At 44.6% G+C, this 144,179-nt stretch overlaps 1 protein-coding gene across 1 annotated transcript; it reads right to left on the bottom strand.

Moving 5' to 3' along the window:
- Positions 1–11,364: 11,364 nt before the first annotated feature.
- Positions 11,365–118,824, bottom strand: ANKRD33B (ankyrin repeat domain 33B). The gene is made up of 4 exons (XM_084621995.1): positions 118,341–118,824; positions 52,786–52,915; positions 26,594–26,734; positions 11,365–13,408 (listed from the first exon to the last, which is right to left on the bottom strand). The coding sequence occupies exons 1-4, from the start codon at positions 118,761–118,763 to the stop codon at positions 12,558–12,560; spliced, it is 1,545 nt and encodes a 514-aa protein (XP_084478121.1). The 5' UTR covers positions 118,764–118,824; the 3' UTR covers positions 11,365–12,557.
- Positions 118,825–144,179: the final 25,355 nt, after the last annotated feature.

Below are 144,179 nucleotides of genomic sequence, written 5' to 3' on the forward strand. Positions count from 1 at the left end.
CATCCCTGCAGCACAGCCAGGGCCTGGGCACATGTGAGGAACAGACTGAACTGCCCTTACATTCCAGAGCCGCTGGTTGTGACGTCCCCGTGCCACAGAGCGGGGTGATGTGTTTTCCTTTAACCTTTCCTGTTTTTTCCTTATTTTTAAATTGATTGCTGTTTAATAAATCTTATTTGCTTGAATTATATGTAATGATTAGTGGGTCAGGGAAGCGTCCAGAGTGGAGAGAGTACCCTCGAGTGGAGACGCCTAGCTCCTGGCCTAAGTGACCCCTGGCAAGGTTGGGGGTTGAGCCCCCCAGGAGCCCTGGGCCCAGCCTTGTTGGGTTACGAGGACTCTGGCAGACAGGAGAGTGGAAGGGGAGCCCTTGAGGTCAGGCAGGCCTCTGGGTAAAGGGAATGGGAGCGAGGACTCAGATCCTTTTGCTAGCCAATTCCACCGGGGAGGTGTATAAGTCAGGAAAGTTCCCCACAATAATGGGATCATTCCCCCACTTTCATCTATTTAGATGGTAGGCTCTTCAGAGGAAAGACTCTCTCCAAAAACAGTGGGGTCCCTTACCTTAGTTGAGGTGCCGCTGTAGTACAAGTCTGTAATAGGAGAGGCAAAGGCACAGAATTTGAAGTTTACTTATCCAGTTCTTGATTTATCAGGTTTGTTTACCACCACATGTTGTGCAGCCACAACCTCCATTGAAGTCACTGTGAGCTGTGGGTGCTCAGCCTCTCTGAAAATTAAGCGCTAAAGGCCGCTTTTCAAGTTATCGGCACAAGAGCTGATCGAAATTGTTGATTAACTCTTTTTTTCTTGTTGGAAAACATTTTGAAAGCAAATGAATTTTCATTCACAATTTTTCATTTATGAAAAAATATTTTGATTTTTAAAAGGGGTTTTTAATGTAAGGATTGTTCCCCTTTGCTCAGTTTTCCCCCATTTTTTTCCACTGAAAAAATTTGAGCGTGAGTGAGGGAAAAACCCACTGGGAGACAATGGAGTGGGGAAGACTCATCACAGATATAGCAGAAGAGGAGGGCAAAGGTGTTTGGTGGAAGGAGAGGGAATGAGAAGGGCAAGAGAAAGGATAAGCAAAATTAATCCAAAGCATAAGGTCAAAATGTTACCAAAAATACACTATTGTTTGAATGTTTATGAACTGAATCCAAAGCACATTGAAATTAACAGACTCCCACTGACTTTAATGGACTTTGGACCATCCTCAATAAGAGGAGATATCAGGGTTCAGTAGTTCTATAGGAGGATGAAGAGGTGGTGGTTTTAGGAGACATGGTGGTGCACAGGAGTTGGGGATAGATGTGCAGTGTTGTTCTGTTTAGGGATAGGAATAGCTTATCAGAGGAAGGGGACTTTTTTGGTTTCCTGTGCAGGGAAGGGCAGTAAGAGGCATCCATCAATTAAGATATTTTTGTAGCCATTTTTAGCAGCTATCATCATGGCCATACATTGCATGTGACAACAAAAAAGGGTATAGGTACATACAGAACTAATATAGGTCTTTCTGACCAGGCTACAAGCTTAGTGGCTGGCAAACTTGCTCATTGTCTCCAGTACATGTTAAAATCCTGCCAGCTGAATTCTGTACACGTTGCATTTTGTAAAGAGAGGCCTGTGAGAGACCTGCAAAGAGGGAATTACTATAATCCAGCTTGGATGTCACAAAGCATAGATTAATATTTCATCATCTGGCTCTGACAATACTGTTGTCAGCCTCCCTTTGTTCCTGAGCTGGGGCTATGATCTTCAAAAGACAGCCCTAAAGTAAAGATTATGGCAGTGTCTTCACAAGCCAGAAAGACAGCAGTCTCTAGAAAATATCTTGTGTTCTTCTGAATTAACTCATCATTGCAAGCAGAAGTTTGAACTTCCAAAAACCCAAATGCCAATACAAAATTGTAACATATCAGCAGATTGTTAAAGGAGTTGGAGCCCTCAGCACTGCCAAGGCAGGACAGTGAGAATTAGACTGTGTGGGCATACTCAGAGTACTCAAGGTGAGTAAGGGGGCCAAAACTGGGCCCTAAGGTACCAGCTGACTTGGGGTGCGGGAGGGAAGAGCAGGAGACACTCACTATATAGATCTGAAAATAATGTGATTTACAATAAAAAAAAATCCAAACACATTATTATACTGTTGGGAAATGAAACCAGAAAACAATATAGGAAAAATGTGATCATCACAGAACTAAAACTAGAACCTTAATAAATGTAGAGTCTTGAAGACTCAGTTTTAAAACTGATTTAATAAAAACCAGTGCAGACCCGTGGATAGAGGCTCTTATTTCAATTTGAATATCTTACTTTGGTTTAGCTTAAACTGATTCCTAACTGATGTAAATTAAATCAAAATAAGCCTTGTTTAAACCAAAATAAGAGTGTCCACATAGGTTTTTGTGCCTGTTTATCTACATTGGTTTAAAATAACATCTTTAGTTAAACCAATAAACTTTTTTGTGTAGACAAGGCTTTGAGATATTTGAACACACCTTGGCATGCTGTTTAGGCTCCTCACCTAATAGAATCATAGAAGTGTAGGACTGGAAGAGACCTCGAGAGGTCATCTAGTTCAGTCCCCTGCACTCATGGTAGGACAGGGTATGTCTACACTACGAAATTAGGTCGATTTTATAGAAGTCGATTTTTAGAAATCGATTTTATACAGTTGATTGCGTATGTCCCCACTAAGCACATTAAGTCAGCGGAGTGGGTCCTCAATGGCTAGCATACCATGGCTAGCATCGGCTTATGGAGCGGTGCACTGTGGGTAGCTATCCCACAGTTCCCCAGTCTCCATTGCCCATTGGAATTCTGGGTTAAGCTCCCAATGCCTCGACAAAAACATTGTCGAGGGTGGTTTTGGGTACATGTCCTAAGTCACCCCTCCCTCCGTCCATGGAAGCAACAGCAGTTAATCGTTTCGCACCTTTTTTCCTGTGTTACTCATGTAAGCATGGAGCCCGCTCAGCTCACCGCTGCTGTTGTGAGCATTGTAAACACCTCGTGCATTATCCTGAAATATGTGCAGAACCAGGCTAAGAGACGCCAGCACGAGGACAATTGTGATGAGGACACGGACACAGACGTTCCTGAAAGCACAGGCTGTGGCAATTGGGACATTGTGGCTGCAGTGGGGCTGGTTGATACAGTGGAACGCCGATTCTAGGCCCGGCAAACAAGCACAGACTGGTGGGACCACACAATGTTGCAGGTATGGGATGATTCACAGTGGCTGCAAAACTTTCGCATGCGTAAGGCCACTTTCCTTGAACTTTGTGAGTTGCTTTCCCCCGCCCTGAAGCACAGGAATACCAAGATGAGAGCTGCCCTGACAGTTGAGAAGCAAGTGGCGATAGCCCTGTGGAAGCTTGCAACGCCTGACTGCTACCAATCAGTCAGGAATCAATTTGGAGTGGGCAAGTCTACTGTGGGGACTGCTGTGATCCAAGTAGCCAATGCAATCACTGACGTTCTGCTATCAAGTGTAGTGACTCTGGGAAATGTGCAGGTCATAGCGGATGGCTTTGCTGCAATGGGGTTCCCTAATTGTGATGGGGGCGATAGATGGAATGCATATCCCTATCTTGGAACCGGACCAGCTTGCCAACCAGTATATAAACCACAAGGGGTACTTTTCAATGGTGCTGAAAGTACTGGTGCATCACAAGGGACGTTTCACCAACATCAACTTGGGATGGCTGGGAAAGGTGCATGATGCTCACATCTTTAGGAACTCTGGTCTGTTTGAGCAGTTGCAAGAAGGGACTTACTTCCCAGACCAGAAAATTACTGTTGGGGATGTTGAAATGCCAATAGTTATCCCTGGGGACCCAGCCTACCCCTTGCTCCCATGGCTTATGAAGCCGTACACAGGCAGCCTGGACAGTAGTAAGGAGCAGTTCAACTATAGGCTGAGCAAGTGCAAAATGGTGGTAGAATGTGCATTTGGATGTTTAAAAACTCGCTGGTGCTGTTTGCTGACTAGGTTAGACCTCAGCGCAACCAACATTTCCATTGTTATTGCTGCTTGCTGTGTGCTCTATAATATCTGTGAGAGTAAGGGGGAGACGTTTATGGTGGGGTGGGAGGTTGAGGCAAATCGCCTGGTGGCCGATTTTCAGCAGCCAGCCACCAGGGCAATTAGAAGAGCACAGCGAGGTGCGCTGCGCATCAGAGAGGCTTTGAAAACCAGTTTCATGACTGGTCAGGCTATGGTGTGACAGTTGTGTGTGTTTCTCCTTGCTGCAAACCAGCCCCCTTTGTTGATTTTAATTCCCTGTAAGCCAACCACCCTTCCCCCTTCGATCACAGCTGGCAAAGGGAAAAAAGTAACTATTGTTTTGAAACCATGCATTCTTTCTTTATTAATTAAAAAAAAAAAGTGAGATAACTGACAAGGTAGCCTGGGTGGGGTGGAGTGCAGGAGGAGGGAAGGACAAGGGCACACTGCTTATTGTAGCCACACTACAAATCAAAACTGCTTGAATGACAGCCTTCTGTTGCTTGGGCCATCCTCTGGAGTGGAGTGGCTGGGTGCCCAGAGCCTCCCCCACTGCGTTTTTGGGTGTCTGAGAGAGGAGGATATGGAACTTGGGGAGGAGGACAGGCAGTTATACAATGGATTCAGCGGGGGTCTGTGCTCTTGTTGGCTTTTCTAGAGCTCCAACAGACGCTTCATCATGTCTGTTTGCTCCTCCATTAGCCTCAGCATCACCTCCTGCCTCTGCTCTTCGTGCTCACTTAATGCTTTCCTGGATTCTGCCACTGAATGCCTCCATGCCAGGAAGGAGGAAAATCTGCTGCTGCTGCTGGGAAGAGGAGATGTGAATGGGGGAGGCAGTGGGGGGAAGTGTGCAGTGTCTAGTAGTGAAGAAATGGCACAGAATTGGACTATTCTAAATTTAGACTCTGAAGAATTTTCAAACTCTACTCTAGTATTTTGTCACTGAAGATTCTGACTCTTAAGCTATTGAGGATGTCCCAGCTCCTATCACTTCTTCTTCCTGCCCTAATGAGTCAGAGTAACAAGACACCCTTCCTAGCTACGGCTCTCAACTGCAACTCGGGAGCAATCAGTCCTACATAAATTATGCATGGAAAGCATACATTGTTTGGCTTTGGATCCACCCTGAAAGCCGTGCTCTGGAAGCTAATGCACAGGGGAAGCACATGAGGGAAAGCCAGGATGGAGACTGTTAGCATGCAATGCCTCCCCCTCCCCCCCCACCACGTAATAGTTACCTCAAAATACATAATTTATTCAGAGACTCATGAAGATCCTGTTTCAGGACTTGTAGGTGTAAATGTCCAGAGTGATAGCAGCCTCTGTGCTTGTCTGTCTAATCCATTGCCTACAATACTTTGCTGCATCCCAGTGATGACTCCCTTTTCCTCCTTTCCCCCATTATTCACCTTCTCTGTTGCCTTCATTTCCTGTGTACCTACACAGAACTAGAAGAAAATCAAAAATCAAATTATCATCTCGTTTCTGATTCCATTTCCCAATTCTGAGGCTAATTCAGCATTTAGAGAGAAATGCCGGTCCTGATAATGGAAAGTGTGAGGGGAAGAGAGGGAGGGTGGCACAGACAGAACTCTCAATTGTTCTCCAGAGTCTCAGCTTTTCATTTAAAAAAGTATATCTCTAGCTGCTATAGTTGTGAAGAAAATCAGAGACCCGAACATAACTGATGCAGAGACATCTGCTGTTTGAGGAAAGCCAGAATCAATAGCTCTAAGTTGTGATCTGCCCCATTCAATTCAGTGGGTGCTACTAAGATGCCAAGGATGCTACTTTAAATGTCATATTGTTAACTCTTTCATTACTCATCAAAGTTTGTAAGAAAAGAGAGGAATTAAAAAATGGTTTGTAAGAAAAGAGAGGAGCTCTCCAGTCAACTCCGGTACTCCACTGGAATGAGAAGAGTAAGGTAAGTCAATAGGAGAGCGTCTCCCATTGATGCAGCATGGTATAGACACTGCAGTAAGTCAACCTAACTTAGGTTGACTTACCCCGGTAGTGTAGACAAGGCCTGAGATTGGTTTTATTTTCCTGATGAGGGCTCAGAATTCAAATGTTTGGGAATCACTGAGCTGGTCTCTTCTGTTTATAGGAGATGATTTTAGTGTCAGGACAACAATTGTGGTCTTTTTTTAAAAAATTCCTGCCTAGTAAATAGTTGGAGAAGTATGTGTTAAGATGCCCATCCGGATTAGATAACATTTTTTTCCTGAGGAATACAGTAATTTTAATTCAGCTGAAGTATTTTCAATCATTTGGGATTTAAAGATTCCATTGCAAAATTTACTTTAAGAAGTGCCTGCAATACTGTCAGTCTACTAAAGAGCAATATCAGTTAAGAGGCCCACCCATTTAACTGAAAAGAAATATGGGATTAATATTTTTTTAAGAAAAGCAGTGTACTTTAAGAAACCAGTCATTTTTCAGTAGGTAATTTCTTCATGTTTTGTGCTCTGTTGGACAGCTAGAATAGTTCATTTTATCCTGGTTTTCTGTTTGTTTTGTTTTTACTTTATAGAGATCTATTTTCAGAATCCTTTGGCCAAATTCTACAGTGTTAACTCTTAAGCAAAACTCTTCATATACTTCAGTGGGAGTTTTGCCTGCATAGAGTATATGAAGTCTTAGAATCTATAATTCAAAAATGATCTATAGTACTGATGTAAAACCTAACAATGTTTGGCTAATTTTGACCATCTAATCTGTGTACATTTTGTTTCACAAAGGTACAACATAATGATCAGATTCTGATACTCTTACTCACACTGAGTTGCACATTACCCCATGAGAGATCTCACTGATTTTAATGGATACACTTGTGGAATAAAGTAATATTCATAATGAGCAGGGGCATTAGAATCTGACCATAATAGCTAAGATGTAGTTCTTACAGAAATAATCATTGGGATTCAATAGGGATCAAAGAATGGTAGAAATTTGAAAAAATATTCTTAAAATCTAAGAAAAGTGCCTTCTGAGGACCACCTCAGCACTCAAATGGGTCAGAAATAATGCTGAGAATTCTCTTTTAGGCAGTGAAACAAATTACCATGCAACTTGAAAATGAACTATTTTGATGTAAAACCAGAAATACTTATTACGTCTGTCTCCAATGGGAGCTACAGCAAAAGAAACAAGAATGACTCGACTTTTATTTAATTCCATTTTTAGACAACCATTAAGTCTAGAGAAACAACTATGTCTATATAAATATAACCAGAGGTAGAAAGAAGTGCTTATGTAGTGACTTATGCAAAGATCAGTATAGCACAAATTGTTTTTACAAAGCTCTATGGCAAATAGCAGTCTAAGGTCAAATTCTCTTGATAGTACCCAAATGCAGGAGCAAATTTATCCTCTGTTCAAAACAAGTAGTAAATTTTTATTTGCCTTCATATAGTTAATATTAGATTTTTCATAAAGAGAGCCCAAGTATTGATTTTATGTGGCATACTGCCTCCACTATATCAGGTAAGATTTGTATTTTGTGAGAGAAATATTGGTAAGTCCAAGGTTTTTTCTCTGAACAATCTTCTGTGAGCACCTCTACTGAATACTGACTCGAAGTTGCACTCATGCTCCTCGGCAGTTTCCTGTTAAAATATAAAACCCCCAAAAACTTTATCACAGCTAGGCCAAGTACCAGCACTTTTCTATGCAAAGTATCTTCTCTTAGCAAGTGTTGGAGCTTGGGGCTCCTTTCAGGGGACAGAACTACCACTTCAGGGCTGTTAAGGACATCCATAGCCAAGGGCATTGAACCACAGTGCCAGCAACAATTTCCCAGACTCTCAAGGGCCAAACTTTATTTGCATGACATGAAACTGACTAGTGCATTGTGGCCCAAAGAGACTGAAGCATGCAATCAATGCTCCATATCTATCTGAGCAGCCTCCAGTTGATGTTTATGATGGGTGCAGGCCACACCTCTACATCCAAGACAAGTGGTCACAGGCTTTATTTCAGAGCTTAGCGGAGAACATTTTGGTTATGCCTGGCAAAGTTATTTCTCTTTCTGTTATAGTTATTTGTATTCCTATTGCTCACTGCTGCAATAAATCCCCACATCAGGAACAATACTTCCCTGTGAATGACCACTAGGATGGAAAGGGCTCCTTCCAGTGATTTTCAAAGATGATAATTAATTGATGCATGGAAAGGCTATGGAAATGGAAGTCCATAATTTGTTATTAGCCATTGGGTTCAGAAGTGTGCATAACTTCCATTAACGCACCAAAGTCTCCCAGACTGACATAGGGAGGTATAAATTTTGCTGCACCCTAGGAAGGATTCACTTCAGGCAGTTGCCTTCCTTTCCTTGTGATTCCCTTTGGCAAAGGCACCTTTAGTTTCTATCAGGGCACCATAGAAGTCTTGCCAGTGAAAGCTGCCAGAAGGATCGACTGAATTATTAAGAACAAAGGGTAAAAGACCACTCAGAGTGAGATAAAATGAAGCCCTTAGTCATTAGACAATGAAAATGTAGCTATTTCTGCTGAAATGCAGCTGGGGATGCAGATTTACAGGGCAATCAAAAACACTGCTGTGATTTCAAATCAGGTAGCTAATCATGGGCCTTTCTCCGCTCGCCCTGGCGTAAACTGGGAGTAACTCCACTGCAGTCACTGGAGTAAACAACAGTATTACACTGACCAAAGTAAGAGACAGGCATCTAAATTCTGTCTTTTTATCTCGCAAAGATAGAGGCTAACTGCAGGATCCATTTGGAAATCTCCAGGATCAGGGTACAGTTGCCAGGACAGAACTAAGAGCATATCTTTGTGAGGCTGATTAATTTTTGGCCACTGTATTCCTGAGGTGACTGATGTTTTGTGGAAACCATTTGGAGTTTATACATATAAAAAACAGTCACATGATATGCAGCAAAAATGCCAACATTGCCAGCTTTTCCAACTGACTCAGCCCATCGGCCTCAAACATGATTTAGTGGGACCATCTCTGAGCACGAGTGAATTTTAAATGCCCATTCAACCACTCACCTCTGAAGAGACAGCCAGCAAGAGCGCAAATTAGCAACAAATACAATTAACTTTTTTCTCATTGGAACACTTGTCCACTAGGACTTGGATTGAGACCACCCAGGTTAATACCATTCATCTAGGCAAAATGGTAATGACTAACCACCCCCACTGACCTGGTTTAAACTCATATTGGTGATCTAGAAGCAAAAGGCAAAACCCCTTCCTCTCTGAAAAACAAGTGCATATTTTTTAACAGATTTGAATTCTTTTAATTCAGCATACATATACAGACATGCACAGCAAAGTACAAAGGGTTAGAACATGGGCTTCATTTTCAGCCCTTAATTGTAACCTATTGTACATTAATCCCTGAGAGAAAGTATGTCAGCTGTAACTCTATCATGAGTTAGAGTGCAAATTCATGTGTTCGTTTTGCAGTATTGATTGCTTTTGGGATACTGAATCTGTCTTTTGATACTTAAACTCACTATATACACCACCATGAGGGGTGACCTTACAAAAAGCCTAGCTAGAGAGAAAAACATTGCTTGACAGGTCCACCCAGGCTCTGCTGAGAGGAGATTAATTAGCAGCAGTTGTGACGCTTTCATGATGTGAGCCCTAGCTTTCCAGGAGCTGGGTTTTGGTCCATGGCCATTAGTGTTTCACTAAGAGTCTGGTCAGATTGTGGCCATTCTATGTGCTATGGAGGAGGAGGACACAGTTAAACTTTCCCTTCTTTGCATGTTGTGAAGGAGTCAGCCACAACTGCATTTAGGGACTGCTCCCTTCGAGCACCCCCAAGCATGCTCTCCACTACAGCAGAGGCAATGGGTCCCACTGTGCTGTGGCCATGACTCAACCTCTCTGCACCAGCCAGTGAGACCAGCTGCTGTGAAGCATCATGCATGCTGCACCTTCCTAAGGAGCAACACAGCAGCTTGGTTCCCCAGGAGCTGCAGAAGGGATTGCACTGGACCTCCCTGAGACAGAGCTCCTACTGAGATGCAGTACCCCTACCGCCTGCTTGGGGCTATGTTAATAAGAAATGTCTGTCTGACCCCAAGCGTAAAAAGCTTCTCTAGAAACCGTTCTCTCAAATGGATGCAAAAGAAATGGCAGAGAGTGTGATGCAGGAGAATAGGGGAGTGAGTCCCACCAGCAGAGCTGCAATGCCCTGATTGACTCTGAGGCCTATTAAATACTGCTAGCTCTTAAAGCTGCTTAAATGTGAAAACCTGAGAGCAGCAACAGCTTGTTTCCTGTCTTAGTTCAATATATTACTGTTGACAAGATGTGAAGCAATATCTAGAGAGAGTCACATTCTTAGTGCCTTTGGGAACTGAGCCTTATTTGGGAAGGCTGTAATTGAGAGTACAGTAGAGTATAGTGAAGGGGGGTTACCAATACATTAACATTTTCAGTAATATTCTCATTTAAGTTCTATCTAGTCTTGAATGCAGAGTAACACAGAGCAATACAGTGTGTTTGAAATGGAAGGAAATTTAAAAACATAGATGCATTATTTACTGTATGCCTTGCTGTTTTCTTTTGAATATTACTATTAACATTATCTTTCTATTGCAAGTAGCAAGCATAGAGCCCTTATCAAAGTTTGTCAGCTAACTTGCTATAAAAAAAAAATCTATAGAAAATTCCTAAACTTACAAGTGGTTTCTATGCCCTTTACACAACCTTCTTGCTACAAACAAAATAACTTTAATATGGACTGAAAGAAACTTTGCCCAATTAAGCAAATTCTGAGTTTCAAAAGGGCTATGTGTATACAGGAACGGTGCATTTCTGTGGCCATATATGCCACTCACGTTCTAACATTACATCTAGGATTATGTGTGGGACTTAGGGAATTGCTCTGAAAGTCATAGGGCTTTGATGCTGGTAAAGCCACCATGTGCAGCATACTTTATTAGTTTTATGGGATCCAGGAAGGGTATGGAACAATATACCTGACACGTTGCTCCTCATCTGCCAGTTTAAGAACAGCTTGGGTGATTCCTGTTGTGAATTTGATATTAAGAAATGGTTTTCCAAGGGCTGGGATGGAGATGGTAGACGAAACACTCCCCATTTGGCACCCAAGTTGCACTATTTCAGACCCTCACGAGGATGAAGAAAAGGAGTACTTGTGGCACCTTAGAGACTAACCAATTTATTTGAGCATAAGCTTTCGTGAGCTACAGCTCACTTCATCGGATGCATGCCGTGGAAACTGCAGCAGACTTTATTTATACACAGAGAATATGAAAAAATACCTCCTCCCACGAGGATCCACGGCATGCATCCGATGAAGTGAGCTGTAGCTCACGAAAGCTCATGCTCAAATAAATTGGTTAGTCTCTAAGGTGCCACAAGTACTCCTTTTCTTTTTGCGAATACAGACTAACACGGCTGTTACTCTGAAACCTGTCACTAGGATGAGTATCCTGGATTTCCAAATGCTGGTGAATGAGCTGCTTCATATGACCTTTTTGATTTTTTTCATAGAGTACTGCTGCGCTCACTATCCTTGAGCTACTTCTTGAAGGTAGGAGAAGACAATTTCATTATTTGAGTGTTCATCTGGTCCTTTCTGGCTGTATGCTGGACCATTCCCAAGGGGCAAACTTAGATTTAGTAAAAGGACCTTCAATCATCCGATGATTTTGTAGGTAAATGCAATGATACAAGAGTGGAGTAACACATTCCCTGAGACAAAAGAGAAGAAGGCCGATAGCAAGTAAAGGAAAAACCGTAAGGGTGGAGGGAAATCTTAAAGTTGACCATGACATTAAAAAATTGGGCCAAATCCACAGCTGGTGTAAATGGGTGTAGCACCTTTGACGTTTATGGAGCCAGGTTGATTTACATCAAGTAGGGATCTGATTATCTCAGTTGTTGACACAGTGTATATATTAGATATGCAGCTATTTTTTATCTTCAAAGAGTAAAACCAATAGCATTAAGAATCATAGTCATTCAGACAGTACATGTGTAGCGTTTGATACCTTCGAGGTCTTAAACTCTGGTTTTCAGAATTAAAATGTTAATCATAAAGTGCTTTACCATATTCAAAAAGATCTGCATTACATATAGCCCTGGATTCATTACCCTCCACCTACTGTACCAAGATTGTGGCATACCTTAAACTCTTTATGGTTTTCATTATTATTACAAAGCATTGCAATTCATATGGTCCTACCGAAGGGGAAGGGAGAGCGACTGGTATCAAAAGCTGAAGCCCTTAATTTTATCCAGTAGAAAATGAACACAAAACATGGCCCTTTCATGCATATATGCAGTGAAGGCTGTTTCTCAGCTGTTAATCTTGGGAAAAAATCACCACCTCAATTTTCTGCCAGTGGGCAAACAAACAATTTTTTACACTTCAACCCCAAGATTTCCTCACTCCACCAGATACAGACAGTGATAGCCCATGTGCTATTTCAGTGCCATAGGGCCATCATTCAATTTAGTTGCCCCTACTTTGATGTGCACAGTCTGTTAACAATGGCATGTCTGACATCATCCCCACCATTGAGTCATGTCCTGTTTTTCTGTGGAGACCCCTGCCTCAGTTTCTGAGCTTCTGCTGCTTTCCTCTTCTCTTGTTCCTCTGCCTTCTTCCGCTCCTCCTTTAGCTCTTTGTATCTCCATTTGGGAATCTGTAGATAAGTGCCATCTTTGGCACTGCTCTTCCTCCTCACTTTCTCTGGTTGGTAGGTGGGTGGAGGAGCCTTGTTGACACGGACTTTGGGGATGACAAATCCTGGTCTCACACTGCTCCTTCTCAGTAGGTGCAGTGGCAGGAGGCTTGCTTTCCTTGTGACCACAGTGTTCATGTGAGCTACTGTGAGGCTGAGGGGCTGCAGACTAGCCCGCCGGTCCTTCTTTTTGGGGACCAGCATGACTCTGGAGTTCTGAAATAATTTCTCATAGCTGCTAATGTGGTCTCTGTCCTGAGATCGGATTTCCTGGGCTCTCTGCTTCCTAAGGATTTCCTGCACAGCCAGTGTGCGTTTCCCCACACAGGGTGGGCTCCCTGGGCACACAGTCCTGCAAGATACTGCAATAAAGGGGCTGCTTAGACTTGTAGTCATCCTAACCATGTGGTCAAGGACGCCATCTTCTTCAGGGCCACAGGAAGCCCTGAATGACATTGCTGACCTCACACCCTCTGAGATCCTCTGCAAACAGCTTTTTGGTTCTGTGGCCTTGGCAAGAAGTTCCTTCATCTTTGGCCATTCTGACTTATACTGATCACAGAACTGCTCAGGGCATGGCCTGTCCATCAGCCTCTGCATGAGGAAGGCTGCTTCTGATCTTCCTGTGTAACAAGCCCATTCCCGTGAAGTCATTCCACGGCTTGGGTCAGTCGCGTGAACATCTGCCCCTTAAAGGAGAGAAAGGAAAAACATTTGCGTTGATCGGTTATACCGTGCACACTTCAACTCCCACTGCCATAATCAAAACTGAATGAAGCAAGGATGCTGTCAAGAAAAATTGCATGTGATTATGTAATTGAAGACTGTAACATAATGCGCGCACACAATTCTGGAATTTCCTGACTTTTGAGTGCTTGACTTTGCAACCTTATTGCTTTGAATGTGGTTTTCTTGTATATAATTTCCTACTTTTAAATAGCACACCAAAAATAAAACAAAAAACGCCACACAACCCGAATTCCATCATGTGGAACCATACTGACCTCCCTCCCCCCTCCCCCATGGGTCACAAATAGGATTGAAAACTTTAGATCCACAGCACAGACCTCTGCCCACTTGAGCTAATGGAGTAACTGGCAGCAATAGCAGACTGTTCTCCTATATGTGGACCAGTCACTACTGAGTAATGAGACATACAGCAACGGAAGAACCCCTTCTGTCTCTGTAGTAAATGCCTACACTACAGCAGTGCAGGTGCAGCTGTGCCAGTGGAGCATTTCTGGTGTAGACATACTCTGAGTGACAGGGAGGATGATGGCGCTGTCCACTGTGATAGATAAAGAAGGGAGAATGTGGGTGATAGATCAGAAGCGCAGTTTTAGCCATGTTAAGTTTCAGCTGATGGCCAGACCCCACAAGGAGACATCAGAAAGATATGTCAAGATGTGGTTAGGGTAGAGAGAGACAGGTTGCAAACAGAAGTAGATCAGTGAGGATTCTGTACAAAGGGAATAGTTAAAGCCACCTTTGCAGAGAATATCATCAGAGACAGGGTACAGAGCAAGAAGGGGAGGGGGCCAAAACGGAACTCTGTGGGACCCCACCGAAAGAAGAGGAGGACCCACCAAATGAGACACTGCAGAAGCAGTCAGAGAAGCAGGAGCAGAAGAAGGATAGGGACAATATTTTGAAAGATAACAGCAGACAGGATTTCAAGAAGAATCTGGTTAACAGTATCAAAAGCTGTAAAGAGGTCAACAAGAATATGACAGAGTAGAGGCCATGATGTTTGGCCCTGGTCTACTCTTCACCTCCCCATCAGCCTGTCTGTTTCTGAACTCCTATTCTCTTCCCCTACACCAGCCTCCTGTTCCTTCACCTTTCCCCCTCTCAGCCTGTCCCCTTAACCTGACAGTCCCTGGACCCCCAACCTTTCCTCAACCCCACCTGTGCCTGCACTCCTTCCCCTCTCCAACTTACGTAGGTCTCTCTGGGAATATAGGAAATTGCATGGGAGTTGTTTGTTTGTTGTGTTCATACAACATACATTTTAATAGTAAGCCGAGGGTGGGAATGATTTATTACATAGGACAGGGCCCCCAACCACGTGCTGTGGATTCTGAATGTGTTTAAATTGGCCCTGGGTTTTCAGATCAAGTTTGCTGATGGTCAACCTCCCACGCATGCTTCCCCCACACCCCTAAAACCACACACACACAAAACCAAAACATTAACAATTCCAGGGCATATCATCCAGCCAGCCCCGATGTTAGGGGAGGTGGCTATTCTGATATATGATTAAACAGATTAACCAATTTGTGAGGCCATCTCCACTTGGATTTGTTTGCAAACAGGCAACACAAAGCCAAGAGTGTTTGCCTCCAGATATATTCCGGATATAGAATCATGGAAGAACTGCACTCTGACTCTAAACCACAGTCAAATACACTGTGTTTCCTCTTACTCAGATACATTTCTCCAAATTGATTAGAGAACATTTACAAGGGTCCATTGGGCTCACTATTTGTGCTGCCTCTTCTATGATTTCAGGTTCTAGCAATACAAATTGACACATTCCCAGCTCTTTTTGGAGCTATATCTCACAAAAGAAATCTACCAAATACAGAGATCCAAATCTTTTAGCAGCATACTCAATGCTGATTTTATTTCTCATCTAATGAAATCTTGTGTGTCACAAGATTTTCTTAGGACGCTACTGACTTACTTTGCAAATCCAGAAACAGTCCTAAACAAATTCCTCATTCAACAGAATTTCTAGGGACTTTATCAATTGGGTCAGACATCAATATTCAAGCCCTTTTTCAAAGGTTATGGCAGTCTCATTGAACTATTTGTCATTCAGATTTAAGGCTGGTCTAGCGAGTCTTCTTTTAGAAAATGTGTGCATTGCCTTTAGTCCTCATTTTCCTCAGATTAAATCATGTCCCGAATCCTGTTTTTCAAGCAACTAATTTGAGTAGATGTGTCACTTTGGGATATTAATATTATATTCAGTTAATGAGGTTTCATGTCTCAAGAGATTGTTATCTGCAAAACCTGACATCACTGCTGCTGTGTTTGTGCTGGGCTGCCAAAGCACCAAAGTTCCAATTAATCAGAATTTCAGACCTCTGAATAAAAATGCCCAGGGTACTATGAATTTTTTTTTATTAAAATCGAGTTGTAAGTCGCACATTTCCTGCATTGCTCCTTTAGCCTATCTGATTAGTGGCAGAATATACAAACAACTGGGTTTCTTCTCAATGTATGCAGGTCTGTTAATAAGTAGGATCTAAAATTCTGGTTAAATATTCATCTCTTTTAAAAAATACCTGCCCCACTAAACAAAGCCGCATCAGGACTTTAATTAAATGGATTCCTCAAGGAAAACTGCACCCATTTTGCTCAGTTTAGTAATATGAGAGTGCTAGAGTAAGTAGAACTCTAGTCAGGTCAACTCTGAAGCTCTCAGCCAGGCAACACTTTCCCTTTCAGGGTTTGGCCCTGTGGACCTACACCATGAAATGTATTATTTAAGGTCCAGATTCTGCTTCTTATACTGGTTTAAATCCCCAACCGCTCCAATGGTTTCACTGGAGTAGCTTTGGTGTAAATGAGAGCACTAGCTGGCCCTCCATTTTTAAATCACAGTTGGCATTTCTGCATGTCTTCTGCTGGAGGTGGTTATCTTGCTAAGAAGTGATAAGATTTGTGACCCTGGCAGTGCGGCAGCCCAATGGAAGTAACAGCAGAACAGTAATGAACCTGCTTTAATATGTACTTTTTGGAATGTAAAATGAATTCACATTTTTTAAAGATTAAACATTATGGCCAAGATTTTCCAAAGTGGCTAGTGACTGTGGCTGCCTCAGTATTTTGGTTCCCAACCTGAACACCCTGACTTTCAGAAAGAACCGGCACTCTGAAAATTGGGTTCTAATCATTCATCACATTTTTCCCTACAGGTTCCCCCATGCGACTGCTATACCCAGTACTAAAGCAGGCTGGAAACTTGGTTAGTCTCCAGTACTGAGCTCTTGCATTGCCAGTGTCACAGGAATAATACACTAATAATATCGTAATACGTGTACACAGTAAACACCTTCCGGTCATGATTTACAGCAGAAAGCACTCCATAGTGCTTTGATCATCCTCATTATAAGGTTTGCTGTCACAGGGTGACTGATCCCTTTAAGAGGAAGCAGGATCCAGGGCACATGGAATGATTAACTGCTGCCCAGTTGCGCTTAAGGAAAGGCACCTGGGCCTTCTAAAGAGGAAGATGGCTGCAGGTACAAGTTGGCAGATGCCTGTAGGCACAGCATGGCTTAAGGCTCCTGCAGGGCCCTGAGTCCTGCAGGAAGACACCAGCCGGAAAGCCTGTGGAGAAGGCCATACTCCGAGCAACAGGTTCTGGGATGGGAGGAAAACAGACCCTCAGAGAGGAGAGCTGTGCCCATCTTGGAACTGGTGCAGAAGAGTGTTTGAACTCTGAAGGGAAGCCAGACCCTCAGGGAGGAGGAGCTGTGACCATCGGAACCTGGGATGAAGACTTTGTAGGTTTCAGTTCTATTTTGAAAAACTTTGTGCAGGACTTTATAAATTGGCTCCGGGGAGGGGAATGAATATCTGGACTATGAGGACTTTTTAAGGGATCTGAGTGAAGAGGAAACTGAGGCAGGCCTCAGCAAAGCCACACTTGGTCAGCAGTGGGCACTACAGGGCAGGCACCCATTTAAACTGGCATACTGGGCTATAATCTACAGCAGTGGTTTTCAACCAGGGTTACACAAAGTTTTCCAGGCGGTACATTAACTCATCTAAATATTTGCCTAGTTTTACAATAGGCTACATAAAAAGCACTAGCGAAGTCAGTACAAACTAAAATTTCATACAGACAATGTCTTGTTTATACTGCTCTATATACTATATACTGAAATATAAGTTCAATATTTATATTCCAATTACATTATTTTATAATGATATGATAAAAATGAGAAAGTAAGCCATTTTTCAGCAATAGGGTGCCTATGCACTTGTATTTTTATGTCTGCTTTTGTAAGCAAGTAGTTTTTAAGTGAGGTGAAACTTGGGGGTACACGAGACAAATCAGACTCCTGCAAGGGGTACAGTAGTCAGGAAAGGTTGAGAGCCATTGATCTACAGTATTCTGTACAGGGAATTCCACTAGCATCAGAAACTTCCCCGTCCTGTCCTGCAGTGGCAAACTTGCTTTCTCACTCACTATACTCGTGCACATAGGGGACATGTCACCATACCAACAACATCCTTTGAAGCAACGATACCACTTCACTCCTATGGGGCATAGGGGAAAGGGAAAGTCATGATAATAAAGCAAACAATGGAAAATCATGGAATCCATGGCTTTGAAGAATGCCATCACAAAATTTCTTACAACTGTTTTCTGACTACTTACTTGCTTAGTATTCAGTATGACTAGCAAGCTTCAGGATTTACAATGCACTACCTCTAAGCACAGCTGAAATTGCCAGTCTAAAAACCTCACAATACTAGAATTAATAATGTAAATACATCTCAGTAATATAAGTGTGTGGGGATTGGGGTGGAAGGGTGGGGGGGTCAGAGGAAGATCTTAAAGCTTCCTGAACTTCAGATGTTTGAAAACTTCAATGGTCCTTTAACATAAGCTACTGTAAAACTATTCTTAAAAATACCTACTGTTGGAAAGTATGGAAATGCAGAGATAAGGTACCCAAACGAGGAAGTTACTCACCTTGTGCAGTAATGATGGTTCTTCTAGATGTATGTCCCTATGGGTGCTCCACTTTAGGTGTCTGTGTGCCCCTGCACCTCTAATCGGAGATTTTTGGTAGCAGTGTCCCGTTGAGCCCATGCATGTGCTCTCCCTCCCTCGTGGTTTGCCTCAAGGCTATTTAGCACTGCACGGGTGGTGCTCCACAACCCCCTCACTTCCTTCTCTACCACAGAGCCCTATAGAGAACTCCAAAGTAGAGGAGAGGAGGGCGGGTTGTGGAGCACCCATAGGGACACACATCTCGAAGAACCATCGTTACTGCACAAGGTGAGTAACTTCCTCTTCTTCTTCGAGTAGTGTCCCTGTGGGTGCTCCACTTTAGGTGACTCCGGAGCATTACCCACCACTGGAGGCTGCGACTTTGGAGCAGAGTCTTTTACTACAGAGAGTACTGTGGAGTCGAAGATGGTGCCAGCGGCCAAATCTTCAGTGATCGCATAAAGTTCTATAAAAGTATGAACAGAGGCCCCAATCATTGCTCTATAGATTGGGGAGATAGGGGTATCCCTATGGAATGTGATTGAGGTAGGAACTGATCTCATGGACTGAGTATGGACGGAAGCAAGTTGTGCCCTTGCTAAGTGATTAATGCAACTGGAAACCCATTTGGATAGTCTTTGAGCAGATATCACAGAGCTTTTGGATCTTTCTGTGGACGAAAGGAAGAGTTTAGGGGATTTCCTGAAGTTCTTAGTCCTGTCCAAGTAGAATGCTAATGTCCTTCTAATATCTAGCATATGCACAATTGTCTCCCAGTTGTCACAATGTGGTTTTGGGAAAAAACAGGGAGTTGGATCTTTGATTCATATGGAAAGTGCAGAAAAAGTAGGGAGAAACTTGGGATATGGCCTTAGAGTTGTTTTTATTTATTTATTTAAAGACAAAGGCCGTGAATGATGGGTGTGCCATCAGTGCCGCTATTTCTCCTATGTGCCTAGTTGAGGTGATGGCAATTAGAAATGCTGTCGTCATGGACAGGTGTAAGAGAGAACAAGTTGCCCTGGACTCGGAGGGAGGTCTAGTCCAAGCCCTGAGAACTAGATTAAAGTCCCAGGCTGGAGCGGGTGGTGTCACATGGGGGAAGAGAGTCCCAATGCCCTTAAAGAGTGTACACATTAGTGGTTGAGTAAACTCCAAGTGAGAAGCCATTTTCGCCATGAGATGTACCTTGAGGGAGCTGAGTGAGAGTTTAAAATGTAGTGCAAAATCAGAGGGAGTAAAGATGAGGTTGGGTCTGTCCATTTGGAATGGGACAAACTTGGAGTTGTTTCCATTTTGTAGCTAGGTATGTCGAGTGGTCAACTTGTGGTTGTGTTGCAACATGTGTTTCAGCTTGTCAGAGCATTCTGCTGCTAAGCCTTGGAACAAAGAAAGATCCAAGCCTGGAGGCAGAGGACCCATGGCTTGGGGTGAAGGGTCAGCCCATTGTTTTGAGAGAGCGGGTAAGGAATGGGCTGACGTCAGAGGAACAGGAGGGCATATTGCCATCTGTGTCAGGTAAGGGAGCCAGACTTGTCATAGTCAAGAAGGGCAATCACAATAACTCTCGCTTTGTTTCATTGAATTTTCAACAGAATCTTGGATAGGGTGAAAAACTGGGAAAACGTATACAAGAGGACCCTGTCCGCTGGGAAGATGAGGGCAACTGCAAGTGAATGTTTCCCCAAAGGGTGGCTGTATCTTGAAACACCTGTGAATTCAGTATACACTCATTGTCGAGAGAAAATTCCAACTGAGACTGTTGGTTATCCCATTCTGTATCCCTTGCAGACAGACAGCTGAGATGAGCACATTGTGATGGGTGCATCAATTCCAAAGTTTGAATGCTGTCTTGCAGAGAGAGGGAGATCTGGCAGCTCCTTGGCAGTTTATACAAAACATACAGGTCACATTAAGTCCATCATAACTTTTGTGTGTTGTTTTTGATGAGAGGCAGAGTTTATGCACAGGCACTCCTGACAGCCCCTAACCCCAAAAGAGTGATGTGGAAGGTCATTTCTCTGGAAGGCTATTTGTCCTGAACCTTGTTGTTGTGTAGGTGAGCTCCCCAGCATATTAGGGAGACGTGTCCCAGGGTGGTGAATGTGGGTAGTGAGAGGAGCGCTCTCGCTTGTACTGCATCAGGTTGGTGCTGATAAAGTCCAGTCACTGTACTGGGGTTAGTATGCCATTACAATGAACTGAACCTTGGAGACTACCCTGTGTGGAGCAGTCTGTACCTATAATGATCCTGCCCCAAAGGTAAGCAGTAGGAAATCTCCTGTATGATGGTTGTATTGAGATATGGAAGTAGGCACCCTGTAAGTTCAGGGCTAGAAATCAATCTCTTTGCTCTAGAACTGGTCCTAACTGCTGTGAAGTAAGGTAAGGTGACTTCTGAGTGGGGTGACAGGTGTATAGATGGCAGCTGATACTGTAAGGTATCGTTGTTCAGGCCCCCAACCAGCTCATCAAAGTGCTTATAAGAGGCAGTTTGAGAGGTCATGGACTGGGGTGCAGACTGTTCTCACTTTTGAGCCCTGGGCCTCTTACACTGTGGCTCATAACAGCACAGAGATGGTGATTATTGAGAAGATTGTGATCAGTGGTGTGGCTGAGAGGTATATCTTCTCTTCTGTTCCACAGTGTAGATTCCTAAGGAGTGTAGTGCGGTCCGAGAATCCTTCAAGATGTGGAGAGAAAATCTGTCTTCTCCGCAAAGAGTTTGGCCCTTCAAATTGGAAGTCTGTAGCTCTTTGGGAAATCTAGAGAGGTGTAGCGAACAAAAAAAAAAAAACCCCACAACCCACCTCAGTACCACTGTCATGGAGACTGGGCGGGCAGCTGTAACAGCTACATCCAGTGGTGTCTCTAGGACCGGTCTGGCTATTAACTGACCTTCTCTAAGAATGGTCTGAATCTGTTCTTTTTGTGTTTCCAGTAATGTTTCAGAAACATCCTGGGTTTCCCAAGATTAACAAAATTGTTTTGGCCATGACAGTTTGGTAATTTATGACTCTAAACAGTAATGTTGTTGATGAATACGCCATCTTGCGAAGCCAGATCATATGGAGTTGACTTGGCATTATGTTGCTTGCTTCATGCATTAACCACATCCACTATGATGGAGTTGGGTTGCGAATGTTGAAAACAAAGCCTGCCTCTTTGGGTAGAGATGTGGGGTTGTTTTTGTTTACACTCTGTTGCTGGTTGGTGCGATGGAGGCTGGCTCTGCCAGATGATTTTGGTAGGATCTAGAATCAGCTCATTAATTGGGAGGACAGTTCTAGATGAGAAGGTAGTGTGCAGAATTTCCACCAACTTGTGATGTGTATCTGCCACCTCCTGTAAGGGAATCTGCAGCTCGTCTGCCACCCTCTTGGTAAGATCCAGAAAGTTCTTAAATCTTCACCTAGTGATGAGGAGTGGGCAGCACAGTCTCATCTGGGAGAGATGAGGAGAAGTGGGCTGAAGAGGTAGCTTCCTCTTCAGGTGTGGTTTTGTTTTGTTTTGTTTGTTTTTCCCCTTCCCCCTTCTTTCCTGTTCTGAAAAAGCTGTCTCCTGTTCTGGCTCAGGTGCTCTCCTGCCCTGGCTCAGGTGCCAGGCTGTAGCAAACCATCTGGTGGATTCTCCCTGAGAGACACCAGAGACGGTCGCGCCATGTGTGTGTATATACCCGAAAAGTTACAATATAGCCTTGGGAGGGAGAGGCAGGAAGGCAGGCACGGGCGGTTGGCATGATGGAATTGGGGATGACCCTTATAGTGTGGTGGTGGGCCACCTTGAGGGGCCAGGGAATGATCTTCTCCTGGCCAGTGTCAGATTCGTCAGTGGGTAAGGGTGCTGCTGACTGGGGTATTGGCAGTATACAGCCCAGTGCTAAGAGCAATTCTGGGTGCGGGGATGTGCTTGATACCGGGGTCCTGGTACCAAGTAATGGGGATTGTGGTTCTTCCCCAATCATCAGGTCTCCAGGGTACCAGAGCTCATGCAGTACCATGGGTTCATTTGGTACCACAGAGGAGGGTCTGTGGTACATTGTCAGTACCGATAGTTGGGCAGAGCACTCCCTAAATGAGAGTTTTGCCCAGTACAAAAAGTTTGTTGGTGCCACTTTTTTAGAGACGGTATGGTAATTGTCTCTCCCTGGGTACTGAGGCCACAGGTCTCCAGAGTATCCGAGCACCTGTGTTACCATGGGCTCATCCGGAACCCCAGAGGAGTGTCTGTAGTCGGTATCAATGGTTGGGAAGGTGCAGAACACTTCCTAGATGGGAGTTTTGTTGCATCTGGTACTGAAGGGTTTCTCTATGCCGCTCTTTTAGAGATGGTACGAAGAAAGAAAAGGAGTACTTGTGGCATCCGATGAAGTGAGCTGTAGCTCACGAAAGCTCATGCTCAAATAAATTGGTTAGTCTCTAAGGTGCCACAAGTCCTCTTTTTCTTTTTGCGAAGACAGACTAACACGGCTGTTACTCTGAACCCTGTCAGAGATGGTACAGTAACTGTCCCCTCTCCTTTGGGGATGGCACTGTTGCCTCAGAGCGTGAGGGTGGAAGCCTCTGGTGTCTTGGTGCCCAAGCAGAGCTCACAGCAGGGCTTCTCCGTGTCGAGATGGTAGGATAACTGTGCCTGCTCGGTACAGAGTAGAGCTCAGAGCAGCACAGAGCTCACAGAAGCCCCTTGTCGGTGGGGAGAGCAGAGCTCAGAGCAGGGCAGAGCTCACAGCAGGAAGCCCCATGCTGAACCAGAGCTGCCGCTTAGCTCGCAGCAGGAGGTTCCTCTGCTGGTATTGTCCTACCAAGATGGCTGCACTGGGGAACACCCCTCTGGCTGGCCAGTTGCTCGGAGGAGCCTTTCCAGGGGGAGTCTGCTTGTGGCTTCTTCTTTCTCTCTCTCTCTCTCCTCCTCTTCACCACTCGACCCCTTTGAAAGTGAAGGCTCCGGGGATGATCCGGGGTCACCACCCGCCGGAGTCCCCTGCAGACTGAAGTGTTTTCTCTTTCGTGAAGAATTTTAACTTCAGCTCCCGGCTCCTGTGAGGCTGCAGTTTTAGGTGTGGCAGGTAAAGCACTTCTGTGAGGGTCTCCCAGGCACAGTGAGAGTGTCTGGCCATTATAGGAACTGACTCCTGGCAGGAGAGGCACCGCTTGGAGCAGAGAGATCCAGGCAAGCCTCTGGGCAGAGGGTATCATCCTCTAGCAGGGAGGAATATGCAGAAAAACATCGTCTTTTCTTTTTAACTGAAAAAAAAATAATTATGAGTCTACTAGATGTCTGGGGCGGGGGGGGGGAGAATGCCCCCGGACAGGGAAGGAAAGTGAAATTCTTTTCCTTTTTCTCTTTTCTTTTTAAACCAAAGGAATAAAATAAATAAAACAAAACACTAGCCTGAGTACTTTTAGGGAGAACAAAGGTAACAAAACAAACACTACTTATGCTAATGACACAGATAAGGAAGGGACAACTGCTCGTTCTGTAGAGAAGGAAGTGAGCGGGGGTTCTCCCTTGCAGTGCTAAATAGCCTGGAGGCAGACCACAAGGGAAGGAGAGCACATGCGGGGGCTCAACAGGAGACTGCTACCAAAAATCTCCGCTTAGAGGTGCAGGGGCACACAGACACCTAAAGTGGAGCACCCATAGGGACACTACTCAAAGAAGAACATTAGCTTTCCCTTGTACCCTTGTATCACTACTAAATTCACAAGATAAACTTATTCCTGCATACTGCACATTTTCAGCATTAACAATATGATACATATCCTTGCTAGGCTTTACCTGACTTAAGAAGTCTCAGGAAAATTTTCCATCTCTTTCCTGTTTGAACTCTGACAGGGCTAGAGACACCAAACTGAAGCCAGAGATCCCCAGGGGTTACCTCCTGTGTATGCCCCAAAAGACACTTTGACTCTCAGGATATAGGTAATAACTCATTTGCATGTATATGTTTTTGCTTGCTTTAATCTGTAAATAACTCTCACTTCTTTTTCCTATTTAATAAATCTTTAGATAGTTCATTACAGGATTGGCTACAAGCCTGTCTTTGGTGAAAGATCTAGGGTAACAATTGATCTGGGGTAAGTGACTGGTCTCTTGGAACTGGAAACAACCTGAATATGGTGTGATTTTTGGTGTAAGTGACCATTTATCACGAAGTCCAACTTGCCTGGGTGACAAGATAGACTGGAGAGGTCAAGGTCATTGTCTGTGACTCCATGGTAAGACTGTTATAGTGATCAAGGAGTTCACACTTGTTACTGGGTTGGTGAAATCTGATTATAGAACACACCACCAGTTTTTTGGGGGGGGGCGTGGGGGGGGGTCTGCCCTGTTTTTGACAGTCTGCCCTGAAGCTGGTACTCTCAGTGTTGAGCTACTCCAGACAGTGTGACATATGGTATATCTACATTTGAGGTGGGACTGTGATTTCTAGTTCGCATAGATGTACCCATGGTACCTCTGCTCAAACTAGCATGCTAAACATATCGGTGTAGCCCGGGCAGCACAGGGGGTGACTTGGGCTATCTGCCTAGCATGTGCCCAGGGGGACCATGTGGATAGCCGAAGCCACTACCCATGCAACCCCAGCTACATTGATGTTTTTAGCACATTAGCTTTAAGTCTACATGAGCTGGGAATCACAGAGCTGAAATGTAGATGTACCCTCAGGGTAAAAGACTATCAAAGGTGTGAAGTGGTTCTTAAAGTGTATATGTGTTATGTTTTTCCTGGGGAGTTGGCTAAGTGTGTGACTGAATCTTACAGTACCAAGAGCCAGTGTGAGCATGTGCATATTGAGGCATTGCTCAAAGAGGGTAGAGGGAAGGTGGCTTGTGCTACCTTTATGTCCTTTGATAGTGTTAGGTGGAATCCTGGTGGGTGACAGTGACTGGGTTGTAAAAGGAGGTGAAGAATTTGGACATTTCCACAACTGTGAGGCTGGCAGAGTAAAGGTATTTATGTTAATGGGGTGTATTGGGGCACTGTTGAAAGAGCATGGGCATGACGATATACTGCCAAGCAACCTTAACTCTTTGTTAACATAGTTCTTTGCCATTGAATTTCATAGTTTTTTTAACAGGTAAACATATGGTGTTGGTAGGTGTTAGTGGTCATTTAGACAGCTGTACATATCATGTCCTGGGACTTGCATACTGAGCGCCCCCCACCGCCCCATGTAAACACACATACACACACCAGCCCTGCTTCACCACACATCCCTATTCATGGCCCTGACCCATTCACTGCATTCCCCCCTCCAACTTGGCCCCTCCCCAATGCTGTATACAGGCCCCCCATCACAAGCAGGGAACTCATCTCCCTGAAATCTTCACTCCCTGACATACAAACATTTCTATTATTGTTAATTCCCCCCCACCCCACCCCACAGCCTGGCTCACATGCAGTCCCTGGAGTGAAGGACAACTATATGACAGTGGAATGGTGTTTCTGGTCACATTTCTGAACGGTTGGAGGGTGGAGTTTGTGGCAGGGCTGGGGAGAGAAATCACAGACAGGGTTTCTGCTCCACAATACTGACTGTTTTATGTTTACGAGAAAGTATTTCTATGCCATACAGCACACATTTTTCAGTCAGCGAAGAACCTTCCAATTTCTCAATGAATGTTCTTCCACCACTTACTCATAGCAGTGCTGGGGTGCACTGGCAGCGCTGGAGGGGATTATGCTACAGGAAGGTTTGGCTGCAAGGGATTGGGGCTCAGAGGGTTGGGGTGAATCGGCAGAGCTGGGGGTGCATTGAGATTGGGGTGGAGGGGCTGGGATGCACTAGCAGGGCTGTAGGGTGCCATGCCTTCCTCACTTAAGTCCCCAACTTACTTATCTACTTCTCATGGATGATGCAAGTCTAAACCAATGAATGCTTGTAATTTCTGCTGAGCTGCTCAGATGGAAATTCAAGAGCAGTGTCAAGTACTATTGTAACAATAATAATAATTAATAAATAAAACTGCTTCACTTCTGTATTTACAAGACTTTCAGAAATTGTTTTCATTTGTATCAATAGCTCCACCATGCCGCTCAATAAAGTAAATACTGGAAAGGCCCAGCTTTCCAGAGATTTACTGCTATCCCATTCAGAGCAAGAAGTACTGATGAAGCAAAGAATTTCAAATACCTGCCAACATTAAGGCTCTGACACATTCAGTTCGGCCTTGCATTGCAGATTTCATCAGTGCTGTGAATCCAAATACATTCCTCTTCTCAACATCAAGACCAGGAAAATAGTTCAACAAGTGGTTTGTAATGGTTATATGCCCTGTAGAAGGATAAAACAAGGGAGAGAAGAGTTATCGCTACTGAAAAATATTAGAGTTAAGAATCACTCTGAGGTTTAGAAAAGGAGGACTGGTGGCACCTGAGAGACTAACCCATTTATTTGAGCATAAGCTTTCGTGAGCTACAGCTCACTTCATCGGATGCATGCCGTGGAAACTGCAGCAGACTTTATTTATACACAGAGAATATGAAAAAATACCTCCTCCCACGAGGATCCACGGCATGCATCCGATGAAGTGAGCTGTAGCTCACGAAAGCTCATGCTCAGATAAATGGGTTAGTCTCTCAGGTGCCACAAGTCCTCCTTTTCTTTTTGCGAATACAGACTAACAGGGCTGCTACTCTGAAATCTGAGGTTTAGACTGCTTGAAACTTTTGAAACTTGAAACTGCTTGAAATTGACCACTAGCAGCTATCAAATATGCAAGCCATGGCTACTTAATACTATACCATTCTCTCACACCCTTTTTCACATGCTGCAGTCATTAGCATTTACTCTTAAAGTGTCATGATGGTCTGACTGGAGCATGGGAACAGGAGCCTAGAATTCCCGGGTTCTAATCCCAGCTCTGACATTGACTCTGAGTGTGGCTTTCCCCTCTATAAAAACTGATGTAATAACACTCCTACTTACCCACCTCAGCGGTTGTTTGTGGGGAATAGCTAAGAACCACATTGTGGCATGTCATAGTAAGACTTTCCTGTACCAGTTACCCATACAGTGGACAGTAGCACAGAGGGAAGAATAGCCTGTGTGGGGCTACTATGTGTCCCCCAATTCATACTGGTGGGACAGGATAGGGAATAGGTGGAGCTGTGTGGTTCCAGCACCTGCAGTGTGCCGGCCAGCACAGCAGCACTAGGGGATGTGGGCTGTGCCAGTTATAGGGCTGGAATGGAGGAAGCCAAAACACAGAATCATCAGGGTCTGCTAGTAGGGCCGTGCAAAGACATTCTGCCCCATACACTGGGCTTGTGGGAAAACCAAACTGACCCCTAAAACTCTTTGAAAATGGAAGGTCTGATGCAAGTGTGAAGTTATTCATTGTACGCACATATTGTCAAAGAACTGGACAAGATACTGCCATGGAGATATGCAGACAGCTGGTTCCTGTTCTCTAAAATCATCGAGTTTGATTAATGTCTGGTTGCACAAGACAGAGCTGAAAATCTCAACAGAACTTTGGGTGGGTTGATATTAGACAAAGGGATTATTTGTGTTCTCTTTTTGCTCTTTTTCACCATTTCTTTCCCTGCCTGGCTGTGGAGAGCCACTGGGCCACTCACTAGCAATAGGCCAGTGGGGCAGCTTTACTGGCTTCACAGTAAAATCAATGTGACTGATGTTCTGCTGTCAAGTTTTACTCTCCAAAAATGGCCATTGCTGCCTTTCATTTCCTTTGGTTTGTGTGCCACTGTCACTGGTGTCAGCAGGGATATGAAGAGCACTGGAAGACTATCACTGGCTAAAATAATAAGTGTTACAGAGCTAACAGCCTGAAGACCAATTAAAACATCAAGCCCTTACAACTGGACTAACAGAAGATGACAAACATCTAGTGCCATTATGACTCATTCAAAACAGTTTTCCCTTCACTTGTCATTTATTTTATGATGGTTTGTATAATAATGCAGTCTGTCAGGCAGCTGCAACAATCACAGCTTAACTACTGTGAGCTGTAAAAACGTACTGTCATCTCACTCTGCAGTCCAGTTGGATATTCTGCGATGCATGGCTGTCAAGTATATCCAGAAATGTTACTGAAGCAGATTGTAATTCACACAGAGCAATTTTTAAAAGAAATTTGTCGCAGCACATTTGGTGCAGTTTTCCTCAGCAGTTGTTTGCACCAACACAGTCCTACACTTCTTCTGGAAGGCAGGAAAAGCAAAATTTTTGCCAGTTAAATGGTTTTAGATAGATCTGTAGTCGTAGTGTTAACAATGTTTTCAGTCTCAGCCTTCTCTGAGGTTTGCCAAATCCCACCAACCCATTTGTGTAACCGGAAACTTCCTTGAAACTCAAGCAATTTCATAGACAACCTAAAACAGGAGTTTAAATTGTGCGAGAATCAAAGAAATTGAAGGCCAAATGCATAGTGGTTCTGCACCTTGTGTCATCACTTAGTTCAGTACAAAGTGAGTGCAAACTAGGTGTAAAAAAATACCAAATTAGAATTGCAATGATTTACGCTCATTTTCAACTGGACCCATAACATGAACCAATGCCCCAATTCTGCTCATGTTGCAGTCGATGGCACAACTCCTATTGACTTCAGTGGAAGCAGGATCAAGCCACAAATAAGGACAATGAAGACAATTAACACTAATGGAATCTCTGTGCCCAGAAGGTTTGCAGGACTGGCCTCTTGATCTGTAAGTATCTCTCTGCATAATCTGAAGGCCTCAATGTAGCAGAAACACTTCTGTTCAACCAGGGATATCTAGAGAACATCAGAATAGTGAGGATATTTAAAACAATAACATTACATACAAATAAATGAATTTTTAAAAAATCTCTATGTTAATTACTGTTAAAGATGCTCTTCATGTTGCTAAAAATATAACTACAGATTGGGCTAGTTGACACAGATGGGGAATGGGGTGGGGGAAATCATAGTCAAAGCTCCCCAGGGGATTGGATCTAACTTCAAGTGAAGACAAAAAAATAGCAGCAAAGTAACAAAGAAAATTAAGACCTTAAAGTCTATGATTCTAAGCAGAGCTGTGTGGAACTCAGCTGTTCAATATCACAGGGATTCATGCAAACCTCTTCAATTTCAATCCACAGGGGTTTATGTACCCTGAGGTTTGCTTCAAATTTTAGGTTCAAAGAAACACAGACTCAAAATAAAACAGTCATAAATGTCAAATTTCACATTATGTTTAGTTCAACCTGTCATGGTTTTCATACAAAGCCATGAATTTGACCCAGGTTCTCTTGAAAAGTTTATCAGTGTTTCAGTGAACCTAGATGAACTCTAGAGAGTTTGTACCTAACCTGAAACCAGGTGAGTATTGTGTGATTTCAGGTTTGCTACAAAAGCTTCATGAAGCTCTAAAAAGAAGTTACCATGGTTATATTTGAATTGCATGCTATTGCTGACTATTAATGACAGATGTAAAGTCTGATCCATAGTGGCAGTAACCTTGGGCTGCTATACATACAGTAGTTTAGTGGGAGTGGGAGAAAGTCACAGCACTGAGAAGGTGTGAAAGGGGATTGCGAATGAGGAAGCATGGCACTAGGAAGCTGCAGAATGGGGGGAAAATACTTTCTAACATCAAAGAGTGTGTCGGTCTGTATGCTTGGTGTGCTTCCTAACAAGAATACTATGTGCAGTGTACAGTTCTTTGTCCTGTGTGGGGGTAGGGACATGTGGTGTCACGAGTCCCCCTCCCCCAATTTCTGCCGTGGTGGGAGTCTGGCTGAGTGCGCCTGAGCGGGACGTGCCTGGGAAAGGCACCAACACCAGCACCAAGCACTCCCGCTCAGTCCTGCTAGGAGACACCTGGAGCAGGGAAGAGAGATGGGGCTGGCAGCACAGCAACATCAGAGGAGGTATGGGGAAGCCCTCTGAATCCCGTCTCTTCTTTGCTCGCAGCTGCAGTAACCTGCTTGGTGGTAGGTATCAGAGCCCGCTCTGGCCCGCAGGGGGGAGGCAATGGGAGAAGTAAGTTAGGAAGGAGCTCTCTGAGGGGAGTGGGCTCAAGAGGGCATGGGAGATGCAGGGGGAGCGGGAAAGGGCCCAGAGGTGACGCATGCATGGAAAGGGGTGGTCATGTGCCCTCCCCAACCTTTAAATTGTGCTCCCCAGCCACCATCAAGAGTTATGGGTTGTCTCTGTGCATGTCTCTTATTTAAAAACCTGGAGAGAGATTGTTGTCCAGCTCAAGTATCTGTTTTTCATTCACTCCATGACTAGCTTGGAGAGAACCTGTACAATTTATACAGTATTACTTGCTTATGGAAACCTTGTGCTGTTTAATTTCTTATGCATTGCATTAAATACAACTAAACTCACTTTTTCCAAGGATGGTACTGTTTCACCTTGCAAAGTGGTGCACAGCACAAGACCCAGTAACTTTTTAAAGACACCACAATAGAGGCTCAACTTAAATGTATACCCGAAATTAAAAAACATAGTAAGGGAATCAAAAAAAGTGTCACCGTGCCAAAGTAAAAGAAGCAGTGAGAGGCAAAAAGGCATCCTTTAAGAAGTGGAAGTTAAATCCTAGTGAGGAAAACAGAAAGGAGCATAATAGTGAAAAATACAATTAGGAAGGCCAAAAAAGAATCTGAAGAACAGCTAGCCAAAGACTCAAAAAATAATAGCAATTTTTTTTAAGTACATCAGAAACAGGAAGCCTACTAAAGAACAAGCAGGACCATTGGACGATTGAGCTTTTAAAAGATCACTCAAGGATGATAAGGCCATTGCAGAGAAACTAAATGAATTCTTTGCATTGGTCTTCACAGTTGTCGTTGTGAGGGAGATTCCCAAACCTGAGCCATTCTTTTTAGGAGACAAATCTGAGCAACTGTCCCAGATTGAGGTGTCATTAAAGGAGGTTTTGTAACAAATTGTTAAACTGAGCAGTAATAAGTTACCAGGACCAAATGGTATTCACTCAAGAGTTCTGAAAGAACTCAAATGTGAAATTGCAGAACTTCTAACTGTGATATGTAACCTATCATTTCAATCAGCTTCTGTACCAGATGACTGGAGGATAGCTAATGTGAAGCCTTTTTTTAAAAGGCTCCAGAGGTGATCCCAGCAATTACAGGCCAGTAAGCCTAACTTCAGTACCGGACAAACTGGTTGAAACTATAGTAAAGAGCAGAATTATCAGACACATAGATGAACAACCTGGAAAAAGGGGTAAACAGCGAGGTGGCAAAATTTGCAGATTATACAAAACTACTCAAGATAGTTAAGTCCAAAGCAGACTGCGAAGAATTACAAAGGGATCTCACAAAACTGGGTGACTGGGAAAGAAAATGGCAGATGAAATTCACTGTTGATAAATGCAAAGTAATGCACATTGGAAAACATAATCCCAACTATACATATAAAATGATGGGGTCTAAATTAGCTGTTACCGTTCAAGTAAACGATCTTGGAGTCATTGTGGAGTTCTCTGAAAACATCCACTCAATGTGCAGTGCTAGTCAGACAAGCTAGCAGAATGTTGGGAATCTTTAAGAGAGGGATAGATAATAAGACGGGAATATCATATTGCCTGTATATAAATCCATGTGTGATGCTCTGTACCTCGGGGGAACACCCAGCACCCCCATGTTCATCCTTGTAAAATGATTATGTGGTATCCAATGCAAAGTTTGTCATGTCGGGTATCTTCAGAAGGCTTATGATGCACTAAGCATTGTTGTTACAGTAATGTTATAGTAAGGTTATAATTTCATGTATGTAGTTATGAGGCTGAAAATGTAGCCTCGTGGCTTAAAATAAGCCCAGGCAAAAACTCTCTGTGATGGGTTGGGTCACAGATACCCCCTTGGGACTGCCACCTGATGTGCTGAGACTACCTCTGACCCCATTTTCCCTGCCAGCTTGGGACTCCAGTACCCTGCCTTGATGAGCCAGACACGCTAGCCTGCTGCAAACACAGACCCAGGTCTGAACCACGTCCCCCACAAGCAGCAGACTTAAGTGAAAACAGCTTAAGAAGTGCTCCTGCCTCTAGCACTCAGATACCCAGTTCCCAATGGGATCCAAACCCCAAATAAATCTGTTTTACTCTGTATAAAGCTTATACAGGGTAAACTCATAAATTGTCCTCCCTCTGTAACACTGATAGAGAGATATGCACAGCTGTTTGCTCTCCCAGAAATTAATTATTTACTCTGGATCAATTAATAAGCAAAAAGTGATTTTATTATGTATAAAAAGGATTTAAGTGGTTCCAAGTAATGACAGACAGAACAAAGTAAATTACCAAGCAATATAAAACCCCACCCTTGTGAAGCTTCCCAAATGCGGAGTTTTTCTCCCCCCAGCCTTGAAGAGACAGTGTTATCTTTTAAAAGGGTAGCAAGAATAACATTCTTTAATGGAGTGCTTTAGATTGGTAAGATCCTTTTGGTTACCCCACTCTCTGCTCCCAACAGGTCAGCTGGATGGACTCTTCCCTCCAGGAGATCTGACCCCCAGTCTTTCCTTAAACCCTGATCCACAGGAGAGCGGTCTGGCATTTTAGATGCAGATTTTTCACCCTCCTCCTGGGGAAAAGTCTCCCTACAAAAGGTGGGCAGACCCTCCTGTCCCCCCTCACCTTCTGTCAGGACTTCCCTCTCTGGGCTCCCCTCCTGTGTCCCCCAAAGGGGAAGGTGACCCTGATCCAGCTGTGGGCTCACAGCTACTAGCTATAACAGACCCTTCACTGGCCAGTAAAATCCCCTCTGCCCTTTCCCTCACGTTGGGCTTGCTTCCAGCTACAGAGTCCTTGGGGTCCGTTCCCAATGCAGCAGTCACCAGGACCCCAACTTCCATCTCCCGGCTACATGTCTCTGTGACCCCAGAGCAGGACCTGTCCCCTGATGACTTGCAACTTTGGCAGTCAGCAGCTGGGAAGGCCTCTCTGTTACAAGGTGGAACATTCCCCTCCCCCAGGGAGACAACAGGACAGGAACTGGCTCTTTCCAGCCCCTCCCACAGGGACTTGCCTTGAGCCCCAGGGCTACAGGAACTGCTTTCAACTGCCCCTTCCCCCAAAGCTGCATTCTTCATGGCTACAGAGGAATTAAAGAGACACTCTCCTATTCCCACAGCAGCACCTGTGACTTCACCCTCTCCCCTGGGGCTTTTAGCACAAGATTCCTTCTTGCTGCTAACAAACCCTGGGACAGATTTTGACACATTAAATAAATCATTTCCTTGTAGAAAAGGCGCAGAATTGTGTGCCATTGCTGCACCAGTCAGTTCAGCCTGCAAATCACCAGTTTCCATGTGTACCTTAGCTAAAGGTGCAAGGAGCTTGTAACCTCCCACCAATTCTAATTGTGCCATTTTTCCTGGTAACAAATCCTTCTCCTGGATCAGGTCTCTCCTGACCACAGACATTTCTGCACCTGTATCCATGGAGAAGTTTGCCATTAAGCTTAACAGCATGCATATGCTCACTGCTTCGTTGAGTAGCAGCAATCTTTACAAATCCTGTGTGGAAAGAGGCATTAGCCTGGGATACCCTTGTGCTCTGAGAAGCAGCAGCAGCTTCATGTGTTACCCGCTGCCTGTTCCCACTTAGCCAAGGACATTTATTCCTCAGGTGCTCAGTGGACTTACAGCGATAGCACCTTCTGGGCTCCTCTGCTTGTACAGGAGAACTGGGACGAGTAACAGGGGAATGGGGAGGTGAATGCCCAGTCTCCTTTTTCCCGGGGGTAAAACAGTGATTCTGCTTTCCCCCAACCCTGTCCCCCACGGCTAGTGGTTTTTGTTTAATTGCAGCTTGTGACTGCTCAAAAGAGTCTGCAAACCCAGCTAATTCACCCACTGCATCCACCTTTTTGTCCCACAAATACTGTTTTACATCATCACTGCACATATTCAGGAATTGTTCCTGAGTAACCAAATCACGCATTCCTTCAAAGCTTGTAATGCCTTTTCCCCTCACCCACTTGTCTAACACATCTCTCATTTCGTTTCCATAAACCACATTGCTCAATCCAGATCCCCTCTTAAGACTCCTGAATTTAACCCTGTAGGTTTCAGGTGTAATCTGAAACTGTTTCAAAACCAGTTGCTTAAATTTACCATAGTTTGAAGCATCATCAATAGGCATCTTATTGAATATGTCCAGAGCTCTTTCAGTCAATTTTCCCATCAACATAGTCATTTTTTGATCCTCAGGAATTGCATGGAGGGTGCACAGTCTTTCAAAGGTGATGAAATATCTGTCAGTATCACTGGATTCATCATACTGTGGACATAGTCGCTCCCATTTGTGGATTTTTGGGGACGTGGAGCCAGCTGCTGAAGTGTTTTGTCTCTTCCACTCCATAACAGTCAGTTCATTCTTCTGGGCCTCAATCTAGGCCTGTATTTCTGTGTCTTTTAACTCCAGGGCTAGCCTCTGAGTTTCCATGGCTCTTTTGTGAGCAGCTTACTCCCTGGCTGTCTCTGCTTCTTTGGTTTCCCTGGCTGCAGCTGCTTCTTTGAGCCTCATTTCTGCCTGCCACATTTGAAACTCGTGGCCCTTTGTCTTTTCTTCCACTTCCAGTCTGGCCAGCTCTAGTTTTGTAGCTGCCTCACTGGTAGTCATTTTCCTGCTTTCTTGTGCTTATTCACTCAGCCAAAGTAAACAAACAGAAAATAGCAAACCAGTAACCGCTTTGTCTGTTCTCCAGCCACCACACTTAAAACTCACTCAAAATCACTACCAGCATCTCAAAGCAATCAGCTGTACACAGATCCTGCTGACGACACCGCTCTGATGGGTTGGGTCACAGAGACCCCCTTGGGACTGCCACCTGATGTGCTGAGACTACCTCTGACCCCATTTTCCCTGCCAGCTTGGGACTCCAGTACCCTGCCTTGTTGAGCCAGACACGCTAGCCTGCTGCAAACACAGACCCAGGTCTGAACCACGTCCCCCACAAGCAGCAGACTTAAGTGAAAACAGCTTAAGAAGTGCTCCTGCCTCTAGCACCCAGATACCCAGTTCCCAATGGGGTCCAAACCCCAAATAAATCTGTTTTACTCTGTATAAAGCTTATACAGAGTAAACTCATAAATTGTCCACCCTCTGTAACACTGATAGAGAGATATGCACAGCTGTTTGCTCTCCCAGGAATTAATTACTTACTCTGGATCAATTAATAAGCAAAAAGTGATTTTATTAAGTATAAAAAATAGGATTTAAGTGGTTCCAAGTAATGACAGACAGAACAAAGTAAATTACCAAGCAATATAAAACAAAAACACGCAAATCTAAACCTAATACAGTAGGAAAATAATACATCACCCTCAGAGATGTTCCAATAAGCTTCTTTCTCAGACTAGACTCCTTCCTAGTCTGAGTCCAGCAATCACTCACACCCCTGTAGTTACTGTCCTTTGTTCCAGTTTCTTTCAGGCATCTCTTTGGGGTAGAGAGGCTATCTTTTGAGCCAGCTGAAAACAAAATGGAGGAGTTTCCAGGGCCTTTTATATTCTCTCTTGTGGGTGTAAACCCCTTTGTTCTTCTGTGCAAAATCACAGTAACAAGATGGAGTCTGTAGCCACCTGGGCAAGTCACATGTGTATGAATGATTCAGCTTTTTCCAGGCTGACGCCATTACTTATATGTCAGTTTGAACAGTCCCAGGAAAGCTCAGATGTGGATTGGCATCTCCCAAAGTCCATTGTCAGTTAAGTGTTTCTTGATTGGGCACTTACTGAGAAGAGTCCTTTCTCAAGAAGCTCACCAAATGCTTCACTGAGGCTATTTAAAATCAAACAAGTACATAGCCAATATTCATAACTTCAAATACAAAAATGTTACACACATACAGACAACATAATCACAACCAACAAACTACAACCTTTCCATAGACACCCCACTTGGCCTCCTCTGTACAAGAATTGGTGCAACCATAGGACCCTGGTTGCAACAATGATCCATGTGGTCACTGTTTATGTCAATAATGTCACATTCTCCAAGAGCTGAGAGGCAGTTCATACCTCATCAGGGCATAAATAGGACAAACCCAGCCCAGCCTCACAGGAACAAAGAGCGCCGGCCTAGGCAGCAACAAAAGAATCTGTTGGACTCTCGAAGGAATCACCCCCTTTCCTTTGGTCAGTTTGGAACTGTGATGAGGTAATGTTCACCTGGCACTGAAGGGGGGGAGCAAAGCCAAGAGGGAAGAAAGAACATGACAAAAGGGAGAGACGTTTTCCATGCTCTTCCTCTCTCTTCCACCTATATTTACAGACACCACACCAAGTGACTGAAGCGCTGATCAAAGAGGAGAGCCTGGTTGAAGACCAACCAGCCAGCCTGTGCTGAGAAATATCTAAGTTTGTGAGAGCACTGAAAGTGTTAAGATCGGCTTAGAATGTGTTTTGCTTTTATTTCATTTGACCAAATCTGACTTGTTATGCTTTGACTTATAATCACTTAAAATCTATCTTTATAGTTAATAAATTTCTTTGTTTATTCTACCTGAAGCAATGTGTTTACTTTGAAGCGTTTCAGAGACTCCCCTTGGGATAACAAGCCTGGTACATATCAATGTCTTTGTTAAATTGACGAACTCATATAAGTGTGTGGTGTCCAGTGGACATAACTGGACACTGCAAGACGGAGGTTCCTAGGGTTGTATCTGGGACCAGAGATATTGGCTAGTGTCATTTGGTTGCACAATCCAAGAAGCAGCTTACATGCTAGAGGTTGTGTGTGAACAGTCCAGGAGTGGGGGTTCTCACAGCAGAGCAGGGTAAGGTTGGCTCCCAGAGTCAAGGATTGGAGTGACCTAGCAGATCACTGGTCCAGATAACACCAGAGGGGAACGTCACACCAATGTATGCCCACATATTGAATACTGCGTGCAAATGTGATCGTCGCCCCTTCTCAAAAAAGTATATTGGAACTGGAAAAGGTTCTGAAAAGGGAACAAAAATGATTAGGGGTATAGAACAGCTTCCATCTGAGGAGAAATTAAAAAGTCTGGGACTTTTTAGCTTGGAAAAGAGAGGACTAAAGGGGAATATGATAGAGGTCTATAAAATCATGACAGGTGTGGAGAAAGTAAATAAGGAAGTGTTGTTTACTCCTACTCATAACACAAGAACTAGGGGTCACCAAATAAAGGCAGCAGGTTTAAAACAAAAAAAAAGGAAGTATTTTTTCACACAACACACAGTCAACCTGTGGAACTCATTACCAGAGGAGGTTGTAAAGGCCAAGGCTATAACAGGGTTCAAAAAAGAACTACATACATTCATGGAGGATAGGTCCATCAATGGTTATTAGCCAGAGTGGCAGGGATGGTGTCCCTAGCCTCGGTATTGCCAGAACCTGAGAATGGATGACAGGAAATGGATCATTTGATGATTAAGTTTAGAAGCGTGAGCAACAAGGGTGATGTCGTGGTGGGAGTCTGCTATAAACCACTGGATCAGGGGGATGAGGTGGATAAGGCTTTCTTCCGGCAACTAACAGAAGTTACTAGATTGCAGGCCCTGGTTCTCATGGGAGACTCCAATCACCCTGATATCTGCTGGGAGAGCAATACAGCGGTGCACAGACAATCCAGGAAGTTTTTGGAAAGTGTAGGGGACAATTTCCTGGTGCAAGTGCTGGAGGAACCAACTAGGGGCAGAGGTCTTCTTGACCTGCTACTCACAAACCGGGAAGAATTAGTAGGGGAAGCAAAAGTGGATGGGAACCTGGGAGGCAGTGACCATGAGATGGTCGAGTTCAGGATCCTGATACAGGGAAGAAAGGAGAGCAGCAGAATACGGACCCTGGACTTCAGAAAAGCAGAATTTGACAACCTCAGGGGACTGATGGGCAGGATCCCCTGGGAGAATAACATGAGGGGGAAAGGAGTCCAGGAGAGCTGGCTGTATTTTAAAGAATCTTTATTGAGGTTACAGGGACAAACCATCCCGATGTGTAGAAAGAATAGTAAATATGGCATGCGACCAGCTTGGCTTAACAGTGAAATCCTTGCTGATCTTAAACACAAAAAAAGAAGCTTACAAGAAGTGGAAGACTGGACAAATAACCAGGGAAGAGTATAAAAATATTGCTTGGGCATGCAGGAGTGAAATCAGGAAGGCCAAATCACACCTGGAGGTGCAGCTAGTAAGAAATATTAAGAGTAACAAGAAGGGTTTCTTCACATATGTTAGCAACAAGAAGAAAGTCAAGGAAAGTGTGGGCCCCTTACTGAATGAGGGAGGCAACCTAGTGACAGAGGATGTGGAAAAAGCTAATGTACTCAATGCTTTTTTTGCCTCTGTCTTCACGAACAAGGCCAGCTCCCAGACTGCTGCACTGGGCAGCACAGCATGGGGAGGAGGTGACCAGCCCTCTGTGAAGAAAGAAGTGGTTCAGGACTATTTAGAAAAGCTGGATGAGGACAAGTCCATGGGGCCAGATGCACTACTAAAGGAGTTGGCAGATGTGATTGCAGAGCCATTGGCCATTATCTTTGAAAACTCATAGCGATCGGGGAAGATCCCGGACAACTGGAAAAAAGCTAATGTAGTACCCATCTTTAAAAAAGGGAAGAAGGAGGATCCTGGGAACTACAGGCCAGTCAGCCTCACCTCAGTCCCTGGAAAAATCATGGAGCAGGTCCTCAAGGAATCAATTCTGAAGCACTTAGAGGAGAGAAAAGTGATCAGGAACAGTCAGCATGGATTCACCAAGGGCAAGTCATGCCTGACTAATCTAAATTGCTTTCTATGACGAGATAACTGGCTCTGTGGATGAGGTGAAAGCAGTGGACGTGTTGTTCCTTGACTTTAGCAAAGCTTTTGACATGGTCTCCCACAGTATTCTTGCCAGCAAGTTAAAGAAGTATGGGCTGGATGAATGGATGATAAGGTGGATAGAAAGTTGGCTAGATTGTTGGGCTCAACGTGTAGTGATCAATGGCTCCATGTCTAGTTGGCAGCCGGTATCAAGTGAAGTGTCCCAAGGGTCGGTCCTCGGGCCAGTTTTGTTCAATATCTTCATTAATGATCTGGAGGATGGCGTGGATTGCACCCTCAGCAAGTTTGCAGATGACACTAAACTGGGAGGAGAGGTAGATACGCTGTAGGGTAGGGATAGGATACAGAGGGCCCTAGACAAATTAGAGGATTGGGCCAAAAGAAATCTGATGAGGTTCAACAAGGACAAGGGCAGAGTCCTGCACTTAGGACGGAAGAATCCCATGCACCGCTACAGACTAGGGACCGAATGACTCGGCAGCAGTTCTGCAGAAAAGGACCTAGGGGTTACAGTGGACGAGAAGCTAGATATAAGTCAACAGTGTGCCCTTGTTGCCAAGAAGGCCAATGGCATTTTGGGATGTATAAGTAGGGGCATTGCCAGCAGATTGAGAGACGTGATCATTCCCCTCTATTCGACATTGGTGAGGCCTCATCTGGAGTACTGTGTACAGTTTTGGGCCCCACACTACAAGAAGGATGTGGAAAAATTGGAAAACGTCCAGCGGAGGGCAACAAAAATGATTAGGGGACTGGAACACATGACTTATGAGGAGAGGCTGAGGGAACTGGGATTGTTTAGTCTGCGGAAGAGAAGAATGAGGGGGGATTTGATAGCTGCTTTCAAGTACTTGAAAGGGGGTTCCAAAGAGGATGGCTCTAGACTGTTCTCAGTGGTAGCAGATGACAGAACGAGGAGTAATGGTCTTAAGTTGCAGTGGGGGAGGTTTAGATTGGATATTAGGAAAAACTTTTTCACTAGGAGGGTGGTGAAGCACTGCAAAGGGTTACCTAAGGAGGTGGTGGAATCTCCTTCCTTAGAAGTTTTTAAGGTCAGGCTTGACAAAGTCCTGGCTGGGATGATTTAGTTGGGGATTGGTCCTGCTTTGAGCAGGGAGTTGGACTAGATGACCTCCTGAGGTCCCTTCCAACCCTGATATTCTATCATTCTATGATTCTATGATTACCTGTTCTGTTCATTCCCTCTGAAGCATCTGGCATCGGCCACGGTTGGAAGACAGGATACTGGGCTAGATGGACCTTTGTCCTGACCCAGTATGGCCGTTCTTATGTAAATAGAGGAGTGTCTACACAGTATAAGTAATCAATCATAGCTTAACTCGTGCATGTGCCAAGCATATTTTTTGTGAAGTGTATCTGTGCCCTCAAAGACATGTTCTGTGACTCACTTTATGCCTGGCCGGGTCAGTCCACTAGAATGTCTTTCCTATTTGGTTTGACAGTGCCTGGTACAATGGGGTTGCAGTTTTGGTTGGGGCATCTAGGCACTGCTGTACTACTACAATAATAATAAATAATGTCAGCAGCAGCATGCAAATTCAGTCCACTATATGCAAAGGGTCCCCAGGCTATCTTTATTTAGAAATTATTTTTTTCCATCCATGCTTTACAAGGAAGGTAAATATCATTATCTCCATTTTACAGATGTGGGGACTGAGACAGGAAGGTGGAATGACTTTCCCCAAGAATACACATCATTTAGGTCTCTTGACTTCCAGTTCAGGGCCCTAAACATTGGATTATGGCTGCCTTGTTGTTATTTCTGCATATAAGCTGGCATGATGCCCAGAGGTGCTGGAACAAATTGTATAGCGGGGGTGCTGAGATCCATTGAACCAAACTGTAAGCCCTGTATATGACGGAAACCGCTTCAAGCTAGGGGGTGCGGTAGCACCCCGAGCACCCCTCGTTCCAGCACCTGTGATGATGTCACTCACTCACTGTCCTGAAAATGTGTGTCACATCAAGAAGAAAAAAGGGAGAAAATCTGTTTTGAAACATCATAGTTGAAACATTGATTTGTGCCTGCAAATGTAGAGTCCAGTCCTGTAAGATATCAAGTGCGTCCTGACAGATCAGCAGAATGGAGGCTGCTCAGCACATTCCATAACATTATCAATACTTTGTATGATTGGTCTTTACATCCTCATTTATGTAATGGAATTATTCTAATTTACAATTCTGTACTCCACTATTACTACATAACTGTGTTAGAGATTGATAGGTAGTTGGTCCATATAACACACTGGCATCCAGCAGATGTTTTGAAAGAGTGAGCAAATAAGGATTCCCACTGAATAACAGCACCTGTTATCATTCATGTCTGGCTGGAGCAATTGCTATCCTGCAGCAGCAATATTGTGCATCCAGACCCTGAGTTTTTAGTTGTATTATTATTACTTTATTTTATTGTTCCATTAACCTTTATTAAATAAAAGTTACTGTACTGTATCTTCCTCCCTTTTTTTGCTTGTTTCCATTTTTTATTCCTTCATTACTTTTTCTTTCCCTTTACTCTATGTAGTATTCTTTCCTTCTGTTTTTGCATTGTTTTTCTTCCTAAAATTATTTTTTTCCTTCTCTTCCCCATATTTTTTCATCCTCTCATCCAACTTTCTTTTTCTCCTTTCACAACAATCTCTCCTTCATTACATTTTCACATTTCTTCCCCACTCTTTTGTCATTCGTTTATTACCTCCATCCCCCTCAATCTCCCATCTAAGGTTGCCAACTTTCTAGTAGGACAAAACCAAACACCCCTGTGCGGCCCCTTCCCTGAAGCCCTTCTCCAAGGCTCTGCCCCTACTCACTCAATCCCCCCCTCCTTCCATTACTTGCTCTCCCCCACCCTCACTCACTTTCACTGGGCTGGGGCACGGGGTTGGGGTGCGGGAGAGGGACTCTGGGGTGGAGCCCAGGATGAAAGATTTGGGGTGAGGGAGAGGGCTCTGGGCTGGGGCAGGGAGTTGGGGTGCAGAAGGGTGTATGGGCTCTGGGCTGGGGGTGCGGGTTCCGGGGTGGGGCCAGGGATGAGGGTTTTGGGGTGCAGGGGGGGCTCTGGGCTGGGGCAGGGGGTTGGGCTCTGAGGTGGGGCCAGGGCCGAGGGGTTCAGAGTGCAGGAGGGGGTGAGGGCTCCGGCTGGAGGTTCGGGAGGGGGTGCAGGCTCCGGCTGAGGGTGTGGGCTCCAGGGTGGGGCTGGGGATGAGGGATTTGAGGTGCAGGAGGGGGCTGAGGCAGAGGGTTTGGTATTGGGGGTGTGTGGGCTCTGGGAGGGAGTTTGGGTGCAGAAGAGGACTCTGGACTGGGGCAGAAGGTTGGGGAGCGGGGGCAGAGTGCAGAGCCTCCTTGGCTGCCCATGTGTCTAGGGGCTGCAGGGACCTGGAGGGCCATTTCCGGGAGCACATGGAGCTAGGGCAGGCAGGGAGCCTGCCTTAGCCCTGGGCCCCCCGCTGCGCCACTGACTGAACTGACTTTTACCAGCCCGGTTGGCATCAGTCCCTTTTTGACCGGGCGTTGCGGTTGAAAACTGGACAGCTGGCAACCCTACCCCCATCCTTTCTTCACTGCCCCACTACACCCACCCACCCAATCTTGTTCCCCCTCTTAGAATTTATAAATGCATATTTAAAACCCTTTACCATCTTTTAGGCTGTGATGAATTTACAATTCTAGACAACAGGCACATTGTCTCTGAAAAGAAATGCTTTGGCTGGAAGAGATGCTGAGAGATGGGCAGGCAAGTTACAGAGGCATGCTGGCCATTTTTCAAACCTGTGATTTGCATGCCAAATTGGGTAGTTTGTAACTGCTTCTCAATATTACTAAGCTGAAAGTACAGCTCTCTCCCTATACTATTTCAAGGTTGTCCATCTAGAGAAACCCTTGAGCTGGATGCTATCTTTGCAAAGATGTACATCTTAAATTTCAAAAAGCAAATGAACATCAGTGAGCTGAATTCACTTCTCTGCTAAGACCTTTGCTAATCTCAGGTTTTAAAAGCAATTCTGCTGCCAGCATCTTGACAGATCCTGATGCTCAGATCAGAGTGTCAGAATAACCATAAAATTCTGCATATCAAAGAGTTTTCTTTCAACCTCAATCCACAAAATACAATAAACAAGTCCTTCATACAACCTCACTAAACACTGTAGGCCTGCTTATCATCTATATGTTTCCTTTGCTGAAATGCACACAAAAGATTTGTGGAGACTATGAAATTCCATAGAACCACCTTATCTACCCGCAAGTACTGTTTGGATTCAGACCCTGTGAGAGCATTTCTGAGGATGCACATCTCAGCCATATATTTGAAATGTTTTATACAATCTTACAAATAAAATAGTCTGGATTTACTACTCTGTTTAGCTCATGAAAGAATAATTTCAGATGAAGATAACAATGATCTTGGTGTAATAATTACAGGCTTATTTTTTTTTAAATTGCTATTTCAATGGCCTGGGAGTTTCTTCCACTGATTATTTTAAATGGGAATACCATGCAGTTAGGAAAAATCAATTACTGATAATAGTTTGAAATACAATGAATTAACTCAGACCATGGCCACAAGTACTGCTTCATGGCATATTTAAAGTAGGGAGCTTTGCAGAGCAGCCACTTGGAGTTTGGCTCACATGTTCACTAAGCACAATTCATTAAATCTGGCCTTCTGTTTAGAAGCTAGACTTGGGCAGGTAGTTCTGCAATATTTATTTAATTATAGAACTCCTCAGCCTACCATTCATTTTTGGTGGTACTGCTCACACATCTCCCATATGGGGGAATGCACGGAGGCCCTCAAAAAAGAAAGGTCAGTTACTTACCGGTAACTGCAAAAAGAAAAGGAGTACTTGTGGCCCCTTGGACACTAACAAATTTATTTGAGCATAAGCTTTCGTGAGCTACAGCTCACTTCATCGGATGCATGTAGTGGAAAATACAGTGGGAAGATTTTATATACAGAGAGAACATGAAACAATGGGTGTTACCATACAGACTATAACAAGAGTGATCAGGTAAGGTGAGCTATTACCAGCAGGAGAGCGGGGGGAGGGGGGACCTTTTGTAGTGATAATCAAGGTGGGCCATTTCCAGCAGTCGACAAGAACGTGTGAGGAACAGTGGGGGGGTGGGGGGGAAGGAATAAATATGGGGAAATAGTTTTACTTTGTGTAATGACACATCCACTCCCCGTCCCAGCTTATACTCAAATACATTTGTTAGTCTCTAAGGTGTCACAAGTACTCCTCCTTTTCTTTTTGTGGATACAGACTAACGTGCTGCTACACTGTTACCGGTAACTGTTGTTCTTTGAGAGCCACCTCTTTGCATTCACATTTCCTTGTCACCTTCCCCTCTTTCTCAGAGTTCTTATCTCAGTTTAGGACTCGATGGTGTGGAAGAAAGGACTGAGGCAGTGGAGGGATACGCTCACTTATGAAGACTCAAACATCGAAGTCATGGGAGAAGGGGGTGCTTATGTAACCTAGTGGACCCAATTATATAATGGACATACTGTTTGTAGAGTTATTTAAGATCAAACCAGAGAGCACCAAACTCCATAAGTGGCCCTCCACAGAGGGGACTCGGAGAATAACGGTCACCAGTAAGTAAAATTTTCTTTTTTGGATTTAATAAAGGTGTCTACAGAACCCCCTATTAAATCAGCATTTACTGGGTGACTAGATGCCTAAGGGTACTGCTAGTGAGCGACTGAGCCTTTTACCTGTGGGTTGCTGGTTTGAATTTGGCCAAGCTCAGTACAGATTAAAATTTATTCCTATCTAGTGGATGTTTGGTGGTCTCTACAAGAGGAGATCTCAGTTTCAGCTCCCACATCACAAACTCACTAGCACACTCTACATTGCCCCAGATAATTGGCAGATTCAGCAGAGAAGCCAAGAACTTCATGAGCCAAGGAAACTCAACTGTCCCATTGCCCCAGATAAAGCGAAGAGCAATGCTGGCAGGGCAGTGTATGTGGGATAGACAGAGAGCTTCGTATATCAAGGTGTTGCCTTTCACCAGTACCAAATGTACATGATTTCTTTAAAGAATATAATTTATGCAGACTGTTTACAAATAAACTCCTTAAATAATTCACAAAAGCTCAAGCATGGAGCTGCCCCTGGTAGTTATGTATCACCACCATAACCAGGAGCTGGCAAGTAGGACTGGTACTGCCAGACTAGCTGAGGAGGGGCCAACCTGGCAGCATCAACAGCCCAGAAACCAAAGAGAAAGAGTGGTCTTGGGGAATAGGCTCTCCACAGCTGTGGGGAGTGACAGGTGTTCCATTTTTCAATGCAGTTATCGTGAGTGTGTGTGTGTGTGTGTAATTACACACATCATAGGAAAGAGATACATCTTTAAGTCTTTAGTAGCAAATTACAGTTCACCACAAATAACTGGACAACTAGGTTCAGTTTGACAAATGTATTGATTTCAGTGGTGGGCCAGTCTACCCAATCAGCATGGAAAGCTACTGAAAGGAATTTTGGGGTGAGGAGGAAACCCAACCAAAAGCTGCAAGAAAGTAGTAACTGCAAGTAATGTGGGGAGGGTGGGGGGAAATGAAGGCACTAAAGCCTGGTCTACACTACAGAGTTAGGTGGACGCAAGGCAGCTTACGTCAGTCTAACTATGGAACTCTCTACACTTAAATTTCAGTCCCGCCGATGTAACTGCCCTGCTATGCCAACTTAATAACTCCACCTCCACAGGTGGCAAAGAGTCAAGGTCGGTGTAGTTAGGTCTATGCAGTGTCAGTGTAAACCTGGATTTGTGCTGGAAATGGCCCACCTGATGATCACTTTAGATAAGCTATTACCAGCAGGACAGTTGGGTGGGAGGAGGTATTGTTTCATATTCTCTGTGTATATATAAAGTCTGCTGCAGTTTCCACGGTATGCATCCGATGAAGTGAGCTGTAGCTCACGAAAGCTTATGCTCAAATAAATTGGTTAGTCTCTAAGGTGCCACAAGTACTCCTTTTCTTTTTGCGAATACAAACTAACATGGCTGTTACTCTGAAAAGTGTAAATACTGCATTGCTCACGTCGAATGTTACCGGCTTTCAGGAACTATCCCACAATGCCCCATACTAACAGTACAATCGATACAAGTTCTCCTGGTGAGGATGTGCACCGCCAACAGAAGGAGCAAACTGTAGACATGCACAAGCGATGTAATTACTTGCAGTGGTTCTATGCCGACGTAAATTAGGTCGACTTAATTTTGTAGTGTAGGCATGGCCTAACCAAATAAGAAAAACAGAAGACATGAGAGCGGATCATTCTAAAGTTTAAAAATATTGTACTAGAAAAGGTTATTTACAATATACTTGAAAAATTAAAGAAAAACCACATAAAATATATGGCTTCAGCTGTCTACAGTATATTGCTCTGGGCTACTACTTAGAATTAAGTAGCAACTATATTCCACGTTAACTCCACTGATTGCGATGTTAACCACATGATAATCTGTATTAACACAACAGTATCTTGTAATAATGTATTAAATAACTAGTATCAACACTCTGGCTCAGGATTACAAAGTGGAAAATAAGTTAAACCAAATATTTATGAGCTTGTATAAGCTTCTGCTGACTGAGGTCAATCTCAATTGTTTTTGGGATCAATATAAAATACTGACAGACAGTGTCAAGTCAATGTCTGTCGAGTCAATGTCAGCACTGTAGATTAATTCTGAGCTCATTATAACTAAGTATAAAGGTCAGAAAAGAGCCAGCCTTAACTCTAAACCTTTTATGGGCCAAATATACATCAGAAGCAGATAAAAGAAAAGCACGTTACAGAGCATCTGAGATCTCCTGATTCTATTCAGAAAGCTACAGAGACCATTACCTTGCTATAAATAAGACAATTTTGAAAAAACTTAAACATTTTATAATTACTACCTCCAAGTGATTTCTTAAGTAGAAAATAATCCATCCTTTTTCAGAATAATACAAAAAAATTTCTCAGGTAAAGCCAAATATTTACTAGCAGCAAAGGTAAGACTAGTTTTTATTGCTAAATAAATAATGTCTATGCATGTCCAGTTAGCTGCCAAACAAGTTTTGTGGTAACTAGGGCACAGAAATATATAATTAAACTATATAATTTTCTTTTTTAAACAACAGCACCAGATGCTTTTAAAAGGGATTTGACTACCACAGCTGGACCTCTTGTCTGATGCTGTCCATTAAATGTAACACTAAATGTATGCTGTATGCAAGGCCATCCCTAGAGGGGTGTGGGGCCCAGGCCCCGGCCCCACTCCACCCCAGGCCCCGGCCCCACTCCACCCCTTCCCCCAAGCCCCGCCCCTACCCCTTCCCGCCCCTGCCCTGCCTCTTCCCGCCCCTGCCCTGCCCCCTCCCCACCCGCATTCCACCCCCTTCCCCCAAACTCCCACCCCACCTCTTTCTGGCTTCTTCCCCCTTCCCCCCGGGTGACGCCAGGAGCCGGTGGGGTGGAGCAGGATGGGCTGGGGCTGGATTGCTCACTGCTGCCAGCACCAGACCCCCCAGGCCGCCCTGGACCCTGCATCCTAAAGCGTGGCAATAGCCCTGTGGAAGCTTGCACTGCCAGACAGCTACCAGTCAATCGGGAATCAATTTGGAGCGGGCAAATCTACTGTGGGCGCTGCTGTGATGCAAGTAGGAAACGCAATCAAAGATCTGCTGATATCAAGGGTAGTGACTCTGGGAAATGTGCAGGTCATAGTGGATGGCTTTGCTGCAATGGGATTCCCTAACTGTGGTGGGGCCATAGACGGAACCCATATCCCTATCTTGGCACCGGAGCACCAAGCCGGCGAGTACATAAACCGCAAGGGGTACTTTTCAATAGTGCTGCAAGCTCTGGTGGATCACAAGGGACGTTTCACCAACATCAACGTGGGATGGCCGGGAAAAGGACATGACGCTCGCATCTTCAGGAACTCTGGTCTGTTTCAAAAGCTGCAAGAAGGGACTTTATTCCCAGACCAGAAAATAACCATTAGGGACATTGAAATGCCTATAGTTATCCTTGGGGACCCAGCATACCCCTTAATGCCATGGCTCATGAAGCCGTACGCAGGCAGCCTGGACAGTAGTCAGGAGCTTTTCAACTACAGGCTGAGCAAGTGCAGAATGGTGGTAGAATGTGCACGTGGACGTTTAAAAACTCGCTGGCACAGTTTACTGACTCGCTTAGACCTCAGCGAAACCAATATTCCCATTGTTATTACTGCTTGCTGTGCACTCCACAATCTCTGTGACAGTAAGGGGGGGAGAGACGTTTATGGCGGGGTGGGAGGTTGGGGCAAATCACCTGGCCGCTGGTTACGCACAGCCAGACACCAGGGCGTTAGAAGAGCACAGAGAGGCTTTGAAAACCAGTTTCATGACTGGCCAGGCTACAGTGTGACGGTTGTGTGTGTTTCTCCTTGATGAACCCCCACCCACTTGGTTCACTCTACTTCCCTGTAAGTAAGCTAACCACCGTCCCCACCCCCCTTTGATCACCACTTGCAGAGGCAATAAAGTCATTGTTGCTTCACATTCATGCATTCTTTATTAATTCATCACACAAATAGGGGGATAACTGCCAAGGTAGCCAGGGAGGGGTGGTGGAGGAGGGAAGGACAAGCCCACACAGCACTTTAAACATTTAAAACTTTAAAACTTATTGAATGCCAGCCTTCTGTTGCTTGGGCAATCCTCTGGGGTGGAGTGGCTGGGTGGCCAGAGGCCCCCCCACCGCGTTCTTGGGCATCTGCATGAGGAGGCTATGGAACTTGGGGAGGAGGGTGGTTGGTTACACAGGGGCTATAGCAGCGGTCTGTGCTCCAGCTGCCTTTCCTGAAGCTCAACTATACGCTGGAGCATATTAGTTTGATCCTCCAGCAGCCTCAGCATTGAATCCTGCCTCCTCTCATCACGCTGCCACCACCTATCAGCTTCAGCCCTCTCTTCAGCATGCCACCTCTACCCCTGGTCATTTTGTGCTTGCCTGCACTCTGACATTGTCTGTCTCCACGCATTCGTCCGTGCTATGTCAGTGTGGGAGGACACCATGAGCTCAGAGAACATTTCAACGTGAGTGCATTTTTTTCGCCTTCTAATCTTCGCTAGCCTCTGGGAAGGAAGATCCTGTGATCCTTGAAACACATGCAGCTGGTGGAGAAAAAAAAAGGGACAGTGGTATTTAAAAAGACACATTTTATAGAACAATGGGTACACTCTTTCATGGTAAACCTTGCTGTTAACATTACATACATAGCACATTTGGTTTCGTTCCAACGTCGCATTTTGCCTCCCCCCACCGCGTGGCTAACCCCTCCACTTTTCCCGTGGCTAACAGTGGGGAACATTTCTGTTCAGCCACAGGCAAACAGCCCAGCAGGAACAGGCACCTCTGAATGCCCCCTTAAGAAAAGCACCCTATTTCAACCAGGTGACCATGAATGATATCACTCTCCTGAGGATAATACAGAGAGATAAAGAACGGATGTTGTGTGAACACCAGCAAACATACACTGCAATGCTTTGTTCTGCAATGATTCCCAACTCCATGCTACTGGCCTGGCGTGGTAAAGTGTCCTACCATGGTGGATAGAATAAGGCTGCCCTCCCCAGAAACCTTTTGCAAAGACTTTGGGAGTACATCCAGGAGAGCTTTATGGAGATGTCCCTGGAGGATTTCTGCTCCATCCCCAGACACATTAACATACTTTTCCAGTAGCTGTACTGGCCGCGAATGCCAGGGCAAATTAATCATTAAACATGTTTGCTTTTAAACCATGTATACTATTTAAAAAGGTACACTCACCAGAGGTTCCTTCTCTGCCTGGCGGGTCCAGGAGGCAGCCTTGGGTGGATTCAGGGGGTACTGGCTCCAGGTCCAGGATGAGAAACAGTTCCTGGCTGTCAGGAAAACCGGTTTCTCCGTTTGCTTGCTGTGAGCTATCTTCCTTGTTCCCCAAACCTGCTTCCGTATTGCCTCCCTCTCCATTGAAGGAGTCAAAGCACATGGTTGGGGTAATGGTGGCTGAACCCCCTAAAATGGCATGCAGCTCATCATAGAAACGGCATGTTTGGGGCTCTGAGTCGGAGCGGCCATTTGCCTCTCTGATAGGCTTGCCTCAGCTCCTTAAGTTTCACACGGCACTGCTTTGGGTCCCTGTTATGGCCTCTGTCCTTCATGCCCTGGGAGATTTTAACAAATGTTTTGCATTTTGAAAACTGGAACGTAGTTCTGATAGCATGGGTTCCTCTCCCCATAGAGCAATCAGATCCTGTACCTCCCGTTCGTTCCATGCCGGAGCTATTTTGCGATTCTGGGACTCCATCATGGTCACCTCTGCTTATGAGCTCTGCACTCACCTGCAGCTTGCCACACTGGCCAAACAGGAAATGAAATTCAAAAGTTCGCGGGCCTTTTCCTGTCTACCTGGCCAGTGCATCTGAGTTGAGAGTGCTCTCCAGAGCGGTCACAATGGAGCACTCTGGGATAGCTCCCAGAGGTCAATACCGTCTAATTGCGTCCACAGTACCCCAAATTCGACCCGGCAAGGCCGATTTCAGCACTAATCCCCTTGTCGGGGGTGGAGTAAATAAATCAATTTTAAGAGCCCTTTAATTTGAAAAAAAGGGCTTCATCATGTGGACAGGTGCAGGGTTAAATTGATTTAACGCTGCTAAATTCGACCTCAACTCCTAGTGTAGACCAGGGCTAAGGCTTAGATCGACAAAAGGACATGGGTGTTGTGACCCTGAGCTTTGTGGTGCCTAACTTGTAGACATATAGAAAAATCACAGGAACAACACTATGATCCACTAAGCTTAAATTCATAACTCTGCTAGACACCAAAAATCATGGACTTAATAAAGACACTGGATTTATGGCCCATTACAGCAATTGGTAACCCACTATGGCCATGTCTCCTCTAGCAGCTGTGCCACTGTAAGATTGCTCATGTAGCCACTCTACGCTGACATAATAAAACCACCTCAATGAGTGGTGGTAGCTATGTCGCTGGGAGAAGTTCTGCTGCTGACATAGTGCTATGCACACTGCCACTTATGCCAGTAAAATTTACGTCACTCAGGAGTATCTTTTTTCACACCCCTGAGCGACATAAGTTTTGTCAACATAAGTGGTAGTGTAGACATGGCCTAACTCTCCTTTGTCCTATGACTGTAGAGGGGTTAACTGCACACTTCGCCTTGAATTGTCTCTTGCAACGTGTGTTAACTCCTTATCTGTTCCACCTTGTATTTAGCTATGACACTCTGAGTACCTTTTCCAGACCTGAAGAAGAACTCTGAGTAAGTTCGAAAGCTTGTCTCTTTCACCAATAGAAGTTGGTCCAATAAAAGATATTACCTCACTTTCCTTGACTCTTTAACATCCTGGGACTAACATGGTTACAACACTTGAAACAAATAAATACAGTAAGTACATCATGAATTCCATGCCTGGGGAGGGGAGAAGGTTGGGCATCCACTTAACTGTTACATGATTGCCTCTGAGGTCCAAGCTAGACAATTTGCTTAGATGAGCATAGCTGCAGAGCTTGGTAGGGCTGCAGAACTGTTTTGGGCTCCACACCACAGACAAAAATAGTCTGTATTTGGCCTGTCGATATAAATCCTAATTGTATTTGTCACCTCTCTTTTCTGAGTCACTTTAGCACTTCATATCCACTTATAGTACATGACTACAGCAGTCTTTAAAATTAAGGCACAGTATTTTACTTTTTAACAATAATCAACTGTTAGTTGATTATGGGTATATTCATGCTAGAATAAACACACATTTGTCTCTGGGTGGGATAAAACACGCAGAGTGATTCTTTGATTTCTCCCTCACTCCAGTGTAAATGAGGAGTGGCTCCACTGAAGTCAATGTAGTTACCCTGGTATAAAACCAGTATTAGTAAATACTGATTCAGGCCCATAATATCTGATTAGATTCCTTGTCCTTAATAGGGAATGACTAAATAACATATTTGCAGCTAAAATACTTCCAAGCGGTCACATAGCTCCTTAACTTTCTTTCCAATATTCAGCAATGACCACAGGCCATTAAGATATGTACAAGGTATGTGAAAGAAAGCTATAGTTATGGACACATTGCAGCTACATAATATACTGTATTAACATCATTATGACTAGTTGTTTATCATGGAAGAAAAACAGAAAATTCAAAAGGAAAAAAAACAAATCAAAAAGTCACAGGATCACATTTTTGAACAAAATTTCATTTTTTTTAAGTTAAAATAATTAAAACCATCTGTTAATAATTAATGGCTGAGATGCATTCATAAGTCCAGGCTACTCTCCCATACAAAAAACAGATATGGTTTGAATGTTATCTATATATACTGAACTTGTAAACGACTCATGAGAGCTTTGGTTGGGATTAGACTTGCTGGGTTTATAAATTCCACAAGCCATTGTGAAAAAAAAACTCCTAAGGGTCACAGTTTTTGTCCCGAAAGTGATGGCCATGACAAACACACCGCCGTAAACCTGATACATAAAGTTGAAACAGAGAAAGAACCTTACCTGCCTGCGCAGCTGTAATTAGAGCCGTGTTCCCTTCATTGTCCTGCCAGTTTACATCAACATGAGGGCACTGTGCTAAGGCTATTACAATATCCACAAAACCTTGGTAACAGGCAACAATAAGGCCAGTCTATAAATAAAAAATAAGGAGGTAGTTAAGGGTAAGCAGACTGATCAATAGTACGTTGAGGAAGCATATCATTTGGGGTTTTGTTTTGTTTTTAAACATGAGAGAAACAACATGACATTTGAGTATTAACTAGTGCTGAGCCTAAATTGCAAAGTTTGAATCTGAATTTCCACAAAGTTAGGGTAGATTGGGTGAGGGATTACACTGGACCGGCATCTGAGCTCCCACAAAACTGGGCATGTGTGTTTGGATCAGGGGCTTTTGTTCGGGCTAATTTTCTTAGGGCCAGATTGTTCCCTGCTGCTTCATGGTTGCACAGGGATTGAAGTGAAGATGAAAGGTACAGCAATGGGCTCCATAGTGGTCCCCGTGCTTCATACACTAAAGAGACTGCTCTCTGCATGTGCCCCTTGGGTTCATGACACCCCAAAGGGGCAGGAGGTAGGGTAGGCCATGACTGTGTCCCCAAAAAACCAACAGGGAAGGGGGGATAAAAGCAGATATGAGGAGATATCCACATTCCTCTAAATGCAAGGCTGTGCCTGAAATGAATCATTGACCCTTTTATTAGGCTTGGGTTTACATTTGTAAATTACTTCCTTAAAAAAAAAAACAACAGTAAATAATATATATTGAAAAATATTAAATGAGCTCTAACAATTTTAAATATTATGGAAAATTATAATCCACTGAGCCCCACTAACTACCATTTATCAATCAGTGCCACTAGTAATTTGTTATAGTTCAGCTAGTGACCATAGTGTTCCAGATTCAGAAATTAGTTTTTACAAAATATTTTAATTCAGAAATTCTACTTCTCACAATAGATTGTGGATAATAGGAAAAAAAACACATGTAGCTCTAATAGGGTGCGAATCATTATATTGTAAATCAATGTGGGATTATGAAGTATAAGAGTATTCATAAGACACCATACAACTCATTTTTGGAAGCACAAAAAAGGCTCATCTTAAAATACAGACTAGTATGCTTTTAAAACACTAATGTTCTGACTTAAATTTGGGAAATTCAGATTTAAGGCACCCATGGCATACTGATTTCTGTGCCTTATACATATATTTTATGGTGGGACACAAGAACTTTCCTTATATTATCACATAGCAATAAGCCAGGCATAATACTGTACTGCTAGGCAAGAATTATTTTACAAATGTGGCCTAATGATATGCAGGTCTAGAAAAATTTTGTATACTAATTATTATAAACTATCAGATTATATTATATGTCAAGATGAACACAAGAAGTTCCCAGGCCACTGGGTGATTTTGCATTTAGTCATCTGAAAAGCAAATATCTGTCCTATGGGTAGTTTTATTTTAAGTTCATAATATCTGTGGTCAATTTTAAATATTTCACCTATCACCTGGCAATCCCACATTCTTAATACTGTAAATAAAATAAATCAGTTTAAAAAAAATCACCATTTAATATTCATAATAACAACTAAAAGATCAGTAAAATCTCCAGGAGGAAGAGAAACCAGGAAATGTATCTGACCACCCAATTTAGCCCTGAACCATTGTTTAATTAAAAAACAACAAAATAACAGCTTCCCTGAAATATCAAAATACTCCAGCCATTGATTAAATGGAACCAGAACATCTCATTTGACCATTAGAATTAAAACCATTATCTCATGATTTCAGGAATACTTGCGTAACCCAGTACATAAGCATCCACAGTGCTCTGATAAATGTACAAGATAAGGCAGCAACAAGTAAAATAACTTCAGTGTTTAGTGAGAGTCCATGAGTTTTCCCCACTACCTACACATTGTTCTTAAATGCTGACTGTGATCTAAACACATCAGCTAACTGCTCAGAAGACAGAGGCAAAGAATAAGGAGACAAAATTAATCCTTTCTACTCTGCTCCCTCTGCCTAGCCAGAACACACAGACATGCAGAATTCAACTTGACCACCAATTTACAGGGAGAAGTAAGAAGCCTGTTGGTGAAAGAACTTTAAACCTAAAGATGTGGCAAACACAAACCTCTCTGAAATGTTTTCAGTTCAAATGACCCCATTTGACTCCTAGTTGGTCCCTATTTAATCAGAGAAGTGATTACTGCTGTTAATAGTAGCAGGGTCCTTCACATACTCCAGCCTGTCCACCATGTGCACAAGAGAGAACCCCCTTCTAGCTACCACTGTAGCTATAACCCCTTAGTCACATTTAAAGCGGAGTAATGGGGAGGAGTAAGCACATCAGAATCTGACCCTTAGGTTTTCTTTCTTTCTTTGGGAAAATTAAAACAGCAGCAAGGGCACAACATGATGTGGGAAAGATCATTATTGAATAGATATGAAACACCAAAGTTGCACATTTCTTGTAGCCATGGGATCAATAAGCTTGTAAAGGAAAGACCTCAGCAGAAACCATCTCTAATCTTTTTTGTTAAGGAAAATATTGGACCAGATGTCTGGCTGGTGTAAATTGGCATAACTGCACTGAAATGAATAAAGCTATGCCAATTTACACCAGTTTAAGTTCCACTGAATGCACCAAGGGAGAAGTAAGCAAGCAGCTGTGATTCACAGGTGTGTCTCTGAGTCACAATACCTCTCTAGGCTATTCCTGAGGTGATGAGCTTTACATACCACTCCTCGCTTAGGGATGTGCCTAAATTGACAATAAAACCATTAGCAAATACAGCAGACAGTAGATCACTTCTGGGCTTAGTTTACTCAGCCTACTTCTACCACAGTACCACTACTGCTAATAATCCCATCCTAGCCAATCCCACCACCTTTCTTAATTACTCTTACCCCAGCCCTTTAGTCTGCACAATTGATGTACTTCTAACACAGACCCCACTGGGCAACGAGCTTCCTCTGCCAAGCTATTTTGACATTACAATCAGGTTGCTATTAGTCAATACATTAATGTTACAAAGTTGTCTCAATTTCCTGTTCCATTTAAATTCTGGGTTGTCCTTTCAGTTCAGGTGACAAACAGTTTTGTTAAGATACAGACAAAATGACATCTTTTTGGTCAGCGTACAGACCACAATATTTCTCAGCTGGACCTTTGAATAAGACTATTATTCTGATTTCTTTTTTACACAATTCACCTCAGACCCAATATTTAACAAAGCTCAGCACTCCTTGATAAAGAGCATTTCAATTTCCTTCCAGTTAACATGCAATACTTCAAAAGATTCCTTTGAAACTGGATAGGGGGTCTTGTTAAGTGAAAGTATCCTTATTTGCATACAACTTCAAGTAACACTATCAGAAGACATTCATTTTCCAGGTGGGGCTGTCTCAGATAACTGAAATCTTACAGCAATTTAATCATTCTGACCCCCTGCAGGTTTGTGCATTCCCTTTGCCTGAACGGTTGGTCCTGAGACACAATGCAACTCTTTTTGGTCAGACCCTTAACATTACTTTTAACAAACCTTTGTGTGTGTGGTTTTTGGAGGGGGGTGAGGGGGTGAGAGAACCTGGATTTGTGCAGGAAATGGCCCACCTTGATTATCATGCACATTGTGAAGAGAGTTGTCACTTTGGATGGGCTATTACCAGCAGGAAAGTGAGTTTGTGTGTAGGGGGGCGGAGGGTGAGAAAACCTGGATTTGTGCTGGAAATGGCCACTTTAGATAAGCTATTACCAGCAGGACAGTGGGGTGGGAGGAGGTATTGTTTCATGATCTCTGTGTGTATATAAAGTCTGCTGCAGTTTCCACGGTATGCATCCAATGAAGTGAGCTGTAGCTCATGAAAGCTCATGCTCAAATAAATTGGTTAGTCTCTAAGGTGCCACAAGTACTCCTTTTCCTTATTTTTTGAGGAGGAGAATGAATAAAAACTATGAGATTGTGAAGCCTAACATGACGTCCTTCCATAAGAATTATATAAGCCTGGAATAGTAGAAAATGGACAGCAGTGACAAAACAGCTGTGAATGTTGTTTAGCAAAAAAATTTGTTATAAAACTTTCACATCATTTGTAAAATAGACACTATTTTCAGCTGTCACTGATCCTGCAATACAATGAACATACTATACAAACACCCATTAGTACTTTGCTGCCACAAGTAGTGTCTATTTCTTTTTGAGGGCATATTTTTGAATAACTACAGACAGACTAGATCCACGTAGGTAGCTCTCTCTGATGTTAACAGAGATTTCTGTGCATAAACAATAGTTAAATGCTGGAATATAGAGCATTTATGTTACACTCTATAGCATTAGGCAGGAGCATAATTCAGTTGAGTGAACTGATACAAAGTCCACTCCTGTGCATGTCTTATATCTTAAATGTAATATATTATGGGTAAGGCTGTAAGAAAGTTGTGGAGATAGGGGGTGGCTCAGAAGTTCCAATCACAGTCTGTTAAAATTGTGATTAAAGTAAGTTGCGGACGGGCCAGATTTGAGTGGTGTTGCAACGGGGTTGGCATTTCAAATTTCAAAGAGGGAGGGTGCAAATATCCATGGTGACCAGGGCTGCTTAGTGTTACCTAGCAGCTCTGTGTTCTTGGGGAACCAGGGCGCAGTACCCAGCCTGTCTGACTCATGAAAGACCTTCCCCCCCCCCCACAGCCTCTCCTTGAACCAAATTGATCGGAAGAAAGACTAACAAAAAGCAATAAAAAGGCAGAGGGAGACACACCTAAACCCCTGGGATAAGGGTGACAGGATTAAGGAAACTCCACTAACCTCATTTGCATCGAAGATGGGACAAGGAGGCATCTCCATTAGCATACAGAATGGAGAACAGAGATTCCAAGGCAAGAACTGCATGGAACTCTAGGATCAGAAAAGCAGGGAAGCACTGCATGATGGGGGATCTCTGCTCCAGATGTTAATGAACCCATGCCTACACACACCCAGCTCAGTAGTTATCAGTCCAATTCTAGTAATAAATCCTTTATTGGTATCCAAAATAGTGAAGCTCCCTAATTGCATTGTGAGCTCCCTCCAAGGAACACCATCCATAATCAGGAATGATCAGCTCTCATTGTCTAGCCTGAACAAAACAACTTTGTTATACTCCCTTGAGCCATCAGCTTACACATAAACAAATCCAGTGTTTTCCCTTGAACCATTGGTGTTTCTCTACAAAGACCCCTACCCATGCTTCAAGTAAGTGTTCTGATGCCTGGATCCAAATCTGCATCAGTTTCATTGGATTTCATCCTCTCCTGACTGATCGTGCTGGGAGCTCTGCCTGTCTCCAGCACTCCAGACCCTCAACTACCATCACTATCTGGGACCCTCGATCGATTCAAGCTTCACAGAGTGGTGAGAACCCAGCTCTCTCTCTCTCTCTAGGTATAATCTTCTGACCTTGACTTGTGTGATCACTTATCGTTTTCTAAACCTGACCTTTATAATCAAATTTAAGTTAGATTTAATATTATAGCTGTTTTGTTTATTTGACTCCCCTATTAACTGGCAATAAATAACTTTCATGATTAAGCTGGTTGCTTCTCTCTCTCTCTATTCCAGTACGGTGCCCACGGCATATGAGGGTGGCAGCTTGGCGGTGCTGTTCGACCCAGCCTACTGAGTCCAGGGACATATAAGGGGTTAGCTTGGGAGTGCTGATTAACCTGCTCCTCTCAGATGTGCTCTGTTAATGTGTGTGTGTGTGTGTGTGTGTGTGTGTGTGTGTGTGTGTGTTCATCTGATTCTGGGGTTGGAAGAACCCAGCCCTGGGGAACCTAGGTCCTGCAGGATAGCTCCATTGGGAGGGAACTTGCAGCAGGAGAATTAGAGCTCTGTTTGAGAACAAAAGTGACACAAGCAGTACATTGACAGAAGTACAGACCCTTCCCCCCCGCCAGCCACCCCGCCCCAGAAAAGTAACCCTAATAAATGAGCATACCCCAAAGCAACAGGCAAAGCTGGTAACATTAGGCCCAGTGCAGCCACCCAGTGCTGGGACCATATGTTGGGGGAAGGCGTTTTAGAGTTTTACCCTCCCTGTCCCACATCCAGCCCTGCTCCCTCTACAAGAGAGTTGCCATTGCAGAACAGAGCAGGCAGGAGCACACAGACTAGGCACCTCTGCCCACCTCAGAGGGTAGCTTTTTCAAAGATAATATAATATAGAACTTACACAAGATCACTTCAGGTAGAGCTGGGTATAGAAACCTGGTTTATAATTAAACACAGCACACTGTCTTTCAGAAATAACTTGCTGTAACCTACATTAGCACAGTGTGACTCAGTCACCCTCTAGCAGCTACAAGTTATGTACAAGTTTGAGTCTCCTACTGTTTATTTCCTGGTTCTTTAGCTCTAGTGAAGATGCTTATACTGTTATATCTGGAGGTATTGGGTTCAGTCCCTGAAGAGCAGTGGTTTTCAAACTGCAGGTCGTGACCCAGTACTGGGTCATGGAATGGAAGGCACTGGGTCGCGATGGCTCTGGTCAGCACCACTGACCGGGCCATTAAAAGTCCCGTTGGCAGTGCTGCCTGGCTAAGGCGGGCTAGTCCCTACCTGTTCTGACACTGCACTGTGACCCGGAAGCAGCCAGCAGCAGGTCCAGCTCCCAGGCAGGGGGCCACAGGGATTCGTGTGCTGCCCATGCCTACGAGCGAGAGCCACGCAGAGCCACTTGCGCACCTCCGCCTAGAAGCCGGACCTGCTGCTGGCCGCTTCCAGGGCGCAGCGTGGTCTGCAGTGCCAGGACAGGCAGGAATCCTGCCTTAGCATCCCCGCTGTGCTGCTGCCCGAGAGCTGCCCGAGGTAAGCCCACACCCCAACATCATACCCCAATCTCCTGACACAGCCCTGAACCCCCCCAAACCCAAAGTCCCCTCCCGCACCCCAAACCCCTCATCCCTGGCCCCATCCCAAAGCCTGCACCCCCAGCCCAAAGCCCTGACCACCTCCTGCACCCCAACCCCCTGACCCAGCCCAGAGCTCCCTCCCACACCCTGAGCCCCTCATTCATGGCCCCACCCCACAGCCCTCACCCTGACACTCCAACCCTGAGCCCCTCCCACACCCCAAACCCCTCATCCCCAGCTCCGTTGGGTCATGGGCATCAACAATTTTCTTCAACCGGGTTGCCAGAAAAAAAGTTTAAAAACCACAGCTGTAGAGGACCCAAACAAGTACACTGTTATGTTTAGCTATGCGGTTTAGATCACAATCTATTCCCAGAGCCAGGAATAAAAAACAAGAATTTTGGCAGCTGGCATTCCTGTGCTGTCTCACAAATACTTGTGTAACCCATTGGTAATAGGTGTGTTGTGTCTTCCTGTTTGGGCTCGTCTATGCAGAGAAGACCAATATGCATTTTCTCTCATCTTCTATAGCAGAAATGGTCTGTTGTGTGGTTTTAAAAGTTGTGGGATCCAACCTTGATCTTGACTCATGGCAGGAGAGAGAGAGATATGTACAAAAGTTAATATGTGAACCTTGGTGTAACTAGTAGAATGATCTGATATTGCAAAACATTACATTTAGAGGTGAATATGGATTCTGTCCTAATATTTGCTTTACTGATTTTTTTAATTATTGGTATTTGGTTAATGGAAACCAGTGTGTAATGACAGGTTTCAGAGTAGCAGCTATGTTAGTCTGTATCCACAAAAAGAATAGGAGGACTTGTGGCACCTTAGAGACTAACAAATTTATTTGAGCATAAGCTTTTGTGAGCTACAGCTCACTTCATCGGATGTGTCCAGAGAGTGGATGCCCTGCCTGTGTGAGCTCTGAAAAGGTCAGAACTTGATTTAATAAATTTATATTTCCAGAAAGCAAGCCTGATTCTCAAAGGTGTAACTTTAGTGCTTGAGGGGACTGGATACTACCAGGCATTGTTAATAAGGTATAGAACCTTTCACCAATACACCACTAGTCTGAATCTAGCCCAGCTCAGCTAGGATTAAAAGTTGTTCTCATTTCATTGGTATCCCCTATTCAAGATGAGTTTGGTGAGTCTGTGCTCCAACTCCCATTTCACAAACTCCCTACCATGGATGCGCTATTTTGTAAGTTGTTCATGGCAGAGATTGTCTCTTATTATGTGTTTCTACAGTGACTATCACAATGGGCCCCTGAGCTCAGTTGTGTCCTCTACATACCTCCTAACATTTTGAGTGGCTAAAGTGGGATGCAGTGCCCCTCAGGTGCGGCCCATCCATCCCTCTGTAGATGGAGATAGAGGGGAGGGTGGGCAAAAGTTGATTGGCATTGCAACCTAGTGCATGAGATTACAACACCACTCAGACTTGGCCTGGCCACTCCTCCATAGATGCTGAGAGAGGGGTGACCGGGCCATACCTGAGTGGTGCTGCAATTCGGTGTGCCAGGTCACAACACCTCTTGGTTTGGCATCCCTCTCAAATGCCCCGGGCAAACTATCCCTTTTGCCCCCACTTCCCAGGAGACCCTGACTGTGGGAAATGTTCTGCTCCACCCAGGACAGGGAGTTTTCAGGGATCAAAGTTGGACAGTCTTGTAAAACCTAGGACTGTTGAGAGGTCTGCCTCTAGCAAGAGTGCCTGTAGCAGGGGCCAAAATTGCATTACTCACTCTAAATTTGTCAGACTTAGCAACACTATAATGTCATTTATACAGGCACTGCATGAATTCAAAAGACAGAATACAAACCAAAAAGCATGATGTAATTTTTCTTTTTAAAATCACGTTTGGGAGACCAATCTCATGATATTTGGGATGGACTCATAATTTTTGAAATTTTGAAATACTCCTCCTATGTGCAGAGCAAGAATTGTAGGAATAGATTCAGAATGGGAGATAGCCTACCATATATGGAGCCAGAAACAAGGTAGAAGGAGCTAGTTCAGATGGTTTCCATCTAGTAGCAGCTACCAGAGCTAGAGACTGATAGGCAATGAGCACAGAAGGTGCTGTGATGCTACTACTGACAACTACTCTCACAGTCCTTGTTCACAATATATACTTTTTCTTAATTGAATGCCAACATTTTAGATAAAATGTTTGTGTTTAATACAGACAAAATGTATTTGCTTAATATTTCCAATCCTTCAACATTTTGATTTTAATGTACATTTCAATTTTGATGTGCCACAATCTAATTTTTTGCAAGATGTTCCTTTAAAAAATATTTGCAGGCTCCACCACACAGACATATTCCTCATATTCTGTAATCTTTTTACATTTTTACCCAGATCCTTTCACCTTGCAAACAAGATTTTGAAAATATGCCTTGCTTAACACTTTGGAATGCATTGCCTATTGGAACGAGATACATTTGGCTTCAATATTGTAGTGACAATGCCACATAAGTGTCTAGCTATTGTAGGACAATAAACATGAGAACCACAACCATATGATACTTTTGGAGCTCAGTAGTTACTTCCCAAACCTGGTTGTTCGATACTGTAGTGCCTTTTGTGGTCTCTGCAGGCTGACTTATTTTTTGTGTTTTCTCCTCTGTTTCTGGCTCTGTCCCTAGACATCTTGCAAAAGGCTACAATAGTCCACAATAATGTAGACAGGGCAGGTTATCCAGGATACCCAGTGAATCCCTAATCTCATTTTATAGGAGGCAGCAGCATTAGCTGGGAGAGTATACAGCATCTCAGAAAAGCTGTTTTAATTTTAAAGGCACTAAATTCAGTTAACAATAGTCATAATCGGTTTAAAATAGTTTCCATAATCCCAATTAATAAATATAACTGACACAAAATGGCTACTAGCGACTGATGTCTTGGGGCTACTGATGAAGCTGTAAGATCCATTGGACTGCAGAGTAGTCTGCAGTAGCATACAGTTCATCAATAATTTTTTTTTAAAGGCAGTTTAATTGTGGTGCTGGTGAAAGGTTCCCGTTAGACAACCATAGAGTCTGAACTCCTCTATTTATCAGAAGGGTAGCCATGTTAGTGTGGATCTGTAAAAGCGGCAAAGAGTCCTGTGGCACCTTATAGACTAACAGACGTAATGGAGCATAAGCTTTCATGGGTGAATACCCACTTCTTCAGCTGCATCCGACGAAGTGGGTGTTCACCCATGAAAGCTTATGTTCCAATACATCTGTTAGTCTATAAGATGCCACAGGACTCCTCTATTTATATTTATACACACAACAGCTGAAGCACTTTTGCCTCACCTGTGCTCTTCCCTGAGCTCAAGGTACCAACTATTGGGACAAGAGCATAGTTTGCTTCAATCTCTGTCCATTCAGTCCTTGGCCTCTCAGCTGAGGCCAGTCAGAAGGGCAGTTGTAGGCACAGCTTCCCCAACTTTCAGGCAAGGGGCAACAACAGTGTCTCCTCCCACTTCCAGCTTTGAGCCTGAGGCAGAGGAGAGGGGAAGGGGGCAGCAGCAACAACAGCCTTTGCATTTCCCAGAAGTCCTGCCTAATAGCTGAGGAGTGGAGATGCCACACAACAGACTCAGCCAGCACAGGGAGCCAGAGGGAAGTGTCCAGCTTTCCTTCAGCTGGATCCATTGACACAGAGAGGGAGGAAAGGTCCCCTCCCCACAGTTCTGGAGCACATGGGAGGAGGCAGAGGACACCCCCACCCCCTCCCACTGGAAAGGAAGGGGAGAGGACCGACTTTCCCCTACACTGGACCTGAAGGGAGGACAGGATAGAGAATGTGGTGGGGGATACAGAAGCACAGAGGACACTGGGGGGGGGAGGCGTTGGTCGGACACCGGGAGGACATCAGGGAAAGAGAGCATGGGGGTGACATAAGGGGATACAAAACTTGGAGGTAGACAGAGAGCATGGGGGAAACAAGGGGACCTTGGACACCAAGGTAGAAACTGACATTGGGGTAACATAAGGGGAGGACAGCACTCCGACACAATGGTAGGGAGTAATCTGAGTGCTGTATACACACAAGCATGGTCATGCACACATGAAGACACACTTTTATGATATAACACAGGGACATAATGCTACTAGGGGGCTTTGAGGAGGAGGGGAACTGAGCCCATCTGCGGCACTAGCTCCTTGTACCCTTCCAATTTTATATTCGGTTACTGCGCATATTGTCGTGATGTGAAAACTTGTACAGTAGGAAGTAGACACATATATTCAACTCATTTCACATATGCCATTGAACCACCATTATACGGGAGTAGATTTGTTACTAGCAGGAATTGAAACGGTGCCCTAGCCATGAAAGGTTCTATAGCCCATAACTAATCCCTGAGTTATGCCATCCTCCAGTGTGAAGTGCCTAATTGCAGTTATAAAGTGATAGTTATGTTAAAAATATAATTGTTTAAAATGGGTGTTTAATATTCTTATGCCAGGTAGAGCTGTTCCCTGACACCGTTCACTAAATCTTAAAGTTTTAAGGAAATTAATATAAAGAACTGAGATTACAAGTTTAATTGATAAAATAATATTGTTTGTGACCCTGGAAGCCCATTAATGCCAACTGGCACAGGGCCCACTATTCTGTAACGCACAACAAGCCTGACACACTCATTGCCCCAACACACTCTTGTCATAATCTGTATCTGAAAAGTGTCATGTGAGGTATCATATATAAACTGGTAACACACTGGTCCCAAAAACCATTGCATGATGTATGTACAGGTTGTGTATAAAGAGAGATATGTATGTGTGCTGAAAATGTGTTCTTAAAATGTATCTAGGAGGCAGTGCATAAATCCAACCTACCCTGACAAAGGAATGTGTATTTAAGTTGTCTGACCCAGTGTGATCACCAGCAGAGTACAATGCAAGCATATTTACATTTAAGGTAAACATAGACATCAAGCTAACAAGCAGAGGAGAAGGCTGCTTAACAATCACACCAGAGGACAAAATCTGCACCCCAGTAAATCTTTCTGACTCTCAAAACAGACACAATAGGGTAATGTAAGGGGGACAAAGAGACGTTTTAGTCATCCATCACTAGGTGTTGATAGTGTACAGCACCCTCTGAGAAGTTGGATCCTCTTGGAAGGAAAGGCAAGAGCTGCTAGAGACTTAATGTCAGTGAAAAACTTGCTTAGACAAAGAGTGTAACTTGCTGAAATTAAGTTTGTCATTAGAAAGCATTTTGTTTTGTTTGTAACCACACTTGTCTTCTATTCTTAGTTAGTGTCATCTAAATCTCTGTTCTTTGTTAATGAACACTTTCTTGTTTTATTACAAAACCATCTCAGTGCTTTGTATTAAACTGGAGGGTGAATCCACAACTAGCCAAATAGTCTAGTGTGTGCTCTGTTCCTTTGGACATGGCAAACTTAATAACTTCTGTGAGTGTCCAGTGAGAAGGACTGGAAACTGCAGGGTACTGGGAAATTCGGGTGAAGGGCCAAAATCCATTTGCTGTGGATGTAAGATCTTAACTACAGTTTCTGCTAAGAACTTTTCATATAGGCCCAGAGTCCACAGCTTGGCCTGGGGCATGAGGGCTAGCTAACAGAGAACAATACATGGCTAAGAGAAAGCTGGGGCAAACAGACAACTTTGTGTGTTTCAAGTCAGTGAGCAGAGTCAGCATAACTCTGAATGTAATTGGGTGTCCTTATTACGAGTTATAGACACATGAAGCACTGAGAAAGGCCTCACAGTTAGCTCCCTAACACAGGGAGAAGATAGCGGTACAATACCCCTCAGATTCCAGACAGAGTTCGGGGAGAGGAAATGCAAGGGTAAAAGTATAAACAATTGTTATTTTTAAGTACTAATTACTGCTTTTTCACTTTAAATCTCCAGGAATGTACCTGTTGGTCAACCGGGAGAGCTGCTACCTCATTCCCCTGGACACCAAAATTAGGATTTAACCTATACACTTTAATAGACATAGTTTGAGGGTAATTACCTGTGTGTCAGCAATATGTTAATTTGAGCCATGGGCGGAGCCATTATGTAATCTTTTAGACCATTGGCTTATTGTGCTTATCTTGTCTTGGTGCTAGAACCTATCCAGGGCCTTGGGAAAACCCATCGCTGTCGTTTCTCTCCACCCAATAAGCAGCCTATATACTCTATTGTAATCAATTCTTCCGCAGTGTCTCTGAGCCTAATAAGCAAAGTGACACTCCGCCAGCGCTGTGCGTAATAAACTCCTGTGCTTGACTCTACACTGTGTGGATTACTGTTCCTTCATCAGGTATTGAGGTTCACTGATTGTTACCAGCAAGACAAGGTTTGCACTGAATTAGTCCTGAAATATTTGCTGTCAGGGCAGACAAGCTGGTGTGTCAAAAGTTAACATAGCTTAGCAGCAGCAAAATTCTCACTTGCTGAGACTGAGAGGGGTAACACAGGGGCTCACCATTTTGGAAACCACAAGCAGGACATCACAGTATTGACATAATTTACTTACACTTCTGTACCCATTTGATTTGGTACAGCATGACATTTTGATGAAAAAATACTAAAATGATATAAAATTAACATGTCACATATAACATGCCAGAAGTTCGGAATGAGAGACAGGGAATGGATCACTTGATGATTACCTGTTCTGTTCATTCCCTCTAGGACACATGGCATTGGCCACTGCTGGAAGACAGGATACTGGGCTAGATGGACCTTTGGTCTGACCCAGTATGGCCGTTCTTATGTCACACAATAAATGGATTCAAAACTAGCTAACTGATAGGTCTCAAAATGTAATTGCAAACAGGGAATTGTCATTCAGTGGGTGTGTTTTCAATGGGTGTATTTCCAGTGGGGTGTCACAGGGATCCGTTCTTGGCCCTATGCTATTTAACATCTTTTATCAATGACCTTCAAGAAAGCATAAAATTATCACTGATAAAGATTGCAGATGACACAAAAACTGGGGGAGGGGTAAATAATGAAGAGGACGGGTCACTGATTCAGAGTAATCTGGATCACTTGGTAAACTGAGCGACTGCTGCTGAAATGCTGTGTCCTATTCTGGTGCCCACAATTCAAGAAGAATGTTGATAAATTGGAGAGAGTTCAGAGAAGAGCCACAAGAATGATGAAAGGATTAGAAAACAGGTCTTACTGTGATAGGCTAAAAGAGCTCAATCTATTTAGATTAACAAAGAGAAGGTTAAGGGATGACTTGATTACAATCTATAAGAATCTACATGGGGAACAAATATTTAATATTTAGTAATGGAATCTTCAGTCTAGCAGAGAAAAGTAATAATACAATCCAATGGCTGGACGTTGAAGCTAGACAAACTCAGACTGGAAATAAGGCATCAAATGTAACAGTAAGGATAACTAATCATTAGACCAGTTTACTAATTTGTGGGGGATTCTGCATCACTGACAATTTTTAAATCAAGATTAGATGTTGTTCTAAAACCTACACTCGAGGAATTATTTTGGGGAAGTTCTATGGCCTGTGTTCTACAGGAGGTCAGACTGGATGATCACTATAGTCCCTTTTTGCCTTTGAATCCATGAACTATTAATCCTTTCTCATGATTTCTGACTTGCTTTCTCCTTCTATCATCCACTCTTCTCTCCTCAGATCAGGGTCTCTCTTGCCAACTCCAGTGCACCTCATCCCCTCTCTCTGCACCATTACCCCCATTTGTTTTCAATCATAGTAAAATTCAGTTGCTGGCACTAAATAATTGTGCTAGGAGAAGCAATCATACATACACTTACACACGTGATATGCGCACAAAATCACCTGATATTCAAGGTCAGGCAAGACCTGTTCTTTTCTTGTGCTTTTACCATAGCTGCTGCCAGTCATTCCAACACCAGTGAAAGAAGGGACAGAGGAAAACTCTGCTTTGTTCCCCAGGACAGAAGAAAAGCAAAAAAAAATCAAGATATGAAAGGGCACCTATGAAGCCTTTGGATTAGAATATCAAAAGCTTCTGTAACTAAGGAAACCAGGTCCTATGTTATACATCTCCAAGATTTGGAACAAGTCCTATTCCATCCTCTCAGACACCATGTCAAGAGACTCTGACAATATGAATTCCTTACTTTTCATATCAGCTGCACATAGAATCTGTGCACCCTACACAAATTGCACTTTTGAGAGGTATATGAAAGCAGGGCTCAGACTTGCTTGTTTTCCTAGTAACGGGCTGATCCTGCAAGGTATTGAGGTCTCACATTTTCCTTTGACGTCTGTGGAAACTGAAGATACTCGAAATGTCCCAGGATCAGGCCCACATTATTAAATTCTACTGGGAGCAAAAACGTGGGCCTTTGTGACTAGGACAGTCTTCATTTTTTGGACTGATAAAGCACAATAAATAACACTATCTTTAAAGCTGTGGTTTTCAAACTTTTTTTCTGGCGATACAGTTGAAAGAAAATTGTTGATGCCCACGACACAAAGGAGCTGGGGATGAGGGGTTTGGGGGTTTGGGAGGGGCTCAGGCTGGGGCAGAGGGTTGGGGGGTGGGGGTGAGGGCTGCGGACTGAAGCTGGGAATGAGGGGCTCAGTGTGTGGGAGGGGGCTCTGGGCTGGGGCAGGGGGTTGGGGTGCAGGAAGTGGTCAGGGCTCTGGGCTGCGGGTGCAGACTCTGGGGTGGGGTCAGGGATGAGGGGCTTGGGGTCCAGGAGGGGGCTCCGGGTATGGGTGGGGGGCTCAGGGCTGGGGCAGGGGGTTGGGGTATGGGAGGGGGTTAGGACTCTGGGATGGGGGTGCAGGCTCTGGGATGGGGCTGAGGATGAGGGGTTTGGGGTGCAGGAAGGGGCTCTGGGTTTGGGGAGGGCTCAGGGCTGGGGCACGGGGTTGGGGTGTGGGCTTACCTTGGGCAGCTCTCGGTCAGCAGTGCTAAGGCAGGCTTCCTGCCTGTCCTGGCACCGCGGACTGCACTATGCCCCGGAAGCGGCCAGAAGCAGGTTCGGCTCCTAGGCAGAGGAACGCAAGCGGCTCCTCACAGCTCTTGCTCTCAGGCACAGGAGGGGTGGGGGCAGCACATGAAGCCCTGTGCCGCCCCCCACCTAGGAGCCAGACCTGCTGCTGGCCGCTTCTGGGGTGCAGCGCAGTGTCAGAACAGGTAGGCACTAGCCTGCCTTAGCCTGGCAGCACCACCAACGGGACTTTTAACGGCCCAGTCGGCAGTGCTGACCAGAACCATCACAACCCAGTGCCTTACATTCCGCGACCCACAGTTTGAAAACCATTGCTTTAAAGTATGTGGCAAATGAGTCATCTCAAAGACACATTTGAGAACTGGTGCTAACAGCTGTATACAAAGTATACAGAAGCCAGCAGTATACTCATCTTCCCTAGGACTCCAAGTGACTTTCAGGAAGCTTAAACATTTCACAGCCTGCTTCAGAAACTGGATTCTTAACAAGCAGAATCATAGGCACCAACTCTGTGCGTGCTCCGGGACTGGAGCACCCACAGGAAAAAATAGTGAGTGCTCAGCACCCACCGGCAGCCCTGCAGATCAGCATCTCCTCCTCCCCCGCAGCATTCCCGCCCACTGCGCATCAGCTGTTTAGTGGCATGCAGGAGGCACTGGAGGAGTGGGGACAGGGGGTGGGACAGGGCAGGAAGAGGTAGGGCGGGGGCAGAAAGAGGCAGGGAGGGAGGTTGGGACTTGGGGGAAGGGGTGGAGTCGGGGCAGGGCCTGGGGCTGAGCACGGGGTTGAACATCCCCCAGGAACTCCGGATGTTGGTGCCTCTGAGCAGAATGTTAAAATATATTGAAAGTATACTTTTAAAATACATATTTATATTACTATAAAATAGACTTGCAAAACTCTTAATTATTTTTAAACTGATGATTTATTCAGGTGTGTTTGGTTTTGCTTGAGGCTGGGATCAATGTCAAAATAAGTTCTGAATGGTTCAGCTGTGCTAGCCAATGACACCATTGGCCATCATGTGCCAGCAATGCCCCTCTGCCATGTACATTGGCCAAACCAGACAGTCTCTATGTAAAAGGATAAATGGACACAAATCAGACATCAGGAATGGTAACATACAAAAGCCAGTAGGAGAACATTTCCATCTTCCTGGACACTGAATAACAGATTTAAAAGTAGCCATTCTTCAACAAAAAAACTTAAAAAACAGACTTCAAAAAGAAACTGCTGAGCTACAATTAATTTACAAACTTAACACCATCAGTTTGGGCTCGAATAGGGACCGGGAGTGGCTGGCTCATTACAAAAGCAATTTTTGGTCTCTTGGTATTGACACCTCCTCATCAATTATTGAGAGTGGACCACATCCACCCTGACTAAATTGGCCTTCAACATTGGTTCTCCACTTGTAAGGTAACTCCCTTCTCTTCATGTGCCAATATATATTTATGCCTGTATCTATAATATTCACTCCATGCATCTGAAGAAGTGGGTTTTTTACCCATGAAAGCTTATGCCCAAATAAATCTGTTAGTCTTTAAGGTGCCACCGGACTCCTCATTGTTTGTATAAATAGTCAATGTTATTTGTGCATCAGGTCATTATGGAAAATAAAGAGATTGCTGGAAATATCACAGGATCAATAATGAACCCAAGGTGAACAGCAGAGAAAATCACAAATACCATAAAATGATTTTAGCTTAATTAAATTACCTTCAGACAACACATTTTCCTCCAGGAAGGTAAGAATGAAAACAACTTAATCTAAACTTTGCCCCACTTGCCTGGAACAAGTAATGTGTTTGAGAGGAGCATAAAATATCATTAGATTGTTATGAGCATCTTGGTAAAGAATTGACAAACAAATGTTGGGTGGGTTCCATGAAGATACTTAGGCACCTAAGTCCCATTTTTAGGCTCCACTGCAATCCAGAAAACTCCCACTTGGCTGCCACCTAAACCTGAAGACCCAAAATTCACTTGGTGCCTAAGTTTTTGCAGTAAAAGTTCCTGAGGTGCCTGTTTCTGCCTCAGAGCATGCACACTGCTGCACCACTCTAGGTACTCAGATGCCTATCTCCTGTCTAAGTCCCAGATAGATTCACAAATCAGGGAAAAGATAGGCAGCTGAATGCCTAAATTGCGTGTGGAGCCTGATCTGGTAGGCATGCTCAGAGGCAGCCTAACACCATACAAAACCATCACGGGTGAATTCCCTCATCACCTGTAGCTTAGCGGTTAGGATACACTCCCATGACGTAGGAGAGCCCTAGTTCAAATCTCCCCTCCCCTCCCACTTGCTGAGGAAAAGGGATTTGAACAGGGATCTATCACTGCTCTGGTGAGTGCTCTATCTAGAAAGCCATTCTAATGCTGTCTCTGGCCAAACTAATAGTTAACTATTTGATTATTTTATTAAAGTGAAACAATTTCAACAGGAGAGCTTGAGAGCACCTCCCACAACCACCCCATACCTCAATGGTTAGCTCACTCACCTCAGAAGTGGCAGATCCCTGTTCAAATCCCTTCTCCTCAGTATGCAGAGGGAGAACTTGAACCAGGGGTCTCCCATATCCTAGATAAGTATGCTAACCACTGGGCTGAAGGTAATGAGGCAGGTTTTCATCCTTCCCTAGCTGTTTTGTATAGAATCAGGTGGCCTCTGAGGCTGAGCCCATATACCAGATTGAGCCCTGCACATGACTTAGGCAGCTGAACACCTAGCATCCCCGGTTCATGAATCACAAGCAGAGATAGACTGCTGGACTGCAGCCTGGACTTAGGCGTCTGTCTCCATAAGAGGAGAGGGATTTAAGATGCATCTCTGTTGGCAGCATCTCCCCTTGGCTTGCTTAGCCGAAAAGCTTCCTAACATGCTGGCTTTGAGGATTGCATTCTAAGGCATCACTCTCTACCCATTCATTGTACAGGCTGCTTAATTCAGGCCTTGTGGATCACAGTGTGGTTCCTGTGATTTTCCAAAGCCTAAAAATTAGACATTGGGACACAGAACATCAAGTGCCTAAGTCCCTTGGTGGATCTGGGCCCCATGAGCCTAGCTTTGTAAGCTTTCATGACACTTTTGCAAGGTTGGTTAAAAGTAAGATTAAACAAATATGTAATTTAATTAAATTTAATAATTTAACTCTAACAATGTAAATATGCACAAACATATTTAGAGAGAATTATGGTAACTACATTTATTAGTTTTAAAAGTATATAAATCAAACAGCACTTATATAATCATCAGAGATTTTCAATTAAGAAAAATAAAAATACTCATTGTTATTGTATTAAATGTTATAAATAATGGTAATTCATAAATAAAATGTCTAATGTGATGAATAGCATTAAAAATCTGGATATTTTATTTTTTAAAATACCATAAAACAAAAGAAAGCACCATTATTTTATAGATTAAAAAAAATCTCCTCAAATTATGCAATATAGGTCAAATTCTGCTTCCAGTTGAAACTGTGTAAGTCTGGAATAACTCTTAATCTACCTCTGCACTTTGAGCGAGAGGTGTGAGTCCTAGCTTGCACAGAGATACCCATGCTAAAAATATCACTGTAGCTGGGGTAGCAGGGGTGGTGGCTCAGCCTTGCTGCTTAAATACAAACCCAGAGAGTCCAGGTGGGTTTGTACTTGGGCGGCTAGCCTGAGCTGCTACCCTGGCTATACTGCTCTTCGTAGCGTGCTATTGCTCAAGCAGAGCTAGCATGTGTATGTCGACACAAACTGGGAATCACAGCCAGCTCCCAGTGTGCAGGTAGCCTATAAATCATCTGAGAAAATCCAGATTTACACCAGAGTAACTGAGCAGAATTTAGTACTGAGCACTGATAGCTGTTCTTACCTGATTTGTGTGGACTGGATAAACTGTTACAGACTACATATACCATTCACAGAAACATTTGCCAGTAGCTGAAATCATATTTATAATTGGTTTTGCTAATTAGGTCAGCAGAGAATGAGATAAAGTAATTATCCAAGTCTTCAATCCCATGAGAAAGATTGTTTGTGTGCCACAGAAATCTGTCAGGCATATAAACTTTAATACCATTCATAAAGAGAGAATTTAGACTGACCTTTTCAAGAGAGAATAGCAGGAATGTATTTATGTAGATATTATATTGGGAAACTGACAAAAAAAATCAGGAGTTTGAAAGAGGAAATTGTTGTTTGGACAAAAATACAGGAGCCTGGGGGGAGATGCTGATATTTCCAGTGAAAGTGGCCAGTCAAGAACAAAAGAGAGTCTTTCAGTGTGGACTGAAGCAGGGAAGTGTAAATCTTTGTGACTCTGCAAGGGAACATAAAAGCCAAAAGCAAAATCTTGTCTCCAACAGCAAAGCTTGATGACACTCTCCACTCCAGTTCCTGAATAAGAGGGTCACAAAAATGTCACCTCTATTGCAGAATATTAAGAACACTAAGGACTCGGCTTGAAGTAAGAGTTTTGTGCTGTGTAAAAGCATGTCGGTCCTCAAACCTTACAAAAAATAATGTATAACTCTCATCTGCCATTTAATGAATGGGATACATTCTGTCCTCAGTTACCCCATAAAATGCTATATATGTCAGTGGAGCTTCACAGGTGTAAATAAAGGTAAAAATTAGTCTATGTATCAATTCTGCTAAAAATCCCTACATAATCTACTGTCATCTAAATCTACAGTAATCGCTACTAAAAATAGCCTATGAGAGGCCATTTTTCTGTGCTTGCAAAAGTTTACATTATATAACAAATAAACCAGTTGTTACCTGGAAAATAAATAAGCTAACAGAGGGGCATGTTGTCTGCTAATAAAGTCAATGTTACTGTTGTTAACATGTAAATTATTTTTATTAGTTATAGAAGCATCACTAATGACATAAAGGAATGATGAGAGTAGGCTAGCAGATACTTCTGCTTTACAAAACTAATCTCTTTTTCATAGTGAAGGAATTACATGTAAACTCGTAATTCCTATGATAGCATGGTTATTTCTACCTCTTATAGGAATTATCTCACTTTTAAAAGTGCTTATCTTAACAAAATGCTTATGTTAAAGAGGAAGTGGAAAGGTTTTAACTAACTGAGACCAAGTGACTTGTAAGGAGTTAACCAGCTGATTCAGTGACAAAGGAGGTAAAGGCTCTCAGGTAAAAATCCAGTTTTAGCTCTTTGAGACAGATGGAGGCTGTTTGTTCAGCTCTCTGGTCTGGACACAATTTGTCTGAAAGGGTCCCTAAAAGCACAGTTTGGATAAGAATCTATTTTCCTGCCTCTGTATGTGTGTGATGGTTTTAGTATTTTGTTATTTACTATTATTAGATTGTGGTTTTATTATTTTGGGGGTCACAGTATCACTGTGGCATTAATGTCTCTTTGTGTTCTATGAGATAAAATAAGAAATCAATGTCAGGCTTTAAAAAGAAATCCTAAAAACATGCTCAGGATTTTATGATGAGGAACCATCCTGCTTCTACTGTGAATGTGGAATGTCTTTGTCCATCTCCTGCCCTGTCCTCCGCTTTTTCCCTAGTATAATCTCAGAGTTACAGACACCTCAGGAATGTAGGTTCTTCGTAACTTGAAACGTTTGTTACTCTGAACACAACATTATGGTTGTTCTAAGTTTACAACTGAACATTGACTTAATACAGCTTTGAAACTTTACTATGCAGAAGGAAAATGCTGCTTTCCCCCTTTTTTTTTAAGTAGTTTACATTTATCACATTACTGCACTGTATTTGCTTTCTTTTTTTCTTTTTTTTTTTTTTATCTCTGCTACTGTGTACTTCCAGTTCCAAATGAGTGTGTGGTTGACTGGTCACTTCATAATAGGTGTTTGTAACTCTGGGTTCTACTGCATGTTTCTTCTCTATCAGGCTAGTTGTGCTCCCCTCTGACCTCTGCTGAGTTGAGGCCTGATGGTACAGTCAGGTACTCAGATACCAGATACTCAGCTCCCAATAAAGCCTCTCTGCACTGCTCTATCAGCACAAAGTCTTAAAGCTAATGTATCAGGCAAGCAGGGGGAAAAATTAACCTGTGCATTTTTTACATAGTCAAATTCCATTTTTCAGTTTAGTTAGGTTGTCAGGTTGGGATAAAACTATTAAGTGGCAATGATTCCTGAGAAATAATGTAACCCTATTAATCCTAACATTATAGTTTGTATTACACAGACTAATCAGCCTTAATACTGTCAGATATTATGGCTAAATCTTGATGGCATTGGCAGAGATAACAAATGTATTTTGGATACATGGCAGCCAAACTCCTACCTGATCCCTACTTCTCAGTATTTATTTGTGAGTCAGCCTATTATTCTCACTTGGAATTATGGAGAGAGAAATCGAAATCCAGGAGGCTAGGCAGAGAGGTCTGAATTCATGAATATAAACAACACATTTAGCATTAGTTAAAGGGATACTGGTTGTGACACTATGCCCCATATTCTTCATATATCAATTACAAGTGGGTTTACAACTGGGGGACGCCCACCAGACCAAATGCAATCAGTCTGGATAGGCCATTAGGAAGAACAATAGGTCTTTGAAGATGCTAATCTCTCACCTTCCTGAGAAGCTTTCCTGGGATGCCACAAACAACCTCTGACTCATGGCTGCTTTGACACTGCAGGGTCATGTGATCACGTCACCTGGTACAAAGGGTTCTCAGCCATATGTAAAATCTATGTAAGGCTGGGGAGTGACTTAAACAGTGGTCGTTCTTCACTGAATCCCTGCCCAGGATGACTTCTGGAAACATCTAAGAAACAAAGACAAGGGGGGGAGGGGGAAAAGAGAAGTACTGAGCCCAAGCTGGGAAGGTGTCTGGCCTGTGAAAGAAATACCTGGAGTTTTAAGCTGCAAGCATGAGGAGCTTGCCTTCAAGAAACCCTGCAATCTGCCTAGAACAACATTTAGGATGAGAAATTACTACTTGTAACCAGTTTCAGAGGGGTAGCCGTGTTAGTCTGTATCGCTTACAGACAGCCCCCCAACCTGAAGCAAATACTCAGCAGCAACTACACACCACACACTAGAAACACTAACCCAGGAACCAATCCCTGCAACAAACCCCGATGCCAAATCTGTCTGCATATCTATTTAAGGGACACCATCATAGGACCTAACCACATCAGCCACACCATCAGGGGCTCGTTCACCTGCACATCTACCAATGTGATATATGCCATTATGTGCCAGCAATGACCCTCTGCCATGTACATTGCCAAAATGAACAGTCTCTATGCAAAAGAATAAACGGACACAAACCAGACATCAAGAATTGTAACAGTCAAAAACCAGAAAGAGAGCACTTCAATCTCCCTGGACACTCAATAACAGACTTAAAAGTAGCCATTCTTTAAAAAAAAAACTTCAAAAACAGACTTCAGCGACAAACTGCAGAACTGGACTTAATCTGCAAACTTGAAACCATCAAATTAGGCCCAAATAAAGACTGGGAATGGCTGGGTCACTACAAAAAATAATTTCCCCTCTGTTGATACACCTTCTTGTCCACTGTTGGGAATGGACCACATGCACCCTGATTGAATTAGCCTCGTTAGCACTTACCCCCTCACTTGGTAAGGCAACTCCCATGCGCTGTATTTTTATACCTGCCTACTATATTTTCCACTCCATGCATCTGATGAAGTGGGTTATAGCCCACAAAAGCTTATGCCCAAATAAATTTAGTTAGTCTCTAAGGTGCCACAAGGATTCCTCATTGTTTTTACTTGTAACCGGTTTCTTTAGTATTAAGCTTTGCTGCGTGTTTGTTTCATTTGCTGGGTGATCTGCTTTGATCTGTTTTCTAACCCTTATAAACACTTAAAATCTATCTTTTGTAGTCATAAACTTGTTTTTGTTTTCTCTGAAACCAGTTTATGGAATTCATAACAGGCGGGGCGGGGGGGCAAAAAGCAGTGCATATATTCCTCCACATTGAGGGAGGGAGTGAATTTTATGAGCTTACACTGTCAGTTCTCTGTGCAGCGCAAGACAGTACAATTTTGGATTTACACTCTAAAGGGGGTGTGCTCTTGAGTACTGGGCAATCCCCTAGCTGAGTCTTCCCATGCAGAGCTGATTTCAGTATTTGTGTCTTTCTGCAACGGGGTGTGTCCCTATCTTTTGTGTGCTGGAGGATTCTTGAGTGCCTGTCTCAGCAGGACAGTGTAAGGGAGCCCAGCCTGGTGGAACAGGCGGGCTCAGTGATACCCCAGTACATCAGGTGGCATTATGGTAGTGGGGGACAACCCGTCACAATGGGTAAAAGCCCCATTATTTTAAGAAGACCTCTTTCCCCCACACATCCTCTGACTGCAGTTTAAGATCATCTAAGCCAGGGGTTCTCAATCTTTTTCTGTTTGAGACCCCCCACAACATGCTATAAAAACTCCAGGGCCCAGTGGGGGAAGTGGGGACTGGGGGCTCTGAGAGGGAGTGAGGGCTCGGGCATAGGTGTATTTTGACTTCTATTTTGCGTGGGCAGGGGTCAGCAGGGCTCAAGGTGGCTCCACACGGTGGGGTCCGGGGAGGGAGTGCCACCTCCACTCCCTGACTCACCTCAGCAGGCCACCCACCTGTCTGGATTGAGGGGAGCCACAACCAAAATTATGACTCAAAGGTGTGGGGGCTCAGCTCAAAAAGTTTGAAAATAGTTCAGGGTGCAGGGAGGTGGGTGGTTAGGGGCTGTGTACGGACAGAAGGGAAGCTCAGGGTGCAGGGAGGGAGATAGCTAGGAGCTGTGTGCTGGGTGGGCTCCCCTGTGGTCCCTGTTCCTCGAGGGCTCTGCCAGCCACAAAGCCAGGTCCTGCCACCCAGGCTGCATGAGCAAAGGGGGCTGGGAGCTGAGGAGCAGCTTCAACCCCCTACACTACCAGCAGCAGGAGATAGAACGCTGCAGCTGCCTGCTCCATGGCACCAGCCAGAGCAACAGCTGCTGGCACTGCCCGGCTCCCCGCCTCTGACCTGGCCAAGGGGCAGGGAGAGAAGAAGGTGGAAGGGGGTGTGGAACTGCCCCGAGACCGCCCTGCTCTTGCACTGTAGTTTGGGGGGGGCAACACCCCCATGTTCCCCCAACTCTGCCCAGGGGGCTTGGGGCTCTGGAATTCAGCCCTGCTGCTCCTGGCTTCAGCCCCGCAGGGGGCGCTGGGAATGAGGGCTTCAACCCCGCAGCTCCTGGCTTCAGCCCCACGGGAGGCACTGGGGCTCAGGCTCTGGGTGTTAGCTGCGGGGCCCTGCGGAACCCCTGAAACGGTTCATGGACCCCAGGGAGCCGCAGACCCCCTTTTGAGAACCGCTGATCTAAGTCATTAGCAGCTTGATCCAAAGCCCACTGAATTTATTGGAAAGACTCCCATTGACTTCAGTGGATTTGGATCTGGCTCTAGCACAGCGAACTGGGAGTCAGACCTGCAATCTGTTTTCACTGACTTGCTGTATGACCTTTAGCAAGGCTCCTAACCACTGTGCCTCCACTTTGCAACCTGTAAAGTAGGCAGTAGTAATACTTACATTTCTGTAATAAGTGTTTTTGGATCCTTTGATCTACAGTGAGTTTACAATAAGGACCAAATTCTACTCCTTTGAAGAAAAAAGTATATAACAAGATTTTGGAGTATCTGTATGAGTGATCAAGGCAGAGAAACCAATTCCAAATCTAGCCATTTAAGAAATACAGATCCTGTTGTGTGGTCTTTGCTGTGAAGGAGGATTTGGGAGGGCTTTATAAATCCATAGGTCAGAAATGTCACTATTTAACCAATAATTAGTTCCATATCTAAGTTAGGGTTGTCAACTTTCTAATTGCAGAAAGCTGAACATCCTTGCCATGCCATCTGCCTCGTTCCTTCCATGAGGCCCCACCCATGTCCTGCCCTTTCTCTCAGGCCCCACCCCCACTCACTCCAGCCCCTCTCGCTCAGTCGCTCACTTTCTCCCACCCTCACTCACTTTCACTGAGCTGGGGCTGGGGGTGCATGCCCTGGGGTAGGGCCAGAAATGAGGAGTTCAGGGTGCAGGAGGGGGCTCCAGGCTGGGGCAGGGGTTTGGGGTGTGGGAGGGGTGAGGGCTCTGACTGGGGGTGTGGGCTCTGGGGTGGGGCTGGGGATGAGGGGTTTGGGGTACAGGAGGGGGCTGCTGGCTGGGGCCAAAGGATTTGGAGTGTGGGAGGGGGCTCAGGGTTGGGGTGCAAGAAGAGGTTCAGGGTGTGGGCTCCAGGAGGGAGTTTGGGTATGGGAGGGGGCTCACGGCTGGTCTTTTAACAGCCCGGTCATCTGTGCTGACCGGAGCTGCCAGGGTCCCTTTTCGACCGGGTGTTCTGGTCAAAAACTGGATGCCTGCCAACCATAATCTAGATCCTGTATTTTGTTTCACTTTGATTTTTGCACAGTGCTTTGTACTGGTTTCATAACACAGAATGGATTTTCAGGTTACATAATTCAATTTAAATTACAGTAATTATCTTCCTAACTATCGGTACCATCTGAAGCACAATAGTATTTCTACAGAAAGGTCAAGGTTCCAAAGGCTAACCAAAATTAACATGCCACTACTGGATCATCCTGGATAGCGTAAGCCCAAAATGTGACATATATAGCAACGTTCCCAACCAATGCATTGAGTCTGAACACCCCTAACCTTTGGGAAAATTCAGAAGTGAGTCTGGATCTGAACTCTGTGGCTTGGGCTTAATCACCAACAAGTTGAACATACTATATGTGCAGGTCCTATACAAAGTCATGGTTTTTCTCAACATTCAAAAAGCAGTAAGAGTTGCATTTTGAGACATACTATAGTGTGTAGTGGAGTGAAGTGAAATGAAATGCATGCCACACCATTCTGCAATGACATGCCACTGCCAAAAAGACAGCATATGCATTCCTTTGACTTTATAGAATGTTGCATATCACCAAATGCTTTAACTCTTCTCTTACACATTTTAAGTAAGTATTTTCCATTCTGTTGTGTTCTGTCAGATATGGGACCATTGCAATTTAGATTAGAAGTATTCCTCACACTGAAATTAATTACCAGATGAAGAATATTTGATTTTGTGGCACCTTAGAGATTAACAAAAATTTATTTGGGCATAAGCTTTCATGGGCTAGAACCCACTTCATCAGATGCATGGAGTGGAAAATACAGTAGCAGGAATAAATACACAGCACATGAAAAGATGGGAGTTGTTTTACCAAGTGGGAGGTCAGTCTAACAAGACAATTCAATTGGTATCCTACTGTTAATTGAATTGTCTCATTAGACTGACCTCCCACTTGGTAAGGCAACTCCCATCTTTTCATGTACTGTGTATTTATACCTGCTATTGTATTTTCCACTCCATGCATCTGATGAAGTGGGTTCTAGCCCATGAAAACTTATGCCCAAATAAATTTGTTAGTCTCTAAGGTGCCACAAGGACTCCTCGTTGTTTTTGCTTATACAAACTAACATGGCTACCACTCTGAAATATTTGATCTGTTACTTATAAAAGAAACTACACATATGAAGAGTATTATCCATTCACATGATTTATGAACACACAGTCCTCCAAAAAAGGGAACTAAATAATGAATCCATAGGAAATTTCTGAGTAGATTTTAAATTGAGTATCTGTTGAAGGATGTGCATTTTTGCCTAATAATCTAAAACCTCACCATGTCCCATCTCTTTTACAAGCCACATTTCTCCTTCAAGGACCCCTGTATGTTTCCATTTGGGAATGGTCCATCCCTACTTCCCCAGCCCAGGGCCATTCTTTGCAACTTGGCACCACCACCAGCCCCGATGGCTGCTCCTTCTAAAAAGGATAAAAGAAAGCATGCTGGCACCAAGAAGCTGCTTGGGGCGGGGGGGGACAGAGAGAAGAAGACGTACTAGTGCTCTTCTCCACCCGAGTGCCAACTTCTTCAGAACACCAACACCTGAGTTGTTGGTGCAGAGCCTGTTAGAGGTGATGATCCAAGATCTAGCCCCAATCAGGATTCCAGAAAACATCATCCATTTCCCTATGCTGTGGTCCATCCCCTTACACACGTCTTCCTTCTGAAGCCCTCCAAGAAGGGTCAATCTGTTCTAAGCATATAGCACCCTGGGTGCCATCACATACTTGGGGGATATATTTTATACGACAACATGTGAAGTAACCGTGTAACCTTATTTTTATAAACCTTATCCATGTGACTTCCTACTTTCTCCCACCTATTGTAACTGTCACTTGCTGCATCATGTCTAGCATTAGAATTTAAGATCTTTGAAACAGAGGCTGTGTCTTCCTATATATTCAGAAAGCCCATTTTGGGTGTTGCCACAATATAACTGTTATTATTAATAATACAATTATGCTAATCTAACATTGCTCCATTCCAATAATTTTTAAAATATGACTAATAAGAATGGAAAGCAGAAGAGTGATGATGATTGCATGCAGTCACACACATATTGTGCTAGGTTCTTTCCAAACACTTAAAAATCCCACTGCCCTCAAGACTTTATAATCTGAAAAACAAAAACAGATAAAGGATGGGGGAAGAGAGTAGAATATACAAGCCAATTTTAAGGGTGATGGCTGCCACACATATTAGTAGTTCCATATTTGCTATTGTTGTTTTCCATTTGTTTATTGAATAAGCTCCCCTCAGCTGCCCTCCTATCTCGTGACTGACAGCTAACAAATTTTGCAGTCTTCATAGCAGAAATGGACCTTGTTTCTAACATCTATATTAATAAGTTACATACTGACACTTGACTGAGAAATCAGGAAGTGATACAGTTACTGTATTAAAAATAAATGGGGTTTTTTTTGAGGAAGTGGAAAATAAATAGTTTGAACATAGAATCATAGAATATCACGGTTGGAAGAGACCTCAGGAGGTCATGTAGTCCAACCCCCTGCTCAAAGCAGGACCAATCCCCAACTAAATCATCCCAGCCAGGATTTTGTCAAGCCTGACCTCTCAGGAAGGAGATTCCACCACCTCCCTAGGTAACCCATTCCAGTGCTTCACCACCCTCCTAGTAAAAAAGTTTTTCCTAATATCCAACCTAAACCTCCCCCACTGCAGCTTGAGAACATTACTCCTTGTTCTGTAATCTGCTACCACTGAGAACAGTCTAGAGCCATCCTCTCTGGAAACACCTTTTAGGGAGTTGAAAGAAGCTATCAAATCCCCTCTCATTCTTCTCTTCTGCAGATTAAATAATCCCAGTTCCCTCAATCTCTTCTCATAAATCATGTGCTCCAACCCCCTAATCATTTTTGTTGCCCTCTGCTGGGCTCTTTCCAGTTTTTCCACATCCTTCTTGCAGTGTGGGGCCCAAAACTGGACACAGTACTCCAGATGAGGCCTCACCAATGCTGAATAGAGGGGAACGATCATGTCTCTCAATCTGCTGGCAATGTTCCTATTTATACAGCCCGAAATGCTGTTAGCCTTCTTGGCAACAAGGGCACACTGTTGACTCATATCCAGCTTCCCGTCCACTGTAACCCCTAGGTCCTTTTCTGCAGAACTGCTGCTTAGCCACTCGGTCCCTAGTCTGTAGCGGTGCATGGGATTCTTCCGTCCTAAGTGCAGGACTCTGCCCTTGTCCTTGTTGAACCTCATCAGATTTCTTTTGGCCCAATCCTCTAATTTGTCTAGGGCCCTCTGTATCCTATCCCTATCCTCCAGAGTATCTACCACTCCTCCCAGTTTAGTGTCATCTGCAAACTTGCTGAGGGTGCAATCCACGCCATCCTCCAGATCATTAATGAAGATATTGAACAAAACCAGGCCCAGGACAGACCCTTGGGGCACTCCGCTTGATACTTGTGTATCTAACAGCTATTGTAAAGCTTCCTCCATAGTAAAATGTATTTCGTGGAAGTGGAAAAATTTGAAAGGGAAAAGTTAACATAAGCAAGTCACAGCTACAACTATTTGGCATTTCACAATGCTAGCACTGCATTGTTTAGTTAAAAACAATCATATGTTTTAGCAACATAAATACTTATACTAAACTTTCAGTCTTTTTACACTAATATATGAATGATATCACCATAGCAAGAGAGAGGGTTATACAGTCAGGTATACAGAGTATATTATTCACAGCTGTATGGACTGTACTCGTGTGCACACAGAGTTCTCCCATATAAGAACTGTAACATAAATAGGGCCAGATCATGGATACATTGAGTAAGGAATCCAGCATGAAGCTCACAGCGATCCATATATGTACAGAGAGGTACTTTAGTAAAATGTGTGCAAAAGCCATGCAGGGTAATAAGTAATTACATAGTGTTTAATCATTTGAAAGTGGTTTTAGAACTGGTTATAGTGTGGTAATCACTACACTAGGAAATTAAGGGCACAGTTCAACAATCCTGTGCTAAAAGTGATGATATAAACAAACATTTTAGAATATGTAAACGTAGTGTCCTTTTCACACAACTTTACCACTTGTGTAAATAGTCTTTAGTGGAGTTATTTCTCACTAGCACTGGTATAAATAAGAGAAGAATAAAGCCCAAAATATTTAAACTTCTTCATCTTTCTTGTATTTATTACACAGGCACAGACGGAAATTTGGTTTGTGGTGTTCATTTTCTATGTGTAAAACGATTGCAGTAATATTCTTGTATGGGTGTCTCTAACAAGGTGGCAGGTTCTTGGACCTTATGTAGGAATGCAGGACTTTGAGTCTCCCTATGCTTTTGCACTAGAACCTTATTTAAAGATATATAGTAATTTCTGCTGACTCATGATGGCCAATTGATTTTGTTAGGGCTTGTCTTCACTACCAGAGACATAGATGCTGCTGCAATCGATGCAGCAGGTGTCAATTTAGCTGGTTTAGTTAAGACCCACTAAATCAATGGCAGAGCGCTCTCCAGCGGATTCTGGTATTCCAGCTCCCTGAGAAGAGTAAGGTAAGTAGACCAGAGAGCATCTCCCATAGACGCAGCACAGTGTAGACACCACAGTAAGTCTACCTAAGCTAAGTTTACTCCAGCTACATTATTCGTATAGCTGAAGTAGCAAAATTTAGGTTGACTTACCCCAGAAGTGAAGACAAGCCCTTAGTTCCAACTAAGCTATAACAGAAGTTGTCGAGTCTCTGCAGCAGAAGGAGCTAGCGGTGGGGACAGAGGGAGTACTGGAAGGAAAGTCCTAGGAACAGCCAACCTTGAGGGAAAAAGTCCAGATGAAGTTGGTTTTTTTTGTTATTCAAATTACCAAAAAACAAAACCCTTGGAAGAAGGTCAGTTTGGATTTACACACAGACACACAGACACACACATGCATGTGCACGCCATAAAGATCTGGATAGTTACAATACTAAATGTTACAGTGGATGTACCTATTAATTGCCACTGCTATTATAAATCTGAGTAATTTACTATTATGCTAATTAATAATTTGTATGTTATAGATTATGAGACAGGTGCAAGATGAATATACTACTATTATCCCTTTTGCCTTTATTTTTATACTTTATCCATTGAATAGAATTATATAAGCATTTTCAGTTAAATGTGCAGCTATGTTAGTGTTACTATTGTTACTATTATTTTTTAAAGGAAAACTCTTTAAAATTAAACGACTAGTACATATTGAGTCAGTTTTCAGAAGGTGCTATGTAAAAAAATATAATTTTTTTTGTTTAATGCTCTTATTAAGCATAAACTAGATCAAACTAAAAAAATTTCACAGAAAAATATAAAACACTAATGTTAAATGAAGGACACTTCACAATGTTCCATCTCTGAGGAAAATACCTGGGGTGATGAATTATAGGAGAAAAGTAGACAGATCACTTTATCACTTCTCTTTACATATTTGTGGCTGCTTGATATTACTTATTGCTACTAAAACATCTTTTCTCAGGATGAACTTTTTTCACATCATGTCACATAACTGTCATTTGTCATGAAGTTTGTTGGGAACTGTTATACTGAGAAAAACAGACACTGACTTTTTGAATTATATTTGAATTTTTTTTAATTGCATTTTGCTTTGTTCTTTCAAGCAACTGTATGCTCAGCTTTAATAAGGGGTGGGGCAAAGCATTTAACAGCACCCAGGTGTCAAATGAAATGATCTTCCTGTTATTGTTTTCCATAATTGTAATTAGTTTTATTGTTTTTTATGGGAACTAACTTGTTTCTTGTGAAACTGGGTGGAAAAATGTTATTATTTAACTGCACCAGGGTATCAGGATTCAGTTTGTTGTACACAAGCTATTTTAATTCAAGGGAGATACTAACAATATTATTTCTTACCAAGGGCCCAATTCTACTATATTGCAATTAAGGTCGCTATTCCACCAACACTTATGTCATGAATAACTTTACACAATGAGACTATTTGTGTGTGTAAAGGTACTCATGTGCATAAGTGTTTGCAAGGTTGGGACATAAATTTGCAATCCACAAACAAGTGGTACAAAACATCTTCAGACTCCAAAAACAATACAAACAAGCTGCTTTTTAAATTTTATTAGACTGTACATGACCCAGAAGAGTAGGAAACCACCTAAATTTACACTAAAATAGATGAAATACTGCACTTTTAAATTTATTGACTGTCAAGCCTGATATAGATTTTAATTAAGCTTCCCAGAGAAAGGAGGGGTATTTGTATGGTGGTTTGAGGACATAAATAGAGATAGCATGTGATCTGTCTTTCCTCCTCTCTCATCCTTCAGATGCCAAGGTCTCTGGAGGCCTCACAGATAAGGAGCTTTTCAGTTATAGTGAGTATATATAGTTATGCTTTCAGTAGCAACTAAATTTTCTACCTTTCATTAATGAAATCTCTTAGCTAGTTTGCAGGAATGCAGTTCCTGGACAAGGCACTCCTCCATATTCTGTTTCCTCTTGAACATTTTACTTCCCATATATTGCAAAATGAAACATTACAGCTCTAATCCTTTTCACTGCATAATATTTTAAGGGAGCTCTCTTTTGACATGAATCTTAAAAGCGTATTGCCAAAGCAAATCAACTACATATGGAAATGTTTGGTCCTCATTTACTGGGACAAAGAGGAGGAGAGTGTTTGAATCATGGCACCAACATCTAAGAAGTTCACTTGTTTTAAGTTTTAATTCAAGAGAAGCGAAGGAGTTTGCACTGGGATGGTGTACACTTGGATATTCAATCAAAGTTTTGGCTACACTGAAGTGTTTTGGAGAATGCTCTCTGAAAGCCTGCTGTACTACCCATCAAGTGGCAAAATATCAACATGTTGGTAAAGAACCAACAGTTCTCAGTAAATAGCCGTGCCGTTTTGAGAGTTATATCCAACAAAAATGTTAATTTCTTCCCCTTGTCTCACAGAGGGCTGCCTCTTCTCAATTTTAATTTGCACAAATTGTTTATTTAGTCTCTTTACAGCCATGTAAACACCCTACAGTCATTCCATGTGCAAAGCTCTCACTGAAAATCAATGGGCCTAATTCTGGTCGCATATCAATTTTACATTGTTGTAAGTCCATTGGATGAGATTCTCAGCTGGTGTAAATTGGTGTAACTAGCTTTGTTAACTTCTATGAAACTACACTGATTTATGCCAGCTGAGGATCAGTCCTACTGGATTAAGCAGAGTTACTTGTGATTTATTTCTGATTTATGCCCCCATGAGATCAGAATCAAGTCTAACAGGGGTTCTTTGTGCAGGAGAATTGTAGAATTAGCCCCTTCTAGGGGAGAAGTCCAGTAACTTCCTTCCTGAATTCATATTAGTTCATATTCTTATGTGTAAAATTCCTGTTGCCATCAGCTAGGGACCTTATCTCTTGTGCTGTTTTCACCTAATAAAAAGGATTTAATTCTGATGGTTCTATCTGTACTAAGAGGTGCTAGTCGGAAGTCTTTTGATTTTTCCCACTCAGTATTGTATGGACTACACCTTACAAAATATCAATTATTAATTAGAATACATTTTGGGGTTGTTACTATCAGTTCACATAGAGATAATCCTGACTATCCAGATTTCTTCAAAAGACCAGCAGAAGTGGTGTGGGACACACAAGTATCCATCTATTGCTCAAACACCCACTCTCCAGAACTGCATGTGAAATCATTGTTGCTCCCCCAGTGGGTCAGATTCTCCAAAACTAAGATTTGTGGTGCTAACAGAGACTAACTCTGTTTTGTTATTTATGTTGCAGTAACACCCAAAATGTGCCAACTGCTTTCCAAATACAGAGGTAAACACATAGTGAAAATGTGAGTGACTGATCAATCATGGCTGAAATTTTGTTGGTGATTCTCAGGAGGCAAGGTTAAAGAAACACAGGATTTGGAATGGGTACAAATACTCATGTTTCAGGACATAAGGTGATCTCTTAACCATAAGGGTGAAGAGGGATAACCTTGTGGGCAGGTTATCCCCTAACTACCTAATGCAGTGTTGCTTTCCTTTGAAGAATCTAGTACTGGTCCCTGTTGGAGACAGAGTACTGGACTAGGTGGACCACAATGTAATCCGGTATGACAGTTCCTAGGTAAATGATATATACACAAATAATGGAAATTATTTACATGGAAGACACCTGTAAAATGGTTAGTCTTGAGATAGTTCCCAACTCTCTGCACTTTCTGGATAACTCCACTCAAAATTTCTCATATTGTGCCTAGTTTCTGCCCACACTTAGTATCAATTTTAAATCTTTGTTAAAACAATGTAAATTATGTAATTCTACATACATGTTTAAGTTATGATTAATTGTATACATATGTCCAAATTGTATTATTTATTATTTGTTTTCCATTATGATTTCAGTATAAGTTAATTTTTTTTCATAGTGCTAAAGAGTATACTATAATTTATTTTCAGATGAAAATCTGTAATTGTAATTAATTATAATTGATTATATTAGTTTTTAGGGTAGTTCTGCAAGCACTATCAAATGCCTCCTGAAAGGCTTTTTGTGTGATCAAATGTAATGTATTTGGCTATTCCCCACCTGTAAAACGAGGATAATGATACCAACCTCCCCTGTAAAGCACTCTGAGATCTACTAATGAAAAGACTTAGGTATTATTATTCATCACATTCCTACTTCATATAACTATTTACAATGGTTTTAAATCTAAACAGCCATTCCTAATGCAGGCAAAACTCCCACTGAGACCAATAACTGCTTTGCCTGAATGTGGCCTGATATTGAAAGGAGTTGAGCACTTTGAGCTTCCATTGACTTCAGGGGTCTGCCTATATGGAGCTCAGTGCAAGGTAGGGGCCTTGGATATGATTATATAGGAGTTGGCATGACATATAGACAATAGGGTGCTCAGCATATTGCAAGATCAGGCCCATAGGTACTACAGGTTGGGCTCAAAATATTACACATAAACTGTGTTGTGCATCACAAGAACCACTTTGTCATCCTACACACAATTTATATAAATCCTTGACACAAAGAAAAGAATGCACTGCTCTGTACTGAAAACGGAATAAGTTTCATAGAGCTGTTTCACGTTGTTCCCTATAAAATTTAACATACACAGAAAAAAATAATAGAAGTGAGAAATGGGAACAATTTCCACATTGTTTTTTTCCATAATGGTTGAAATTTGAATTGCTAATTCACTGCCAGATGTGCAGCTACAGACCGTGTAACAACTGTCCTGTTCATGTGGTATTTAATTATTTCTTACTGTGACATATAGGATATGCTGCAAAATCTGATAATGAGCCCTGGGGTTTTGTGGGGAAGGGTGGGTTTGGAAGAAGTAAATGAAAAAACCTCACGGATGTAGAAATGTGGATGTACATGGCACAGGCGTTAAATAATTTACCAGGAAAAAAAGCATTCAGAATGAAGCACTACAAGCAAGCACTAAGGGTGAACTGATGGCCCTATTGAAGTCAATGAGAGTTTTGCTGTTGACTTCAAAGCGTCACCACCTTTCCATACTCCAGGTTTTCTTTCAGGTGTAAAATTCCCCTAGTACTTTTAATAAATGTCCTTTATTTATGCAAGCAAGACTCAGCCACAAAAGTCAGATATAACAGCACAATGCAACAGCATGGCCACAATGTAAAAAGAATGTGTGAGAGAAATTAATTAGCAAACAATATCTTCTGCATGTAATTTATGAAAAAATACACTAAAGATATTTGCATTAACACAGTATGGAAATTGAAAAAAGATTAATGCAATTTGCCATCTCAGTCCAGAAAATATCCCTTTAGGACAAAACCATAGCATATTTCTTGAAATGTGTCATTTAAAAAATAGCTATATATTATTTTTCTGCTTAAATGCACTGAAGAACAAAATTATTATTCGTGAAAAGAATACAAAAACAAACTGAGAAATACCAACAATCCTCAAAATTTTGAGGTAGCAATACAAAATTAGCAGGGAACTAAAATAACCACCTTATTCCACAACATATAAAAATAAGTTATACTCATTTAGAAATTCTTCTTGCTTTGCGTTCCTTGATAGTGGGCCCTTTTGGAGCCAAATCTAGCAGTGAATTCAGAACAGAAAGTATTACTGAGAACAATAAATGATGTCCCTGGCTTAGCAATCGAACTATGACAAAGAAAGTAACATAATACCATGTGAGTAAAGTAAAGAGACACTTTGCCAAAAATTGTTATAATTTATCCAAACTTGTTAGAAATAAGAATTTAAAAATAGAAAAGATATCTTAATGCATTTAAATGACCATGCTATATGACTCCTTCCAGTCAAGATAAAGCTACCAGCATTAACCCAAAGAAGCACATTAAGTCCAAATCTTGTGCTTCACACCTTTATAGTGTAAGTGGGCACACTTAAAGAGTTGCACTTGTTTGACAGATTGTACCACCTCCACAGATATTCCCCATCTTGAACAGAATGGGAAGTTCTGTTCAAACCTTTTGGAACTTTTTAGAGAACGCCAGCTGATAAGCAATACATAGATCTATCAATCACTTGGTATATGAACATACAATTGGCATGACTACAAGGGTCATTGCCAGGGCTGGCTCCAGGCACCAGCTTTCCAAGCAGGTGCTTGGGGCGGCATTTAGAATGGGGCGGCAGTTCGTAACCTGCGGTGGCAATTCGGCAGCAGCTCCACCACTCTTCCCACCGCAGCGGCTTTTGGCAGCAGCTCCACCGCTATTGTGATGGTGGCAATTCGGCGGCAACTGCTTGGGGCGGCAAAATTGGTAGAGCCACCCCTGGTCATTGCACAGATATACAACCTTTAGTGAGTCCATAGAAGAAGCTACAGAGACCAGACTACAAATACGTGGTATAGCTGAAAGTGTATGGGATCAGAAATCAGGTCTTTTTGGTGGTGATGGATCCCACTCCACGCATTGGAAATAATCACACCTACAAAAGGGCAACGTGGTCCTTGTGATCATCAAGAGCTAGGGAAATCCATAGGAGGAGGGAGGGTGTCTGGCCCTAGGAGGCCAGATCAAGATACTTGAACAGAATGAGTCACAAAGGTAGGACCACCCTGCTGCAGAGAACATGCTCTTTCGCCTACCTACCACTACTGCTGCTTCCTGACTGCACTCTCAGCCTGAGAACCAGAGGGTGGGAGATAGCAGGCTGGATATAAAGAGATCATGTCATAGAGCTCGCAGCAAGTACATGCTCATGAACGGAGTCTGCAGCTGGAAGGACATGGACAGGCTCTTCACTGACTGGTAGGAGGTGATGGTCTGCAGCTGCTTGACGTGTGAAGAAAGACAGGCTGGGTATAAAGAGATCACTTTATAGGCGCGTGGGTGGAGGGTCTCAATTGTAATAAAGGAGGGAGGAGGGCTCATCTCGGAAGTAGGGAAGGGAAAATGAGATGAATTAATGTGGCCCTCACTCTAGGATCCCAAGGGAGCATACTCATCCTTCAGGTTAATTTCCTTGCTTTGCTGTATGTTCCTCTTTGCAGATTTGCTCCTTGTTAATAAGTGTATTTTCATCAGAATATTAAAACTTTGGGGAAGTTTGGTCTGTTCGATGAAACATTTCTCCTGTCCTGATATCTGACTGTCGAACCATAATTCGGGTGCCTCGTGTGTCTGCATTATGGTAGAATCTTTAATTACATGATCACGTGCTATTTTTGCCACAGGATCTCTGCCTCATTTAGTGCAAAAGATAGATGGTGCTCAAGGAATGAATCGGGGTGTGTAGTGATTGACACTGTCAGTAGGACCCTGCCTTATTCTCTATAGGGTTTGACAGGTGAGTAGCAAATCAGAGATGGACTTCATGAAGAGCTAAGATGGTCTTATAATTAAAGCAATTGATTGTCCCCATTTCCCCTCCCGCCAAAAAAGACAACAGGTTTCTATTCCTGGCACAGCCACATACTTCTTATGTGTCGTTGGGCAAGTCATTTAAACTAAACTTTTCAAAGTTGGCCACTAATTGTGTGTTCCTCATTTTGTAGGTGCCAAATTTGAAAACCTGAAGCCTGGTTTTAAGACTTGTTGACTATGCACAACTGCATCTGAAGTCAGTGGGAGCTGTGGATGCACAGAATCTTATGCAGTAAGACAGTGTGGTCTGGGGGACTGAGCATAGGCTTGAGAGTCAGGAGGGATTGCATTCTACTCCTGCCTTTGTCACTGATTCATTGTATGGTGGTGAGCAAATCACTTCACCTTCCTTTCTCATTTTCCCCTGTGGTCAAATGGGGATAATTACAGTCTCCTATTTTTATGGATGTGGAGAAAATAAATGCATTAATGTTGTGACACTCATTTACTATGATGATGAGTGCCAGAGGAAAGCCTCTGAGAAAATTAATAATCAGCGGATGGTGGGCACTTAATAAGGCATGGGACAACTTATTGAATAATCGGGATGAAAAGAAATATATAATAACTCTCTCAGCCAATGAGCATGTATCCTGGGCACCGACTGAGGCAGGGTTCTATGTTAAAAAAAATGTATAATTAAAGACTGTGCCAAAATATGTATGCCACAAGGAGTCAGAATTACAGTTGCATGGGCAACCTTAATTTTGGGATTTTGTAACTTTTTAATGCTTGACTTTTCAACCTTATTATATTATTTTAACACAGGTGTTTTTAGTATGTAATATGCACGTGAGGGAGATGTTGGTAAAGACGATAGTTGAAGTTGTGTTAAAATTCCAGATAAAGCAGGACTAAAATCTGTTATACATTTGAGTAATTAAATTTATTATCCAAATTTAATACAAAAACTCTTAATAAGACAAATATATTTTCTATGTAATTTTTAGTAAAATGCTAACTTTTGCGGAGGAACTCTTTTTAAATGTTCCCTTTTTGAAGTTGTACTGAATTTTTCTCACATTTCTTTGGTTATATCTAGCAACCTCAATCCCTATAAATTCCAAACTTCACACACACTCATTCTGATAACATCTTGGTCACAGGGTACATTTGAAATTTTAAATTAAATAGATAAAGCATTTTCCCATTATTCAAAGTAACTAATTTGATTTACTCTAAGATTAGCCAATGAAACTTCAGTTCCATCAGCTGCTTTTGTTTTCCAAAGTCGCCAACCACTTCCTTATCACCTCTGTTCAGCATAACGAGCATGGAGGGAGCCAGGCAACCTAGGCAGCAAAGGGCAAAGAGGAGTGGGTTGTAGGGAAAGATGGGACTCCAAGAGGCCATAGTGCATAAGTAAGGAAGTGGGGAGATAGAAGTTTAGCAGAGTAGACCCCCCTCACAATCCTTTCTTTCTCCCTCACTGGCCCCACCACACAGCAGCCATAGGGGGAGGGTGTGGGTCGTAAGCAGGGATGTGGGAGGGGGGCAAAGTTGGAGCAGGGTTGTGTAGTGAGAACATAAAAAAGAAGGAGGCCTTGACTGGAAGGGGCCTGGAATAGGAAAGTGCTTCTCTCCCTTCTGCTTCTTCACCCTAGGGCCTGTAAAATGCAGCAGTATTGAGCTCAGTATTGTTCCTTTCAAACTTTGCACTTCTGAGGCTCTCCTTTGCCAGTGAAGATACCAGACTGCACAGCACAAAAAAGATATGGGAGATCACAGAAGATTTGTAACAAATTGTACTAGGATCACTCTGCCTTATGGGGTGCCTGCCAGGGAAACACCCTGGAAAGCAGCAGCTGGTCCCGGACTTATCCCCAAAAGGTTCTTCTAATTTGCTGCAAGAATGCTTTCTGAAAGGAAGTGCTGGACAAGTTTGTCTTCATCTATCTATTCCAATTGACAGGGTTCAATTCCCATCTGTGCTGGCACCAATTCAGTGAAAGGGTGATGGGAAGAGGCAAATGTGGCTCTCTCATCCTCATGTCTCTGCTGATCCTGGGCCTGGCCAGGGGCCAAATTTATGCCAAGTAGCATAACCCCTTAGAGACTTCTGCCATCCAAGGATAAGTGAAGCACATCACACTCCAGCTCCACCTTCTTCAGTGCCTGCCACATTTCCTTCCCACTCCCAGGCAGCCTGGAAACATCCAAGTACTGAGCTATGCCAACTTTACACTATCTCAGGATTCCACCATGCTGGGGGTATCCTCAACTGCCCCTTTAGGGGGCAGCTTTAAGGTCAATTTGCATTGTGATCTTCCAAGTCCCACAATGTCTAAATTCAGAGTAACGTTAAGGGGGATGACGGATGGATTTGAAAACTAGTATTTCCTCGTGGAGACAGAGCCTAGCTGTCTCAAAGGAACACCACTGAATGGCAGGAATAATTCTTTTCTCTTCCCCATCCCAGGGTGCCTCTCAAATTCTCCCCTCCTGTGAGGCCAGCCTGGAGTAAAAAGTGTAGGTCTGCTGCATGGTAGTTTGGAACCCTAATGCTAGGGAAGGGGTAGGCAATCTATGACACATGGGTCAAAGGCAGCATGCAAGCTGATTTTCAGTGGCACTCACACTGCCCGGGTTCTGGCCACTGGTCCCGGGGGCTCCGCTGCTGGCCTGGGGTACCAGTCGCCAGCCCCCTGCCAGCCGGGGTTTCGGCCGTCGGCCCTGCTGCCAGCCCCAGATCCTAGCCATCGGTCCAGAGGGCTTTGCTGCCAGCCTGGGGTCCCAGCTGCCAGCCCCAGATCCTAGCCATCGGTCCAGAGGGCTTTGCTGCCAGCCTGGGGTCCCAGCTGCCAGCCCAGGGCTCTGCAGCCACCCCCAGCTGTGGCCCACTGGCCCCAGCCTGAGGCAGTGAGGGGTGCAGACAGGGGCAAGAGAGGGTGCAGCTCAGCACCCCCACCTTAAAAATTGTTCCAGCGCCACTGTACTGGGATATTTTTGAGTCCTGATTTGCTGCTTATATCACTATCATGCCACCTGCATTTAATGTTGAGATTAGAATGTACATGCAAGAACTGGAATCAGAATTTTCTGACAGATTTCAAGATTTCCAGAGAATTGGCCCCATGCTTTCTTTTCTAATTAAACCTGAAAAGTTCAATGAAAGCGACTTGGATTTGTCTGTATTTCAATGGATGGATGTTGAAGATTTTGAAATGCAGCTCATTCAGTTAAAAAGCTCAAAATTGTGGGAGATCTGCAGAGTGCACTTGAAGCTACCGAGAGAGATCATGGGGCCTCTATTCTGACCTGCTGGACATCCCTGCCAGTGAAATTTAACTGTTTGAAGAAAATGGCATTTGCAATGCTTTCAGCATTTGGATCCACATACCTGTGTGAACAGGTATTTTCACAAATGAAATCTGTCCTCTGTCCCTCTCAGAGTCGGTTAACAACTCATCACTCAGAAGCCTGTGTGCAGCTTAAAGTATCCAAATATGTACCAGACATTGGAAAACTCAGCAAGGAAAAGCAAGGGCAAGGATCACACTAAACTGATAAGATCTACATTTTAATTTAATTTTAAATGAAGCTTCTTAAACATTTTTAGAACCTTATTTACTTTACATACAACAATAGTTTAGTTATATATTATAGACTTATAGAAAGAGGCCTTCTAAAAATGTTAAAATGTATTACTGGCACACGAAACCTTAAATTAGAGTGAATAAATGAAGACTTGGCACACCACTTCTGAAAGGTTGCCGACCCCTGTGCTAGGGCATGAGGCTGGCAAAGTCATCTTCCTTTTCTATCTCCACTCTAGCAGGAATGGAATATGACTTTACTAAGGGCTTGGCTACACCTGCGAGTTACAGTGCAATAAAGGAACCCTGGGCGCACTAGCTCACTACCCGTCCACACTGGCAAGGCACATAGAGTGCTCTGACTCCACGGCTACAGTGCTGCTGGTACTCCACCTCGGCAAGTGGAATAACGTTTGCTGCACCCTCGCTGGAATGCCACGGTGCCAGTGTGAACGAGGTGTTGCTTTACCGCACTCTGATCAGCCTCCGGAAACGTCCCATAATCCCCTTAAGTCAAGTGGCCACTCTTGTCATTGTTTGGAAGTGTCTGTAGGAATGCGGAAATGCCCTTTGAAAGCTCCGTTTCTGACAGCCAGCTGCTTATCTGCTCCGAGACAAAGCAACCATTAGTGTGGAATGCTGTGTGTGAGAGAGAGAGGCGGGGGGGTCTGCTGCTGTCTGAACTTACAAGACAGCATGCTAACATGCTCTCAGCCCCCCAAAAACCCACTCTCTCTCTCCCACACACACACATACAACGCACTCCCTGTCACACTCCACCCCACCCCACACCCCATTTGAAAAGGACGTTGCAGCCACTTGCATGCTGGGATAGCTGCCCATAATGCACCACTCCCAATGCCACTGCAAGTGCCACAAATATGGTCACTCCAGTGCGCTTGAAGCTGTGAGTGTGGACAGACTGCAGCGCTTTCCCTACTGCGCTCTACAAAGGCTGGTTTAACTCAAAGCGTTCTACAACTGCAAGTGTAGCCATGCCCTAAGGAAATTTATGCTCTTCATGTTTTTTTCTCAAGTCACTCTATCACTCTTAAAATGCTCTAATCCCCCCATTTTTCTCTAATCCTGCTCTGGCATCTGACTCCAATGATAGAAGTTATACAGTGTTAATAGACATAAATAGACATGAATCAAGTCTCTAAACAAATTACTTTGAACTATGCCTTTTAAAACATCAAACATTAAATAAAATTAAAAGTGTTATGTTCATGGCATATACACACAGAAAAAAAAACATTGATATTCTTCCTGTAAGACTGCAACATAAAACAACTTTATCTCTTAGAATCCAGAAATCTAGCACACCCCCAACCAATTAGAGAGAGAGAGAGAGAGAGAGAGAGAGAAAGCAGGCTGCTACCTAAGGCAGAAAAGCACAATTCAACCCACCTTGCTGCAGGCTGGCTCTTTGCAGACCAATTGCTGAAGTCAAAGACACAAATTGCTCGCTTCCCTACAGAGCCCCCTAGCCTTCAAGCAGGACCACGAAACCTCTTAAAACTTAGTTATGGTGTGTAATTTTAACACAGTTTTCAATGCACCACAAAAAAATTTTCTAAATCTGGATTTTTTTAACCACAATTTTCTATCTCAATGAAATACCAAGAGGAAGAGTCTTTAAGTGAGAGAGGACACAAGTGCAGTTTCTTGAGGCAGTAATTCCACCAGAGTCCTGTGCCAAGAATATAAACTTATATTTCGTAATGGGTTTAAGGAGGGGTAAGGAGCACAGCTGGTGCCATAATTCATTAGTAGAACTACAGCTTGAAAACAGCATTGCAAAGCTAACCTCAAACAGCCTCCTGGAAATGCAATAAGGTATATTGACGTTATATTTCATGACTACATCAAAAGCAGATTACATTACAAATAGCTTTCTTTTTAGTCCTGTCCTTGGAATCATTGATAACAAATCTCTCCGACCACCAACCTTGTTATAATTTCATTTGATTTTAAATGTAACCATATCTTATTAGGTGAGGAGTCAATCTGTGTTTGACTGTACCCCGATCATTCCTAGGCTTGATAAAAAGCCCCATAAAACCAAGTAGCTGACTTGATATAAAATACCCATTTGGAGAAATCCTCAAATTCCATATTCTTAATCCTTTTTCTTTGTCCTCTCCTTGGTTTCCTTTGTTTTAGGGCTGTCAAGCGATTAAAAAAATTAATTGCGCAATTAATCACACGATTAAGCAATAATAGAATAACATTTATTTAAATATTTGTGGGTGTTTTCTACATTTTCAAATATATTGATTTCAATTACAACACAGAATACAAAGTGTACACTGCTCACTTTATATTTATTTTTATTACAAATATTTGCATTGTAAAAAGAAAATAAATAGTATTTTTCAGTTCACCTAATACAAGTACTGCAGTGCAATCGCTTTATCATGAAAGTTGAACTTTAAAATGTAGAATTATGTACAAAAAATAACTGCATTCAAAAATAAAACAATGTAAAACTTTAGAGCCTACAAGCCCACTCAGTCCTATTTCTTGTTCAGCCAATCGCTCAGACAAACAAGTTTGTTTACATTTGCAGGAGATAATGCTGCCTGCTTCTTGTTTTCAATGTCACCTGAAAGTGAGAATAGGCGTTCTCATGGCCCTGTTGCAGCCGGCTCCACAAGATATTTACATGCCAGATGTCCTAAAGATTCATATGTCCCTTCATGCTTCATCCACCGTTCCAGAGGACATGCTTCCATGCTGATGACAAGTTCTGCTCAATATCGATCCAAAGCCATGCGGACCGACGCATGTTCATTTTCATCCTCTGAGTCAGATGACACCAGCAGAAGGTTTATTTTCTTATTTGGTGGTTCGGGTTCTGTAGTTTCTGCATCGGAGTGTTGCTCTTTTAAGACTTCTGAAACCATCCACCACACCTCATCCCTCTCAGATTTTGGAGGCATTCATATTCTGAAACCTTGGGTTGAGTGCTGTAGCTATCTTTAGAAATCTCACATTGATACCTGCTTTGCGTTTTATCAAATCTGCAGCAAAAGTGTTCTTAAAATGAACGTGTGCTGAGTCATCTGAGACTACTATAACATGAAATATATTGCAGAATGTGAGTAAAACAGAGCCGGAGACATACAATTCTCCCCCCAAGGAGTTTGGTCACAAAGTTAATTAATGCTTTTTTTTAACGAGGGTCATCAGCATAGACGCATGTCCTCTAGAATGGTGGCGGAAGCATGAAAGGGCGTACGAATGGTTAGCATTTCTTGCACATAAATACCTTGCAATGCCGGCTACAAAAGTCCCATGTGAACACCTGTTCTCATTTTCTGGTGATGTAAATAAGAAGTGGGCAGCATTATCTCCTGTAAATGTAAACAAACTTGTTTGTCTTAGCGATTGGCTGAACAAGAAGTAGGACTGAGTGGACTTGTAGGCTCTACAGTTTTGCATTGATTTGTTTTTGAGTGCAGTTATGTAACCAAAAATATCCACATTTGTAAGTTGCATTTTCATGATAGATTGCACTACAGTACTTGTATCAGGTGAACTGAAAAAATAACTATTTGTTTTGTTTATAACTTTTATAGTGCAAATATTAGTAATCAAAAATAATAATATAAAGTTAGCAGTGTATACTTTGTATTCTGTGTTGTAATTGAAATCAATATATTTGAAAATGTAGAAAAACATTCAAAAATATTTAATAAATTTCAATTGGTAGTCTATTGATTAACAGTGTGACTTAAAACTGCAATTAAAGATTAATTTTTTTAATCGTGATTAATTTTTTTGACTTAATCACATGAGTTAACTGTGATTAATTGACAGCCTTACTTTATTTCATTCTATTTCTTTGTCTCTCTCACTTTTATCTTCTGAACATTTTCTTATTTTCTTCCTTTCTCTCTTCACTGTGTTCCACTTTGACTTCCCAACTTCTCCCTGCTTTCAGTTCTCCCTTCCTTGACTTCACAACAATCTATCTTCCTTGTCTCTTACATTAATCCCTCCCTCGTTTCCCTCTTTTGTACTCGTGTATGTCCCCACAAACCTTTCTTTTCTTTACCTTGGTCTTCCCCCCTCATCCTTTTTACATTCCAAAATAAATCAGATCTCCACAGTACAACTTATTTAGGATGCCATGCCCCCTACTACATGGTCTATAAACAAGCCCATGCCAGAATGTGGCCTTTGCAGGACTCCTAACTCATTGTTCCTAATTCCTGCTGGACTCCAAGGACTGCCTCACTTCCAAGTTAGGTGACTGGCTGGCTCAGTAGCAGATGAAATTCAGTGTTGAAAAATTCAAGGTAATGGGGTACATTAGAAGGAATAGTCTGAACTACTCATAAAGATTGTTTGGTTCTAAATCAACTGTAACCACTCAAGAAAAAGACCTAGGCATCTTTGTGGACTGTGTGAAATTTTATGGCCTGTGTTATACCTGGGGTCAGACTAGACAATCACACTGGTCCCTTTTGGCCTTTGAATCTATGGATCTAGACAGTTCTGTGATAACCTACATGCAACAGAGATCAAGATAGCAAACAAATAGTGAAGACAGATAAAAAATGGGATAGAAAATAATACAGAAAATATAATGGCATTATATAAATCACACTTTCACCTGGAATATCCTGCGCAGCTCTGGCCAGCCTATTGCAAAAAATATGTGGCAGAAGAGTTCAGATGGATAATGAAAATGATTGGAGGCACTTGAAGATTTCCTTATGAAGAGGTTGAAAAGGGAGCAATTGTTTACTTGAGAGAAGAGATGAGGGAACATGATAAAGTCATTATACCTATCGTTTACTGGCTCTCCATTGCAAAAAGTTATTGCATGCAAAGCAAAAGATGTGTGGAACTTGCATAAAAAGTTATGTACAAGTGGAAGAATCCCATGGAACCCTTGTTCCATGCAGCAGCCTCCAAAACATTTCAATGAAGCTGGCTGAGTGCCCTCTGCTTGCTTTTATTAAAAGCTATATGCTGCCCTGGTGCAGCTTTCTCATGGAGACAAAGTCTTAGAATAGAAAAAAGAAAAGGAGGACTTGTGGCACCTTAGAGACTAACCAATTTATTAGAGCATAAGCTTTCGTGAGCTACAGCTCACTTCCTCAGATGCATATCGTGGAAACTGCAGCAGGCTTTATATATACACAGAGAATATGAAACAATACCTATTCCCACCCCACTGTCCTGCTGGTAATAGCTTATCTAAAGTGATTTCCAGCACAAATCCAGGTTTTCTCACCCTCCACCCCCGCACACAAATTCACTCTCCTGCTGGTGATAGCCCATCCAAAGTGACAACTCTTTACACAATGTGCATGACAATCAAGCTGGGCTATTTCCTGCATAAATCCAGGTTCTCACATCCCCCCACCCCCATACACACACAAACTCACTCTTAGAATAGAGACTCCATTGATTCTGGAGGAACCAACTAGGGGCAGAGCTCTTCTTGACCTGCTGCTCACAAACCGGGAAGAATTAGTAGGGGAAGCAAAAGTGGATGGGAACCAGGGAGGCAGTGACCATGAGATGGTCAAGTTCAGGATCCTGACACAGGGAAGAAAGGAGAGCAGCAGAATACGGACCCTGGACTTCAGAAAAGCAGACTTTGACAACCTCAGGGAACTGATGGGCTGACATTCGCGATGTGACGGAGAGTCTGCCGAGAGTCATCAGCCCTCGGATCACTACCCCTTCTTGCTTTTCCATGTGGGCATCAATGATACTGCCAAGAATGACCTTGAGCGGATCACTGCGGACTATGTGGCTCTAGGAAGGAGGATAAAGGAGTATGAGGCGCAAGTGGTGTTCTCGTCCATCCTCCCCGTGGAAGGAAAAGGCCGGGGTAGGGATCGTCGAATTGTGGAAGTCAATGAATGGCTACGCAGGTGGTGTCGGAGAGAAGTCTTTGGATTCTTCGACCATGGGATGGTGTTCCAAGAAGGAGGAGTGCTAGGCAGAGACAGGCTCCACTTAACAAAGAGAGGGAAGAGCATCTTCACGAGCAGGCTGGCTAACCTAGTGAGGAGGGCTTTAAACTAGGTTCACCGGGGGAAGGAGACCAAAGCCCTGAGGTAAGTGGGGAAGCGGGATACCAGGAGGAAGCGCGAGCAGGAGCGTGTGAGAGGGGAGGGCTCCTGCCTCATACTGAGAACGAGGAGCGATCAGCGGGTTATCTCAAGTGCCTATATACAAATGCACGAAGCCTGGGAAACAAGCAGGGAGAACTGGAGGTCCTGGCAAAGTCAGGGAATTATGATGTGATTGGAATAACAGAGACTTGGTGGGATAACTCGCATGACTGGAGTACTGTCATGGATGGGTATAAACTGTTCAGGAAGGACAGGGAGGCCAGAAAAGGTGGGGGAGTTGCACTGTATGTAAGGGAGCAGTATGACTGCTCAGAGCTCAAGTATGAAACTGCAGAAAAACCTGAGAGTCTCTGGATTAAGTTTAGAAGCGTGAGCAACAAGGGTGATGTCGTGGTGGGAGTCTGCTATAGACCACCGGACCAGGGGGATGAGGTGGATGAGGCTTTCTTCCGGCAACTCACAGAAGCTACTAGATCGCACGCCCTGGTTCTCATGGGCGACTTCAATCATCCTGAAATCTGCTGGGAGAGCAATACAGTGGTGCACAGACAATCCAGGAAGTTTTTGGAAAGTGTAGGGGACAATTTCCTGGTGCAAGTGCTGGAGGAACCAACTAGGGGCGGAGCTCTTCTTGACCTGCTGCTCACAAACCGGGAAGAATTAGTAGGGGAAGCAAAAGCGGATGGGAACCTGGGAGGCAGTGACCATGAGATGGTCGAGTTCAGGATCCTGACACAAGGAAGAAAGGAAAGCAGCAGAATACGGATCCTGGACTTCAGAAAAGCAGACTTTGACTCCCTCAGGGAGCTGATGGGCAAGATCCCCTGGGAGAATAACATGAGGGGGAAAGGAGTCCAGGAGAGCTGGCTGTATTTTAAAGAATCCTTATTGAGGTTACAGGGACAAACCATCCCGATGTGTAGAAAGAATAGTAAATATGGCAGGCGACCAGCTTGGCTTAATAGTGAAATCCTTGCTGATCTTAAACACAAAAAAGAGGCTCACAAGAAGTGGAAGATTGGACAAATGACCAGGGATGAGTATATAAATATTGCTCGGGCATGTAGGAATGAAATCAGGAAGGCTAAATCACACCTGGAGTTGCAGCTAGTGAGGGATGTTAAGAGTAACAAGAAGGGTTTCTTCAGGTATGTTGGCAATAAGAAGAAAGCCAAGGAAAGTGTGGGCCCCTTACTGAATGAGGGAGGCAACGTAGTGACAGAGGATGTAGAAAAAGCTAATGTACTCACTGCTTTTTTTGCCTCTGTCTTCATGAACAAGGTCAGCTCCCAGACTACTGCACTGGGCAGCACAGCATGGGGAGGAGGTGGCCAGCCCTCTGTGAAGGAAGAAGTGGTTCGGAACTATTTAGAAAAACTGGACGTGCACAAGTCCATGGGGCCGGATGCGTTGCATCCGAGAGTGCTAAAGGAATTGGCGGATGTGATTGCAGAGCCATTGGCCATTATCTCTGAAAACTCATGGCGATCGGGAGAAGTCCCGGAAGACTGGAAAAAGGCTAATGTAGTGCCAATCTTTAAAAAAGGGAAGAAGGAGGATCCTGGGAATTACAGGCCGGTCAGCCTCACCTCAGTACCCGGAAAAATCATGGAGCATGTCCTCAAGGAATCAATTCTGAAGCACTGAGAGGAGAGGAAAGTGATCAGGAACAGTCAGCATGGATTCACCAAGGGAAAGTCATGCCTGACTAATTTGCCTTCTATGATGAGATAACTGGCTCTGTGGATGAAGGGAAAGCAGTGGATGTGTTATTCCTCGACTTTAGCAAAGCTTTTGACACCGTCTCCCACAGTATTCTTGTCAAGAAAGAAATATGGGCTGGATGGATGCACTACAAGGTGGGTAGAAAGTTGGCTAGATTGTCGGGCTCAACGGGAAGTGATCAATGGCTCCATGTCTAGTTGGCAGCTGGTATCTAGCGGAGTGCCCCAAGGGTCGGTCCTGGGGCCAGTTTTATTCAATATCTTCATTAATGATCTGGAGGATGGTGTGGATTGCACCCTCAGCAAGTTTGCGGATGACACTAAACTGGGAGAAGAGGTAGATAAGCTGGAGGGTAGGGATAGGATACAGAGGGCCCTAGACAAATTAGAGGATTGGGCCAAAAGAAATCTGATGAGGTTCAACAAGGACAAGGGCAGAGTCCTGCACTTAGGATGGAAGAATCCCATGCACCGCTACAGACTAGGGACCGAATGGCTAGGCAGCAGTTCTGCAGAAAAGGACCTAGGGGTTACAGTGGATGAGAAGCTGGATATGAGTCAACAGTGTGCCCTTGTTGTCAAGAAGGCCAATGGCATTTTGGGATGTATAAGTAGGGGCATTGCCAGCAGATCGAGGGACGTGATCGTTCCCCTCTATTTGACATTGGTGAGGCCTCATCTGGAGTACTGTGTCCAGTTTTGGGCCCCACACTACAAGAAGGATGTGGAAAAATTGGAAAGAGTCCAGCGAAGGGCAACAAAAATGATTAGGGGATTGGAACACATGACTTATGAGGAGAGGCTGATGGAACTGGGATTGTTTAGTCTGCGGAAGAGAAGAATGAGGGGGGATTTGATAGCTGCTTTCAACTACCTGAAAGGGGGTTCCAAAGAGGATGGATCTAGACTGTTCTCAGTGGTAGCAGATAACAGAACGAGGACTAATGGTCTTAAGTTGCAGTGGGGGGGGCGGTTTAGGTTGGATATTAGGAAAAACTTTTTCACTAGGAGGGTGGTGAAACACTGGAATGCGTTACCTAGGGAGGTGGTAGAATCTCCTTCCTTTGAAGTTTTTAAGGTCAGGCTTGACAAAGCCCTGGCTGGGATGATTTAATTGGGGATGGGTCCTGCTTTGAGCAGGGGGTTGGACTAGATGACCTCCTGAGGTCCCTTCCAAACCTGATATTCTATGTTTCTATGATTTCAATGACTGTGTGACCCTGTGCCGCACTGACACAGGGATGCATGAGGGTTACAGGGGTCCCCTGGGTGTGGGATCTCCATATTAGTTCACCACTGAATGTCATATAAGGTCTCTACAGAAAGCCTATGTCACACAGGTCATCATAATCATTGTGAGATGTATGTAAGGAAAATATGTGAGGAGCTAGGTATGTATACTAACCATTATGTTCTCTAGGTCTGTGAGTTAGGGCAGGTCACCAAAAGGTGAGCCACATATCAAATGGAGTGCCCCAAGGGTCGGTCCTGAGGCCGGTTTTGTTCAACACCTTCATTAATGATCTGGATGATGGGATGGATTGTACCCTCAGCAAGTTCGTGATGACACTAAGATGGGGGTAGAGGTAAATATGCTGGAGGGTAGGGATAGGGTCCAGAGTGACCTAGACAAATTGGAGGATTGGGCCAAAAGAAATCTGATGAGGTTCAACAAGGACAAGTGCAGAGTTCTGCACTTAGAATGGAAGAATCCCATGCACTGCTACAGGCTGGGGACCGACTGGCTAAGCGGCAGTTCTGCAGAAAAGGACCTGGGGATTACAGTGGAGGAGAAGCTGGGTATGAGTCAACAGTGTGCCCTTGTTGCCAAGAAGGCCAATGGCATATTGGGCTGCATTAGTAGGAGCACTGCCAGCAGATCGAGGGAAGTAATTATTCACCTCTATTCGGCACTGGTGAGGCCACATCTGGAGTACTGCATCCAGTTTTGGGTCCCCCACTACAGAAAGGATGTGGACAAATTGGACAGAGTCCAGCGGAGGGCAACGAAAATTATTAGGGGGCCTTCAACTACCTGAAGAGGGGTTCCAAAGAGGTTAGAGCTAGGCTGTTCTCAGTGGTAGCAGATGACCAAACAAGAAGCAATGGTCTCAAGTTGCAGTGGGGGAGGTCTAGGTTGGATATTAGGAAAACCTATTTCACTAGGAGACGGTGAAGTACTGGACTGGATTACCTAGGGAGGTGGTGGAATCTCCATCATTAGAGGTTTTTAAGGTCAGGCTTGACAAAGCCATGGCTGGGATGAGTTAGTTCGGGTTGGTCCTGCTTTGAGCAGGGGGTTGGACTAGATGAGCTCCGGAGGTCTCTTCCAACCCTAATCTTCTATGATTCTATGATATTCCTGTCAGGCCATATGCTTCTCTCTCTCTCTGGCCAATCATATGCAAATTGAGTATTGTATGGTTCACAATGAATACCCATTCACAATCTGAGTGAAATGCTAATCAATAGTTTGAGGGGCTTGTAGGGAAAAAAAACCAACAGAGAAAAAAAAACCCTAACAACTCCTAAACTCCTGTTTAGGAGTAAAGACAATGAACTTGTATCTGGGGAACAGATGTCTCCCCTTCATGAAGGATAACTGGGGATTCAAGTTGCCAAGGGGCTTGATTTCATGAAAGAAGGGTTTTAAGCCCATCCTGGCTGAAAAATGCTCTGAAGACTTGGGGGTCTTATTAGACAAAAGAGCATTTTGTTAGTTGAGTTTAGGCCCTAGAATGCATGTTATGATTTTGTTTTAGATGTTCCCTTTATTTCCATTAATCCTATTTGCTATTATCTGAATCTCTAGTCTTTGTTGAATAAACATCTACTTGTTTTGTCTATAAACAAATCTAAGTGCTGAGTATTAAGTAAAGCTATACTCTAAGGTGTGGTTAGTAAACATTGATGTATTGTTCATTTGGGAACAGCAGGCCTGGTAATTGTGTGATTGTCCAGTGGATATGGCTGGGCACTACAGGGGGATACTCAGAGAACTCAGGGTCCAGAGGATGCTCGGAGAACCATTGTCCCTCATGCATCGCTAGTCTGCATGAAGGACTACGGAGCCCACATGGGCTGAAAGGGGAGTGCTTGTGTTGCCTGTGGCAGGGAGAGTAGAGAGCTGACTCCTAGCAAGCAGAGAAAAGGTTCCCTCATGCTAAAGGCAGTAAGAAGCTCATGTTTTTGTTTCCACAAGACCCAGGTTTAGTCCCCACAGGAAACTCAAACAGGGGTGGCACTACATTTGGCTATGCCATATGTACCTCCTAGACCACAATCTGCTCCCAGAGCCAGGAATGGAAACCAAAAATCCTGATACTCAGCATTCAAAGGCTGTCACACAATATTAGTGTAATCCACTAGCAATGGGTATGTTGCGTCACCATGCATGGGCTGGTACACTCAGAAGATAACAGCAAGCTTTCCCCTCAGTGTCCCCACCTTTTAACAAACTTGGAAGAGGTCTGTGTTGTAAATGTGGAGAGTATGGGTTCAAATTGTATTGATGACCCATGGTAGGAGTGCAAAAAAATAGACATATATGTATATAAGAGCAGTGGCTTCTGGTTGGGAGGCCAGCTCTGAAGGCAGAGCCGCTGCCCGCTGCAGTGCAGAAGTAAGGATGGCACGGTATGGTACTGCCGCCCTTACTTCTGCGCTGCTGCCTGCAGAACTGGGCCATCAGTCAGCAGCTGCCACTCTCTGTGTGGCCACCTAGTGCTGAAGGCAGCAGCGCAGAAGTAAAGGTGGCATGGTATGGTATTGCTACCCTTACTTCTGTGCTGCTGCTGGCGGAGCACTGCCTTCAGACCTGGGCACCTGGCCAACAGCTGCCGCTCTCTGGCTGCCCAGCTCTGAAGGCAGTGCAGAAGTAAGGGTGGCAATACCATGACTCCCCTAAAATAGCCTTGCAACCCCCCTGCAACTCTTCGCCATCTGCTTTGGACTTAACTATCTTGAATAGTTTCGAATCATCTGCAAATTTGGCACCTCACTGTTTACCCTCTTTTTCAGATCACTTATGAATATGTTGAACAGTACTGGTCCCAGTACAGACCCATGGTGGACACCACTATTTGCCTCTTTCCATTCTGAAAACTGACCATTTATTCCTACCCTTTGTTTCCTATCTTTTAACCAGTTACTGATCCATGAGAGGACCTTTCCTCTTATCCCATGACCGCTTACTTTGCTTATGAGCCTTTGGTGAGGGACCTTGTCACAGACTTCCTGAAAATCTAACTACACTTTATTCACTCGATCATCTTTATCCACATACTTGTTGACCTCCTCAAAGAATCCTAGTAGATTGGTGAGGCATGATTTCCCATTACATAAACCATGTTGACTCTTCCCAACAAATCGTGTTTATCTATGTGTCTAATAATTCTGTTCTTTACTATAGGTTCAGAATGAATTTATATTGCAAAATGTATTTAAAGGTGAATGTAGATATTGTTCAAAAATTAACTTTACTGCTATGTATTTATTATTGGTATTTGGTTAATGGGAGCTCTTTCTTTTAGATAAGGTACGGTAGACTTAGAATGTGTTTGACACTGAGGGTATGTCTAACACTATAAACTTAAGTCAACCTATATTAGGTTGACTTACAGCCACCATAGTAATTACTGCAGTGGTTGATGTCTACGCTGCCCTTCTTCTGTTGGTGGGACATGTCCTCACCAGGAGTGCTTCCACTGACTTCAGAGGAGCAGAGTAGGTGGCCAAGAGCCAGAGCTCTCAGCTTCGTGCACAGCTCCCCAGCAGGAGCCCGACTGTCCCCCTCCCCCCGCCCCGCACACCTTTCCCCTGGCTTCTCAGCACCCCGCTCCCTGCCGGGAACAGGGCAGCCACAATGGGCTTCTCAGCTCTCCCCTCCCCACTGGTAATGTGCCTCCTCCCCCCCCCCGCCCTTCTCAGCTCTCTGTCAGGAGCATGGCAGCCAGCCAGACTCCAAGCATGGAGCTCCCAGAGGCCTATTAACGCCTAGGCCGACAAGGTCTAGGCCTAGGGCAGCAAATTTGCAGGGGCGGCAAATTTATAATAGCAGCCAGACGCTGCTTCCCCTGGCCCCGCCCCAACTCCATCCCTTCCCCGCCCCCATTCCCTGCCCCCTCCCTGCCCCTATTGGTCCCCTTCCCCAAATCCCCACCCCAGCCCCACCTCCTCCTGAGCTCGCTGCATTCCCCCCTCTTCCCCCTCCTTCGCGAAGCTGTTTCACGCACAAGCACTGGCAGGGAGTGGGGAGAAGCAGGACCTGGTGGCGCACTCAGAGGAGGAGGGGTGGAGGCGGAGGTGAGCTGGGGCAGGGGGGAGCGTGGCGGCAATTATTTAAGGGCCTAGGGGCAGCAAAATCTTTAATTCACCACTGGGAGCTCCCAGTGGGGAGCTGAGTCCCTGGGAGGGCACATGGTCTCCCAGCAGGGAGATCAGCTCGCAGCGTCTGGTCAGTTGCCCCATTCCCAACTTGGAGGATGGAGCCGAGAAGCCCAGTGCAGCTGCCCCATCCCAGGGGGGAGCAGGGAACTGGCTGGCAGTCTGGCTTGGAGCAGCAACGGGCAGTAGCCCGGCAAGAATGATAGCCAATAGATGCAAGTAACGCAGTATCTACACGGACACTGCGTTGCCCTAACTACACCGACATAAACCTCTCATGGAGGTGGGGTTATCATGTCAGTATAGTAGGGCACTGTGACGTTCTGTACCTCGGGGGAAAACCCAGCACCCCCATGTTCATCCTTATAATTTAATTGTGTGGTATCTAATGCAAAGTTTGTCATGTCGGATGTCTTCAGAAGGCTCATGATGCTCATGATGCATTGTTGTTATAGTAATGTTACAGGTTGTAATTTCATGTATATAGTTATGAGGCTGAGAATGTGTCCTCATGGCTTAAAGCAAGCCCAGGCAAAAACTCTCACAGAGCAGAGGGGCAGTTCACACCTCATCAGGGCATGTATGGGACAAATCCAGCCCAGCCACACAGGAACAAAAGACACTGGCTAGGCAACGACAAAGGATCTGTTGGACTCTTGGATGAGTCACCCCCCTTCCTTTGGTCAGTTAGGGACTGTGATGAGGTAATGCTCACCTGACTCTGAAGGGCAGGGGCAAAGCCAAGAGGGAAGAAAGAACATGATAAAAGGGAGAGATGTTTGCCATGATCTTCCTCTCTCTTCCACCTCCATCTACAGCCATCACTACCAAGCGACTGAAGCAATGATCAAAGGGGAGAACCTGGCTGAAGGGCAACCAGCCAGCCTGTGGTGAGAAGCATCTAAGTTTGTAAGGGCACTGAAAGTGTTAAGATCAGGTTAGAATGCATTTTGCTTTTATTTCATTTGACCAAATCTGACTTGTTAAGCTTGGACTTATAATCACTTAAAATCTAACTTTGTAGTTAATCAATCTGTTTGTTTATTCTACCTGAAGCACTGTGTTTGATTTGAAGCACGTCAGAGACTCCCTTTGGGATAACAAGCCTGGTACATATCAATTTATTTGTTAAACTGATGGACTCATATAAGCTTGCAGCATCCAGCGGGCATAACTGGACACTGCAAGATGGAGGTTCCTAGGGTTGTGTCTGGGACCAGAGATATTGTCTAGAGTCATTCATTTGCACAATCCAAGGAGCAGCTTACATGCCAGAGGCTGTGCATGAACAGCCCAGGAGTGGGGGTTCTCACAGCAGAGTAGGGTAAGGGTGGCTCCCCAGAGTCAAGGATTGAAGTGACCTAGCAGGTCACCAGTCCCAATAACACCTGAGGAGAACGTCACAGGTGGGAGCAAGGGTGTTGTGTGTACACTGACATAATCAGGTCGATGTAAGATGTCTTATATAGACCTAAAGCAGTACTGTAGACCAGGACTGAGAGCAGTGTGGGAGAGATTTTGCCCATGTCCAGAGAGTAGAAGGCCCTGCCTGTGTAAACTGAGAAAAGGTCAGAACTTCTTTTAATAAACTTATCTTGCCAGATAGCAAATCTGATTCTCAAAAGTGTAGCATTAGTTATGTGTTCTTGGATGCCTCAGGGTGTTGGTAATAGAGCACCTGTCACTAAACTGAATCCTGCCCAGTTCAGCTGAGACTAAAAGTTATTCATGTCTGATAGAGGTTTGGTATTAGGGTTGCCAACCTCCAGGATTGGCCTGGAGTCCCCAGGAATTAAAGATAATGCATGTGATTAAATCTCTAGGAATATGTCCAACCAAAATTGGCAACCTTATTTTGTATCCTTTCTATAATTTCCAGCTTCCATATCACAAACTCACCACCATGCTTTTCACTAGATTGTAGGCTCTTTGGGAAAACGCTTACTGTGTATTTGTGCAGTGCCTCCAGTAAGACCTGCCTGCAGCAAAGGCCAAAATCATGTGTAACCCCCAAGGAGATTACATTGATTCCTGGGACTCTGTCTGTGGGCAGCTCAGGGAGAGGCACACTGTCCCTGGTAGGGAGGGGGAGCCAAGGCAGGCTCAGAGTCCGCACAGCAACCAATACGGAGTGAAAGGCCCTCCCAGGGAGAAGCCATTTTGTAGTCAGTCTGGAGCCAGCGAGGGAAAGGGAAGGACTGGCTGTGTGGGGAGCTGGTGAGTCCCAGGCCTGCATGCAGGGTTCCCCCTGAGAACTGGCCTCTAAGGACCTGACAGCAGATCCCTCAGCTGGGCTTTTCCTTCCCCACTGATGATTCCCAATTTGTAGCATTTTCTGGGAAACTTCCCAGCCAGGCTGAGTTCACCCTCCAGCTCTCTAGGGGAGACCAGTCACCACAGGGTCAGCTCTGCTCTGGCTGCTAGTCCAGAGAAGCTGCCTGCCGAGCGTGTGACTGGAGGCTGGGCTAGGAGGCTACAGTTTGGATGTTAGTGTAGTTGTATAACCTACACCTTGAGCCCTACATCCCTTTGTGGTGAGGGGAAATCCTGGGACCAACGCAGCCTGATTCCTGCATGAGGAGGATTCCTGCCAGCAGAGATCAGCCCCTCTGCAGTGACTAAGGAGCCCAGAGCCATCTTCAAACCTGAGGATCATTCATGGAGTTTGTGAGTGCACCATCTTTTAGTTAGTTAGGGAATTTATTTTGGGGAACCCCTACTCCCTGAACTGTGTCCTCAAGCCAGGGAGTAAGGGTTTGAGGATTTTATAACCTGCTGCATATTACATCTGTGGAGGAATTTACCACCTTCTCCTACTTGTGAGTCCTTTGGGCTGTACTGAACCCCGTCAGCCACATTGCTAAACCACTGCAGAGAAGAATTTTGTGGTTATAGGTCATCAAGGGCCCCAGCCAAGTACGAGTACCAACGGGGCACTATTTTTACATTTGCTACATCAAAGCACAAGTATTTGCAGTGTGGGTACCGGTGACCCAAAAATAATGTCTTACCCTGTTATGTTGTATTTGTCTCCTGTTTAATAAAATTATTGTGTTGAATATATTTTTATGTGTTTGTATTATTTCTTGGAAGTCTCCAATTATCTGGCAAGTAAGTGGGGATTATTACTCTGTAGTTAGAATTTTCCACCCAAGCTGCCCTGGTGACCCTGCCAGGAGGGAGCGAAGGGGGTGGAGGCACCGCCAAATAATTTCATAGGAAAAAAAGAAAGAAGATACACCCCTCTGAGTGGGTGGCGGGATCCAAAAGAACCCAGACCTGTCCATCAAAACCTGTAAGCAGATTGGCATTAAAGGAGGTAACCAGGTGGAGAGGGGGCACTACATGTTACTGAAAATTTGCAAGAGTCAGCAAGCAACATTAAATATGATTTAATCTTTTTAAAAATCTTCTTGAGCCAATCTCTTTATTTTTGTGGGTCTGATTCATTATTTTTAAACTACTGGGGTTGGCAACAATGATTTTTGGCAGTTCACATCCAAGTTGTTTTTCCAGGCAGTCTGAAGGTTCAGGAAGACTGCATTGGTTTATGTTTTATTCATAATTTCAATCTTTACAACACTAGAAACAATTTTTTTTTAAAAGCACAAATTCTGGAACAGAAATCTTTGGCAAAGACAAATTCTGTAGCGGCATAGAATCACAGAACACTCTGGGGCCTTGCTAAAAGAGCTGTCACTACGTTTGCTGGCCAAAGCAAGGCATACTGTGCAATGACGTTTGACTGTAGCCTCAGGTATGAAACTACCTATTGGTCCAATGGGGAGACTACTTGGGCAATGACAGTCTGAAAACCCTTTGTGTAGCCACAACCAGATCCACATTGCAGGCACAAAAGCATTTCCGCTTAATATTTATGTGACTGTGGATCTCTCCAACAGAATTTATCCCCTAGAAAGTCCTTCCCCCGCAACTCCACCCTACTTATGTCAATGGTTGGCACCAACCCACATTTCTATGACATGCTTTTAGAGACCCTGAGTTCCCAGGCTGATGTGATCCTAACTCAAGCTGGGTGAAATTTTTTGGATAACACTTTTGTTTGACCAAAAAAATAGAGATTCAGGCAACCAAAACGTTTTGCAAATTTGTGCATCAATTCGCTAAATTACCTCAATCTTAGTTTTTAAGAAGGTTAAAAAAATCCTCAAAAATGAAACAATTTGTCATCAAATTTTTTTTCAGCATTTTTGTTTCATCAAAAAAAATTTATTTGGGATTAACTCAAAATGATTTTTTTTTTCATTTTTTTTGACCAGCAAACCAAAAAAATCAGTTATTCACACAACTCTGATCCTAACCTCTTTTTGTTTGCTGACTAATAAATACCTATGGGTTTTTGGTGTGTCTGTGCCCCTCCCCAGTGTATATCTTTATTAGCAGATACTTAGCAGTAAGCAACTAATGAGAAGGTAACTCAATAGGAGCTTAGCTAATGGTGAACAACAAATGCCTTCAAAATTCTGCCTCTAGAAAGACAGACAGACAAAGGCCAGCAAAATATGATCTGTTTCACAGAACCTTAAGCCATTCACCCCTGAAAAAGCAAAGTCAGCATAGAATAAGGCTGGTCAATGGTGCATTCTAAGGAGAGTTTCTGTGACACATTCTAAGTGTACTTATACATGGTCTCTTGTATGGAGAAAAGCAAAATATTCTGTTGATACATGCGAGAACTCTGAGGGGAAGAAAACAAGACCTCACAGGCAGGGACATGGAAAATATTTTGTCTTCACACATTCTAACATAATGAGGTAAAATATGATCATAAACATGATATCCTCAAAATGCAGTAAGAAGAAAAGGAGTACTTGTGGCACCTTAGAGACTAGCCAATTTATTTGAGCATGAGCTTTTGTGAGCTACAGCTCACTTCATCGGATGCATACTGTGGAAACTGCAGAAGACATTATATATACACAGAGACCATGAAACAATACCTCCTCCCACCCCACTCTCCTGCTGGTAATAGCTTATCTAAAGTGATCATCAAGTTGGGCCATTTCCAGCACAAATCCAGGTTTTCTCACTCTCCGCCCCCCCCCCCACTTGATGATCACTTTAGATAAGCTATTACCAGCAGGAGAGTGGGGTGGGAGGAGGTATTGTTTCATGGTCTCTGTGTATATATAATGTCTTCTGCAGTTTCCACAGTATGCATCCGATGAAGTGAGCTGTAGCTCACAAAAGCTCATGCTCAAATAAATTGGTTAGTCTCTAAGGTGCCACAAGTACTCCTTTTCTTTTTGCGAATACAGACTAACATGGCTGTTACTCTGAAACCTGTCAAAATGCAGTGTTATACCTATGAAAATAATAAATAATGTCTTAATTGCATGTGTTGCGTCTAGTGGTTTCTGCACTTGACAGAACTGCAAGGGAGATCTATGGAGTAAAAAAAGTGAAGAACTGGAGAGGAGGAAGGAATAATAGCATGTTTGTGTAACCAGGTTTTGAGGAGAGGCTCAGCTCTAAAAGGAAGTTATGGAACTATCAAGCAGATAATTAATATATTTTCTGCCATAGTTATAAATATCTCTTTTAGGACGATAATTGCCATATATATTAGAAACAAGGCCACCTTTTTTTAAAGAAAGTTGCTCTGCCCTGACCAGATCAAATGTTTAACAACTCAGTTACATAAGACTTTTTAAAATCAATTTTTCTAACCGAACAAGAGATAGACAAGGTTGTAAAGGTGTATCAAAGATTTCTACTAAAAACCTTATTAGGATATTAAAGTTTTGATGTTGTTCTAAATTCTTGAAAGTTCAGAAGCTCTAAGTTAAATTTATGAAAAAATAAATATTTGCAAGTCTGGAAATTTAGAATTAAGGATCAACAGCCCGCCATTCTCCTCTATAGTGTATATTAGCCACATGATGCAAATTGCCACCCATATAAGGCATTCTGCATGAAATCCTTGTCCCACTGAAGTCAATTAGGAGTTTTGCCATAGATTATATGGAAGACCTGAGTTTAGAAGTTTTGGTGAGTGAGGCTAAGTCCTCTGGGATCTTCAACTAGCATTGGTACATTATAATGGGTCACAGTGGATTTCTAAATGGTTATGTCTCAGGCTCAGCAGGAGGAAGAAAAAATAAGTACTATTTGGTGCTGTTTGTACTCTGCATAAAGAGGATAGTAGAACGGTGATGTGGGTGAATGTTTGGGGACTTGTGCAGGCAATGACTGCAAAACTGTTGTCTCAACTACAGTGGGAATGTGGAAAGGGAGTGGAACCATATTTGGGCTGCATCTGATAGCTATCAGGCTGGATGCTGCTGAGTCTGGCTCACAGCAGGAAGTTGAGAAAAGGCTGTACCTTTGGTAGGTGGCTCCTAGCCAGACAGCATACAGTTCATAGATTATTGGGTAGGCTATGGAGAAGTGTAAGGATGCACACTCACCACCAGTGCATCTCTTTGTATCAGTGTGTGATGTTGCAGGCATTTTCATCTCCAGATGAAAGACCAGCTGCAAGAATTGGCTAGTCCAAATCCCTTTGGGCTGGAGCACAGGGTTTTAAGCTTAATGGTAACATGGGGTGGGGAGGACTGGGGGGAGAGGAAGGACAGACTTGAGAGCCCGAGCTCAGCCCAAGCCACAGCCTCAAAGCAACATCTGCTATTTTTAGTGCGAGTCTCACTAACACAAGCCTGCGTAGCCAGGCTAGGAGACTTGCATCCAGATGCAGTGTGGAGGTCTCGGGCACATCAGCCATTCATAGGAAGCAGCCATCTGGTCTACTCCTTGGGGCTTCTTTCCCTGATGAACTCAGTCTATTTATAAGGCCCAGGTGTCAGAGTCCTCATCTGACTCTTCCTTATTCCCCCCTTCTCTGTCAGCCAAGTAACTACCTAATTACTGCCCAGGTGATGTGAATATGACTAACTGGTCCTTTAATCCTTTCTTGTTCCCCCTCACAGGAAAGTATGTGCCTCATATAGGAAATATGTGAAAAGAGTAGTGGAGGGATATAAGACTGTCTCTGGAACACAGAATTCAAGGACATGGGAAGGGAAGGGAAAGAATTAAGGTTATTTGTGGACATTAACTGAGAATTTTCAGACTTTTGTTTCTCCGTAAATTTAAACTTAACTCAGAATTGCTTTTGTTTTAAGGCCAAGATTTTGAAAAATAGGTACTCACATTTATGCTCTCAAGTGTGTATTTAAGAACTCATCTTTAAAAAAATTGGTCTGTTTTTCTTTTATAAATACAATATTCCAATGAGGATTTTAATCAAAGCAATTGATATGTTGTAACAATCATAACTGAATCTTAATAAGGTGTTTTGTTTATGATTTTTCTTGGTGTATTTAAGGAAAGTATTTTTTTAAATTATGAAAATAAAAACACACTTTAGATTGTTATCTTCTGACAGGGACTCTATCAGTATAACTATACCTATAGAGTAAAGACGTATATGCTGTTCAAAGAAACACAAGTAAGCATGGTTCTGGAATCAAATACTATTCTGGTGAAATAGTGTGGTCTCCTTGAAACTAGTTGTCAGTCACAGGTGGTTAGAAACTATGAGCACAAGTGGAGTTTATAAACTTGGCCATACCCTTCATTTTACTGGGGAGTTAAGTTTAAAAACAAGTTTTGTCCATGAGTACCTGTTTATAAATGGCACATGTGTTGATGAACTGTCTGTATAAACTCCATAGAAAGGATATTATAAGGATATCGCAATGTCTCCTGCAATATGTGCTTCAGAGCTCACCTATAGCCTCATCTTGGCCCCGGAGTCAGACCCTCTCTTTCCCTTGTGATGCTCAAAACTCCCACTCCACTAAACCTCTTCTCATGTGCAAGAGTCTCTCCCTTCCAAAACAGAGTTAATGGAGTTTACAATTCCAAAGAGTTTATATCTATAGCAGCGGTTCTCAAATTGTGGGTCAGGACCCCAAAGTGGGTCACAACTCCATTTTAATGGGGTCACCAGGGCTGGCGCCCAAGCCTGGGCCCCACCACCTGGGCTCAGACTTTGGCTTCAGCTCGGAGTGGCGGGGCTCAGGTTACAGGCCCCATGCCCAAGGATGAAGCCCTGGGGCTTTGGCTTTGGCCTCCCACCCAGAGAGGCGCAGCTCAGGTGGGCTCCTGGGGTTGTGTAGTAATTTTTGTTGTCAGAAGCGGGTCACAGTGCAACAAAGTTTGACAACCCTGAATCTATAAAAGGAGTACTTGTGGCACCTTAGAGACTAACAAATTTATTTGAGCATAAGCTTTTGTGAGCTACAGCTCACTTCATTGGATATCCGATGAAGTGAGCTGTAGCTCACAAAAGCTTATGCTCAAATAAATTTGTTAGTCTCTAAGGTGCCACAAGTACTCCTTTTCTTTTTGCAAATACAGACTAACACGGCTGCTACTCTGAAACCTGAATCTATAAGCTTCCATGAGAGTTTATAATGGTCGTGGGGCGGGGGGGAACTATGTGACTAAAGACTTGTGAATTCCAAAAGACTAAAACTGCTCTGGTTTTCAATTGGGATAAATAAGTAAAAACAATTTTCAAGTCTTGAGGTCAAAGTAGGTCAAACAGTGAAAAGCCACTAATTTTATCAGAACTTGAAAATCAGTTGCCTGTAATACTCTGGCTTTCTTTCAAAATTATCCAATCTGATCTCCTAACCATGGACAATTTCAAGCTGAAAAAAATTTGGGGAGATTTTCTCTGTGTGTGCAAAAAGGAGGTGGTGAGTGTCAAATTGGGCTTTTAATTGGAACTGTCAATCTTAATTCTGGAGTCACTGCTGTGAATCTTCACTGTGCAGCTGGTCTGAGCCTATTACATATTATCTGGGAAAAATTACAAGTCCTTTGTTCTGCTTTAGTGAAAGAAATCTGTCCCACCAATGAATCAAACTAAGTGCCTGACCAATCAAAACTGTTAAAACCAGAATACATATATATGTATAAGAAATCAGAAAAAAAATACTCCTAGATGCTTAGTTTTTAGCATAGAAACTCATTAAACCTTATTTGACATTTCAGAGCTGAGAGAATGCTTATATTTTAGTATAAATAAATTGTATTGTAAAGAGAGAGAGAGAGAGAGAGAAAGAGGAAATTATTAACCTTGATCAATAATGAGAAATGTAAAGTATCCTGGGGCAGGGGTGGGGTAGGAGAGCAGCTGGTTTACTTCTGGCAAATAAAAAGAATTAGTAATAAAGTCATTCCTTCTACAAATCTGTTTGAACACGAAACCAATTAAAAACAAAACTGAGAAGATGAGCTTGGGAAATTACCTGGTGTTTCAAACTTTCATGGGTAAAACATTTATTTTAGAAAGGAAAGTTGACCACCATCCCTCTCCTCTTTTAATTGGAGCCCTATTTGTCAAAGGGGGATGGAAAGTTATGTCAGTCAGTATGTGTGTTAAGGTCTATGCTTTTTTCCCCTTCATTCTTGTGCATAAGGGTCTGTGCCCCTACCCCATCTAGGAATGTGGATGGATGCTTCTCCCTAAAACCCCTACAAAGCAAGTGATACTATCATGCCTTCATTTTCTACTTCCAGCATATTCAGGTGTATGTACTCTGAGTAAGCAAGCAAGTATAGGCTCACATGGGGTGGTCCATGTCTGGGTGTTACAGAAGCCGAGTAAGTTTCAGAGTGTGAGGACAGAGCATATAGAAGAGTCAGGTGTGGGGGCAGGCATGGGGGCTTGGATGTGTGATAGAAGCATGGGTACGTATGGGGAGACAGAGGATGAATTCAGGTGTGTGGTATAGCCAGGTGTGTTTAAATGGCAGAGTCGGGAGCGTGGCAGGAAAAGGATGGCTTTAGAGATATATGGAAAGTGTGTGAGCGGAGGCAAGAATGTACAAAGAATACAGGAGCCAAACTCAAAAGTATTTCAAAATTACTGGGTATCTGGGGAGTTGTTGGAAGACAGGAGAGGACAAAAGAGATTAGTGTGGTGTGTATGTTTAGGAAGCATAATGAAGGGAATTTTAGGGGTGTTGGTTGTACATGTTGGGGTTTGGAAGGCATATTTGAGGAGACAGAGTCTGGGTGTGTGTTGGGAGTGTTGCATTAGTGCTGATAGAATGGAGGCCAAAGGGGATGTACAGGATCAGATTAACGTTCAAACAGTATATGTCTACACTGGAAAGCCCCCAAATCCTGGAGTTGTGATTATGTCACAATCTCAGCTATTATTTTTTTAAAGGCTCTAGCCCTTGTGGGTGCAAAGAAAAGCTTGAGAATGTGACTTGAGTGTGAACAATGCAGTGATGTCTGCCTGAGTCTGCAGAGAGCCTGGGAAAAGAATAGCTCAGATGCTACAGAGATGAGCATGGTATAAAATCTGCATAGGGTCAGGTTGCATTCAGAGTGTGTTGGGCAGGAGACTGGGGGATAGCTGAGGAGGGGGTTAGAGAGTGTGTATAAGGTAGAAGCTGAGCAGGATGGACAGCGGGGTCTGATGCATGTGAATGTGGAGAAATTCTGGTGTGATTGTGAGTGGGTGAAGCGAGGGGGGTGAGACCTGGCAGGGAGGGGACCTGCGTGAATGGGTGGTACCCAATGGCAGTAGTATGGCAAGTCTTGGGCTGTCTGCGGGGCTGGGGACTGAGTGAGGGGCAGCAGGGTGCAGGAGAGATGTGGGCTGCAGCCCAGCCATGCTTGGCTCACCCGGTTGTTGCGATCAGTCTCCCGCACCTCCTCCTCCTCAGGCCCCTGGCGCATCAGCGCTCTCAGCACCACGGCGTTGTTGGTGCAGCAGGCTCGGAAGAGGCTCAGTGGCTCAGGGCTGCTGACGTCCGAATCCCCCAGGGACCAGCTCTCCTCCTCGTCCTCCTCGGCACCAGGTGGGTAGAAGGAATCATCCGAGGCGATGCTGCAGGTGTCGGGCAGCTCGGAGAAATCCTCGTACTCCTCATAGTCCTCCTCCTCCTCCGCCGCTGCCACCACCTGCTCCTGCTGCTCTCCCTCCGGGCCCCGCGCCTCCTTCTCCCCCCCTGCGTTGGGCCAGACCTGCTGCTGCTCCCCCTTCTGCCTCCCCCCAGGGCCATGCAACTCCCCGGCACCTGTCCCGTCCCCAGACAGCAGCACCATGATCCCTGCACCTGGGGGTTGGGAGAGGTGGTTGGGGGGACACTGACACAGCTGCTGTTCCTGCTCCCCACACAGGGAAGGGGGCACCCCAATGTACTGAGACCCCCACAGATACCCCCACCCACTGGGACCCCCACAACTCACCCACTGAAACTTCCCCAGCTACCTGTCCCCTCACCCAGTGAGACCCCTTACAGCTACTCTTCCCCCACACCCCCACCCAGTGAGACCCACACAGCTACCCCTCCCCCCACACCTCATCCACAGAGACCCCCCTCACCTACTGAGAGGCCCCCAGGGATCCACCCCCCAATAGAGCCACTAAGCCCCACTCCCCCCCCTACACAGCACACCCAGCCAGAGCCGCGCACTCCCTGAGCCCTCCTCAGCCCCCCACAATTCAGCCCGCGAGCCGCTGAGAGCAGCGGCCCGGCTCCCTCCCGCCGGTCTCCCAAACCCGTGTAGGGGCGGGGGGGACCAGTGTCGATGCAAATACCCGGGGGGGGGGGTTTCTCTCCACTTTTAAGCCATCTCGGCAGAAAGCCCCGCGATCCTGGAGCTCCCGGGTGTGCAGGCGGCGGCGGGCGGGGGTGTTAGTGAGCTGGCCCGGCCCGGGCGCAGGAGTCCTCGGGGCCCCGCTGCACGGGCGGCTGGGCGCCCAGCGCCGGGGCCGCGGGAGGTGTTTGGGAGGGGCGGCGACTCCAGCTGCTCCCGGGAAGGCTGGGGCGAGCCCCACGGGCGCCCGGCGCCCCCGGCCGGGGGGGCTCCGCGCTGGGCAGCGCCGCCTCCCCGAAATCACCGCGCGTCTCCCGCTCTCACATTTCCAGCGAGAGGGGCCGGTGGGAAATTCCCCCTTCGCTGCCTGACAGCCACGCGTCTCTGCCCCAGACCCAGTGCTCCCCCCTCCCCAACGCGAAACAGCCCCGCTGGGTTTTCCCGCCGCACACGGCTACATACAAGCCTCCGCCGGCAGAGCAAAAATCCCCGGGAGCGGTAGTTTAGTTCGGCTGATCCGAAACTCCGAGCCCATCTGAGCTCCGCTCCTGGGATGGAGGAGCCATGACAACTCGTGCTGCACACACCCTCTTCTGTCCGCCTGCCCCTGCGGCTGGCATCCCAGCCAGGTGTGCGAGGAGAGCCCCAAGCACCCCCTTCAGCTGGGTAGGGAAAGGCTGCGAGGAGGCACGGAGCAGCTGACAGGAAGGGAAAGAGACATGTAGAAAATTCCTGGCCCCTAATCCGATCAGCATCTCTTTGAGAAGATTGGAGCTGCAGCTTAGCATGTTGACATCAGGGACACATTTTAAAAGCGATTTAGCCAGGGGACATGCAGCTGTCAGTGTTGCTTTTTACACACCACACAACGAAATTGCAATTGACAGGTGAGTCATTTGAATTTCAAGAACACCTTCGACTTCTTCGCCTCCTGTGCTGCTCATTTGTTCATCTCCATTCAGTAATTTTACATTTCTGATTTTATTACTATTGTACAAAAAGCTGATTGCCAATCCGTGCTATATAGAGTACAGGTCTCTGCAGTTTATGTAGTGGGGGAGGTGAGGAAGGCTAGAGCAAACTGTTTAGTACAATTCCTAAATTTCTAAAAGCCACGATTTAAGTAAACTCTGTGAAAATTTTTGGGAACCAATATAACTTAAGTAGAATCCTAACTAATCCTTACTTAATATTTAAAATATCTTAGGATTGCTCCTTCAGTCAATAAAAAGGGGGTGCTTGGCTAACTGCAATATAAAAGGTAACCCACACACATATATTCTTAGGCCCCATCTACACTGGAAAGTTTCTGTGCAGTAAAGCAGCTTTCTGCGTTGTCACTCCCAAGGTGTACACACTGCCAAGCCACTTAGTGTGCAGAAACTGCGCACTTGTAGTGCTTTAAAAACAACACCCCAATGGGAGGCGTAGAGCTTTCTGCAACAGGGCTACAGTGCTGCGGTGCCAGTGTAGACACCCTGGGTGATTACAGCGCTCCGATTGGCCTCCAGGAGGTGTCCCACCATGCCTGTTCTCACCTCTCTGGTCATTGATTTGAACTCTACTGCCCTGCCCTCAGGTGACCAACCATCATCTCCACCCCATACATTCCTTTGGAATTTTGAAATACCCCTTCCTGTTTTGCTCGGTAATGCTGAGCTGCTGGACCTCATCAGCATTTGGGGAGAGGAGGCTGTCCAGCCCCAGCTGCACTCCAGCCATAGGAATCATGATACCTATGGACAAATTTCACGATGCATGACAGAAAGGGACTATGGCTGGGACACATTGCAGTGCAGGGTCAAAGTGAAGGAGCTGTGGAAGGCCTACCACAAGGTGCGGGAGGCAAACCGCCACTCCAGTGTTGCGCCCATGAGCTGCCAGTTCTCCAAAGAGCTGGACGTGATACTCGGTGGCAACTCCACCTCCTCTGCGAAGACCACTGTGATACTTTGGTGGCTTGCGTGCCAGTCTACAGTGAACCAAGCCAGGAGGAGGAAATCTTGGACGAGGATGTGGAGGGGGAGAGGGACCCAGAGGCAGAGGATGACTCGGAGGTTAGAGATGCATGCAGCCAGGAGCTCTTTTCTACCCTGGAGGAGGCTAGCCAGTCACAGCTGTCAGATGTTGGCAAAGTGCAAACGGGAGAGGAGGCGCCTGGTAAGTGGATTTGATTTTGGGAATCGCTGAAGCGAGTTGTTGGGGGAAGGAGGGTTGCAGAAAGCAGGCTTGTCTCCCACAACATGCCTTGTCTGAGTGGCGGAACAGGCTGTTGATTGGCTCCCTCACTTCACGGGAATCTCCCTCAGACATCTCCAGGAAACTCTCGTGGAGATACTGGGCAATCCACAGCCGCAGGTTCTTTGGCAGTGCTGCTTTGTTTCTTGCCCCATTCATGGTAACTGTCCCGCGTCACTGTGTTGTCACGGGGGAGAAGACAACCATTGCTGCACACAGGTGAGCTGCATAGGGGTCAGGGCGGAAGCCACCGTTTTGGAGAAGACCCTCCCTTGATTCCCTGCTGATCCTCAGCAGTGAGATATCTTCCATAATGATCACCTCCTGTTGAAAGTGTGGGAACAGGAATGATTATCAGCCCCCCTTATAGTGCTGGCTCTCCCCAAGAGCCACATGCCCAGTATACAGCAGGGTCCAGGAAGAGTGATTACCCTGCCCCTGCGGCTACTCACCATTTTGGGGTCTTGTGGTTCATGTGTGCTTGCCTGGGGTCAGCCAGTTAGTGATAGGTATGTGAGTACTGGCTGTGTTTTAAAGCACTAAATCAGTGGTCTCTGTGTTGCAAACAATACTGCTTCTGTAAAATGTTGCGTTTAAACTTTACAAAGATGTCCTTGGGAGCCCAGCCTCCCTCTTTGTTATCAGCAGCTGAACGGCTGCTCAGAATTAGAAAGTGGCCACAAAGAACGAAGGAGGACTTTCTGTGTGATGTTATGATGCACTCCGCTGCCGAGAAACAGGAATTGAAGGAGTGTCAGGACAGCAAGAAGAGGGACCGAAAGGAGAATGTGGCACACCAGAGTGAAGCCAAGGAGTGGCTCTTAAAGGTTATGGAGCGCCAAGCAGACACGCTCCAAGTGATACTAGCTCTTCAAACCGAGCAGCTCCCTGCCCGCCCTCCCCTGCAGCTGCTGTCACAAAACTCTTTCCCAAGTGCCCCACAGACATTGCCAACACACTCTTATCAACCTTCTGGCTCCAGTTCATACTCTTGGCATTCCACTCCTTCCCCCTCACAGTCCAGCAATGCGGACTCCCACTACCTACTGCACTCAACACCCATCCCTCTGCAGTTTGGCCCTGCTGAAGCACAGTATCCACTGCATTGTGCTCCAAAGGAGAAGGTTGGATATGATCCCTCGACATACACAAATCTTTAGCCATCCCTGGACCCCCTCCTCCCCCTGGGACCTTCCCTTCCCCCATACCCCTCACTGCTGATGGGTTTTTTTGTTTGTTTGTTTTACTCTCTCCTCCGGTTGTCGTTTTTTAATAAAAAAAATTGTGTTGGTTTGAAAGCAATCTTTATTCTATGAATTGAAAGCAAAAAGAGCCCTGCAAAGCAACACACAATTATGTTAAATCCACATATTGCATTGTCTGCACCAATCACTTCCTAGCATTACAAGCACTGCACTCCCAAGCATAGCAACAAATATTAGTGGCTTTCAGCTTCAAATTGCTGCCTCAAAGCATCCCTGATCCTTATGGCCCCGCGCTGCAGCCCTCTAATAGCCCTGGTCTCTGGCTGTTCAAACTCAGCCTTCAGGCACTGAGCCTCTGCGGTCCAGCCCTGAGTGAAGCTTTCACCCTTCTCTTCACAAATAGTATGGAACGTACAGCACATGGCTATAAGCATAGGAATATTGTCATCGGCCAGGTCCAGCTTCCCATACAGGCAGTGCCAGCAGGCTTTTAAATGGCCAAAAGCACGCTCAACAGTCATTCTGCACTTGCTCAGCCTGTTGTTGAACCGCTCCTTGCTGCTGTCAAGTTGCCCCGTGTATGGCTTCATAAGCCACAGCATTAAGGAGTAGGCAGGTGTCCCAGGATCACAATGGGCATTTCAACTTCCCCTACGGTGATCTTCTGGTCCGAGAAGAAAGTCCCCGCTTGTAGCTTCCTGAACAGACCAGTGTTTCAAAAGATGCATGTGTCATGCACCTTTCCAGACCAGCCTGCAGTAATGTCTGTGAAATGCCCATGGTGATCCACAAGCACCTGGAGAACCATTGAGAAATACCCTTTGCGATTAATGTACTCAGTGGCTATGTGGTCTGGTGCTAGAATTGGAATATGCATGCCAGCTATTGCCCCTCCGCAGTTAGGGAAGCCCATTTGTGGAAAGCCATCCACAATCTCACGCACATTGCCCAGAGTCACGGTCTTTAGAAGCGGGATGCGATTAATGGCCAAGCAGCCTTCTGTCAACTTGAGTCCAACAGTTGACTTTCCCACTCCAAACTGGTTAGTGACCAATCAGTAGCAGTCCAGAGTAGCCAGCTTCCACAGTGCAATCACCACACGCTTCTCCAACGGCAGGGCAGCTCTCATTCTTGTGTCCTTGTGCCGCAGGGCTGGGACAAGCTCATCACACAGTCCCATGAATGTGGCTTTCCTCATCCGAAAGTTCTGCAGCCACTGCTCATCATCCCAGACATGCATCATGATGTGATCCCACCACTCAGTGCTTGTTTTCCGAGCCCAAAAGCAGTGTTCCACTGTGGTCAGCACCTCTGTGAATGCCACAAGCAATTCCACGTCATAGCTACTATGCGTGGTGAGATCAATGTCACATTCCTCTTGCCTGTGTAGTTTAAGGAATAACTCCACTGCCACTCATGACGTGTTGGTCCCAGGATGCCCTGTGACCTCCTCCGCCTTCCCTTACTCTTACTGGCAGAAGAGGAAGAGATGCTCTGTGGGATAGCTGCCTAGAGTGCACCACTCTGAATACCGCTGCAAGTGCCGCAAGTGTGAACACGCTATTGCGCAGGCAGCTGACTGTGAGCACACAACAGTGGTTTCCCTTCAGTGCTCTCTGAGCAGCGCTGTAACTCCCAGCACTGTGACTCTGCCCTTAGTGTAGACATGCCCTTAGCAACTGAATGTGCTTCGGCAGTGCTCCAAACCCTGCTGGTTTGGGGAGGAAGGAACAAGTGTGAATTTCCGTGTATGACATTGTGTTGTGTGGTCCCATAAATATTTTGTTAAAATAATATAGGAATTAAAAAATATATAAAGCCATGTAAATGTGGACTGAACAGCATAGAGGATTATGAATCGGATACAGAGTTTTGCAACACTAGATCACAGGTGTGAATCTGACTCAGGTCAATAGTGATTAAAAGCCCAATGGCTATTCAGTGAGCTATACAGAAAGAATTAGTGTGGTTTCTAGTAGAAAGAGATCAGAATTAGCTCCCTGATTGACGACTTCAAAAAAGAGGCTAAATTGTGCATGGTTGGGATTGAACTATCCTTTCATCTGTAGATACTTTTGAGATTATGGTTGATGTACATGGGCAGAGCAGGGTAGGGAAGTTCACGCTGCTGCCTGTCTTGTAGGAAATAAAGTTCCTCCTCACAAGCAATAGAGTCAATTATATAATGTCAAGTTGAGCTTGAGTTGCAGTCAGTGGCGGATTTAGAGTTAGTCGGGCCCTGTGCTCAGCTGCATTTTTGGGGCCCCTCCTTGGGACCCAGCCAAGGAAAAGAACATTCTCTCTTATCTCCCACCTCCCCCCATTTTTCATTCTTTTTTTCCTTCATCCTCCTCCTATAAGTAATAGGAATTAAATGAAAATAAAGTGAGATACCTTGATTGTTTTGCAGTCTAACTTATTTTTCCACAGACCACTTGAAAATCACTGAGGGTCTCAGCAGACCACTTAATGATCTTTCCAAATATTGTTTGTACCATTAGCTAACTATTGTAAAGTGCTTTGGATAAGAGCGCTTTATAAAAAAAAAAAAAAATTTAAAGCGTTGTGGTGTGGGGTCTGACCAGGACTTATGGTGTGGCAGAGGGCTCAGGGCTAAGGGTGCAGGGTCTGAGAGGAAGTTAGGGTGCAGGAACAGGCTGGGGGTTGGGGTACAGAGTCTAGCCAGGAGTTAGGGTGCGGAAGGGGGCTCAGAGCTGGGTTGGGGTGTGGAGTGCTTACCTGGGGCAGCTCCCGTTTGGTGCAAGGGGTGCAGGTGAGGATGTGGGGGGGGTGCAGGAGTCAGGGTGGGCAGGGAGCTGGGAGTGTGGGGGGGACAGGAGTCAGGGAGGGCAGGGGGTGTGGGGCTGGGAGTGGGGGGGGCAGAAGTCAGGGAGGGGAGGGGGCTGGGGGTGTGTGAGGGGGTGCAGGAGTCAGGGCTGGGTGTGCAGGGTCTGGGAGGGAGTTAGGGTGCAGGGTCTGGCCAGCAGTTAGGATGCAGGAGGGGGCTCAGGGTTGGGGCAGGAGGTTGGGGTGTGGCGCGCTTACCTGGGGCAACACCCATTTGGTGCGAGGGGTGCAGGTGGGAATGTGGGTGGGATGTGCAGGAACTCCCATTTGGTGCTCAGGGTGGAGGGACGGGGAGGTGCAGGAGTCAGGGAGGGCAGGGGGCTGGATGTGTGGGCTGGGATTGTGGGGGTGCTCCCAGCCCTCTCCCCCACCCCAGCCCCCTGCTCTGAGTGGCTCATGGCAGGAGGCTGGGGTCAGGGATATGTGTAGGGGGAGTGTGGGGACCCCGCCCTGCCCTGATTCCACCCCCTTCCCCAAGGCCCTGTCCCCACCTCTTCTCTGCCTCCTCCCTTGATCGTGCTGTGGCCCCACTCCAACCCCTCCCTCCTGGAGCCATCTGAGCGCTGGCAAACAGCTGTTTGGCAGTGGGGGAAGCGCTGGGAGGGAGAGGAAGCGGCGGGAACGTGGCACACTCAGGGGAGGAGGTGGGGAAGAGGTGGGGGAGCAGGGAGCTTGGCTGCCGGTGGGTGCGAAGCCTGCAGCGGGAGTCCCAGGAGCTGGCAGGACCAAGCTTCTGCCCTCGCAGCTGCCTGGCCCTGAGGCCCCTTGTCATTGGGGGGCCCCGTGCCAGGGCACCCTGTGTTTCACTGTAAATCCGCCTCTGGTTGCAATATAGAATAGCACAGCAATTGAATAGGATTAAATTTTTAATTCATATTACCTATCCATCATCTTGCATTTTGCTCTTGCATTCATAAAATTCAAGTGCTCTGTTCAGTATATCTTTACAGTTCTCTACACACTGTTGATCCTTGGTCATTAACTTATTCACCAATGTTTCACTGACAGTCTGGCATAGCTTCCTTCTTACTTGCTTCCCCTATGCAGCCAATGAGTGTATTGGCTGTTTGGTATTTAACCCAGCATAATAGACGATAAAAGATTTAATACTGACTAGAGAGGAGCAAATTCAGACTGGAAAAAACTTGGACATTTTCAACCAGTGAGAGTAATTAACCTTTGGAACAATTTAGCAAGGGTCATGATGGATTCCCCAGCACCAAATTTTTAAATCAAGATTGGATGTTTTTCTAAAAGCTATCCTCTAGGAATTATTTTGGAGAAGTTCTATGGCTTATGTGTGACCCTAGGCACCCCCATATTCACACCCTACAGACTACTGCGATATCTGTACAAAATATGGCTGGTGAGATATTATATGAAAGCTAATAACATGCTGATATTAATATTATTATAAAATGCATGCGTTAAATGTTATATGGGAAGTTATGAATTTCCTCTGTATGATGTTTGTTTAAGACAAGACAGCCTAGCGTAGGTAAAGGTGATAAACAGGTCTGTCCTAGACAAAAAAAATGAGGTTTTACCTCAGTTTACATATTGGCAGTAAACAAAGCCATAAAGTTAAACCGACGGGAGGTTATCCTGAATTTGAGAGACAGAGAATTGATATGGCTCCTGTATCCCAGAGAGATACAGAAGACTGAATCCCCTGAAGGCTTTCTAGACCCATCCCTAACAAAATCCACCATTTTCTGTGTGGTGTTGTGTTCGACACAAGTCTATAACATCATTCTTCTTCATACACTCTACACATCGTGTAGCTGTACTGATGCATGGAGTAGTTGCCGCAAGTTACCTAAAATCTGCCATCTGAGAATTGCAGCTGCAACTAGAGGAATCAGGAATCCCTATTGTATGGGAAGTTATGCAGTAGATGACCACGATAGTCCCCCTAGGCCTTAAAATCTAGGAAGGTATGAAAGAGTTGTAAAAGCAAGTATAGAGTTTCAGAGTATGACATCCCCCAGGGTGCAATCTGTACTGTGGAACCGCTGTGCACCCTTTAACTGTCCTGCCCAGGCTGTCTCCTACACTGCTGTGCTAGTGAACAGCAAACCCCTCCAGGCTCTGTTCGCTCTACCATCAGCTTGCAGAGGCACACCCACCAAAGTCACATGCAGGCTCTCACAGCCACTCATGAACTGTAAATAGAAAGTAGATCCCCAAAATGTGCATCTTACACTGCTCAAGACCTTCTTGATCAATGCAAGCTTGTTAATAGGTTAGCCATACCATCAAAGGGTACAAATATTTACCAGCCTTTATACCTGAGTAGATTCCCCAAACACTCCAGCCAAAAACAACTGGTTTAGATTAAATATAAAACAGATTTATTAATTATAGAAAGATAGATTTTAAGAGAGTAAGTGGTATTGACATAGAAGATCAGAACTGATTACAAAAGGAAAGGAAATGGCAAAAAATACCAATCTAAATACTAAATTTTTCCAAGCTAAAAATTATAGAAACAAACAGCTTTTCTCACCCTGCTGGATGTTGTAGGCATTTCACAGTTCTTAATACAGGCTGGATGGATTCCTTTCCCAGCCTTGGACCAACCCCCCCAGTTCAAAGTCTTTCAAGCCATCTTGTTTCAGTGTAGATGGGGGTAGAGAGAGGGCCCAGTGGTGATGTCACTGTCCCTCATTTATACCTTTCTCCAGGTGCTGGAAAAAATCCATGCTGATGGGATTAGGCAGTCCCATGGTGTATGCGACCTGCTGGCTATCCTTCATTATGAATTGCAAATGTATTGTTTACAACTCCCCCGCTGGTGAATGGCCAGTTATGGTCACTTAACACTTGGCTGGATGTTGGTCACTCTTTTGATGCGACTGACGAACTAGTCTGTGGGCATTTCCCAGATTCACAACATGTTTCAGTAACAAACATATGGCAAAATCTCATAACTTCATATACAGTGATGATACACATATTTGAGCAGGATAATGAGGTTCATCAAATCAAGGCTTCTCAAATGATACCTCACAAGGCATACTTTGTACAAAATATATCATAATCATATAATGGTGGTGAATATGTTGGTACAGGGGATGATATGTATGTCACAGGGCCACTAGAAGAGCTGTCATTGCCATCTCCATAGGCCAACTCCACTAGGTCTATCATGAAGCTAGCAGAATATAAAAGAGTGCTTCTCCCTATTCTAACACTCTCTTGCATATTCTCAGTTCCCACCAGGACTCTGGCATTAGCACAATGCTTTACACTCTCTATATTGCACTGTTTCTCTGTAGAGTTGTAGCACTGTTGGGACATATCATGGTGTACCACAAGTCCCAGTCAGGGGTAGCGGAAGGTGATGTCCCATAGGAATCCTTACAACAAGGATGAAGAAGAAATTAACATTTGTCAGGTCTTTGGAGGTTTGTCTGAACTAAGCAAAGTAGTCAAGTGTAGATCAGGCTTAGCTACCTCACATTCACTTAGAGCAGGTCTATACTACAGCAGGGACTGATGCTCTGAGATCGATCCACCGGCCGTCGATTTAGTGGATCTAGTAAAGACCCGTCAAATCGACTGCAGATCGCTCTCCAGTTGACCCCTGTACTCTACCCTCGACAAGAAGAGTAACGTAAGTCGACGGGAGATTTTCTCCCAATAACCGCCCGCAGTGTAGACCCTCCAGTAACTCGACCTAAGGGATGTCAACTCAAGCTATGTTATGCACATAGCTGGAGTTGCGTAGTGTAGGTCAATTTACCGTGGTAGTGTAGATGTAGCCTTACTGACCTAACTTTGAACTTTATCCTAATCCAGGCAAGTGACCCTTGCTGCTCTTGTGCGTTTTCCCCACTGTTCTCCAGAGGACATTATTCAGAGGGGGTATAACTAAGTCCATGTGAAGGTGTGGTGTGGGAGACTGTCACAGTTCCCTCAGTTACCCAGTGTGTTGCGTTGCTTTAGCCACCACACGTACCTTTTATTCCTTTTGTCAAGATTCCCTCCCCACTCTGAACTCTAGGGTACAGATGTGGGGACCCACACGAAAGACCCCCTAAGCTTATATCTACCATCTTAGGTTAAAAACTTCCCCAAGGTACAAATCCTTCCTTGTCCTTCATGGGTACTGCTGCCACCACCAAGTGAGTTAGACAAAGATTCAGGAAAAGGACCACTTGGAGTTCCTGTTTCCCTAAAATATCCCCCCAAGCCCCTTCACCCCCTTTCCTGGCGAGGCTTGACAATAATCTACCAACCAAATAGGTAAACCAGGTGAGCACAAACCAGACCCTTGGTTTTTAGGACACTAAAAACCAATCTGATTCTTAAAAAACAGAACTTTATTATAAAGAAAAAAAAAGTAGAAGAAACACCTCTGTAAAATCAGGATGGAAGGTAATTTTACAGGGTAATAAGATTCAAAACACAGAGGATTCCCCTCTAGGAAAAACTTTAAAGTTACAAAAAACAAACCTCCCTCTTAGCACAGGAAAAAGTCACAAGCTAAAACAAAAGATACTCTAACGCATTTCCTTGCTATTACTCGCTATTTCTGTAAGTTAGATGTATCATTCAGTAGGAGCTAGATTACTTGCTTGGTCTCTCTCCTTGTCTCCGAGAGAACACACACAAAGAGACAAAGCAAAAACCTTCCCCCCACAGATTTGAAAGTATCTTCGCCCCTTATTGGTCCTTTTGGTCAGGTGCCAACCAAGTTACCCGAGCTTCTTAACCCTTTACAGGCAAAGGAGGGATTTTATGCTACCCTTAGCTGTATGTTTATCACATCTTTGCTCTTTTACTCACAGAATATAACATGGGCAGCTTGTAGAATGAACTTGTTACACAGCCTGCCTCTTCAGCATAGCTCACCTTCTGAGTTTCCCTTGCTTCCTCTTCCTTCTACCTATGTCCTCCTACTTACATCATTAGCCTAGTAATTACCACCCCATTGGCCATAATCCCCCAACAGAAAGTGCTACACTGCCTCCAGCTGGACCTGCAGCTTTCTTCACGCTGCAGCAATGCCAGTGATCCCCATGCTGCTGTTGCTAGCACTCTGTCCCCGCGACATTACAATAGCCATTTATTTCATGATCTTCAGTGATCCAAGTTTAGACGTCCTCCATGTTCTGAGTGGGAACGAGGCAGAGCTAGGCAATCTTAACTGTGTGTTAATGACATTTTTGGCATTTTCCCTTGGTTTTTGAAGACATTGTGGTATTGAAGGGGCATGGCTGAGGGGGGCACAAGTAGGGTGACCAGATAGCAAGTGTGAAAAATTGGGACGGGGGTGGGGTAATAGGAGCCCATATTAAAAAAAGCCCCAAATAGCGGGACTGTCCCTATAAAATCGGGACATCTGGTCACCCTAGGCACAAGAAGGCTTCCTGGGTACACCTCACTCCCACTCAGCTACCAGTTCTGGCCTCTCCATGCCCCACTGGGGGTAGGGCTTGAGGGGCCCTGAGGAGGAGAGAAGGTGTTAGCTGCTGAACTGCAAGAAGCACATCTGCCAGCTGGAGGCAGGAAGGGGGCAAAGAGCCCCAGAGTTCCTACTCTACTTTGGGAAGGGGAAAGTATTAGAGGAAAGGGCTCTGCTTACCCTCTGCAGCATAGGAGGCTTACAGAGATGTGAAATGACCCATTTGTTTCAATGGGATATTCTCAGGTGAATGAGGACACACCATAGAGATGAATACAGCTGAAAACAATACATATGAGAGGTGTAAACTGTGCCAATCCTCTCCATAGGCATTCTCCTCCTTCCCTTCCAGTCTTAGCACTTTATGCCTGTGGCATGCACTGAGCATTCCCGTTCTCAGCTTCTTGCCCTCTCTCATAACTTTTCACCTCTGTTAGGCATTGTGAGCATGCCTGTTCTCAGCTTCCGGAATGGCCTAATGCTGCCTGGGAGGAGTTCAGGGAACTCTTCTACCACAGAAGTGATTAATCCTGGCCAGGACATTTATGCTAGCTTCTCTCATATCATTTCCAATGTAATGGCATATGTGAACTCATTTATACATTTAGCATGAATAATACTTTTATAATGCACAGTGAAGCTGTCAGCTGCTAGTATAGCTGGGAGAAAATCATTTTCAGCACTATTGCAAAAAGTATGAGTGAGATGGTGAACTGCTTTTCGTAACAGTGCTAAAAATGGTCTTGCCTTGCCTATACCAGCAAGTGAATCATTCTCTACAATACTTCAGGCAGACCTATTACTGATCATCAGTGGCTGATATGGGCTAGTTTCCTAATTCCTAGTATAGATGGGGTATAAGAAAGCACATGAAATAGGACCCCTAATAAAAGTTTCTTCCCATTTCTGGCAAGAGTGTTACGCAATGGTGCAATATGCTTTTTTCTCATCTTCTTTAATAAAGCGTATGGTTTTTTTATGTCATATCATGCTGATCAGTGGTAATCAAATTCTTAATTTGCATGAAATAATGAGCGATATAAACACATTGGTAGGAGAGATTCCACATATCACTATTGCTTATTTGCAGAAATCTGCCTGATCCCTTCTTCCCAACCCCAAATAAATGGTGAGCTCAGTACTCCCAACTGAGGCAACAAAACACTTTGGGCTAATCCAGCACTTCTGGATTAGGAACATTGGAATTTCTAGTAGGAATTGATTAATGGTTCATCTACTCTGATATTTTGTCTCCTACAGTGCACAAAATCCAGATACCTAAGAGGAAAAGCGTAAAGCCCTTATAATGTACCTAACTGGGCATCACTACACTACAACCCTTGACAAATATCCAGCAGGACAAGCTTCACCATTCTACTAATTAGTGCTATGTGCAAGATTTGGGGTAGGGGAGTCCATAGACTTCAAAGCTTTTGAGTTCTGCAGGAAAGACTCTTTCTCCTTCACCCCCTCATACTCTGTGCACTTTCTGTAGCTCTGAGTTCCAGTTATTTTTCTTACAGACTGGACCCCTGCCTCAGTCTGGACTCACCCCTGCCTTTCCCTTCAGGTTGGTTTCTTTGTCCCTTCAGGCACTTTCAGCAGTCTTCTTTCTTGGGTAGGCAAAAGAGGAAGGTCTCGGTTGTCTTCCTCCCCATCCTTAAATAAGATTTACATAAGGCGGGAATCCTTTGTTTCCTAAACTTGCCCCCCTTTCCCTTTCAGTGGAAAGTTACAAGAAGTCCAAGATAATGTTTAGTATCAGGTGACAAGGCCACCTGCCCTAATAGTGCCACAGTTACGTCCCAGGAGGGAGAGAGATTAGTACCTTCACAGTCTTGTTGTTCCTTCCTAATGGCCCATCAAATCTGATGGCCTGCCGTCTGGTGGGTGTCTTCCCAATGCGCACCCAGTTATAATTGTTACATAGTCCATATTCCTAACTTTAGATACAGAAATGATACATGCATACAAATTGGATAATCGCATTCAGTAAATCATAACCTTTCCAATTATATCTTGAAAGACCCATCTTACATAAAGCACATCTCAGTTATGTCATATCCATATCATAAGCATATTTTCATAAGGAATGTGGAATGTAATGTAACAGAGACAATTTGTGTAAGGCAAACAGGATTTTTCTCCACATGCACGTCAGTGTGCAGATCCAAGTATGATGATGTATGCTTTTGAGCAGGGGTTTGGATTAGATGACCTCCTGAGGTCTCTTCCAACCCTGATATTCTATGATTCTATGTCAAAGGGTCACACAAGAGAAAGCTTACAATACATGCCTACATAAGATCTGAATTTGTGAAGAAACCAGGATGAAACAGGCATTTCCATTAGGTGTGTAAAGGGCCTGTCTACATTTCAGCTGGGTGAGAGCCTCCCAGCCCAGGTAGACAGACTTGCACCAGCAGGGCTTGAGCTAGCATGACAAAAATAGCAGTGTCAATTTTGTGGCTCTGCTGGTGACTCCAGCTAATCAGCCGAGTGCAGATCCAGGTGGCTGAGTGGGCTTAAGAGCCAAACCCACAATGTCCATACTGCTATTGTGTGCTACTTGAGTACACAAGCTCGAGTCTAGCTAGCACACATCTGTCTACTCACTCTGGCAGGTTTGCTCCCAGCTGCAGTGTAAATGTACCCTTAGAGCACAGGCTACAATCGCCAATTGAAATGAAGACAATAATGTATTGCACTGAAGTTAAATGCTGTACGTAGGGGTTTTGTAATGAAGACAAAAGAAAATATGATTATGATCTTAAAACAGATAACCAGATATTAATAGTCTATGACTATCAGCAGAACCTATTCAAAGTTTATTGCAGGAAACAAGACAGGAAATTAGAATATTCAGGCTGGATTCCGCTGGTCCCCAGGCAGGCAAAATTCCCATTGAAGAAGTTTACTGTTGGAAAGATCATAGAACTGAGCCATTCCAGTTTATACCACGACTAGGTTTGAGTCATTCCATGAGAATAAGATTAATAATAAGATTCCTTACATAGGTAAAAGAATGGGGAACATGTAGTATAGTGAATGTGAAAATTCAATGAGTCTTAAATATAATTCTCACATTTTAAAAGTGTACGTTCAGGAAACATCATAAGTTTATATCCAAGAGCAGAGAAACATCACCTAAATTCTTACAAGTAAGCAGAGACCAAACAATAATAATTAGTTTGTGTCTGTAATTTAAAAGACTAATTATTATACTTTTGGTTGTCTAAATAATTTAGGTAATAGTGAACTTTAGAGTGCTGTAATAATATACTCTCGGATTAGGTCTTACTAGTTACATGAAGAAAAGATGAAACCAGCTTCACTTTGAAACGTCACATGTTCTTGGTTTGCACGATGTAACGGATTGGGAATAAAATAAGCCATTATATCTTTCCTAAACCTGGAATTCCTCCTTATTAAGGATACACAAGACAAAAATTCATACTAGAGGAATGATTGTCAGAAATCTGTGATTAATGAGAAACCTGTGTGTGTTTCCTTTTTCATCTGTATTGTGGGAAGGCACTTCTTTTCTCTTGCCAGACTTGACATTTCCCCCTTTGGCAATGGCAGGCCTGGGGTAATCAGCCTTAAGCAGGCAGGGTTTGCCTTTCCCCTTCTGTGCTCCCTTGGTCGTATTTTCAGGGTAGGCCTGAGGGTCGGCTTAAGGGATGATCCTCCACCAAACAAAAAAGGAAACAGTCTCATAAACAAAAACCCAGAGAGGGTACCTTTTGCTGCCCCCCCTCACTGGGGCAAGGTGTCATCTAGTTTGTTGCCCTGGGGTGACGCAGGCACTCAGGTTTGGCTGTTTCCCCTATGGGAAGGAGCACTGCCTCTCAGCCTGGAACAAGCCTATTTCCCTGCTGCCACTAGCCTGGCAGCAGCTTATTTTTCTTTCTCCCTTTCTTTTTTCCCCCTCTCTTCCCCCCCCCCCCCCCCCGCCACCCATCCTCTCCCCACAGGAGGGGTTTTTAAAGGCCTCAGACAGTCCTTAATTGGATTCAGGTGTCCCTACTTGACATGAGGTAACCCTTTCTCAGCTTGTAGGGAAAAGGGCCATTAACGTTCTAGGACGAACAAGTCAGCTGTCCAGGACCCTCTTGCAGGTGTAGAGCTGAGAGGCCGCTGAGCCCAGGGTTCTTGCTGCCTCAGCTTCTCATCTGGGTCAGACCCCCACCACCTTGCCAGCTGGTGGGCTCCCAGGTTGCTGCTGCTCCGGAGGGAGCCTGCTGGTCTGCTCCCTGAAGGGGGAGTGAGGGACCCTACCCCGGCTATTGCCATTGCCATCACGGGAGGGGTCCTTCTCGCCTGGTTGCCAGACTGCCTGCTGGTGCTGCTGCTCCTACTGCCTGGAAGCCAGCTGCTGCCTTGAGGAGGAAGAGGAAGACTTTTGCTGTTGGGGGAGTGCACAGGAACCCTGCAGGACACCGTGAAGGGGGCCTCCTGCTGGACTCAGTGACTGTTTCCATCTCTACTCTGGTGGTGGGGGTATTGTCTGTTGTGGGGAGACTGGGGGTGCGGTGTTTCCCCCCATCCCCTGGTCCATCTGTCCCACCTTTGTCCCCTCCATCACCCCAGCTTACCATCTGCCTCCGCTCCTTACTCCAGGACTCAGCTGCTTGCCTTGCCCCTTTTCCGCCGCTTGGGCCTGTAGCGGCAGCACGCAAAGACTTAGCTTTTGCAGGCGCACATGGGCACACGTGCCTTCTCCCTCCCCTTGGACTGGCCCTTACCGCTCCTGCTGCTTGCAGCTGGTGGACTTTCCCATTGTCTGCCTTGCCCCCAACCTCCCTGCAGCAGTTCCCCCATTTCTCCTTGCTACCTGCTTCACCTGCCCCTTGCTGCCCATTCCCCCCCCTTTTTTTTTGCCCTGGCCCCCAGTACCTTCAGTTTGTTTGCTTAACCTGCCCTTTGCTCTTGAGAGTTTTGTTGGTTTGCCTGCCCCGCCCCATCATTAGCCGTCTCCCACTGGACTGCAAGGACCCCGCTGTCTGTCATGTCCTCTCATTCCATGGGCAGGTGCAGCTTCAAGTGCCACTGGCGGCACGTGATGGAGAGGTGCTAGCCAGCCCACTGGTAACACCTTAGAGGGCTGGGTCCTTGTTCAGGGAAGCGGGGCAAGTGGAAGGTGCAGGCTCAGCTCCTCCACTCAGATGCAGTAAGACCAGGAAGGAGGCTGCTGGGGCCGAGCCTTCTGCCTTGCCCCCAGATACGCTTCAGCCACTGGAGCTGGCTGGGGATGTCATGGCAGCAACGAAGGGCAGTACTACCCCTCTTCTGGAGTCCCTACTTGGGCAGCTCCATCAGAGGCCCCCACAATCCCCTTGCCATCTGTGCCCCCTGTCAGCACCAAGGCGAGTGTTGCCTTGAACGCTGGTGGGGAGGCTCCTGGGGTAGGTGTAGACGTCTTCCTCCAATTTTGAGGAGATTGAGGCCTTGGGTCAGACTGTAGTTACACAGCAGGAGGACAGTCCTCTGTCAGCGGGCCTCAATCTGGGCGACGTTGCATCGCCCCCGCCCCCAATTCCTTTCCCCCAGTTGCTGCTCCTACTCTCACTCCCAGGGAGCTCCCAGAATCATCTACCTGCCCGGCCACGGATGGCACCCCACTAGTAGCCACCAAGCCCACTGAGGTGATGGGGGTTGCCAAAGTCGTGCCGGGCCACCTGCTGCACCTCCAGGTCCATATGGAGGGGCTGGCGTTGAACTTTGTCAACATCTACACCCCATCGGGCCTAGAGCGGATGCGCTTTTTCCAACAGGCATCCACCTTCCTTGGCTCTTTGGATCCTTGCAGGTGCCTGGTCCTGGGCGGGGATTTTAACACCATCCAATTCCTCGAAGAGTGGGACAGCTTGGGGACCGAGCAGTGCCCTGCTGCCGCGGACATCCTCCGGCAGATTGTTGACCATCACTCCTTGGAGGATGTCTGTCATGACCACCACCCGGATGACATGTCCACATTCACCTATGTCCCGGTGGAGGCACATAGGTCGGGCCACTCCCAGTTGGACCTCATCTACTTATCTTGCCATCATCTTTCACAGGCCCGCTCCTCTGGCATCTGGCTGACCCTGTTCTCGCATCACCATTTGGTGACCGTGACAACCTCTGTCACCTGGGAGAGGCACCTGGCCACCAGTCCCAGGGATCTATCCCTCTGCAGAGCATGTAGGGAGAAGAGAGAGGAGCTCTGGCTCCTCAAGGACCATTGGGCCTGGGGCGCATTCATTCGATCCCGCATCTGTCTCCTTCAAGAGATGGATCACGGCTCCCGCTTCTTCTGAGCCCTGGAGAAGAAGAGGGGGGCTAAGAAGCACATCAGCTGCCTTCTGGCAGAGGACAGCACCCCCCTCTTGGATCCAGAGGAGATGCATGGAAGGGCCAGGGCCTTCTACGCCAGCCTTTTCTCCCCGGATCCGACCAACACCAATGCCTGCAAAGTGCTATGGGACAAACTCCCAATGGTCAGCGCGGGCGACCAGTACCGGCTAGAGCTACCTTTCACTCTGGCCGAGTTCTCGGAAGCCCTCCATCTCATGCCCACTAATAAATCTGTGGGCATGGACAGGCTGATTGTGGAGTTATTCCATGTGTTCTGGGACATCCTCAACCAGGATATTGTCACCATCTGGGCCGAGTCCTTGGGGAGCGGGGTCCTCCCTTTGTCGTACAGGCAAGCTGTGCTCACCTTGCTTCCAAAGAAGGGGGACCTCTGCGGCTTTCGGAACTGGCGACCCACCTTGCTCCTCAGCATGGACTACAAGGTTGTAGCAAAAGCCATCTCACTGTGGCTGGGGTCTGTGCTGGCAGATATGGTCCACCCTGACCATACCTACACTGTCCTGGGTTGTACCATTTTTAACAATCTGTACTTGTTCTGGGATCCCTTGGAGCTCAGGTGTAGGGATGGTCTATTGTTCACCCTCCTGTCCTTGGATCAGGAGAAGGCATTCGACAGGGTGAACCATGGGTATCTCCTGGGCTCTCTGTGGGAGTTCGGCTTTGGGCCCCAGATCATGGGTGTTCTCCAGGTGCTGTACTCCTCCATGGAGTGTCTGGTCAGGTTCAATTGGACCCTGACCAAACTGGTCCGCTTCGGGTGAGGGGTGCATCAGGGGTGTCCACTGTCAGACCAACTGTATACTGTGGCGACCAAGTCCTTCCTCTGTCTCCTCCATTGGAGGTTGACGGGGTTGGTGCTCCGAGAGCCAGAGTTGCAGCTGGTCCTGTTGGCGTATGCCGCCGATGTACTCCTCATGGTCCAGGACCCGGGAGACCTGGTGCGGGTGGAGGCTTGCCAGGCCATCTACTCATGGCCTCCTCTGCTCAGGTCAACTGGGTCAAGAGCTCCAGCCTAGTGGTCGGGGATGGATGGCAGGCAAGCTCCCTCCCACCCTCGCTTCAAGCCATCTAGTGGAGTGCGGGTCCACTGCTCTATCTTGGCGTTTACCTTTCTGCCATGCATCCTTCTCCGCCAGAGAACTGGCAAGGGTTAGAGGGCAGGGTGATTGAGGTGGACAGGACTACTCCAGTGCCTATCCCTGTGTGGGAGGGCACTGGTTCTCAACCAGCTAGTCCTGTCCATGATCTGGCACTGACTCAGCACCCTGATCCCAGCCCCAGGTTTCCTGGCTGATATCCAGAAGCTGGTTCTGGAGTTCTTTTGGCCAGAACTGTACTGGGTCTCTGTGCGGGTTCTCCATCTCCCCCTGGAGGAGGGAGGACAGGGCCTGGTCTGCCTTCGCACTCAGGTCCATGTCTTCTGCCTCCAGGCCCTGCAGAGACACCTCTATAGTACAGGTAGCCCAGCTTGGGGAACGTTGGAGCATGCCTTCCTTCACCACTTCCGAGGGCTCTGATATGACCGGCAGCTCCTTTCTCTCCATCTGAGGGGTCTTCCATGAGACCTCTCCAGGCTGCCGGTCTTCTATCAGGACCTCCTTTGGACCTGGAAGCTGGTTTCAGTGACCAGGTCCGTGGCAGCCACCGAGAGGGCAGATCTTCTCGTGGAACCCCTGTCAAGGTTACTTCCCCACTCTGAACTCTAGGGTACAGATGTGGGGACCTGCATGAAAGACCCCCTAAGCTTATTCTTACTAGCTTAGGTTAAACGCTGCCACCACCAAAGTGTTACACAAAGAACAGGGGAAGTGCCCACTTGGAAACGTCTCCCGTGCAAAATATCCCCCCAAGCACTACACCCCCTTTTCTGGGGAAGGCTTGATAAAAATCTTCACCAATTTGCATAGGTGAACACAGACCCAAACCCTTGGATCTTAAGAACAATGAAAAAACAATCAGGTTCTTAAAAGAGAATTTTAATTAAAGAAAAAGTAAAAGAATCACCTCGGTAAAATCAGGATGGTAAATACCTTACAGGGTAATCAGATTCAAAACATAGAGAATCCCTCTAGGCAAAACCTTAAGTTAAAAAAAAAACAACCAGGAATATACATTCCATTCAGCACGACTTATTTTATCAGCCATTTAAACAAAACAAAATCTAACGCATATTTAACTAGATTGCTTACTAACTCTTTACAGGAATTCTGACCTGCAATCCTGCTCTGGTCCCGGCAAAAGCATCACACAGACAGAGAGAGCCCTTTGTTCCCTCCCCCTCCAGCTTTGAAAGTATCTTGTCTCCTCATTGGTCATTTTGGTCAGGTGCCAGCGAGGTTATCTTAGCTTCTTAATCCTTTACAGGTGAAAGGGTTTTTCCTCTGGCCAGGAGAGATTTAAAGGGGTTTACCCCTCCCTTTATATTTATGACAGCTCCTGTTACACAATCCCCAACTCTGTGTGCAGGTGGAGGAGTCTCCCTCAGTGCGCCAGAGGTTGGTCCAGGCAGAAGTCACTAGGATCGGAGACCTCCTGGACTACGACTGGGGAGACTGGGTGGATCCCCTGACGCTCACTCAGCATGTACTTCCTACTCCCCAGCATGTACTTCAGGAGGTGAGGCAGCCTTACTGTCCACTGCTTGGGTTTACCTCAAACGGGTCCTATGGGAAGGTACTGCCCGCCCACCCTATACCCTGGGCCTCTGGACCTTTTCATCGGGCCCCTACCCCTTAACTCCCTCTCCAGCCCCGGCTGTCCCACCCAAATACCGCCAGCTGGCTGCACAACTTCGCTTCCGACGCACCTGTACACACTTGTGCTCCATACTCTTCGTTTCCTCACCCTCATGTCCCACCCCAATATTAAGCGGCAGGACCTATTACCACCTGTTGAGGTGAGAGACCCCAGTGGGCCAGCCTAGACTCCACCTTAGTCCCACGGCCCACAGGGATATCAGTTGGCTGCTCCTCTGCTGATCCATGAGCATGGGTGTGTAGTTGGCATGGTTCCCCCTATCCCTGATGTCTGTCCCTTTAGCAGCGTAAGGGAGACCCTGGTGCACATATAGCTGGAGTGCACCAGGTTGCAGCCCCTATTCCGGCTCCTCCCAGATGTCCTTTTGCATTTTTGTCTGCACTTTCCCCCTCACCTTCTTCTATACACGTACCCTGTTGTTGGCCCCACAAGGTCACGGGACCTCCTCATCAGCCTCCTCCTAGTGATGGCCAAACTGGCCATCTATAACACCAGGGAGAGGATGTTGGCTGAGGGGGTTTCCTGCAACTGTGGGGCCTACTTCTGATCCTCCCTCCATTCAGGCATCCAGGCAGAGTGCCTCTGGGTGGCATCCTTTGGCTCCCTTGACACCTTTGAAGAGCAGTGGATGCTGTCCAGGATTCTCTGCTCGGTATCCCTTACAGGTTTCCTATTTTTGACCCGTTGACCCTCACACTTGTCCCTGTTATTTTTTTCCATTGTCCCATGTCATTATATGAGTCCCGGGCACAGTGGATCCTCCCCATAGGCTGTGGGAGGGTCCTTTAGCAGTGGGTGGGCTTGTACCCACCCACTTCCTGGAACCCAACATGAGGACCCTCTTGCAACCATCCGGCCTGACTTTCTCGTAGTATTTAGACACTTGATATGGATTTAAGTGCCTACCTGCTTGGTGTATCCTGGACCTCTCTCTTTTTTCCTCAGTTTAGTCACCTGTAAAATGGCTCTGATAATATCTACCTGACAAGGGAATTATGAGGCTTAATTGAATGTTTGTTTAAAAAGTACTTTGCACCGCTAGTGCATCTTCCTGCTTAGGCTTCCAAATTAGCTTTTTTGAAAGATTTTAGCTGAAAATAAGCAAATGTTATTAATGACAAGGATTTTGTAAAGTCTCAGTTACCCAGAGAATAGAATATTAATAGTGGTTTGGCACAGCTTCTCCTGCTTTTGCAGGTTTCTGTGAGGCATATGTAAAAAGGATTGAGTGGTCTAGTGTTACATGACAATGCAAAAAAATAGTGATGGCATCCCACTGTTAAACATAAGAGCATTCTAGCTTTAGTTTCTCTTTCCATTGAATGGCTTGTAAAAGCTTATTTAGAAATGAATATAAGATATTTCAGGGGATGCTCCAAGACCCTTCTCTTTGACAGAGCTTTTCCACCATAAATGACAAGATAATTCAAAGAAAAATAAACATTCCCCAAAAAGAACAGGAGTACTTGTGGTACCTTAGAAACTAACAAATTTATTTGAGCATAAGCTTTCGTGAGCTACAGCTCACTTCATCGGATTCATGCTTATGCGCCAATAAATTTGTTAGTCTCTAAGGTGCCACAAGTACTCCTTTTCTTTTTGCGGATACAGACTAACATGGCTGCTACTCTGAAACATTCCCCAGCAGAATTTCCTAATCCAGGGAAGAAAGGAGAGCAGAAAACTACTTGAAATCAACCACAAACCTCACCATGTCGATTTTACCCTCCTGGGAAGTGCTAAATCTTACAATGACAGACACTATAGAAAATCCTGCCATAGTGAGATGTTTTTGAATGAGCTTGTTTCAGATAAACTCCACCATCACCTGACAACACTACACCTCTTTAACAAGCTTTGTCCCTCCACGTGAAACAGGGTATTTTCTCTGATTAAACTAGCAATTTGGCTCAAGAGTATACAGCACTTGTAAAATATTACTACAGTTATGATTTTATTGTTTTATTGCCCCCAAAACTGGGCTTGCTGTTTCACAAGCAAATAAGGACCTGTTCCCTGCCCCAAAGATTTTATAATACACATATTATTTTTATCATAATTACATCTAAAGGCCTCAACTGAGATCAAAACTCCCTTGTGCTTAGGCACTGTACAAACGCATGGTAAAAGACACCCCTTGCCCTTGAAGAGTTTAGTCTAACAAAAGAGTCAAAGGGTAGGAGAGAAACAGAAGCACAAAGAGGTGACACGATTTGCCCACGGTCACGCTAGAGGCCTGTGGCTTCTCTTAGGGTGTGTCTACATAGCCAACGTTAAAGCACTGCCACGGCTGCATGGCTTTAACGTTGCTGTGTAGTCATGGCTCCAGCGCGGTAATAAAACCACCACCACGAGGGGAGTAGCTACCAGCGCTGGGAGCACGGTTTACACTGCCACTTTACAGCACTGAAACTTGCATCACTCGGGGGGGGGTGTTTTTTCACACCCCTGAGTGAAGAAAGTTTCAGCGCTGTAAGTGGCAGTGTAGTCAAGGCCTAAGTTCTAGTTCACTGCCCTATTTACTATACACTGCCACCTTTCAGACACAATGCTGTTGAAAGCTGCAGTTATAAGGTTGTACTGTTCCTGTTCGATGATGCTCACTTCTTTGTAATTTAAAAGTGTATGCACATGATTTCCTCCATTTCTCTATTAAAAAGTAACAACAAAAATAATGTATTTTTTACCCCATTTCCATCTGAGATGAAGAAATGCAAGGCATTTCAAATTTGCACTACAAAATGAAGGATAAAGTGTTCAAAATATATTATATTTATATTATCCCATGACTGGTTTCATTTTAAAAAGAGACTTTTTAAAACTTTTTGCCATGACAAACAACCAGATTGATCTCTGGTTTGTCTCTTGTCTCTGACTCCCTGGTCTCTTGACCCAGTCTGACTCTGGTTACCAATTTGGTCTCCAATTTGTCTCCTGCTTCTGATCTCCTGGTATCCTGACCCAGCTGACTCTTGACTCTGGACTGTGGACCTGGTTCTGACCACTAGGTATGTCTGGCCATGACCCGGCTTTGACAGCTTGTTTGGACCACAATAACCCTACTAGACTGAGCCCGGTGTGAGAAGAATGGACCCAGCCACACCGCCATCTCCACCGGAAACATTGGACTCACCTGAGTAGGCCCTCCACCTCCAGGGAGATAATCAAGTGCTATAGGCCCAAGTCACACAGCTGATCAGGGAAAACCAGCAGCTGCAAGAGCAAGTGAGACAGCTCAGAGCCGAGAATGCTGTGCTGCGAGCATCAGCTGCAGTGCCTTGCCTCGAATAGGGGCCCACGGTACCCTTGCCCGAAAGGTTGACGGGAACCTCCAGCAGTTCCGGGGCTTCATGAACCAGTATCACCTTCTGTTCCTGATGCATCCCAGACTCTATCCCTCTAACTAGTCCAAGATGGCACTGGTAATCAGCCTGCTGACGGGAGACATGCTAGACTGGCCTCCCCACTGCTGGAAGGCCATAGCCCAGTGTTGTTGAACTGGGATGTCTTTCTCTGGTAAATATCAACCATCTTTGATGACCCGCACAAAGCTGGAATGGCCAAGGCTGCCCTGAAGAGACTCTGGCAGGGGCCAGGCACAGCTGCCTCCTATGCAACATGCTTCTACCACCTCACAGTGGATACTGAATGGAATGAAGCAGTGCAGCTGTACCAGTTCTGGTGGGGCTTGCCAGGAAAAATCAAAGACGAACGGTCCACATAGAGATGCCTATGGGCATAGATGATCTTGTGGACCTTGCCGTCTGGTATATTTAGATGATATATTGATAGTCTCAGACAATCTGGACTAACACACCACTCATGCCTGCACAGTCCTGGAAAGACTATGACAACACGGTCTCTATGCTAAACTTAAAAAGTGTGCATTCAATCAGACCTCAACTGAGTTCCTGTGTTTCATCCTGTCCCCAGAATCAAGATGGACACACAAAAGGTCCAGGCTGTCTGTGATGAGCAGCCCCCTGCAATGTGCATGAGCTAAAATGTTTCTAGGCTTTGCAAATTTTTACCAGAAGTTCATCTCAAATTTTTCAAAACAAACCAAGTCCCTGAGTAACCTACTCCCAAAGAACTCCCAAT

Source organism: Lepidochelys olivacea, assembly GCF_965140295.1.
Source record: "Lepidochelys olivacea isolate rLepOli2 genome assembly, chromosome: 2".
In the NCBI taxonomy this organism is placed as follows: domain Eukaryota; kingdom Metazoa; phylum Chordata; order Testudines; family Cheloniidae; genus Lepidochelys; species Lepidochelys olivacea.

Coding starts and splice junctions, on each gene's coding strand:
- ANKRD33B (XM_084621995.1), bottom strand. CDS start 118,763: ATGGTGCTGCTGTCTGGGGACGGGACAGGTGCCGGGGAGTTGCATGGC. Junction 52,916..118,340: donor AGACTGATCGCAACAACCGG/GTGAGCCAAGCA, acceptor TTTTATTTATAG/ACTGGCCTTATTGTTGCCTG. Junction 13,409..26,593: donor CAGAGCCTTAATGTTGGCAG/GTATTTGAAATT, acceptor CTCTCCTTTAAG/GGGCAGATGTTCACGCGACT.